Source organism: Meriones unguiculatus, chromosome 7, assembly GCF_030254825.1.
Source record: "Meriones unguiculatus strain TT.TT164.6M chromosome 7, Bangor_MerUng_6.1, whole genome shotgun sequence".
NCBI lineage: Eukaryota > Metazoa > Chordata > Mammalia > Rodentia > Muridae > Meriones > Meriones unguiculatus.
The window spans coordinates 121,732,517-121,876,695 of NC_083355.1; the positions used below are offsets into that span (position 1 = coordinate 121,732,517).

The window sequence follows — 144,179 nt, forward strand, 5'->3', positions numbered from 1 at the left end:
GCAAAGAGGATGGACATCAGAAGAAGAAAACAGGAAACAACCTAGGACCCTGCCACAGAGGGCCTCTGAAAGCCTCTGCCCTGCAGACTATCAAAGCAGACACTGAGACTTATGGCCAACTGTTGGGCAGAGTGCATGGAATCTTATGTAAGAAGTGGGAAATAGTAAGACCTGGAAAGGACAGGAACTCCACAAGGAGAGCAACAGAACCAGAAAATTTGAACACAGGCGTCTTCCCAGAGACTCATACTCCAACCAAGTACCAGGCATGGAGATAACCTAGAACCCCTGGACAGATGTAGCCCATGGCAGTTTAGTGTCCAAGTGGGTTACATAGTAATGGGAAGAGGGACTGCCTCTAACATAATCTGATTGGCCTGCTCTTTGATCACCTCCCCCTGAGTGGGGAGCAGTCTTACCAGGCCACAGAAGATGACAATGCAGTCACTCCTGATGAGATCTGATAGACTAAGATCAGAAGGAAGGATAAGAGGACTTCCCCTACCAGTGGACTTGGGGAGGGGCATACATGAAGAAGAGGAAGGGAGGGTGGGACTTATGGGGGGATACAAAGTAAATAAAGTGTAATTAAAAAATTAAGAAAAAATTGAGGATGATATTTGTTATATTAATAACTTTTAGTTTCCATATAGAAGTATAAGTTCATTTAAAAACTGGAATTAGTATTCAGGTATTCAGGGTCAGCAACCTAGCACCCTTCCAAAATAAAACACAAAATAAAATTTCAAGCACCCTTAATAAAAAAAGAGTGTCTTTCTGTCTAGTGCCCTGTATATGAGTGCATGAGAAAATGATTATTTATAGACAAAATCATTATTGACATACGTAATTATCTTTATTTAAGCTTCATGAAAACAGGGGCTATAGAATTCGTAACTAGTCTATTACCTGAAACTATACTATTGTCTGGATATATATATATATATATATATATATATATATATATATAGTCAGGTACCTTCTGTTTCTCTTTTCATAGCACCTCCCTAGAACAGTTATGACCCAGTCATCTTGGTTTCCATTTGCAAATTCAGTACTAATAACAAAAATAGCTTTTCTACTTGGAATTCTTACCTATGTTCTTGTTCATTCTGTGGTAGGAGTCCCAAACAGATCTGTGTTCTAATCTTTGGAATTTTTGAATGTTAAGTGATGTGCTATTATGTACATTCACGGGTCCATAAGATGAGAGCTTGGATCCCAACCGGTGCTATTTTGTGAGTTTGTGGAAGTGTTGGGTAGGTCACTGTGGCCGTGTTCTCAGGAAGTATGTATGTTCTTTGTCTTTCTACTTTCCTGGGTGCTTGAGGTGGGCAACTTTGTTCCACCATAGTGTTATGCTTTGACTTTCTCCCTCATTATGGTCCAGAAACAATGGAGCCATTTGGCCATGAACTAAAACCTCTGAAATTGAACTAAAATACATCCTTTCTCCCTTGTTTTCTTGTATTGTTCAGCAATACAAGAAAACAATACAAAAAACTTGATCACGTGTGACACAGATGAATTAAGGCTGTTGACAGCTGCCCTTGAGGAGAGTGTTCTGTTTTATCTGAACATGTGGGGCTGTGTGGATGAAGCATGCCAACGTGTTGGTACGATACATGAAGAAGACTTGGTCAGCTGTCACTGACTTTAAAGATGGCAGGAGGCCATGAGCCAGGAAAAAAAAAAGAGTAGTTTCTTGAACCCAGAAAGCACAAGAGAATAGACTGTGTTAGAGCCTCCAAAAGAAATGCTCCTGCTAGCAACTGGAGTTTAGACCATTAGGAACTTCTGAGCAATTTAATATCTGAAGCCTTTTTCAAGGCTGGAATTGCAGGTGTGTACCACCTCACCCTGAATAAAAGAGCGATAAGATAATAAATTTAAATAGGTTAAGTTGATTCATGTGTGGCATTTTTTCACAGCAGCTGTAGAGTTCTGACATAGCCTGTGGTTGGAGCTTACCTTCAATAGCTATCTAGCAACATCATCTTTATAAGATATTTGGATAATTTTACTGTTACTCTTAAGACAAAGACCATATCCTTGGCTTCTCTCAGACTGCTCTCACTCTGGCTTCCCAAGTACCCTTCAACGTTTGGCTTAACTGCCTTCTTCATTTTATTACATTTTTTATGTTTTGTGAGTTTCATATCTGATACTATATTTACATCATTTCCACTTGTCCCTCTCCCCACTCTAACTGCTATTGTGCTTCCTGCTTCCTCTCAAATTCAAGACTTCTTTTTCATTCATTACTATTTTTACATATATACAAGCTGCTAACTCCATTTAGTGTGTGTGTGTACAGCTGACCACTGGGGATTAGATAACCTAATCAGGGGCTCATTCCCAAAGGAGTTTATCTCCATCTCCCAGAAACAATTGATTGCCTGAAAGGGACTTCTGAAATGTTTCCCATCCATGTTGGCAGGACGACTGCTATTATCATTATGCAGGTCTTATTTAGGCTTGTATTTAGATTTCATGGGATATCACTCCTGTCATGTCTAGCTGGTGTCTTTGTCTCTGGCTCTTATAATCTCTCTGCCTCCTTTTCTAGGATGTTCCCTGAATCTTAGGTATTTAGGGGTTGTGTTGTATTGTACCAGCTGACAATGAGCTCACCATGGTTATTTAGTCTTTGCATTTTGACGTATTGTGGATCTCTGAAGTGGAAGTTACTGGTTTCTTTGAAGACTCAGTTGAGTCATGTGATGTTTTGCCTGAAGCTGTCTTGTGAGAGGGCTTGTGATGTTTTGTTATGAGCTGTCTCGTGCAAGCGTCATGATTTTGGGAAGCTGAGAACATTCATGAGTGGACTCTGAGGAGAGGAGGTTTATATGGAAGCCCAAGGGCAGTGAGAGTTGGCTTTTTAGATCAGTATCTCTATACTGATCTTTGTGCTTCAACACCTGTCTTCTCAGAGAGAAACGTTTGAGAGAACTTCTTGGGGCAATCCAACTGAGTCTTGTGGCTTTTGCTGGCTGGTCCTGTTCTTCTGCATTGTGGTGATTCATATTGCTGCTTGGTGTTGGCCTTTGGACTGGACTGCTGGTATCTAGACAATAAAGAGTGGACTCATCCCAAGGAGCTACTTCTAACAAAGTCTTCAACCCGCTTTTCCTAATAACCTTGTTTCTTCTCTCTCTGGTCAGTGGGTGGAAGGGAGGCAGAGACATTTAAGAACCCTAAATAAAGCAGGTTTGGTGAAAAAAAAATCTAAGCCTACAGATCTTTGTAGTAGTCTCAGTTGCTTCAAAAAAAAAAAAAAAAAAGAAGCTTCTTTGATGAGATATAAGAGCTGTACTCACATGTCATATCAGGACAAGTACTTACAATAAGGTTAGCATATATCAGTTCAGGAAAGTGCCAGCAGTAAGTTTGTACCAGGCACGGATTCCCACCTATCTAGTGGGGCCTAAGTACAATAACAAACCTCTTGATCATGTCCAAAATGTATGTGTCACTACTCCACCACTGAGGATAGCTTGCAGGCTGGTATTTGTGTGGCTCACCAGCTTTACAGCTGGGTAGAACTACTGACTGCTTTTCTTCCTTGGCAGCGTGTCTGGCATCTGATCCTATGAGAGCTAGTCCTTACAGAGGAGGCATCTAGTTTAGCTCCATATCAGTTCCTCAAGTTCTGCATTTAAAGGATCTTCTATTCAAGTGAAAAGCCAGTGCTACAGTGGTAAGCAAACGTGCCTTCCACGGAAGCCTTCTCCATAGCTTTAGTTCCCTTCAGGCATAGGATCTGCTACCTCATTTCAAGGGCCACCAGACTCCAAGAGCATCTGATCTCTTAGGCCTTTTCAAGGAGTTGCCTCTCACCTCCATACACCTTGTCAGCTCCCAGTTAGAAACTATTATGAGACTGATAGGCAGACCTCTGCTATTTATTGTCAAAGTTGTGATTTCACCTGTATTCCTGTGATTTTGAGAAAGCACGTGAGCTCTGTGGCATCTTTTCTCATCTATGTCGTATTTCCTATACAAAGCATGGTGGCTTCCACAAAGCAGACACTCATTTTTTTAATTGAGTGATTGTACCTGGATGTCCAGTAGCTTGAATCCCAGGCCTGGTTTTGAATACCTTGTTACAGACTCACTCTCATGCACAGGTGCTCTGATGTGATGCTCTTATCAAAGGCACCACAGAAAACATCTCCATGAAATATGTTATCTATATTTCCTGTGGGTTTTGTGAGATTTTGTTTCCGTTCTATTATTAAGCTTTTGAAAATACCAAGCAATAAAACATAATTGATTTTCATCCTGTTTTGGAATAACTTTGCTTTCATAGAGCAGCTTATTTTCTGTTCCGAAGTGGACACTAGGGAGTCTGCCTCAACCTATCCTAGCCATTAGGAACAAATCACACATACATGTCCCCTGGCGTCTCAGGCTTCCTTCCACCCACTCTTCATCTTCTGCTGAAACCAGTGGGACCCAGCACCATCCCACTTCAAGAACAGCCTGCATGCCATGATGGCCATTCTGAGTCTGGGGTGAAATAATAAAGGTTGTGTTATCCAACTAAAAACATCTTGGCAGAGCCAATACCAACTTCAGCTCCATCCATAGTGAAGTCTTTGTGTCCTGTTCTCACTGCCTCACTTCTCTCTGCCCACCTGGCTGTCCATGCCACCCTAGGTGCTAACTCCCCCAAATCCTTATCAGGAAACTCCTCAACACTAACTCTGCCTATGCACTTATTTTGTAGAGTATATGATTAATGACAAGCTTCTACAAAAACAAATTCTGAGTGATTATATCTCTCTTTACTGAAGCTAAGAATCCTGTGGAATGGATTAGATGATTTTTTTAATCCATAGATTTGGTATGTATTTCCTATTTATGTTTATCTGTTTGGGTATTCTTTTTCACAATGTAGTATAATCTTGTTGGCATATTCTTAGTTTAATATGCCTCAGCCTTTTTGTAGAAAAAGGCAGAATTTCAGTGAACAAACAAAAAAATACATAGGAATAGAGACTTAGATATACCACTAAGCATGGAGACTTAAGATTACTTAGGGCATGCTAAAATTCCTTGTACTAAGAAGAGATAAATGTACCCCCAAATTGAGCATTTAAATCATCTTCTCCAATGTTCCTCTCTTCCCCCTCTCTCCCTTTGTGTGTGTGTGTGTTTGTGTGTGTGTGGTGAGAGAGTTCCTGCAGCTTAAAGAGGAATTCAGACAGAAAAAAAGTCATGAGAACATTTGCCTTTTCCTTTGAATTCACTCCCTGAGTAAGAATAAGCAGAGAGAATAGCAGCTGAGTAATGAGAAGCTGAAGAGACAGATGGTCCGTGCATTGGTTGGTCTTCCGTGTTTGTTCCTCTCTGCGACAGTGGTCTGTAAATTACCCTCATGAGTTTCCTTCTCAGCACTGCAGACCATTTGTCTCCCGAGAAACGCAGCAGTGTGCAGTGGTAAATTGCTGTGTGAAGTGGCCATGACTCTTTTTTTCAGTTCCTTATTTTTTGAAGTCTTGTAACCAAAGTAACCCGGCATGGAAGTAGCATGAAAACTGGATAAGGAACAGTTCATTTGTTCAGTTCATTTACGTGAATCTCATAGGTTATCAGTTTTTGGCAAAGAGAAAACAGAGCTTTGACATTACATTTTGGTTGGGCTTAGGAAATTACATGTACTAACTCTTTTGATTAATAGTTCCTTGATCCCATATCAAAGACATTTAAGTTTCTGAACTTATCTCCTCATTTGAAATTTCATTTAAAAAATATGAAATCAGAAGCATAAGCTTTTTTGATAATGCTGGGGAAAATGCCAGGATATATTTTCCTGTAGTTAAGGTCTTTTTGGAGAACACCAAATCCCTTAATAAGAAAACTCTTACATAGCTACAGGCATATTTGACCTGGTACCTTTTCCATTAATGCAAAACTACTCACACTCAAGAACCACACATGATTTTAATGTAGGTTTCAAAGACATTAGAACATGTACATTTGCCTGGATAGTGTGTGAGCATTCTAGTACAGAGAAGAGATGGAGTGACTTGTTTGTTACTCTATATTATGAATACAAGGACAATCTCTATGGTGAATTAGTTATGTTTCTGTTGCTATGATAGTACAACTTATAAAAGGAAGGGTTTAATGGACTTAGGTTTCTGTTGGGATAAGAGTCCATCATGGTGAGTAGGCAAGTTGCAAGCATAGCAGGAGGAGCAGGAAGCTGAGAGTGCTTATCCTCAACTATAAGCAAGAAGAAGAGAGAGCAGCTTTGAAAATTGGTGAAGTTATAAGCAGTGAAAGCCTTATAAACCTCCCCAAACAGTGCCAATTGTTTAACTAAAAGACCCTATGGAAGTTTGTCTCACTCAAACTACTAATCATAGAAACTATAAGAAAATTCCATTTTATCACTCAACAACTTATATATCCAAAATATCCTCAAAACAGAGGTAATCTAGGGTTAGTTAAAGAGAGATACATTGTGCCAACAATTGCTTTTAAGTAACACTCTTCTGGTAGTCACTTTGAGGAATGTGACTTCCCCCAGATTCCTATTTATTTATTTATTTATTTATTTTTTAATTTTATTTTTCTCATTAGTTACATTTTGTTAATTCTGTATCCCAGCTGTATCCCTCATTCCCTCCCCAATCCCACCCTCCTTCCCTCATCTCCTCCCTGCCCCTTTCCAAGTCCACTGATAGGGGAGGACTTCCTCTCCTTTCATATGACTCTGTTTTGTCAGGTTTTTCAGGACTGGCTGCAAAGTCCTCCTCTGTGGCCTAACAGTACTGCTCCTCCCTTGGGAGGTGGGGAGGTCAAAGAGCCAGTCATTGAGTTCCTGTTAGAAATAGTCCTTGTTCCCCTTATTATGGGAAACCAATTGATTACTGAGCTATCACATCCGAGCAGAGGTTCTAGATTTTATCCTCTCATGGTCTTTGGTTGAGTGTCCATCTCAGAAAAGACCCTGTGCCCAGATATGTTTGCTCCTTGTGGAGCTCCTATCCTTTCCACATCAAACTCCCCTTCTTTCATATGATTCCCTGCACTCTGCTGAAGGTTTGGTTATGAGTTTTAGTATCTACTTTGGAACACTGCTAGGTAGAGTCTTTCTGATGCTTTCTGCGGTAGACTCCTGTCATACGTTCAATGCATATCCCATTTGTCTTTCTAAATGAGGATTGATCATCATACCCCGTGTCTGCTTTCTTGATTATCTTCTTTAGGTGTATAGCTTTCATTATGTTTATCCTATCTTTTAGGTCTATATAAGCGAGTATATTCCATGTTTGTCTTTCTCCTTCTGGGATACTTCACTCAGAATGATCTTTTCTAGATCCCACCATTTGCCTGCAAATTTCATGATTTCCTCTTTTTTGATTGCTGAGTAGTATTCCATTGTGTAAAAATACCACAATTTCTGTACCCATTCCTCCGTTGATGGGCATCTGGGTTGTTTCCAGGTTCTGGCTATTACAAATAAAGCTGCTACAAACATGGTTGAGCAAATGTCCTTATTGTGTACTTGAGCAAATTTTGGGTATATGCGCAGCAGTGAAGGCACTTAGATAGTTGTTTAGTGAAACAAGGCTAGAGGTGATGTTTTCAGACTCATTTGAAGCCTATTACTGTGGCTTTTCTGCTTTACTGTAACCTGCCTGCCTGCCTGATAATACCACTCATGTGTTTGAAAAGTGTGTGATTTTTTTATGACCTTTTCTGTTTGGTTATTGTATAATGTTCATAAAATTGCTGTGTCACTGGAAGATGGTATTTGGGGAACCCTGAGTATGTGTCCCCAAGCCATGGCCGCTCATATTTGGCTCTAGAATAAATTTGGCTCTGCTTCTTTGGTGTCTTAGATGGACCCAGGAGAGCACTATACTCACGGTTGTGTTTTTAAAATAGTAAAAGGACATACATTAAAGTCATCCAGCCAAAGGAAAAGTCGCCCAGGGCAGGGTGTGGATGGGACGATTTGTGGGAGTCCCTACACTTCAGAATACAGTGTGTGGCAGTGGTTGTTGCTAACCTCACTGGAACACGGTCTTTGGTGAAACCTGAGTCTGTGTCCCCAAGCCATGGCCACTCATCTGGGCCCTGGAATAAACCTCTTTTATGAGTTTGAGGTGAAAGCTTTCTTTTGTCAACATTTCCATGGATGGAGGGTAGGGTGAGGGGAGTACAATACATTCTTATATAATTAGGCTAAACTTCATCAATTAATGATGCAGCCCTCTCTCTACACTATCCTCACTTTAAACATGAGTTACAGGTTAATCAGATCCCAGCTGGCTGTAAGCTCAGGGCGTTCACGACTTCTCAGGTGTGTTAGATTGACCTAGGAGAGCACTATATTTATGATTGTGGTTTCATTGTAGTAACAGGACATACATGAAAGTCAGCCAAAGGGAAAGGTGCATAAGACAGAGTGTAGTTTGGGGCATTTGCTAGGATTCTCACAAAGTAGACTGTCACAGCTGTGTGTGGCAGGGGCTCACAAGGGTAGGTCTTACAGATGTGCTATGCGGGCTTGTAGTGTGGCCTCGCATCACATTGGTTTGAATGGTTGAATTATTGTCCATTTAGTTGAGCTCAAAGATTAGTTCCTCTTCCCCAGAAATTGTGCTCTCTCCAAGCTTAAGGTCACAACTCTCTAGTCACATGGCTTGTCTTTCTGTCTGAGGAGCAAGACTCCCCCCACCCCCAACCATCAAACTGAATATTTCAGTCATTTTCTTAGCATAGTTATCAAAAGACATTCACTGAGTCATCTCATAGCCATAAACTCAAGGCTAAGCCCAGCATTCACCACCAAGAACATAGTTATCCTATCATTCTAGACATTTCTAGAACCCCCCCCCCCCCGAAATTGGGACTAGGGCTACTTGTGGAAGTTTTGGTTTATGGTATGTAAACATGTTTTTGTTTTAATCCCATGTGTGGGATATGGAACTGATTCAGGCTGTCTACAGCAACAAACTATCTGCTTCCTGTGGGCTCTGAGAGGAGCTCTTTGCCAATTGCAGACAGATAGTTTATCTCTGAGGACTCAGAGAAAATATATGCCAGAGGTCAGAGAGTGTTGAGGGGGCTCCAAGGAAGAAGAATGCTGCTGGTACCCCCTACTACTCTGCTCCTATTTGCTGTTGATGCAGCGTAATGAGAAGTTGGAGCTATCCTGAAATGAGGATTGGGCTTGCTCCAAGGAACCCAAGATGACCTTAACCAGCAGGAAGTAGCCAAAGAGAGCTCCATCCCTTCTCCCCACTAACCTTCTTTTTTTCCTGCCTGGTGTTGGGGTGTTAGAAGGGATTGGGTTGGAGAAGGGAGAAAGAGGTGTAAGAAACATAAATAAAATAGAGTTTAAAAAGTATGCCAACAGCCAGTCAAATTATCTGTTATAAAAAAGGGAGCCAAAACAGTCACTTAAAAAAACATAATAAGGCTCCATAATATAAATAATTAAATAAAAGAATGTAGAGGTTTGATACATTTTAAGTTTAGGTTATTTTTATAATTATATAAGTGACATACTTCACATATATAAACTGTATTACATCATATAATTTATAGTTACATAAATTATTTTGGAGCACAATTCCACTATATATAATGAAACTTTGAGGCATAGAATTGTTAAGGGTTAATTTCACTTGCAAGAACAGTGCATTTTGAAAAACCTTGTTTGTGAGAGTTTCAAGTGTCTAGTATCAACTTTTGTAACAAAGGAGTACTTGAATTACCAGGTTAGTCTTAAGCTATGGGTGATGCTGGATGACTTTATGTGATAGAGGTAGGCTGTCTCTTAAAGAACTTCCACTTAAATTCAAAATTTTTATCATTCTATAAAATAATCCAGATTTTGATAGTTTAGCAGGCTTCAAGTTTTGACTTAGTTTTGACTTTGCATTAATATCTTCCAAGATCTATATTCTATTGAAAGACATTCAAAACTTAGACTTTAAACCTATTAAACTGATATTTATTCACTGAGTTTATGTTTTTAATTTTAATTTTTTATATTAATTATAGTTTATTCACTTTGTATCTCAGCTGTAGCCCCCTCCATCATTCCCTCCCAATTCCATCCTCCCTTCCTCATTTACTACCATTCCCCTCCCCCAAGTCCACTGATATAGAGGTCCTCCTCCCCTTCCCTCTGACTCTAGCCTATCAGGTCTCATCAGGACTGGCTGCATTGTCTTCCTCTGTGGCCTGGTAAGGCTGCTCCCACCTCAGGGGGAGGTGATCAAAGAGCCAGATACTGAATTCGTGTCAGAGACAGTCCCTGTTCCCCTTACTAGGGAACCTACTTGGATACTGAGCTGCCATGGGCTACATCTGTGCAGGAGTCCTAGGATATCTCCATGCATGGTCCTTGGTTGGGGTATCAGTCTCAGAAAAGAGCCCTGTTAATTTTGGAAAAAAAAAAAAGGAAAACAAAAGACAATCCCAGATAGAGTCTTAAATTAAAAGTTGTGTAAGTCTTTTCTACTTTCCTCTTTCTTTTACTGTTTTTCCGTCCTCCTTTACTTTCATTTATCTCAATTCTGTGTTTGGAGAGTAATATAATTTTGTGTCTGCCAGGAGCTTTCCTTCTTGACTGATATTTACATTTACTTAAAAAGCTGTTAGTCTTTTAATCAGTGTCATCTTATTCTGAATTCTAGCACATACTGGAAAAAAAAAACATTCAATACATTATTCTACCAGGAGAGATCACTGGAGGTCGTTGTGCATGCATGAGTGTGAATGCTAAAGTCCCAGAAGCTTAAAGATGCTTCATAGTCCGTTTGTGCAGGAGCGAAGTCCAGAGTCTTCTACTTGTCTCATTCTATGTATGCAGCTCTGGGCAATTTAGGAAAAGTGAGTGTTGGGCCAAGCTCCCATTCAAAGACTGTCTTACTTGATTCATGTCTCGTCATCAAGTGCAGTGTGAGTAGAAGCCAGATCTAGACCTGGGAAAGGACCAGCTAGATAAGTGGAAAGGTCCCTTGAGCTCAGAGCCTAATCTTCACACCCACAGAGGACATCGCAGCAAGCTCTTCAGAGCCCAGGGAGAAGCCTGAGTCATTTCTTTCTTAGACTCATAGTCTTTCCTTCCTGATGTATTATTATCTTAACTGAATATCCTTCTTAAAAGATGTGAGTGAATTTTCATTGATAAGCTAAGGATGACCAATAAAACCAAGAATGCACTTATCATCACCCTTCCAAAAAGGATATTGAGGTGAGGTGATAGTTTGGCTCAAAGAAATCAATGCTTAATGATAGGATTTTTGTGAAGGCGGAAGGGATGAGCATCAGTTTGGAAGATGATTCAATTTATTATATAGTCAGCACAAGAAAAGAGGAACACAGGGTTTAAAAAATATAAGTTGGTGTAATAAGAACTTATAAAAATAAGTTATTTTCTTAAATTCCTTTAATGTATAAAGACATTTAAACACATTTCACACACATCAGTGATAATTTTGGTTCCTTAAAAAACCCAGTCACTTTATGTGACTATGCTTTTGTTTTAATCCCAGGTGTGGAATAAAGGGGCTATTTCAGATTGTCCACAGCTGCTAACTATGATTTGTCTTGTGCTCTACGAAAGGGCATGATTTTGCCACCTGCAGATAGTTTCTGGGAGTATGTGACCTTTGGAATTCTGGGAACTTTCTGTGGGGGATAAATGCCGGAGCCCAGAGAGTGGCGGGCGGGGGGGGGGGGGTGTGCTTTGAGAAGGTGGCTGCTTCTCATCCTGCTGTCGCCCTTACTGCTGCTGATCCCTGCTGCTGTTTCCAGCTACTGCATTTACTATAATTCTGGACTACTGGATTGCTGGTTTGCTGGATTGCTGGATATTCTGACAAAGAAGATTGGACTTGCCTCTAGGCACACTGATCTGTAGGATGTAGTTTAAAGAGGTCTATGTCCCCTTTCTTCTCTATCTTCTTTCTTGCCTCCTTAGTATTGGGGGTTGGAGGGGATTGGGGTGGAGAAGGGTGGTAGATTTAAGAACTCAAATAAAATAGCTAAAAAGATATGTCTACACATTATAACTAGAGAGAAGATAAGATGAGAAGATTATCGGGACAAGCGCCTGGTCAAAAAATGCCCTAGTCTATTCTGTCTTGTCACTGAGTATATAGAGTTTTTGTTGAAAAGCTAAAAGGAAAACTTACAGTATAGCCTGAACTATACAGTGAGACTTCTTCAAGAGAGAAAGGAGGAGAAGGAAAAAAAATAGAAAGGAGCAAGGGAAGGAGAAGAGACAAAGTGTTCCCTTGATTTCAGTTGAAGAATATGTATTTTAGCTTTATAGTTTATGATCTTTCATTTTCTACCTAAAGAATATGTCATAGAACACCTTATGGATAAGGTTTCAGCACTGTGCTGAGAAGCAGAGAACATGCATAAGCTAGGTAAAGAATATTAATTTATGCAGGAAACACTTTCATTTTTTCATAGGACAGTTGATGATAAATTATTTGTTATCCTGATATATTTCCAGTTGGATGTGTGTGAGGGTTGCACCTGTTATACAATAAATGTCTGTAATCCCGTATGGGCTCGTCTGTTCATGCACGGGAAGACAGGTTCTCCTCTATTGTTCTCTACATGTTTTTGCTTGTTTGTTTGTTTTTGTCTGGAGCTAGGGTCTCTCACTGACTTTGCAGCTCCCCATCCCAAGGTTAGATGGGCTGTGCAGTGACCCTCCGGCATCTGCCTGTTTCTACCTCCCGACCCTGGGATTACAGACATTCATTGTCGAACAGGCTTTTATCTGGATGTTGGGGATCTGAGCTCAGGACCCTCTACTTGCACAGCAAGCACTTTTGTACATTGAGTCACCTTCCCAGCCCCTGCAGTAAGTCTTTAGACTTGTTGTACAACCTGGATTTTCACCTTGAAGAATGAAGGCAATTGAACACATTTTAAGTAAAAGTAAAAAGAGATTTGTCTCAAATACTACTATCATTGAAATGTTGTGCTTGTGTGAGAGTAGGTAGGTCACTGGTAGATGGACGGGTCAGAATGTTCCCTGGAGGAGACAACAGAGAAATCACCCCAGCTATGTTGACATTTCACACACGCCAGTTTATTCATGATTTATTTCCCAGGGCGTTCTCCTTTACTAACTGGTAGAAACTTTAATTTCCACCCTACCCCGAGGTGTCCCTCTCACAGGAAGCATCTGCTGTCTTGTTCTCTCTGAGGAGTTTGTCCTCTTCTCAGGTGAACAGCTGCAGAGAGTCAGGCCCACATCGACGCTAGAGCTCCCAAAAGGCAGGGACCCCAGTTATCGCGCTTTACTAGGAAAACTTAATGTTGTTGTTAATATAAACAAAAGTCAAAAGTTAATTATAGAGGAGAAATGTGTTCAGAAATTTTGGCAATAGGGTACAGAACATAGCATGAGCATCTGGGCGTCACAGACAAACTTGATGAGCTCATTGCGTTGTGATCTGACTTTCTGGATTTTCTTAGGGAAAGTCAGTTATTCATGTCAAAGCTTCATTTCTCATCGCTTATAGGACATATTTGTGAGGTTGCTTGAAATATTAAATGAGATTGTATAGATAAAGTACACTGAAGAATGCCTGAAGTGCAGAAAGATTTCATAACATCTAATTTAAGGATTTATTATTTAAAATACTGACTTAGTCTAGAGTTCTTATAAGTGATGGGTGTTTTAAACATTAATACTTATTTTATGTGTATGAGTGGATCCCCTGCATGTAAGTGTGTGTACCTTGTACATTCCAGATACCTGGGGAGGTCTGAAGAGGGGGCAGGATTCTGTGGACTTACAGATGGTTGTGAACGCCATTTGGTTGCTGGGAAACAAACCTGGATCCTCTATAGAGCAACAAGTGCTCTTAATTACAGAGCCAGCTTAATTACAGAGCTATCTTAATTACAAAGCCATCTCTTTAGTCCCCAAATCATCACTGTCTACATGTCATAGAAAAAAATATTAAAGAAGACTTGAATAAGGTCCAGGTAAGGAGAGGCAAATGATGAAGTGCCAGGCATTTAGTCTAGGTACCTTATATACAACCATAATGTTAAATATTTCAATCACTATGTATATGTATATACATATATCTTATTTTAACTTTTATGTAATGAAGAAACTGATACACAGAGAGACAAGGGAGTTTTGTAGTCATACAACTTGTATCATAATACTTATTTATCAAGGAATTCCAGTGAGCACCAAAAATATATATTTAAAATTACTGTGACTAGTACTAAATCCTAAAAGCATTTTAACTACTTTTATGATCACTTTATATTAATAATAAGATATTAAAATGCTTTTGGAATAAAGTGATGACTTTTTCATGCTTGCTAGATGTAGTGTACAAGTTAACTTTGGTCACTGACTTGAGTCGTTCTGTTTTATCTAATTTCTCTATTGTCAAGAAACTACAAACAAATGATATTTCTGGAGATACATAATTTTGCTACTGTTATGAATTGTAATGTAGATATCTGATATGTAGGATACTAATATGTGACCTTGTGAAAGGGTTGTTTGACCCCCAAAGTGGTTGTAACCCATAGGTTGAGAACTGCTGTTCTATGCTCATGTCGTATATGTCCACAACATAAAATACTATAACACCAGCCTGCATGTGATCATCATTTTCTCTTTTCCTAACAGAGAAAAGTATTTCCTCAATTGAGATTTATTTATAAAATTAAGTATTCTAGAAACACTTGCTTTCTGTGGCTTCCCTTTTTTGAGGTCATGCATTTCCTTCTGATAAATTACTTGTATCTAACAAGTGAAATTGATTGAAATTGTAGAATAAAGATAATTATTCACTTAGTATTGTATTGGTTCATTATAGAGCTAACAATATAATTCTATTAATACTTGCAGAACTGTAATATAATAATAATGAAAGAAAACAAATAGTCACTCATGAACAAGATAATGAAATGTAATGCTCACAACCAACGAGCATTAAAACATGGGAGATTGTGTAAGAAAAATTGGGCTCCTCATAAAAAAGCCTCATGTCTGGGAAGGTACTTTGTGGCTTAGGTTTTGAGTCAGTTAAAGGTCTCCAGTGTGTGACATTAGGTAACATCTGGGTCTTGCAGGGATCTGCAGACACTTGCTATTGTTCTGTTCCTTCAAGGGTAGCAAGGCTGAGGCTACACTTGGTAAGCATGGGGGCAACACAGGAAAATGACCTTGATGTTCAACCAGGTGAGCTAACCCTGAAATTACAGAGCAAAACAATGTCGAGAGTAAACTAAAATCATTCAAGTGTCCTGAGCCTCTAAAGCAGGGTGAAGTGAGCACGAGGGTGGATTAAGGCAGGATGAGGTGAGGAGGACCATGCTATGACAGTTCTCTCACATGTCTCGATGGCTTTTCCCTGCCTTTTAGCTGTTCCCATTGTTTTCGTGATACAAAGGCAGACTGAAGGTGATCAAGGAACTCAAAAACATGAAGGGGTCAGAACCAATAGATTTTGGAGTTTTGGAAGAAACACAGGACCAGGCTGCTTTCTAATCCCGGTTAGCTTTCTGAAAAGCTGTGGATTCTCTGCATGGAAGTTCTCCTCACCCTCAGAGGGATCTCAATTTACTCAGTGTCTCATGAGTATTTTCTTTGTTGTCTCATGTCTCATTAACATTTAGTAGGATGTTCATTTATGTCTTTTACACTGTCCATCTCTATCTTTGTTTAACACATATCTCACAGGCCACTACCTAACCCTGGCTTCCTGTGTCTCACAAGGCACATTCATACTTTCTACTTACATTTGATGTTTCTCATGAGTGTTCTCAAATCTATTTCTTATCTCCATTTTTATGATGAGAACTGAATCCTCTCAGGTAATATAGCCAACACACCTCAGAAGGAAGAAGAAATGCACAAGACCACGCAGAGGCTGGCCTTCTCTGTGTGGTGCAGCTTAGTTCTAGCATGTGCTAAGCATGAGACCTTGGCAAGAGGTGGCAAGGTGACCACGCGCAGGAGGTTCTTCCCATGTGTTTTATTGTCTCCAGTGCTGGCAGGTTGTCCCCACTGGCTTTTAGGGATGATTTATAAGTGGTCACTAAAAGAAGCCCTATGCACAGCTGTGTGCTTTAAAAGCATCCTTATTGTAAACTGTATTACAGTGTTTATTCTCTACCACCACATCTTCCCCAGGACTGATAAATTATTTACTTAATGTTGACAAGGCTGAATTAGAAAAACATGCCAAAATTCAGATACTCAAAGGACCAAGGAAAGGAGAATACACAGATTTTTTTTTTTCCAGGCAGATGGCTCCAGATTCTTTCAATGTAGAATTAAGACTCACAAAAAACTTGATTGTAAGTAATATAAAATTGGGTTTGTAATGCATCCTATTCTATAATCCCTGTTGCAACTAACCCACATTTCCTGTTCAAGCTCTGCACTAGATTTGGAGTGTTCAGTGTTATTAAATTCCAGCTGAACCCGACTTAGTTGAGTTCCGTAACAGAGAGAAAACCCCCACTCTTACTTACAGTACAAGACTTTATTCTTTGTTTTTCATCTTGGATCATGGAAACCACCAAATTTTACTGCTGTGACTTGGAGATGCTGATTGGAAGGATGAAAGAGCCCTGATCCAGCCCTGAGCAAGTTCTGCTTTCCCAGGCAGCACTCTAGTATGTCTACACACTACAGAAAACATTTTGAAAGGCACTACTTAGAATTTGAAGTTCTATCTCTATGTAATTTAATAATCATCTGGAGACTGTTACTAAGGTAAAAGCCCAAAAGCATAGGTGGCAGGACAGTTCCTAAGTGCTGCCAGCTTCACCATAGGAAAACGCCACAGTGCCAAATCTGTCCTATTCAGACTTGCATATTGTTTTAATTCTCAGAGCTTGGTTGATCAAGGTGCTTTTTATTTTTAAAGTTTTAATAAAAACCAGTTTGCTGTGCTTTAAGGGGATCTTCTCAACAAGCCTAAGGAGAAAATGTACAAAATGACTTTTTAACAAATTGTGTGCTATATTTAACTATTAAAAAAGAAATTGGTTGTGTAAAATAATGCTGTTAATATTAATGGATTCACGAGAGCAATCATTTTAGTATTTGACTAAATGGCACTTTTCCATGGGTAGAAGAAATGAGTGTAGTTCTGGGACAGAGGGCTGCAAAGAAGGAGACTCAACACAAAATATAAAATCATTCATTTGGAACACTGTAAACAACTGAAATTCAGAAATAAGAAATAGATTTTATTTCACATCTTGCTTATGCTTAGCAAAGAGTCCCATGCGAGATGTAGCAGAGTATTTTTAATAGATATATGTAATATTTTGCCTTATTCTCAAATACATATTTTTATAAAGAATTTCTGAAGGAACAGAAGATTCTTTTTATCTTCAAAGTTCAACAGAAAGAAAGGAAATAATTACAGTGTTCTAGAATTGTTCCTAAAACAGGAAGGGTGGGTGGAGGCTCATCATGATTATAAATAATGTGACTAGAATCGCCTCACAGACATCTGTCCCCTCTTGTGCTGGGAGAAAATACCCACTGTGGCTCCCGATAGTCTACCCTGCCGCCCTAGTCCCTGCGCTAATTTATCCCTTCATGATATGACTTCTTGGGATTAAAAAGTGGATTAGAAGATCATTTATACCCAAAATATTGGCCTATGGAGATAAGAGAAGATCCATAAAGTAAATGGAGGTAAAACTGAACCTCAAAAGGAGAGAGACTCTCCAGGAAGTGAGTGAAAAAGAGCCTTGCAGGTCAGAAGACAAATATCAGGCAGAAAAATAGAACGTGGTGGTTTATGCTTTGCTCTAGCTCTTCCCAAAGAGGGCTAAAAATGAATGGAAAGCGAAATTCTGCTGTGGAGAAGTTTCGAAACAGGTGGGTGGGTCTGGAGTCAAACAAACAAATAAAAACAGTGAAGGCAAGTTTCCACATCAAAAGCCCCAAACACAATCAGAAAGCTATCCAGTGATTATATTCAGTAAAGAAATGAAACAACACTGACTGTTTGTCCTATAAAAAGTTCTCAGTAAATTAGGAACAGAAGGGAATTTCCTCAGCTCACCGTAGGAAATTTGTAGTCGACAACTAGTAACTTAGCCATCAATGGCTGATGCCTTCCTTCTGATGATAACGATAGGGAGATGTTTGCTAGCACTCTTCTACTTCAGCAGTGTCCTGGCTGCCTGGCCACAGATGATGCTTGTTTACGTGCCCAAAGCAAGACAACAACAAAATGGGAGCAGGAGATCAAGAGCTAGAGAAAGAAAAAGAAAGCTACACTTTTGAGTTAGAACTCAGAAAAAAGTCATGCTTAGCAGTGAAGATTCATAAGCAGTTGTACAATGGAGGTGTAAGTATACAGTCTCTTTAAGGAGGTAATTATTACTCCTACCCTCCATAGCCTGTTTTCAGGTGAATCAGGATTTTTGTGGGATGGTCTTCTGGACAGGTGATTGACAGGCCCATTTGCATTAATATGAGGAAACAACAATATCTAACAGTCTCATTTTTCAAGCATGTGGTGGTTTAAATGAAAATGGGCCCCATACGCTCATAGGGAGCAACACTATTGGGAGGTATGGCCTTATTGGATGAAGTGCGTCACTGGGATGTCACTGGGAATGGACTCTGGGGTTTTAGAGGTTCAAGGCAGACCCAGAGTCACTCTCTTCCTAGTGCCTTCAGATCCAGATGCAGATCAGCCACCTCTCCAGTACGATGTCTGTCTGTGTGCCATCGCATTTCCCCCTGTGAGGATAATGGACTAAACCTCTGAAATGTAAGCAATCCCTAATTAAATGTTTTCCTTTATGAGAGTTGTCCTGATCATGGTGTTTCTTCATGGCAATAGAAACCAGAGAAACAAAGAGAGCAGACGAGAACATTCTGTCTCTACCTAGGGCGAGAGGTAAACCTCAGATTCTGGAAGGAAGTGCCTTTCCCTTAATGGGCTTCCTCAAAATGCTCCAGTACCTTCATTTTTTATCAGATACTTTTAATCCCAAGGAGGCTGAACCATGAAGCTTTCCTTTCTAGGGGAAAAAGAAGGTGAGATCTAAAGCCAAATATGAGGCAGGGATCCATATTCAGTGTCCGCTAAAGCTTCTATTGGTCTTATAACCTAACAAAAATATTTAGGGAGGAAGAGTTTATTTTGGCTCGTTATTATAGGGGACAGTCTGTTGTGATGGAGGCAGTATTGGTGGAAGGTGGGAGGCAGCTGGCCACATTGTCCCCAGTCAGGAAACACAAGTGTGTGCTGGTGTAAACCTTGTCCTCTCCTCTTAATTTAGTCATGGGATGTATACTCAATGGAAGTCTTCCCTTCTCAGTTAAAGCTTTCTGGAAACACCCTCCTAGACACATTCAGAAGTTTGTTTCTATAGTGATTCTAAGTCCAGTTACATCGAAAATAAAGAATTATTTGAAGGGTTTTTAGAAGAGATATATGAGGTGTGTTCTCTATTACCGCACAGCCATCTAACCATAAAAGTCGGTGGTACAAAGAAACTGCAGCCACAAGCACTTTCCACCTAAGAGACTTGCACATGCTTAGGCAAGCGCTCTGTCACTATGCAATATTCTTAACCAACTACTGAGCCATCCTCCAGCTCCCACGCCCTTTATTTACAGCCTTTATTTTTTTTTAAGATTTATTTATTATGTATACAATGTGTGTTTGCTTGTACACCTGCATGTCAGAAATGGACACCTGGTCTCATTTTTGATGGTTGTGAGCCACCATGTGGTTGCTTGGAATTGAAATCATGACCTCTGGAAGAGCAGCCAGTGCTTTTAACTTCTGAGCCATCTCTCCAGCCCCTAGCACTTACTATCTAATAGAATCATCTATTAGTACTGTCTAATACTATCTAATAGCCCAGGACTCTGACGCAGCTAAGTTGAGTAGTCCTGGTTTCTGGTTGAATATATAGTCAAGATGTTGGCCAAGGCTGAAGACTCTGAACTGTTCGCTGGCACTGGGGATTTGCTTTCTGACTGTTCACTCACATGCCTGGACAAGCCAGTATTGACTAATGTCAGGAGGCCTGCATTCTTCATCTTGTGGCTCTCCCTACGGGGTTTTGGGAATGTCTTCATAACATGGAACTGGTTTCCATCAAAATGAGCAAGCCAAGAGAGATTAAGGAGAAAACAGTAATGATTTTATGACTTAATCTCAGGAATTTTCTATAGTGTCCTAATAGTTACAGTTTAGGAGGAAACCACACAGGGGTGTCAATAGCAGTCTCTTGGGATCATTTGGGGTTTATGTTGGAGGCTAGCCAGAGACGTATCAGAAAATACATTAAAAATACCCCAACTCCTAGGGTTTTGTTGTTGTTGTTTGTTTTTTCTGTCCACAGAAGTCAGTGTTTGATGTCAGGTGTTTTCTTCAGCTGACCCACTCCTAGGCACTTAAACAAGAGACACAGGAGCACAGCTCTTTGTACAGAGCTGTCTGTGAATGTGGATGGCACTTTCATTCACAGTCACACAGACAGAAACACCTCACACTTACTAAGCAGGGCCAGTGGGATAACTCAGCTGATAAGCCTGATGACCCTAGTGTAGTCCTGAGGGTCCACATGGTGAAAGGGATAACCAGACTTTCCAAGTCATTCTCTCTCCTTGATGTGTGCGCCCTGGCATCCCTGTCCCACTAATCAACACATTTAAAAAATGTAACAAAACAAAGTATTAACCAAAAGTATAAAAGCAAACTGTGGTGTATCTATAAGGTAGGATTTTGGCAGCTCATAAATAGGAAGGAGTTATACATACATGTGGTCACAGTTAAATTTCAAAATCATAAGTGAAAAAACAAAGCCAATGGAAAGGCCTATACAGGGAAAAATTCCATAGTTACTACATTCCACAAAAGAGGACATAGGAATCATTGGTGGTTGTTAGGGACTGAGAGGGTTGACTCCAGAGGCCTTCAGAAACTCTTGGAAATATATGGTGCCCATAGTAAGGGTTTTATTACCCTTCTTTCACATAATATCTATGCCTCCTAAGTTAGCGTGTTTTGTTTGTTTGTTTGTTTGTTTGTTTTTTCCTAAAATTACTCTCATGAATCTGAGTTTAAAGAAAGCAAATATAATTTAACTATCACAACAGATTTGGTATTTCAGTGTTTTGTGAGAAACTTGCATTTTAATGCTAGGTGAGATGATATTATTGATGGGTTATATCTGCTGATGAAATAAGCCAATCCAAGCTGGATTAAAGGCATAGAAAGGGCGGGTTTATTTGGGAACCGAGGCTCCTAGGCAATTTCGGCAGCCTACGGAACAGGCCAGAGAAAGTCCAGACTATGGCTGGTGGGTTTTTTAAGGATTGTAGGAGAAGGAAAATTACTGCCACCTGCTGGATTTGGGGAGCTGGTGGCTCCAGGTGAGGGGGTTGGGGCAGTCCTCAGGAATGCCGGGACTATGGAGGCTTTCCTGGAAGGGGCAGGTCTGGGGAGAGAAACTGGGATTTACAGGGATCATGTGGGACAACCAGAGAGCCCAACCGAACAATTATTTCAAAGGGGAACTATAATAAGAAAGCTATTTGGTAGTCATGAGATGACGCATAGGTTGAGGAATGAGAGGGATACAGGTTCTTCAGAGAAACAGAACCCATGACACGTACTTTTTTTAAGTCAGTTGTCTAACATGCAGCTAACACGAAGGCAAGTCAAAAATCTGATGGGAAGAAGGGTGGAGTCACAGTCCAATGGCAGCTGGCCACAGAAACGTGAGCCAGCCTCGCCGAAGGTAGTGTAGGGGTTTCTTTGTGTCTTTGTGAGGTCACACTTTTGATCTTGATTTTGATTTGGGTCAGGCCTTCAAACTCACAGAATTAGGCCCATTCATGTTAAGGAGAACAATCTGTTTTACTGAAAGTCCCAGAGTCAAAGAAAAATCTCACCCAAAAACACACTCACTGAAATATCCACAATAATTTTTAGCCAGAGATATGGGTGCTGTGATCCTGACAAGTTGCTGTATGGTTCACCATCACTTGAGGGGACTGATTCTACTGGGAAAGGGATGAAGAATCTTATGATCAGAAATATGTTAAATATGGGTTGGGATGCTGCTGCAAACATTTTCAAAACCCATTTAGTGGTAAACTTCACATCTGCACATTGTGATAAATTATATATATTTTTTTAAATTCCAGAAGTGACTGGCTGGTGTGACAGCTCACCTATCATATGTGTGCATAAATGTGCCTGTACCTGTATGTGCATGTGTGTGCATACATGTGTGTGCATAGGTGTGAGTATGGAGATATGTGTATGCATGTGTGTATGTATATGTGTGTCTCTCTGGTGATGGAATAAGTGATTATAATTTTGCTTGTGACCTTTTTCCCACTTATCTCTCCTCTGTTCTTGAGCCACCCACACCAGTATTGAGCACCTGAGGCCACCTTTAGTCATCACCACTTTCAAGAACACATTTTATTTTCTGCAATTCTTTGGAAGTACGTGGGTTTCGTCTATTCTCCTCTCCTTTTCAAATGATCACTAATTAGACCATCATCACTACTGTTACCAAAATAGAGACAGAATATATGATCAGCCTTATTAAATTACTAAGGAGGTAGGAAGAAATTTAAATGTTATCTTTATCTTTTATTAAAGGAGGAAATAGAAAGACATGTACAGTTATTATTCTAGGTATCTAATTTTACTTAGAGTTCTGCATAATTTTTTCAGATGAAATTCATGTCATCAGAGGACAAAGAAATAGCATCTTAAGCTTGCTAATAGTCTTTTCACTGTTTACGCAAGGATAAATACTTAGCATCATACTATTTTAAATATTGAAGGCATTGAATTTGTCTTAAAATATTAAAATGCTTAGCATAATAAAAAAGAATCTAAGGAATTGTCAGGTGAGAAGTTACTAGCATTTGAAGAATCAGTTTGTAAACCGAGGCAGATATTTTGTATGCAAAGTAAGCTCATTAAATTAAAATATGCAAAAATGTAAATTCTAATTAAATAGAAAGAATAACTAATTTTTTTTCAATAATTTGTTTCAGATTTTTTGTCATGTAATAGAGGGTTGTGAGTCATGTCCAAATTATTCCTGAAGAGAATATGAGTATTGTTTCAAATTATATAGCAAGCTTTACAACGAACATAGACATGTAATCTGATTTAGGAAGACTGTGCTCAACTTTGTCCCATTTTTTCCTGGGAGGAAACAAGATGCAGGCTAAAATAGCTTTGTATGTTGTTAGAACTACTCTACTCTGCTGTGAATCATATGACTTCTCTGTATCCTAAATGTTGGGAATCCACTGATGATCCATATCGAGGGTGGGGATGTCTCCTACTTCACCCACAGAGAGCAATAGAAGTCAATTACTAAAAGTAGGTAACTAAGTAAATAAATAAATAAAATAATAAATCTGTCTTTTTTGTTGTTGTTTTCTCCTCTTCCCAACCTTCTCCCTCCCTTTTCTCCCCTAAGGGAGGGAGTTAGGATTTTAATACCTTTTATTCTAAAAATCTGCATGTAACAGGTGGTGATCTTCTCAGCCTGGCACCCTCGTAAATATGAGTAATGGCCCAAGTCAGACTGACAGGTGGATACCAATGCCCACATCCTGTGTCCTGATTTATCTGTCTGATTCCTGATTCATTCAGAGACACAGAGTGAATTTTTATGACAACCTTCTACTATTCCAAACTTTTCCTGAGGCATTAAATACTAATATGTATAAAAATTAATTAAGGTACATTTTCTCAAGCAAGCAAGCAAACAAACAAACAAAAAAAGCAGAGAAATTCTTGTTCCTTAGAAACTCATAGTTTAAATAAAACAACTTACTGAATAAATGTATTATTGAAAAAGCAAGGAAGAACTCTAGTTTACCACCAGGGCTAATTCGTAACACTTACTTGGTTGAACCCAATAATCATTACAAAGGGCACAGAGTATCTGTGATGGTCTGAATGAAAATGCCCCCACAGGCTCATAGGGAGTAGCATTATTGGAGAAGGTGTGGCCTAATTGGAGGAAGAATGTCACTGGGGGTGGGCTTTGTGGTTTCAAGGGCCCAGGTTAGGCCCAGTGTTTCTCTCTTCCTGCTGCCTGCAGGTCCAGATGCACAGCTTCTCCAGCACCATGTCTGCCTGTGTGTCACTATGTTTTCTGCCATGAAAATAATGGACTAAATCTCTAAACCTGTGAGACAACCCCAACTAAATGCTTTTCTTTATAAGAGTTGCCATGGTCATGGTGTCTCTTCACAGCATTAGAAACCCTAACTAATGCAGTATCTGATGTGTAACAGTCTGAGACTTTTAATTGATAGTGCAAAGAATGACACTTCATTTCTGAGTAATATTTTCTATCGTCAAGTTATTTTGTAGCTCCTATTCTAGTATGTCCTTCAAGATTCCTGTCTTAACATGAGGGTCCTCTCCACTCTATTTAATTGGTAAACATTTGTAAGAGAAGGTAGATTGTTATTTTTCCCTCTGAAACAATGCATATGCTCAATTATGCTGGCACCCATTTCAATTTAATGGCGCTAGAGAAATGGCTACACAAACACCATGACCAGCAGAATCCTAGTAGGTGCTTAATCTCAGAGCTGGAGTATCATGGAAAATTAAGTTGGGCAGATTTATTTTTTCCATTTATATTTCTAATCAGCCCACCCACCCCTTTTATGTTCCCCTAATACATATTTCCTCTAGAGAACTTTTACTATCAAGTCCATGATAAAGTAGAGATACTACCAAAATAAGAAAACTTCACAGAATAGAAATGTTAGGGTTCTTGAATTGCCAAAGAAAGACCCAAGACCCAGGTGGTACGCAAAAAAAAAAGAGCATTTATTCTCCAGAGAATTCCAGCGTGCTTGGGTCACTACCTTCACAAAATGGCAGTGAAGCCTGAGGGGAGCTCAAAGGCCCCTTTTAAAGCCAGAAAGGGGAATTCCTGCTGTGGCTACCTGACCTTGATTTGGATTGGCTGGTGCCCATCAAGGCTATGTGATTCTGGTTGAGCAGATGTTTGTAGCACAGCTCTGCTCTAAGTAAAATCGGGAAGAACTGCCTATATCTTAGAGTCTGCTGATGCCCATTTCCAGTGTTTTGGAGTGATTCTTAAATGTTGATAGTCATTGAAACTACATATAGAGTTCTTGAATGCACATTTCTGGACCCCATTTCTAGAGTTCCTAACTTAGAAAATTTGGGTTAGTGTAGTGGTTAAAGTAAGAATGTTCCCAAAGGCTCATATATTTGTATGTTTGGTTATTAGGGAGTGGCTCTACTTGAAAGGGATTAGAAGGTATGGCCTTGTTGGAGTAGGTGTGGCTTTGTTGGAGGTGGGCCAACAAAGGGGTGGACCAGTGTCTCTCTCTCTTTTCGTGCTTTCTGCCAATCCAGATATAGAACTCTCAGCTACCTTTTCAGCACCATGTTGGCCTGTTTGTCAGCATGCTTCCCACCATGATGGTAATTGACTTAACCTCAGGAACTGTAAGCCAGCCCCAACTAAATGTTTTCCTATATAGGAATTGCTCTGGTTGCTGTGCAGCAGTAGTGAATGCCTTTAATCTAAGCACTGAGGAAGCAGAGGCAGGTGGCTCTTTCTCTGAGTTTTAGGCCAGCCTGTTCTACAGAATGAGTTTTAGGACAAGCAGGGTTACATAAAGAAACCCTGTCTCAAAAACAAACAAACAAACAAACAAAACAAAAGGAAACAAAACAAAACAACAAAAAAAATAAAATATCATGGTCTCTATTCATAGCAGTAGAACACTGACTAAGACAGCTAAATACCAAAACTTTGCATTGTCAAAGGGTAATTTTCTGCTGATGCTGCTTCTGGTCCAAGGGTTCCTCTGTGAAAGCCAGAGCCTCATAGATTATAGTGCACTTAACATGAAAAAGTATAGGCAAATTAAGAGTTTTTCTTAAATTAGTTGTTATCATTATTTTAGTGGTAGTCACAGTGAGTTTATAATCATAACAACAATGTAGCTCGTGGTATGAAAATCCCAGTAAAGATTTTCCTCTTCCCAGGCAGGTCTAAGGCTTGTCTGATGAAGGCTGGAAGAAGTCCTAACCGCACCGGCCCCAGTGCAGCAACTTCAGGGTGCTGCAGGGGATACATGTGTCATTTGCTTTTTTCATGCAGTGCACAATGGCCTGTAAATAAGACCACAATATCTGCACTAAAACACATCGCTGTTTTTCAGTATTTTACAAATCATTGAAAGTGTGAGCATTGACGTAGTTTAAAATTTTTCTGCTTTAGTTTGGTCTGGCCAAATATTTTGATAATGTGAGAATTTAGTCTACAAGTCAAGGGCTGGCAAGAATACTGTGGTTTGTGAGACCAGTGTGGGAGTTTGATCTAGTTTGGGCACATGCCAGGAGCAACTATTGGAGCTGGCATTAGACTTCTCTCAGAGTAACTCCTTTATCACCTAGATCATCTCAGCTCCCAAGCTTCCTGGAAATTCTCTTTAGGCGATAGCCAATAGTTCCTCTCTTTGTACTTTTGTTCGGATCTTTACTTTTTCTCGGAAAAGCTATGTGCTTTTTATGGATTCTACTTTGTCATAGTTTGAAATGGCCACACTCATATCATCAATTCACCCAAACCTTCCCAACATAAATGCTTCTGCTCTGCCTTCTTTCATCTTTGTTAAAAATAGACGAATCTTTCCCACTAAATACTGAAGTTAACTATGCTTGATATTTGATATCTTACCCTATTTTTTTTCTCAACATGAACATGGCTATGGTAAACTTGTGGGTAGAACACAATTTACCTTTTAGCACTTACTGCTTCCTAGTCATGGAAATGTGGCCTGCCTATCCTTGACACCAAGTTCTTCATAACCGGGGACTGGTAGGTCACTGACTTTCATTATCCTGTTTCCACTCTCTTTACCATTTCCCAGTCTCCCTTTCTCCATGTCTGTTCACTTTCTCTGTGAGGTCAATGCTATTTCTTCAGGTCTTCTGTGCCCCTTACTTGTGGCATCTTAGTATACGCAGCCTTTCAACCCTCCCCCCCCTTCATGTAGTAGGATTTGTTCACACAAATCAGCTCTTCTACTTTATTCATTACACATGTCTTCTGGGGCCCAGGGGCAAAGGAGTCTCTGATAGCTGAACTGGTTAATTATCCTCAAAATACATGTGATTAGAGACTTGCGAAAAGGAAAGAAGACCTGAGGATGGTGGAGACTGGCCTAGAACACACACACACACACACACACACACACACACACACACACACATATATATATATGTGTGTGTGTTCCTGAATCTCACTGCCACTCATTTTTTCTTCTTTGAACAATTAGGGAAAATAATATTTACTTGAGTGAAGTTTCTCAGGAATACAATCATATAGTGAGTCAGTTGTATAGTACAATTATCTGTTATGTCAAGTGGTATAACTACACTGTTGACCTTCTAGGGATCAGTGAAGTAAGCACCATTAGGTCAAGAAGAGGCTCTCTGCCAGTCTCAGGACTTGGACTTCTATGCCAAGGCAGTTTTTTCTAGTTGTCCTAGACAATGAGAAAGGAAAAAGAGAAAGCAAAACCAGATTTGCAAACATAGCTTCTCCTTTCCTTTCACTGTATCTACCTTTGGCTGTAAAGGTGTCTGGAAATTTCAATGTACTCTATTGAAACTCAGGAGGAAGATTATGTGACTGAAACAGATTATGGGGAGCTCTGACCCTCGAAGACTGGCAGCAGTCTAAATTCTCCAAAATGAAGGCCTGTGAGACTGACTTTCTAGCAGCCTCTCTCTGAACTCTCCAGGGGTGTCTTCTGTCTAAGGTTCATCATGCACCTCTCAACTTTATTGGGAGCTTCTGAAAGAAAAAGTCTCTGATGTACTTAGTGCTTAATTCATTCTCCACCATTCTGTTTTATTCTTTCCCTTTCTACTTTATTGGTAGTGTGATGTTTGTGTCAAATGTGTTCTGTTGCTGATGGTAGAAATGCCTTAAAGGTAGAGAATGCTAATTTTAAAACTGACTATTTTCGTTTGTTTGTTTTTGAGACAGGGTTTCTCTGTGTAGCTTTGGCAGTCCTGGATTCTATTTGTAGACCAGGCTGGCCTCAAACTCACAAAGATCCTTCTGCCTCTGGCTCTCTGAGTGCCGGGGTTAAAGGCATGTGCCATATGCCTAGCTTTGATTAATTTTTTAATACTTTGTCATTAGAATATTCTGTTTCCATTATTAGGTTCCACCCAAAGGGGCAAGGGCAGATTAGGAGGTCACAACTCTTACTCAGTGGTCCTCACAGCCTAAAACCAGTAGCTTTTAAAGATTACTCAGTATTCTCTGTTAGTGGTAGCTTGTGACTACTGCCGCATTTTCTCCTGCGTCAATATTGTTTCCTGAAGCTTAGAGGGTCATGAAGTATATGGAAAATAAAGAACAATTTTACATATCTCTATGTTTTTATTAGATCTCTAAAGTTTTATTTTAAAACATAAAATTTTATATAGATTAACACCCATATTAAAACAGACTGGTATATCAATTAAATGCCTTGTCACAAACTGTTATAAGCTCTGTTAGAAAAATAAACATTTCACAACAATCTACAGTGTCAGCTTTTAATAAATACAGAAAAGAGAAGTTAGTAGTCAACCATCTATGCAGAGATTCATAGTATAGCATGTGAAATTGTCATATTCATCAATCCGTATTATTTAAGGCAATTTCACCTTTCATATGATTCAAAGCCAGAAACAACACAAAATGTGTTCATGAAGAATTTTTCTTTGAGCTATTTTATAGTCAAATATTTTGTTTTAAAAATACATTCTATATTAAATTTCTTTTTACAAAGGCAGAATTTGTTAAGTGAAACAAAGATTATGTTATTGTTAATTTAGAAATATGTCTAATTGTTTTTGCAGAGATTTATAAACCTTAATAAAGTAGCTAGTACATGTAAAATAGCTCTAAAGGTATGTTAAATATACACAGAAATTAATTTGTATATTAATATGTGCAAATTTATACTTATGATTTAGAATGAAAATAATTTTATTCAATATTTCAATAAAAATCTATGTACCATACTTGTCATTGTGTTGACATGTTTTCAGAATCACATTTGTATGTCTAAAGTCAGTAAAAGTTCTTTACACAAACCACATGAGTTCCATTCTTGATGATTGCAGTGCTTTTTTCTTTCATGCTGATGTGTTAGACAGTTGTACTGAAATGGGTGTTTGAAGAAATACACCTGGTTGAAAGCACTAGCTTACGGAACATCCTAGGCAGGAAGGAGCTTCAGGTAGACATAGGGTAGTGTTATCACTCTCACATATTGATCAAAAGCTGCCCAGAGAGTTGAACAATTATTTCACATAAGTACTAGAGTTTAACTATGCAGTTTTATAACAGTCATCACATGAGCTGGAGAGGAAAGTTACTTGAGCCAAAGAAAACATCAAAAGAACATAAAGGATAAGGAAAAATGAGAACGTTGAGTGATCTCAGAGGAAATCTTTCCCACAAACCAGCTGGTTGCATCACTTTATTCTCCTGTAGCTGACATCAAGCATACAAAGTGCTGTGAGCTCTAACTATGATGTTTTCATGTAATCTTTTTCCAGTTAGCTTATTTAAAAGTGAGATGATCGCTTTAAACAATCCCTTCCAAAGGTATGGGAACACTAAAGATTCTTACAACCTTGAGAAGCCTCCGCACTTCATCAGTTAATTTCAGTTTGCCTGAATCACTGCTGTTAGTAGAAGTGTAAATGGGACCCTGAAAGAGCTTTTGTAACTTGAAGATTCAGAGGATCTGAGCTGATAGTCAGTTAGATCTGCATTGAGTGGGATTTGGTTCAGTTGTATTAAAAGCTGGCTTTATATGTTATCAAAAACAAATTCATAATTAGTTATAAGGAATGGACTGCACCTATGAAAATTTAATCAAGTTGAAGAAGTGTAACAGCTTTAAACACTACATTGCAGAAGACAATTTCAAGAGACATCACAATTTTGAAGATGTTAAATTGAAAAAGTGTGTCCTACAATCAGCAAGAAACACAGTATGTATGTCTGATCAGTTATGCATAACTAATTTTCCATGCAGGGATTATGGAAGATGAAAAGGAAAGAATTTGAAGGAATAGTTCTATTCCTTTGAAAATGTTTGCATTATATAAAATTATATTTTAAGGACATAAGGATGCTATAAACTAAGTATTAGGGTAAACGAAGAGAATGAATATGCACACCATTGAACTTCCCTCCTAGTGAGTTGCTACCTTCATGAAAACATAAATCAAAAAGTTGTGAAATTTTAAAATTTGTTGTTTTTAATGGGACTGTCTTTGTTCAAATAAGTGTTAAAAACTACAAGAGATCTTTGGAAATGAAGAACCCAATTACATTATTAAACTGTTATTTTTCACATTTAGGCTTATGGGCTTGAAGCTTATGGGCAATTTCTAGAAAAATATGGATGGGACAAATAGGAGCCAGGAAAGAAAGGAAAAGCCATTGAGAATAATATATTCTACCAGGTGCCAGAAGAAATATAATTCTACAGAGAAAAACATTCATAATCTATCAAGAATAAATGATTTCAGTGTCTCATGATGTCTGTTGATATATACAAGAATATCTTCAATGGAGATTAAGTAAATATTTAAAAATATTTAAAATTTAATCTTTGGTGAAGTTTTGCATTTCATGTATACACAATTTTAATTTTTCAATTTTGAAAAATCTGTCTCCAGAGACATCTATTTTTTTTTATAAACTAAGTTAAATTGAACATGTGGGACATAATTAGATTTTTAAGGAACTTTTAAGTCTTTTAGAGAATGTTTATAGCTTAATAAATAGTAGAAAATACCTAAAAATTATATCAAATGTCTATAAATACATGCATACTGCAATGTAAAAATGTCTCAGAAGAAAAAACTTGTATATAGTTGCTTATATAATGGATAAAATGGGACATTTTTGAATAATTACACACCAGGGCACAAAATGCTGCAATGCCAAAAACATCATTCAAGTTTTTTTGCTAACAATTTAAAATTCAATTAATTGCATTTACTATCAACAGTTCTTAAAAGATGTGGTCGTAGCATTTGACATAGTCTGTAAGTACATAAGTTATTTAACCAAACAATACCCTGTTTCCCATTACCTGTTAAGTAATTCTATCTAGTCAAATATTAATTCTCTTCTCACAAACTATTAAACAGAAGAAGATCAATTATTCAAGTAAAATACAAGCTCTACAATCTTTAAGAATTAGCTCTTTAAGTTAACAAAAAAGAAGAGAGAGAAACCACAAGACAGTACACGCGTAAGTACATCTTCTCATCCAGCACTGAGCTCTTGGCAAGGAAATGTCTTTCCTGCGGCAACAGTATCGGGCCATCTAAAATTAGTGCAAAGTAGTGAAGACCTAAAAGAGTACCAATCCTTGCTTTACGAGAATTGTTTTTAATTATGCTCTTTTGCTCATTTCATGTGAAAATTAATCTATTGTTCATAAACTGCTCACATTTAAGTTGTCAGCATTTAGCTAATGGATACCTTCGATTTTCTAGGGGACTGCCAAGAATCCATTAATTTATATATTTATAAAAGGACCCTGTATGTTTTGAGCAGCAAAATAGGATTTTCGTATAGCGTTAGTGACCACAGTTTTCTTAGAAACAGTCACAGTATTTGAAGATGCCCATCTCCTGTTAAAGAAGTGTCAGCAGCATCACCACCACTGCCCTGCTAAGGGACTTGCACTGTTTGCTGGCTGGCTTCCCAGGCCCCAGGGTATTACCCGATGGAAGCCAGTCTTCATCAACATCCAGATGTCTAGAGCTTTCAGAACTTTCCAGAACTACTGCTGGAAAGTAGTGAACCTGGGAGAGACACTTCTTTAGACTCTTCTGTTCTCACAGGTAAGACGTGCTACACACAGGATAGTTGGAAGTTAGAATTCAAGTACCAAGCCTCTGCATCAAGGCTTCAAGCTGAGCCCTGCCCAGCTGCAGGAGCCTTGTTCTTGTAGCTGCTGTGGGGGAAGGGCTGTACCAGAGCTCATCAGGAGGTGGCTAAGGGAAAACTAGGAGCTGCATATGTACACGTCCTTTCAGAGTACCCTGTTCTACTTTGTTTTGAAATATTTTCATGAAAAATACTCAGGACTTCAGTATGTTTTAAGGTTTCCCATGGATATTTTGCAGATTCAAGAGGTAGTGTGCTCCTGTGCAATGCTGGCCTGTAATTACAAGGCAGCTCTTCTCTAATACTGTCATCTCATCACTTCTGTGGTTTTGTGAAGTCATTTAAATTTTCTGGGCCTCCAATCTCTGGCCTACAAAAAGGGGGATTAGCTTATTTCTCAGATATTACCTGCACTTCTCCAGTTTTATACCTTTGTGAATTCTCATGAGCAGAGTTGGGATGATTCAAAGGTGACCTTAAGCTTCACAGGAGAGAAAAATAAAATAGCTTTCCATTTGAAAAATGTTGACATCAATTTGGAGTAAAAATCAAGAGAATATGCTCAGAAAAAAGGTCACTCTGCTTAAAGCAGTTTTTTAGACATCTTGTGGATTTCAGACTACAGGTCAGATCAATGAGAGACTGAAACAGTTTATCCAGTTTGACAGGTGAGAAAATGAAAAGTCTCTATCTTCAGATAAAGAAGCTACAGACCCAGATGACACTTTACAGTGACGCTTATTAACATTCAACTTTGAAAACCAGTATTCTAATAAAGTGACATTGTCATACAGGTTTCTATGGCAGTAGTAACTTAGCACTTATTTAATCCAGTCATCTGTGACATTATAAACTTATTAAAAATGATGAAAAACAGAATTAAAATGCAAAAAAGAGAAAATGCTTGAGTTAATATCCATTCTTCAAAACAGAAGAAAATGGACTTGCACATGCACCAAACCTTAGTTTCAAAAGCAACACCACTTAGGACTCAGGTTTGTCTATTCACCTGCAACTGAAATGAAATGCTAACCCTATTTAGCTGGCCATGCACATCTAGACAATGCCCATTGTCGGTGTTGACTCCTGGATGCTTTCCATCAGCATCTGTGTGCGCAAGGATCACCGCGCTGTGGTGGTGACGCCATGCCAACCTGTTCCATTGCATTGTGTGTGTCTGGAAGTGCAGGGATGACAGGTACTTGTAAAGTGTAATCAGTGCTTTCCAGATAATCTACATTCTATGTTGATCTAAATAAGTTATATATTACAGTAAAGTGCTACAACGCTAGCCTCCAACAGTAGTAAGACACATAGTTCTCTGAAAACTTCAGCAGCTGGTGAGTCACATGGTGGTGGAGACACTTGCCAGTCTTCGGGGCACAATCTTCAATAATGTATCTCCTCCTGTGACTTTTTATGCTTTTTAGAAGCAACTGTATAAAAAAAAATCCAGTTTCCAACAGTGTTTGTTTGTTTGTTTGTTTCACCTGTCTTTAGAAGTTGCACCTGAAAGCCTCATGAGCATGAAGTTTGCTGATATCCATTTTTATCTCCTCAGGCTTTTCTCGTCGGTAGGTTACAGCTCTTGTGCAAACGCTTTTCAGAATTAGTTTATCCTTGATGGAAAAGAAATGTTATATTAGTGAAGGAGCTGAGTGTTGGAACTGGAGAGTAACATACAGCTACCCTCTGAGTTCACCAACCTTTTTGGAAGCAGACATTCTGTAATCTGATGAGGATTTTATCTTATTACTATTCCATTGCAGTATCACCTGTCTAATGATAAGGACTTTAAGCAACCCAATCAAGAATGTGACTATGAATATGATGAAAAATATTCGCAGAGAGCTTGGGCCAGATAGGCATTCTGTAAGAAAGTAAACAAGTAGATGGGTTAAAAAAAAGCTTTAAAAAGTAAATAAAAGTTTTCTGTCCAATAAATGATGTTTACATTCCTATAAAATAAACAAGATTATTTACAGATCTGTATTTTTGAAACAGGAGGCTGACATTACTGATTACTCAAAAGAGTAAAACCCTTCTTTGGAGAATATTTACAATGAAAGTATTTGATATATATATAATTATATTATATAATATGTATTAGCTCTGTAAAAATCTCTTATCTATGTTCAAGTTTGTTTGTAACAGTGGCAGAGCTAAGGTGGTGTGAGCTGTTCAGCACTGTGTGGAAAACATTAAAAAGTACTGAGCAGCCCCAAGCATTTAGCTTCTTTTTTATGCTTCCTCCTCTTTTGCTCAGCAGTAATGGAAAATAACGTAAGCATCTGCAGAAGCTAAGACAGTCCTACTCTAACAGGGAAATATTTCCTCTAAACCGTGGTGTAAGATTTCATTATTATTACAGTCATGACTGAGAAGTAGGAGTGCTGAATCTTGGACAATACCCAAATCTGTCTCACTTATCACTAATTAACTTTACTAAAGCAGCCTGTTTGCCTCCACAAACTCATTGTGTGTTCCTCCAAGTACAAATAATCTCTAGCTGAAGAAAGAAAAGCCGTGTTAGGATAGGGAGCATGCTAGACCTTTGATTTAGCACCAGATCTCTGGCAAACTCTCACCGGAAAATTTGTAGGCTCTATGCTTGCCTGAGGTCTACTCTAGTCTCTGAGGAACATGGTTACACAATAGTGGGTATTCCACAGAGCTCGCAAGCTGCCCCAGATTCATAAAATCACTTCCTGGACCAAAACATGTGTTTCTCCACCCATTTTGCAAGCTACGGTGCCTCTGAAAAAGCTGCTAGGGAGAGGATGTACCAAGGCCACGAGCATAGTAGCATCCAGTCGTAACTGATTCTGGCCTCCTGAATGCCCAACAATTACCCAGCATGCCCCTTTAACAAGGCAAGTTTTCAGCAATGGGGTAAGGGGCTTTTTCCAACTAGGTGGACTTAATAGAGACATTTCTGTGATTTGTGACAAAAGACGTTGGGGAGGTCAAAGACACACCCATTTCTACTCATTGGAATGGAAACAACAGATGCCAGTAACAGTACAGTGCTTCCTTGTTAAAGATGTCATGGGCTAGAATACAAAATGTGTGTCCAAACGTGATGCTATTTGATCTTTTACAGCTGCCTGCCTTCAGGTTAGTGACCCTCATGGCTCATGTCTTGACAGATTGTGATGTCCCTTGGCTGACTTAGTCTGCTCCACCAGCTAAGCTGATCCTCAGAGGGGATGTGGCTTGATCCCACTCCTGGCTTTTTGCCTGATGGGAGCTTAGCCAGAAAGACTGAAAGAAGACCCTGTAAGTGTGATTGAGTGGACAAATAATTGAGACGCCTAACAAATGCCCTTATCCTCTCCTTGCACAATAGCTGTTAAGGAGAGGGAAGCCGTTAAGCTACTGATACATTTCAGAAATATTACTAATGTGTTAGCCAGAGGATCCTTCGAGGGTTCAAATCTGCATACATTTTCACCATGTTACCATGGATGGTTCAACATTTGCCCCAGTCATGCTTTTCTCAGCTGAGGTCAGACAAGGTGTTTTTCTAAGGAGCTTTCGGGAATACTGTTTGCAGCAACACTTAAGTCAGAGTACTGTTTACTTAAGATAATTAATGATATGTAGGGGTCCTCTTTATTAGAAAGGCACTTGGCCTTCTGGAGAGGTTGCAGCAACCTCAGCTGGCAGCACATGTGATGCTTTTCTGAGCCAAATTCACTGTGTGCTAAGGGAATGAAATGTGGAAACTAAGATGTGCAGGACGTGTCTACCCTGCTACTTCCCTGGGGGCTGGCTTTTCTACTGCTTTAAATAGTAGAATCAAAAGGAATATTTCCAAAGATATGACTCAAATAGCTTCTATTTCATAGGTGTTTCTACACCTTAAATGGGTGCAAAGTGGGTTTTGGGTTCCTTTGGGAGAGGGAGAGTGCTCCAATAAACTTTTGTTTAAAAGTAGTTTTGAACATAGCTCTCACATATTTCATGTTTACATATCACCGTTGACTTGAGAGACTTTTTTATATTCATTAGCTCAATTAATGTCATATAACCTTTCCATGTACCTTTTACCCTCTATTTTATAGGTGAGGTGTGGGCTCAGAAAAGTTTTGCCTCTTAATTTACTACACATTAGGCCAAGGTCTTTAGCCTAAAAGTAACATTATTTCAATTGCATCAAATTTAGAATTATTCACCTCAAAGTTATATATTTTTTCTCTTAATTTTTCTGATTTTCTTTTTCTTTTTTCCCTTTTAATTTAATAGGCAGGATTTTACATAGAACTCCTCATGTATAGGAGGCTGACTTTGAACTTCTGATCTCTGGGCACTACCTCCTGAGTTCTGTTATGTCCCATGATGCCTAGTTTTATGTGGTGCTGGGGCTTGAACACAGCCTTTACCCACACCAGGCAAGTTCTCTGCCACGAAGCTGCACCCCAGTGTCATAAGCTTAGATACATGACACCAGCAAGTGATCACTTAAAGTCGTAGGATTTCATCTGAAAATGGAGAATAAGGTTTTGCTAGAAATGGGGATGGTCAGCAGGAGAAGCAAATTTAGGTTATAAAGGGAAACCATGGCTCCTGATTTCTAGAAACTAGTTTACACAGAAAATCTAACTTTTGGCTCAAGGAAGTCCTAGACAATTCATTTTTTTAGTCTTTTGTAAAGGTAGGCAGTACGTAGAACTGCGAGGGTGAGAAGGGAAGTTTCTCCACTTCGGTGTTCATTTTTGGGAGATGAAAAAACAGATAACAAACTCAGCTTTCTTTTAAAAATATCTGTGGCACAGAGATAAAGTAATTTTAAATGGGAATCCAATAATTTATAATGGACTTAATACGAAGCCACTGCTCCTTCTTTCGGGAAGTGCATCACAGCCCCTTCAGCCTCAGAGGCATCAGAAGACTTACCTGAGGCTTGGTCTACCCGATGTTGGCCCAGGACAGCACAGGAGGTTTTACACTGATCAAGGATAGCCTGGGACAGATTGTGAGGGTGAAGGCACTGCAGACAATTCCTGTGTGGGGAATATGAAAGGATGACTCCTTAAAAGGGAGCATGGACTGACATTTCTTATGAAAAAATAAAATAACAAAGCATCAACTAACACAAATTTTTATTAGGTCCATTAGAAACTAACCCCATCAGCAAGGCCTGGTGGCCTAACCCAGTAATCCCATATACATGATGGGCTGAGGCAGGATTATATGTTTTAGGGCTGCCTGGGCTACAGAGTAAATTCAAGGCCAGCCTAACTAGCTATCTGAAAAGTTAAAAAGAAAAAAGTGACAGGAGAGAGAACTTTCCCAACACATGTGAGTACAGGATTCAATCCCCAGTAGCAAATAAATAAACAAACTCTACCATTATGTTAAAGTGCTGTATTTCTAAATGATTTAAATAAGTTTCTATGCATATTTCTAAAATTCTTACTTGTGTTACTGATCTGAAAAAGTATGTTTTAAAAACTTAAACAAGCAAACTTGAGCCACAGTGACATTTACACAGGTGTTCTTTGAGCAAGTCGCAGACTGCTATTGGAAAATATTTTAACAGGAAATAAGAATGTCACTGTCATGTGACACATGTCTTTCCATTTATGGATCCCGAGTGCTCCATAGCAACTGCAGTTCTTTCGGTTAAATGCTAAGATATTTACTCTAGTTATAATGAGCACATTTACTCACTGACTGCCATGCAGCAAGTGCTAAGGTTTGCTTTCTTTACCTTTACAAAATCATGTAGTTCTTTCACAAACTACAAGAAGGTACTATTAACCTTATTTTTAACCAGAATCACAGAGAATTTTAGCAACTTATTGCACATCACACAGCTAAATAGTAATTAGCTGGCAGTCTCTGTTTTCAGAAAATTATTTTAAAAAACAGAACAAAACAAGTAGTGATTTTATGCAGATTTTTTTCTGAACCTTCCAAAGCAACTTACTAGCCAAAGATGGAAATTTAGTATCCTAATTCTTAGAATTTCCTACCCAGGTTTTTTTCTCTATCACCACCACCACCACTACCACTACTGCCACCTTTGCATGACAGTAACTAAGAACACAGCAACTAAGATTAAAGAAGGCAGAATAAAGAACAGAAACCACTGTCAGCAAGGATTGCTTTGTCCACCCTGGAGACAGGATCATACCGGTTTTCGCTGCAGGATAGGGGGCAGGTTGGGCAGTGCTCACAGAGCCGGCCAATGCTCCTGGGGTCCGTGCACTCACACCTGCCACACACACAGGTGCCTCTTCCACTGCAGACCTGGCCCTTGGAGTTGACACAGCGCTGTGCTGCCGCTGATGGACACTGACACCGATCCCCTTCCCAGCCACTAAAGCACTGGCATCTGCCGCCTTCACAGTCCCCGTGCCCTGCAACAGACACACACCACGGTCAAGGCCAACAGGTCCACTGACTTGGTCAGGTCTCTACCATTTTCATGAAAACATGCAACAGTCAATGAATGGAAAGAGCATCAGTTTCTACTTGTGTTGACAAAGCAGTGCCAGGATTTAGGAATGCCTGTTTTTAAAGCTGTTCTATTGTAGATAATTCCCCCTACTGACATATACATAAAATGTATGAAAAAGCCCCTACTTTGATGGTTGCCCAACTGCTTAAATGCCATTGTGCTTTCAAATTTTAAATTAGAAACACATAACTATAATGAAGCCATGAGGGCTGACTGGAAATCAGCAGAGCGGAGTGTCTGGTCACTGGCTTCCACAATCCTCCCTCTTCATTGTTGCTGGGGGCCCAAGAAAACATGGTGATGGGCAACCATTGTAGCACTTTTGTGTATTCAGGCATGATTAAAGATAGGTCTTGTGAGACGTAGAAATAATCCCCCTGGTCTCAGAACACCATGCAGGAGGTAAGCAGGGCAGGGTTAATCCATGCTACAAGCTGTTACTAGGTGGAACAATGGAAGAGAGAAAGGAATGGGGGGGCATTTATGCAGACAACTAACTTGAGAAAAACCTTGGCTACACACTATTAAATGGATTTTAGTTTATAAGAAGTGTCTAAAATTTAGGATGGCGATGCGAAGCAGAAGTCTTCAGGAGGTGCAGTGTATATTTTGTATATTTTCAATCTTATATGACTGTCGATCAAACAGCATTCCTTTTTCCTTTCTTGTTTCACCCTCTGCATCTCCTTATACTCCCCTCTTTTCTTCCTTCCTTCCCTCTATTTTCTATCTTTCTCTCTCTCTCCCTCTCCCTTTTCTTTCTGCTGAATACCTCACAAGTTAATTGTCCCATGGAGCCTACTGCTGGGTCAGCTCAATTTGCTCATACAACTAATGAGGTCCAGGCAGACAGATGTCTGCAACATCCCATTCCCTGATGCAGCTTGCATACTGAATCCTAGACAGCCGGCCTGAGAACATGAGTTTTCATTCCCAAGAGAAAGTGGTGGGGAAAATGCATGTCAGTCTTGTAGTGTGCACTCAGACAATCCAAAGCAGATTGTCATTTGCCTCTGTGGGTGTGAGGTGTGTGGTCACAATCATATAGACACTGTCAATATATCAATTTTTGAGATTATGCAGCAGAACGTCAGAGTCTCAAAGTATCTGAAACTGTTTTGTGAGACAGTTCTATTGAATGTTGAACAGAAATTCCTTGTTTTCTTCCCTATAAACTATTACTTTCCTTATAAAATATAATAGACAACTGACGGTTTATCCTGAAGTCATTTCCTTCCTATCCATATATCTAGTTACAGCTGAATGAATGTCTAGAACACATGGCATTTTTGTGTATATAACAGAATAAAATACTTGTAATAGTGTTTTTTTTCCTGTAATTTAAAACAAGCTTTCTGCCTATACAAAAATAGAGAGTTAAATTTTATAGGCTTTGATTTCCATATGGTTATAACAATGCCATATTTCCATTTTTCAATAATTAAACCGATGTTTCCTTACTAACATGCACATACAAGAAAGGGGTCTTTATGATAAACAAACTTAACCTTTCATAGAGAACCAAGGAATTCAAATGATAGTTACTTTATTTTAAAGTTATATTTTGTTTTAACTTTCAAATGCTGCATAGGTTTTCTTTTTCTGGACTGTAAACAGAAGATGGCAGAGAACAGAATTAGCCAAAAGTAATCTTGGTATTTTTATCTTATCCTATTTCATTGCAAAATCTGGTCTCTGTCTGGCCAGAGGGATGAGTCTTCTGGATTACTTAGCCAGCCAGTACTTCCTGAAGAATGTTGTCCTTTGTCCACCCTGTTGCTGCTGATTTTCCAAAGATAAATTGGTGAGGTTTGAATGACTTCAAACTTAAAATACAGTCTACAGTGGTGCTCTAAGAATTATCCAGTGAGTCGAATTACATTTTTATATCTCACTTCCCCTCATCCGGACAAATAAAATCCTCTGTGCATGAAGAAGGGGAACTACTTGCCAGAGTAAATCAGACCCTCATAGAATATCCACCATTCTTCTAGACAATGTGCCAGCAATCACCGGTAACTTCCTTTTCTAGTATAAATCTTTCCAAGATTGGAATGCATGAGATTCTATTTAATTTTAGGTTTTTATTTTAAAAAGTAGCCACTGTACTCAGCTAAAGGTATTAAAATAATCTTGCCATGGCCTAATTTTATAGACTATGAGGCTTTGAACTTTGATTTTGGGTTTAGTGGCAGAATTTTATAACATCAGATTTAAATATACACTAATGTATATGCCAATATCATTATGATGAATTCAAACTGCCTTATGCATCAACGCACCAGCACACACATTCCCGTGGTGATATGGACAAGTAAAGTCATCCTTTTCACAGTATTTGCCGTACACTCTTCCAAGCTTGGTTTTGTGACATAAACATTTTCCACAGACACAAACGCCTCGGCCACTGCAGGCAGGTTGGTCCTCCTGTGACTTGCAAGACTCAGAAGGAAACTGGTCTTCGTCAAACTGACATGTGCTGTCATCACACTGCGGACACTTGGGGTCCAGGGTAGCTTCTGCACACTGTCCCTCGTGGCCTCTACGATCCTCACAGTGGCAGCTGCAGTGTCTGTGTATGTGGACTTTCGTGGTTTCATTGAAACCAATAGGTTTGATTATTGCATAGTTTCTTCCTCCTATGACATCACATGTTTTCATCATAACTGTTACATTGAAAATAACCTAAATTTGAAAGCAAAAGGGAAATATATTTATATCCTTTATACTGATAATACTATATCTAGTAATAAAATCAACAGTGAGATCTTAAAGATACCATATTTATAAATCACACATGCAGTCTCTTTCATATGAGAGTACCTAACTGCCTTTTACTTCCATTTTGCCTAACAAATTAATTAGAATTAGAGGAAGCAACAATTGCTTATGGCCTGTAAATCACCATCATCATATGTCCATTTGTCCTTACACGTCTGCATCGCCTTTGATAATTGAATAGACAACTGGTGAAACAATGTTTTATTTTCTGAATTGGAAATATGGGGTTAGTGAACATTTGGCATTAGGAATTAATAAACTAAAGTAACAAGCTTTTGCTCTTCTGGTTCAGAACCCTGAGGTATTCACATGGACTGTTTTATCTATTTATAGTCTACTTTCTAGAGGCTCGAGTTAAAGGCTCAGAGTTGATCTTTAGCACAGAGCTTGTCAGTGGAGAGAAATATGACACTGTTTCTTTCTTATGTTACTCAGAAGAAAGAGGCTTAGGACTCACTCTCCAATGTCAAGAGCTAACACAGAGCCACTGTTGTTGCAGTGAATGGACTGGCAAGACTTCGTACAGCCCCGCCCCCCAGGACTACTTGTTCCTTAATTCCTTGTTTTTCTGTAATATGATTGATTTAATATCTATGTTTTCTGACTCTTCATCTTCAGGTGCTTTGTTAAATCAGAAAGCTTATACACACAGTTATATATGTGTATATGTTTTGAACTGAAATTCACTATAGTAATTAAACTCCAACATTAAAATAATGTGTGCTATGTTATGTAGCAAGAAATAAAAGACCTGCACTTAGGTTTCCATATGCATTTGAGTTGGATTTATCACACTAAAAGCAGTGTGGTTGGTGTCAGTTTGTGCTCAGATTCTTTTTACCTCTAAAAACTTTAAGGATTCACAGATGTGTAGGATGATGTCACTGCTATTAAAACTAGAATAAGAAAATCAACAGTGGCTTCTATAAATAAGAGGCTAGTTGACTGTTTCCAGGAGTCAAACTGTTTATACTACTTAGTTGAAAGGCGATATAGTCAAAGAAAGAAAAAAATGTAAGAAGGAAGGTAAATCATTATTATAAATTTGAGAGTCTTGAAAGGCTTTGTCTTATAGAAGTTAGCTTAATATTATCTTGCTATAAAATTTTTCTTTAGCAAAAATCAAATGTGTATTATATAAACTAGTATATGATGTTTTTTGAACAATATCCAAGAAAGAGTTATAGAAGAAACTACAGAATTAGAAGCTTGCAATAATTAAAGATACACAGCTTGTGGGCACAATCACACTACCCACAGCTTTTAATGTTCCTATGAGGAAAAACTATTTTCCAACTAAAGAGGAAGAAGTGTTCTGTTCCCTCTTTGAATTAATCTTAGAATTTTAGGGCTTTCTATCTCTTTGAAAACTCCTTCCCAACACAGGACGGAAGTAAAGAAGTACAGAACCTTAGAGTAAGGTGGAGGAAAGATTCAGAACCTTTACACAGGCCATGTGGGTGCAATTGACGTGAGGGTGTAGTAGAAGGACTCCCAGTCCCCAGCACCCTGCCTGCTCTTCGCGCGAGCTGCGCTCTGCTGTGGCAGTTCTTGGGGAAAACCCATTTCATCTGGTCCTGGGGCTCTCCTTTTGACATCCCAATTCTTTCTAGTTATTATATAAATGGTGTCATTCCTCCAATTTGACTGCTTTTAACAAACTTTTTAATGTCATTTTTGAGGGCATCACAAAATGAAAGATTTTGAAATTCTTAGCTTTTATCTTTCAATTTCATACTCTGAGAATGAACAGATTTGAAATGAAAAAGGCTTTATCACTGTTACAACTACAGACTCTGCTTGTTTGAAAGTAGGTGATTTTTTCATTAGAACAACTGTGTCACAAATGTATTACTACTACGTATTTAATAAGTACTTAACACAATATATATTTATTTTAACTTGAAAACTTAAGAGGTCAATTAAGTATAGAAGTAACTTTGAGAAGCTACAGGAAAGCTACTACTCTTATAGTTAATAGCAAAGTTTTAAAGTCGTTTGATATTTTTCATGAGAAAGCACACCAAACAGTTTATCTTAAACAAGAAAAACACACTGCCACATACTTCGTCATTGCTTGTCACGTTTCCACATCCAATTATGCCTGGCTTTCTGGCCCCATCCGGACAGATGGCAGTGATGTTAAAAGAGACACCATGTATCTGGTTTTCCATTTGCACTTTTACTTCTGAAACGAGTTTCTGCAGAGACATTGGTTTCTAATTATACATCACAGGAGTTTCTAATATAAACAACAAAGCAGACTCAATGCTCATTATGTCATCTTAGATTTAATATTTAACTTAATCAGTCTATCTCTGAAAAAAAATGAATAAAATGGTGCCTCCTTGCAACATCCTGATTATATTTAAAGCATGGAATAAATACTGAATCATCAGTTGTGTTTAAAGAGTTTGATTTTTCCACACATCTATGATTATGTATTTTAATCACTATCGAAATACCTCTCTTAACCAGTGCTGCAAAGATAATCTTTCAAAGTCATACTGATTAGATTTAGTGATGAAATTTAAAGAAACGTTCTCATAACAAGTGAATTCTGACAATTTACAGCAGGAAACATGATTTTTGGGGGAAAAAAAGCAAATCAATAAAACCAAAACAACCGCCCCAAACCCTTGAACTTCAATTCAAGTACTTTTGACTATCATGAAAAGCTAGTGTTTTATGAATACAAAGTTGAAATACAGTTTTGTGAAGGCAAAACTTCTAAACTGTGGCTTTGCACAGCAATCACTGGCCAAACACTGTCTTACAAGGTTCTAAGGAGGGCTTAGGGTTTTTATCAAGTCTCCATGCTTGCCTGCATCCATAATGTTTGTTCCTAGTCTTACTTAATTCTAAAGTAGGGTTTTGTAAAGGGTACAGAATCATGCATGTTTTCACACAGGCACTCATAGGCTCTCTCAGGAAGCATCTACTGCATAATGTCATATGTTGGGCACATATTAACTTCTTTTATCACAGCTTTTCAGTTGCAAAGGATACAGCTATTGTACATATATCTTTAAGATATATGTGCATTTGGTCATGTAAATCTGACCCAGGCACATGCAAAAATCCTGAATTTAAACTTGTAAACAAAAATAAGAGAAATGTGAAATATGTGCAATGAGAGAGGGTCATAGCATGTGGAAGAGAAAACTTCCATTGGCTTCTAATTGTTTTTTAATGCACAAAAAATAAAATAAAATAAAATAAATTATTTAAGGTGTCAGATCCTTTGGAGTTGGGATTACAGACAGTTGTGAGCTGCCATGTGGGTGATGGGAATTGAATCTGGGTTCTTTGGAAAAGCAGATAGTAATCTTAACCACTGAGCCATCTTTCCAGGGCCAGCTTCTAATTTTTAAAGAAAAGTTTCTTCTTCAACAGCATCTTTGATGAGGAGATAGGTATTCACTGATGAATAATTGACTATAGAATTCTGATAGCATGTCCTCAAAAGAAGATGCTTTCAAGCTTATGAATATTATTAACTACCTCTCTCTCTCTCTCTCTCTCTCTCTCTCTCTCTCTCTCACACACACACACACACACACACACACACAAACACATTTACTTTTCTCTCCCTGAGAATTCATATACTGAAATACCAAACAATTCTGGCAAACTAGGAGAAACTTGCAATGGTGTAAAATAAGGTGGTTATGAATTGATTGTTGGCTCATACATGCTCCAACAGTAGCACACTCAGCAGCCATGCTTGCAGTTCCTCTAAGATCTCAAACCATGTGGGACAATGTCTTTGAAGTATTATGTAAAGACAAATTTCTACAATCATTCGCATTTTTGTGTCTTGGAAATCAAGGTCCTGGTGAAATGTTAAACTTCATCTTTCCTGTTTAAGAGGTGCTAGGATAGATGCTATTTCATGTCTAAGAGATGTTGGAAATGACACTATTTTTTTTCCTGATGTATAAAACTTCAATGAATTGTAAATTGTTTCTGTTGAGCTTTGAAATTAAAATTCTAGAATACATTTGAAAACATACACACATAGAAAATACTAATAAAATCTCAAGTAGATTAATTTATGCAAAATATTTTTTTTGTTGAGTTCATTAATGTTTTTCCACTGCAAGGTTTTACAGAACCACAGCAGGCTAAGGTAGTCACATACCTGCATAAGACAAAGAACAAACAATGCTATCTGCTTTTACTGTTTGAGACAATGCCTCATTCCTATCTTCCTGTCTCATTTTTCATAAATTTAACCCAAAGGTTTAAAAAACCTAGATGTGGTGGTATGTGCTTATTATCCTAGGACTCAGGAGAAGACAGAGGCAGCAGGATCAGGAACCCAAGGCTAGACTGGGCTTACCAAACAAAGAAACAAAAAAAGAAGGCAATTTATACACTTGGGAATAATAAAATAGGGATACACTAAAGGATTAATTGTGGTGGGGAGAGATGGTTCAGTGGTTAAGAGTACCTACTGTTCTTTCAGAGGTCCTGAGTTCAATTCCCAGCAACCACATGGTAGCTCACAACCATCTCTAACCCGATCTTATGCCCTTTTCTGGCATGCACCATATATGCACACAGAACACTCATACATAAATAAAATAAAATAAAACAAAATAAAATGACCATCACTCTCTTTTCATTTGTATAACTTAAAAACAAACTATGGATAGGAATGGAGTGCAGATATGTTTTACATTTCTTGATATAAAATTCCATGGATCTAACATTTAAAAATGTGTATAAATGTTCTATCTGCATGTGTGCTAGTGTGTCCAGTGCTGACAGAGGCCAGAAAGAGGGGATGATGGATCTCTTGGAAGATTAGTTAGAAATGGTTGTGAGCTACCATGTGGGTGCTGGGAGCAGATGGAGGCATCCTTTGGAAGAACAGCAAGTACTTTTATCCACTGAGCTATCTCTCCAGCTCTAGGATCTAACATTTTTTATGGTAGTTAAAGATATAATTTAAGATATTTGTGTTCATTTCATTCTGTGTAGTTTTTAGACATTAAAAAATCCTCTGTGAAAACAAACCTACAAAGATTTATTTTCTTTAAAGAAGAATATGTTTAAACAATTTCTTGATTTTCTGCCTGTCTGTTTCCTGCCTTAAGTTGCAAGCAGGTGCTGCCTGGAGACAATTAGCAAAGCAGCCTGAGGGTTTTACAGCTCCATGGCTCTTACAACACAAATTCTACACGTCAGGCAAGCAGGCAGGCAGAAAATCTGGAGAAGTGAGGCTTTATAACTGGCCAATGAATCCATGGAAAAGCAAAGCATAATTTTTGACACCCGTTAAAAAAGAAAATCAAAGGACAAAATATGAATAGGGCACATCCCACAGCTGGAAGCAGCCGAGGCGTGAAGGAGCACGAGAATCCCCGATGCCTCTGCTTGTTGGCTGTGTGAACTACAGTTAACTCGCGACTTTTTGGTCTCTGTTTATACACTAGGACTATTAATTGCTGCCCAAAGGGCAGGTGTGCAGATGAAGTGAACTCAGGCATAGAAAGTGACTGGCATGAAAAGTTAGAATTAGCACATTTCAATTAAATCAATTTACATATCAGTCATAAACCCCTCCTCCTTCTCCTCCCAGTCCCACCCTCCTTCCCACATCCCCTCTATCCTAGTTCTGAGAATAGGGGAGCCCCACTATCCAGCCACCACAGCTCATCTATTCACAAGAGGACTGAGTTTCTCTTCTTCCCCTGTGACTTGCTACAAAAGACCCATTAGGCAGAAGTGATCAAAAAGCAGGCAACATAGTCTATGTCAGAGATATCCCCAACTCCCCTCACTAGTGGGCCGACATGACGCCTAAGATGCCCATTGGACTTATCTTCTTGGGGTTTGTGCACTGTAGTATGTCTATCCTGTACTATATGACTAAAATCGTCTTAAAAGTGAGTATATACCACCATTTGACTGCAAATTTCATGATTTCCTTGTTTTTAATTGCTGAATAGTAGTCTATTGGGTAAATGTACCACACTTTCTGTATCCATTCCTCTATTGAGGGACTACTTGGTTGTTTTCAGATTCTGGCAATTACAAATAAAGCTGCTATGAACATAGTTGAGCAAATGTCCTTAATGAATGGTGGGGCATCTTTTGAGTATATGGCTAGGAATGGTATAGCTGAATCTTGAGGTAGCACTCTTCCCAATTTTCCGAAAAAGTAACAGATTGATTTCCAAAGTGGTTGTACATGGTTACATTCCCACCAGCAGTGGAGGAGGGTTCCTGAGTGAGGTAACCCAGAAGCAGAAAGATGCATAATATATGCTCACTTGTAAGTGGATATTAGTCATATAATATAGGATAGCATAATAAAATCTATAGCCCTAAAGAAGCTAAACAACAAGGAGGACCCTAGGAAGATGCTTAATCCTCATTCAGAAGGGCAGACAGGATAGACATCAGAAGTAGAAGACAAGGAACAGGACAGGAGCCTTCCACAGACAGCCTCTAAAAGACTCTACCCACCAAGGTATTGAAGAAGATACAGAGATTCATAGTCAAACTTTGACCAGAATACCAGAATCCTTATGGAAGAACAGGGAGATAGAAAGACATGGAGGAGTCAGGATCTCCACAAGGAGAACAACAGAGACAAAATACCTGGATCCAGGGGCGGGGCTTACAGGCACCAATACTACAACCAAGGACCATGCATGGAGAGGACCTAGACCCCCTGTTCAAAAGGAAACCCACTGTTTCCAAGTGGGTTTCCTAATAAGGGGTACAGGTGCTGACTGTGACATGAACTCACTGGCGGGCTCTTTCATCACCTCCCCCGGGGGGGTGGAGCCTTGCTTGGCCACAGAGGAAGATGATGCAGCTAGTCCTGATGAGAGCTGATAAGCTAGGGTCAGAGAGAAGGGGAGGAGGTCCTTCCCTATCAGGAGGACTAGGAAAAGGGCATAGGGGAAGAAGAGGGAGAGAGTGTGGGACTGGGAGGAAACAAGGGAGGAGTGCAGTAGGGATTCAAAGTGAATAAACTGTAATAAATAAATACATAAATAAAATTAAATTTAAAAAGTGAGCATATACCATGTGTGTCTTTCTGTGTTACCTCACTCAGGATATTTTCTACTTCCATCCATTTGCTTGCAAATTTCATGATTTCCTTGTTTTAATAGCTGAGTAGTATTCCATTATGTAAATATACCTCAGTTTCTCTATCCATTCTTTAGTTGAGGGACATCTAGGTTGTTTCAAGTTTCTGGCTATTACAAATAACGCTGCTATCAACATGGTTGAGCAAATGTACTCATATACTTGAATATCTTTCGAGTCTATGCCCAGGAGTGCTATAGCTGGGTCTTGGGATACGGCTATTCCCAGTTTTCTGAGAAAGTACCAGATTGATTTCCAAAGTAGTTGTATAAGTTTTCACTCCCATCCACAATGGAGGAGTGTTTTTTTTTTCTCCACATCCTTGCCAGCATGTGTTGTCACTTGAGTTTTTGATCTTAGCTGTTGACAGGTATCAGATGGAATCTCAGAGTCATTTTGATTTGCATTTCCCTGATGACTAAGGATATTGAGCATTTCTTTAAGTGCTTCTTTACCATTCAAGATTCCTTGGTTGAAACTTCTCTTTGTAGCTCTGTATTCCATTTTTTAATTGGATTATTTGGTTTGTTGGTGTTTAATTTATTGAGTTCATTATATATTCTAGATATTAGCCCTTTGTCAGATAGAAGATTGGTGAAGATCTTTTCCCATTCTGTAGAGTGCTATTTTATCCCATTGATAGTGTCCTTTGCTTTACAGAAGCTTTTCATTTCAAGAGATCCCATTTAATAATAGTAGATCTTAGAGCCTGAGCTAATGGTGTTCTGTTCTGGAAGTTGTTTCCTGAGACAATGAGTTCGAGGCTCTTCCCCACTTTCTCCTTGAGGAGATTTAGTTTATCTGGTTTTATGTTGTGGTCTTTGATCCACTTGGACTTCAGTTTTGTGCAGGGTGATAGATATGGATTTATTTGCATTTTTCTGCATGTGGACTTCCAGTTAGGCCAGCACCACTTGCTGAGGGTGCCGTCTTTTTCCATCGTAGGGTTTGGCTCCTTTTTCAAAAATCAGGTGTTTATAGGTGTGTGGGTTTGTTTCTGTCTTTGATTTGATTCCTCAACCAGCCTATTCCTATACCACTACCACACAGCTTTCATTAATATTGCTCTGAAGTATAGTTTGAGGTCATGTGTGGAGATAACTCCAGAAGTTCTATTATTGTATAGGATTGTTTTAGATATTCTGGATTTTTTTGTTTTTGTTTTTTGTTTTTGTTTTTTGTTGTTGTTTTCCATATGAAGTTTATGTTCTTTCAAGGTCTGTGAAAAATTGTGTTAGTATTTTGATGGGGATTGCATTGAATCTGATTGCCTTTGGTAATATGGCCATTTTTTACTATGTTGATTTTACTGATCATGAGCATGAGAGATCTTTCCATCTTCTGATGTCTTTTTCAATTTCGTTCTTCAGAGACTTGAAGTTCTTGTCATACAGGTCTTTGACTTCCTTGGTTAGAGTTACTCCTAGATACTCTATATTACTTGTGATTATTATGAAGGGTGTGGTTTCCCTAATTTCTTTATCAGCCTATTTGTCTTCTGTGAATAGGAAGGCTATTGATTTCTTAACCATTAATCGTGTATCCAGCTACTTTGCTGAAGGACTTCATCAGCTGCAGGAGTTCTCTGGTGGAACTTTTGGGGTCACTTACGTATACTATCATATCTGTGCATAGTGATACTTTAACTTCTTCCTTTCTGATTTGTATCTCTTTGATCTCCTTTAGTTGTCTTATTGCTTTAACAATATTCAAGAGAAATGGAGAGAGTGGGAAATTTTGTCTTGTTCCTGATTTTAGTGGGATTGCTTTGAGTCACTATTTTGTTTGAGTCTGGCTATTGGGTTGCTGTATATTGCCTTTATTATGTTTAGGTATGGACTTTGTATTCTTGATTTCTCCAAGACTTTTATCATGAAGAGTTGTTGGATTTTGTCAAAGGCTTTTTCTGCATCTAATCATGTTAATTTTTCTTTCAGTTTGTTTATATAGCAGATTACATTGATGGATTTTCATATGTTGAACCATCCCTTCATCCCTGGGATAAAGCCTACTTGATCATGGTGGATGATGTGTTTGATGTGTTCTTGAATTTGGTTTGCAAGTATCTTTATTGAATATTTTTGTATCAATGTTCAAGATGGAGATTGGTCTGAAATTTTCTTTCTTTGCTGAACCTTTGTGTGGTTAGGTATCAGAGTGACTGTGGCTTTATAGAATGAGTTTGGTAGAGTTCCTTCTGATTCTATTTTGTGGAATAGCTTGAGGAGTATTTGTGTTAGCTCTTCTTTCAAAGTCTGGTAGAATTTCACATTAAAACTATCTGTCCCTGGGTTTTTATGGTTGTGAGACTTTTGATGGCTGCTTCTATTTCCCGAGGAATGCAGGGCTGTTTTAACTATTAACATGCTCTTGATTTAACTTTGGTAGGTGAAATCTATCAAGAAAATTGTTCATTTCCTTTATATTTTTCAATTTTGTAGAATACAGGCTTTTGAAGTAAGACCTAATGATTCTTTGGATTTTCTTGGTGTCTGTTGTTATGCCCCTCTTTTTATTTCTGATTTTGTTAATTTGGGTACAGTTTTTCTGTCTTTTAGTTAGTTTTGCTAGAGGTTTGTCTATCTTGTTAATTTTTTTCAAAGAACCAACTCTTGGTTTCATCGATTCTTTGTATTGTTCTCTTTATTTCTAACTTATTGATTTCAGCCTTGAGTTTGATTATTCCTTGCAGTCTACTCCTCTTGGGGTGTATTTACTTCTTTTTTGTCTAAAGTTTCAGGTGATCTTGTAAGTCGCTAATATGGGATCTTTCCAAGTTCTTTATGAAAGCACTCAATGCATTGAACTTTCCTCTTAGAACTGCTTTCATGGTGTCCTATAAATTTGGGTAAGTTGTGCCCTCATTTCATTGAATTCAAGAAAGTCTTTAACTTGTTTCTTTGTTTCTTCCCTCAACCAGTGATCATTGAGCAAGGAGTTTCCATGAGTGTGTAGGCTTTTTGTTGTTTCTGTTGTTGTTGAGGTCTAGTTTTAATCCATGGTGATCTGATTAAGGACAATGCATTAATTCAGTTTTCCTGTATTGGTTGAGGTTTGCTTTATGACTGACTATATGGTCAGTTTTGGAGAAAGATCCTGTGGTCCTGAGAAAAAAGCATATCCTTTTATGTTTAGTGAAACATTCAGTAGACATCTATTAGGTCTATTTGACTCATGACCTCTGTTAGCTTCATTATTCCTCTGTTTAGCTTCTGTCTGGATGATCTGTCATTTGTTGAGAGTGGGGTGTTGAAGTCTCCCACTATTAATGTGTTGGAATTGATGTGTGATTTAAGCTTTAATGTTTCTTTATGAATGCAGATGCCCTTGTATTTGGAGCATAGATGTTCAGAATTGTGATGTCCTTTTGGTGGACTTTGCTTTGATGATAATGAAGTGTCCTTCCCTATCTCTTTTGATTAATATTGGTTAAAAGTCTATTTTATTAGATATTCAGATAGCTATTCCAGCTTGCTTCTTGGGTCTGTTTGCTTGGAAAACCTTTTTTCCAGCCCTTTACTTTGAACTAGTATCTATCTTTTTTCCTGAGGTGTGTTTCTTGAATGCAGAAGAATGTTGGATTCTGTTTCTGAAACTGTTCTGTTGGCTTTTACCATTTTTATTGGAGAGTTGAGTCCATTGATGTTGATAGATAATAGTGACCAATGATTGTTAGTTCCCTGTATTGTGGAGTTGATGGTGATAGTGAGTTTGTGTGCTTGTTTTCTTTTGGTTTTCTGTTGTGAAGTTATCCCTATCCTGTGTTTTCTTGGGTGTAGCTGACCTCCTTTGGGTTGGAGTTTTCCTTTTAATATCTTTTGTAGGGCTGGGTTGCTGGGTAGATATTGTTTAAGATTAGTTTTGTCATGGAATATTTTATTTTCTCCATCTACTTTGATTGAGAGCTTTACTGGGTATAGTAGTCTGGGTTGGCATCTGTGGTCTCTTATTGTCTGCATAATATCTGCCCAGGTCCAGGTCCTTCTGACTTTCATAGTTTCTGTTGAGAAGTCAGGTGTGATTCTGATAGGGCTACCTTTATATGTTACTTGGTCTTTTTCCCTTGCTGCTTTTAATAGTTTTGCTTTGTTCTGTAGATTTAGTGTTTTGACTATTATGTGATGTGAAGACTTTCTTTTTTTGGTCTAGTCTATTTGGTGTTCTGTAGGCCTCTTGTATGGTTAAGGGCATCTCTTTCTTTAGTTTGGGGATTTTCTTGCAAATATGCTCTGGATCTTGGAGCCTGGAATCTTCTTTTTTGTCTATTGCTATTATTCTTATGCTTCATATTTTCATGGTGTCCTTGATTTCTTGGATGTTTTGTGTCAAGTATTTTTACATTTTAATATGTTCTTTGAGAGATGTATTGATTTCTTTAGTTGTATCATCAACACCTGAGGGTCTCTCCTCCATCACTTGTATTCTGTTGGTGATGCTTGCCTCTGTGATTCTTTAAGTTTTCTATCTCCAGAGTTTTCTCAGCTTGTGTTTTCTTTATTGATTCTAATTCTGTTTTCAGGTCTTGAACAATTTGATTCATTTCCTTCATTGTTTGATTGTGGTTTTCTGTCTTTGATGGCTTTTATTTGTTTGGTTGTATTTTCCTGTATTTCTTTGAAAGATTTATTTGTTTCTTCTTTATATGCCTCTAATAACTACATAAACATAAATTTAAGGTCATTTTCCTGTGTCTCAACTGCATTATATTATCCATTGTTTTAGGGGGGTTTCCAGCAGAGCCATAATGTCCTAGTTTTTGTTGACTGTGTTCTTAAGGTTGCCTTTAGCCATCTGTTTGTCTGTAGCTTTGTCTGTTTCAGCCTTCCTGAATCCTGCAGGGAAGGCTGCATCTGCCCATCTCTGGAGTCTGGAGTCTGAAGTAGTCTTCAGGATGAGGAGAGAGGTCCAGGGTAATGCAAATCTGTGCAGCCATGCTGGGGTGTGTGTTTCTGAAAGTAGGGTGTAGATGTGGGTGCTTTGGAGGGCAGGGGCACAGACATGGGTGCCTGTAAGGGCAGGGGTGTGGGCACGGGTACCTTGAGTATCAGGAGGTGTAGGAGTAGGTGCCTTGAATGGCAGGGTGTGGGCTACTCAGGTGGCAGCTGTGGGGTAGGTATCCTGTGTCTCAGAAGGCTGCTGAGCTACAGTTTACAGGCCTACCAGACACTGTGCTCCTGGGACTCAGATTCATCTGGGGTCTGCCATCTTGGAACCAGGATTCAGTATGATGTTATTGTTCAACTGATCTCCAGAGGGGAACTAGCAGAACTGGGTTTAGAGGTTTGGATGCTGTTCTAGGAATCCAGACCCTGCCCTCAAGGGAGCAGGAGGGATGCAGTGACTGGCTGCTGGAGTGGAGGGTTCCTGGACCTGGGGCCTGCAATCACTCCAGTATATGGAAAGGCTGGGGGCTCATAGTTCATGACTCCTGGACCCAGGAAACAGCCACAGGGGTCCTTGATCTGATCGTCCCCAACTATCAGGGTGTCCCCACCTGTCCAGGGAGCACCAGCTGTATTTTGGATCCAGCTGCTTGTTTACTCTCTGCTTTCGCAGACTCTGACATTCTGCTCCTTAGATATGGTACACACGGTCACTGCAATCTTGTAACCTTTTAATCAAGCTTTTCAATGCAGGCATGATCCAGTTTGAGAGACCAGCACTCTAGTATGAGTTCTCTTAAAACTTCATGCATTTATTCTTTACAGGACTGATGAGAAAAATATAGTCAATGATACAAGAGAACATCTGGGAAAGTGAAACTTTGGCTCAACTCTTTTGATGAAATGTTAATTGACTGAACACTACAGTGACTGAGCATGGTTACTCGTATGAAGCCCTCTTAGAAATCTCTATATCCGGAAGAGTCCATTTACCCCTGCAGGATGTCCTTTATAACAGTACAGTGTTGTTTGTCTGTTTTTGCTAAATCCATGATGTAGGGAACTATCCAGATTTTTGTGACAAGCTGATAACTCACTGAATATTCCATTTGAAAAGAAACTTGGCAGGATCAATCTTAGTTTACCTGTCTGTGGGACAAGTGAGGCACGGAGAACAGAACTGACTTTCCCAAACATCAAGCTTTATTGTTGGTTTGTGGTCCATCCAGGGGTAACCAGCTCTAAATTCCCATCTTACATCCTTTCTCTCACTCTTTGTAAGATGCAGCAATACTGCATTCTACCTTGGCACATAAAATGGTAGTAACATTGACTTAGAGAAAATTTTATAGGCTGTATATACATACCTTGTATGCTTCTACTACTAAATTGTTGAGATTTGCAGCTTTGGATTCTATTTCACCAGCAATGGCACCAGGCAAAAGGGGCAGAAGATCCTGTAAAATATGTGAGTCATGGGTGCATTATATAAAAGTAGCATGTAAACCATGAGCAATCAAGACATTAAAAATTTTGCAGCTATCAGGAAGGCAAGCTATTTATATGAATAAAGAAATATGACAAAACCACAACTAAGAGAATTGCTAATCCAGAGAACTTAGAAGTATCAGTGTGTGTGGTCTTGTGTATAAATGATTATGTGTCCATATCCTGAATTACATGACCTCAAGTCCAATTAAAGTTTCCTAACTATTTTTAGCATGAAAAGAGTTCTGAGGGCAAATAAGTTGATGAAGTTCTAAGTTTTTTTTTCTTCTCCATTTAGATCCAAAATCACATTTGCAAATTTTTCAAAATGGTACTGCAATTTGCAAATACTTTAATTTTAATATTACTAATCTGGCATTCCCAATTCCTTGGTTTCTAAACTCTTTTCATGTGATATAGGTAAATGCTTAATATAAATAGTGTTTTGTGGAATGGCACTTTGGGACATGCTGGGCTGGATTTGGAAGGTCATAGGTAAGGTGTGAACCTCATGGAGCTGATGAGGAAGAGTCTAGGTAGCTCTTGAGAGAACGTGAGAATAAGCAATGGCTTCAAGGTCTACCTGAGAGGAAGTGCGTCTGATTAGAGTGAGGAGTGAGAAGCACAGAATAATGATGAGAAAATTAAAAGCATCAAAGTTCATTTTTTTATTCATTTTTCTACTCATTAAGCATCACCAAGTTCTTCTTCGTGCCAGCCAGTCTTAGATTTAGCAATTTAAAAATCCATGTGTCAAACTTTCACTGAACACTATTATATTACTGTTTTGAGATGTTAAACTCCTACACCACAAAGCACCATACACATGACACAATGGAGACATGCCCAGGGGATATCAGGAGGGATACCAGCAAACATTCAGTCTGGGAAACATTTTTGTGGACTGTTTCCCAGGAAAATGACTAAATGTTTTGGCTAATTGATGAGCAAGAGCTAAGAAAGTAATGGCTTCTAGGCATGGGTTGGGGCTAAGGAAAGAACCACGGCACCCAGGAAAGGTATAGCCTGATGAGTGTGTACAGAACAATTAGATGCATAGCTGAAAGGACAAGCACAAGGCAGGAAAGAGCCTGAGGAAGGAGGCCGGAGAGACAGACAGAAACTACATGATTTCCTATACCCTATAAGAAAAAGACTTAGATGTTGAAAGCAGAGGGTGCTTTCAATAGAACATTTTTCTTCAGGGAGCATTGTGGATATCTTTGTGATTTTAGTGGATTGTTTAGGGAGCCAAGTAGAGAATGGGCTTGGGAGATAGCTCCCAATTCTGGTTTATAAACCAGATAAACATGGTTTATAAAAATGATCCCTCTCAGAGTAGATGACAGTGGGGGCACCTGGAACTCTTAGCAGAGGTTGTTCAGGCTTAAAGAGCCCAGTGAGTCTTACTTTGCACACAATTCAGTTAATAATAAACACGATTTTGATGTATATACAGTACTTATGTATGAAATTCTCCAAAAAAGAAGCAAGCACATAAACAAACAAAAACGCATACAGTTGCTGTTCTCTAGTCCTAACTTATTATAAGGACATGGCTATGGACCATACTATAAGCAGGACTTCAGACAAAAAGGAACAGAATTGGAGTGTGAAACACTTCTCATCTGAGGGACGTCTTCCATTAGTGTTACACTGAGTATTTCTTTGGGGTCAGACTGAGTCCATATGTATCGAGTACAGTTCTCATACAGCTTTCAGTGTCCACATGGGATGGTTCTAAGTGTCACCAACTTAGACAAAATCTGCATGCAAGTGCTAACATAAGATACTATAAAGTTTAACTTAATTGAGGCACCTTTACATGGTTTATCAGACTCCCAGAATCCCCATTTCTGCTTCTGCCCTCACTTCAACCAATCCAAGCATTTTAACTTTAATGTTGTAGATGTAAACATACCTTGTACCAATGAAACTGCTTTCCTTGAACTGCAAAAATGACATTTATGTTGTTGTCTATTAACTTTTCAGAAAGTTGGCCTAATGAAGGATGTTCCTGTAATGGACAGTGAAAGAAAGAAAGGAGTGAAGGCCATCAGCTCAGTCTCACACATCTCCAAACTCTTAGTATACAAAAACCAAAATAAAACAACAACAACAACAACAACAAATATGACTTAGAATAGCGATGCAGTTACTTGTTTATGATAGTCAAGGAGCATTCAGACTGTTTTCAAATGCAATACCAGTGAAGTCAGGATGTCTGACTGCAAAACTCCATAAATGTCTATAACTTAGAAAAGGTCAAATTCACACAATAAAATTAGTATTACAGCCCTGCTAATTTAATGCTGGACTGAAAATGAAATAACTGAAAGATAGTGTAATATTCAGAAGTAGGGACTTGCAAGTAGGGACATGCAAGTAGGTGCTTTCTGAGGTAAAACTCAGCAAGATTTGAAGTATAAAACATTAAAATTATATATATATATGATTATACATACCCATTGTTGTATACACATATACATCTATGCACACATGTCTGTGTGCATGTGCACATTTAATTTGACTTCTGACACAGCACGTATAAACTATCTTCATAGTAGAAAACCCTGTGGCTTTCATTTGGATAACAGAAGCTCTCAGCTCTATCCTCTGCATCGTGTGCAAGAGACCTGCCTCCCACAGTTGCAGATAATTAGAAAGGTGACAATAGTACATTAAATTAGAAAGATGTATTCAGTAGTTACTCAAAATAACAGCACTCAGGACTTCTACTTTAAGTTCTTATGTAGAGTTCAGATTAATGACCTCTCAATTTATTGTTATCCTTGTTTAGGTGTATGATATACTGTGAGCCCACTTTACCTTGGTAAATACAACATGAAAAGCTAAATACAGTGGTTTTTTTTTTGGTGGTGGTGATTGTTAGAAAGCTAGGGATGAATTAGGAAAGGAAATGCAGTTTAGTTCAAGGATGAGAATGAAGCTCAGTAGTAGAGTTCTTGCCTAACATGCAAAAGATCCTGGCTTCAATCCTCTGCAATGCCCTTCCACCTCATCCTTCTGTTGACAACTATTTACTGCTATGTAGTAAGGCACAGCACTGGTGTTGTTTCTTTCCAAATGCTCTTCTAAAATTTAAATTGTGTCAAACAACAGGTTCATAATTAGACATCAGACTCTACTTGCTGTGGCTTCTGGTTATTCATTGGTTCCTAAGTGTAGGAGCCATTTGTTGTGCGATGGAGCCTACTTAGCTTCATTCATGCAGGTCAAGATCAAGCTGTACTGTAGTTTCTGCACCAGGTTACACCTGCCAGTGCTAATCTAATCAATTACCATCTCTGGAAACTATGTGAACTTAGTAATAAAACTGAATTAATTAGTCTTATGTATAGCCAATATTCTGTGGCCCATATTTTAAATGTATGCATATGAACCAAGATACAGCCTTGCTTTTAAAAATACTGCTAGGGTAGCAAATGTGCTTGGTGTTAGAGCATTTGCTTAGCATCCATGGTGCCAGGGCTCAACCTGAGGAGACATTATAGCAAATACTCATCTGTATTTTTTTTTCATAAGTTGCATTTAGATGTGATACAGAACCAATTCAGGAAGAGGCCCAAAAAGTGTTAGTACATGGTCTTGCATAAGAAAAGTTCTGTGCAGAGCATTTCTTAGGACTGTAACTTTAAAGTGATAGAAAAAAAATTCTCCTAGAAAAGTTTCATTTCCTGTTCCTAATAGAGTACATAGCCTTATAGTAGATTTGTGACAGTTTGCAAAACACCAGTTAAGCCTCAGGGACAAATCTAGATACACTGGGCATATCATTTTAATGGCAAAAGTTACTTTTTAAATATTTTTGCTTTGGCAAAAAATAATAACAGCTTGCCAAGCACTCACTCTTCTTACTTTTAAAAACACCCCATTTAAAATAAAAAAACATATGTTTTTAACCAGCTTATACTTAATTTATACAAAGTCAGTATTTATAAAAAGTTGAAAATTTGAGCAACTTTTGGAGCCCTTTAAATTTATTTCCTCTTCCACAAACAGGAAGTCACACTAACCAAAATTCAAGTCTGGAACATTCATTCTACTTGGTTAGAAGCTCACTGAAAAGGTTCATTAGACTTTTAAGTTTAAAAGATTTTTTTTTCCCCTAGAGAGAGCTATTTAAAAAAATTCCTAAGTACCTTGAGGCAGATTTTTTAGGTTATAAATGTCTAACACATGTTTAAATAAACCACTGTTGACAAGTGGCTGTGGATTAATGGCCATTTCTAAAGCCTCCTTCCCTCCCCTCCATGAAGCACATTCTCTTTCAAGCTTTTTATCTTAAATGTCTTTTTTTTCCCTGCTACTAGAAAAACACATCCCCTCTCAGCTGCTCTGTCCTGGTGATGTCATGACTCCTCAAATCTAGCACATACACCACCTCCCCCAACCTAACCCATTACGTATTACTTATCTAAACTCTGAAAATAATTAATGGAGATAAGGTGCATTTTAGAGGCAAAAGGGAGACGGAATGGACTTGCCAGGAGAACCGCTAAGTAATTAGGCTTGCTGGGAGTGACATATGAATGTCAGGCAGAAGGAGAGGTTCCTGGAGAACACTTTTAGTCAAAGTGAGAGAAGAAAGTACAGTTGATTAAAAATAACATGCATAGCCAGGGGGACAAAGAAAGTGCTGAAGATTCTCTTCATTCTAAGTAAAATTAACATAAGAGGTACGGTAGGTTAGAGTTTGTAGTGCTGAAAACTAGTAAGATATTGGAAACTTCACTTTTTCATGAGTTTGTGTTTTAAAGGAGAGAGACAGTGTGATAGTGAAGATTTATTTGGAGATGAAAACTTGAAACTTGAAAGATATGTTGTCCATTTAGTTCTGTCTTAACCGTCTGGCTTTTAAGCACATGGTGGATCCTGGTAACAGCAAAGGGCAGGCTGGGCAAGAGAGGGGCTGCCAATATTTGGGGATGGATATTGTTGTCATGTTGAGATTGTGTCTATGCAGGGTGTCTTATTCAATGCAGTCTGTAAGTGCAATCGAGGATAATGTCTGACTAGTCACTAAAGGGTAGCATCCTTTTCTCTGTGCTATGATATCTGAAGTGTTTTGCTATGAAAGTAACTCTTAAGAGTGAAATCTCCCAAAGGAGATCAAGAACAGGAGATCTGGACAGAGCAATGAAGGGGGTGCTACATCTCCAGCCCTGTAACTGCCTGTTTTGCCCTCATTTTGGATCTTAAATGTCTTTCAACAGCCTCCTTGGTGGAAGACTGGTCCGCAAACTGTGACGCTAGAGGGCATCCGTGGAACCTTTCTCTGGTGGGTTTATTAGAAGTCTCAGGCCACTGCAGCATGCCCTTGGAGAACACTGGTGGACCCCTGGTCTCTTTCCCTTCTTTGCTACCTGGCCACAAGGTAATCAGTTTTGCCACCATAGTCCCAATGTGATGAGGACAAACTTTCATGGACCCTAACCTCCCAAAGTGTGAATTAAAACACCCCCCATCTTACAAGCTGATCATCTTAGGTAGGTGTTATCAGGAAGGGGTGGTGACTAGCACACTCTGTGACCAAGACACAGTTTTAAGCTTTCTGAGGTCCTGTCTCCATGTGATTAAGACATATAGAAACACTAGTTTACACTTCTTAGAATTATGGTTGTACCCTCTTACATAAATGCACTGTTGAATAAAAAGGCTTTGCTCCAGGATTCTGCAAATACTAAGCCCATTCCAGCAGTGGAGAGTGGACCAGGTTGTGATGTCTCATTGACTGGTGTCTACTGCAGGCCCTTCCAGGAGTGGAGAGGACTGTTTTCAGTATTGACTATCACCTTGTTTACCCAAAAGAGGTAAAGCAGAATTCCTTCCTGGCCTTCGAGGTTGTTCTTCCAAAAAACAAAAGCACACACAAAAGGACTGCTTACTGTGAGGCAGTTTTAAATAAAAGGCTGCTGCCAGTAAGCACTGTAGGCATACCCTCACGGTGGGTCTGTCTCAGTCATTAACCCTGGGTCGCTTGCGCCTGGACTGTTTGAGCTTGTCTCCTCCACCCCAAACAGTGTTAGCTGTAACCATGAAATTCTGCTTAGTGAAGAAGGGCAAGGGCGAACAATCTTTCTAAGTTTTTTTTTTAAAGAATGGAAATGTTTGCTTTCTGTTTGAATGCTTTAACTCAAACATTTAATTTAAGCAAGATAGTTTATCCCATAAACTTGTAAACGAAATTTAAACATTCTTGAGCTAAGTTTTTAGATGTTAGAGGTTCTACAGAAGCAGAGCCAGGTTCCTGTGATCCTGGGGTAGGTGATTTTTGCATGTAACATTTGCTTTCAATTAAGAGTAACTTCAGTTATGTACTGTTTGCAGAGATCATTTCCTGGCTACTTTTCTGAGAACATGTAAACCATTAAAACTGAACTTCATAAAATAGCTGCAGAAATATGCTCAGCATGTTTGCAGTTTAAAGCACATAGTACAGGCAGCTGCTATCAAGTGTTTTGTTCGTTTTAAGAACTCCGAAAGATGCAATGATATTTGTTAAAACTGCATATAGACTTCAAGATTTCTAGACGTGTTTGAGAACTATACAATGCCTTTTTATTAATGAGTCCAAGACACATGTTAAGAAGTAAATGTATGCTTAACACTTTTTGATGTTGAAAAGCCCATTTCTTAATCAAGAGCAGCAAAAATAATTAACAATTTTTAATTAAAAGATTATAAGTTTTTTATTAAATGGACTTGTTTGATGTCAATATTAGTTATAAATGCCTCTGTGACTTCAAAATGTTAAAGAATATCCATTTTTAGTATAAAAACGCACTGAAATAAATATAAATTCAAAAAGTTTGTTAACTCATATAGCTAAGCTATGAATTGCAAAAATTCATAGTGTGTTCTTAACTCTGTTTTCTTTATTGGCAGTTCTAAGAAACACCGTAAATGTACCTCACGGTCAATAGAAAGCTCACAGGTGGTGTACTAAAAGTGAAGTACATGCTAGACAGAACTGACAGCAAGAGCAGAATGTTCAACTTCTTTCTGTGTGAGGGAGCTTAGGTCTGCATTAAGAGCACCTCGCCTTCGGCACTTCTGCAGCCATCCCTTAAAATGCTGACCCAGTCAGCAGCTACTCTGTCCTGTTGGGAATGCACGGAGAGGAGCTGCAGCTGGAGCCGGCGGTAGGGAGTTCAGAGGAGCATGTGGAAGAAGAATGGAGAATTGCTGACCAATGACGGGGCACCCGAAAAGCTCTGAGAAGGGAGCGGGAAGTCTGAACGGGGGACACTGGTGAGTATATGCACTGGTGCATTGGCTGCCTGTTTGCATTTGTGTGTTCAGGGCTGAGAGCCGTACCAGCACGTCCACCTAACGCCTCCCTCGCATGAGCTTCTTGGTCTCCTTCTCTGTGGCAGAAGACCTTTGTATCATTCTTGGCCTTTGCCAAGGGTGGTGTGAATGGGAGGACTCTGATGAGGTTGAGACTAAGTTTGGGGGAGCTGAGTTGGGAAACAGAATGAACTTCCAGGCCCTAAGTATTAACGTGTTTTTCTATCACCAACAATTCTGCATGAAGCTCTGTCCTGTTGGAGAAAGTGCCATACTTTAAGTTGACGTTTGTTGGTGGGCAGACTGAAACACTAGGTACCACTTGAGCTTTTATATGACATTTAGTGTGAGAGAAAACACTAGAATATAGATTTATTTAATAGTGTGCCATGAATATCAACAGCTAGACACTCACAGAAAAAATCTGTAAAGAGAAATTATCTTAAATTAACTCATCTCTTGTAATTCAGATAAAACTAAGGCATTTGGGTTTATTCTTCTTTAGCTAAAGGCTACAGTGTAAAAGTTAGAACTGAAAACATACCTGGAGGTTGAGACATTTTGACAAGGTAGTCAGGAATACAGACTATTGAACACAGAATATTAAAATGCAGTGGGTTCCAAATCTACAGTTCATTACTGTTGTAGCTTTCAGTCTTTACACAGATTTAACTTAGCTTTGCTAACACTTAGTATTTTTTGCTAGTAAAAACATGGTAATAGTAAATACTATTGAGAGTTGTTGTAATGATAATTTCCATGCTGTAGGAAAAGTATTTGCAAACGTGCTTTCAGTCAGTGGATAGTCATTGTGATTGGTGTGGGTTACACTGGTCCTTCAGAAATGGTTATAACTCAAAAATATAACTCTGTGCTTCAGAAACACAACAGGTCTGGATTATTTCCCTATATAAAGTCCAGAGTCTTGGGCTAAGACATCTTCATTGCTGCATTGTTTTCTGGAGGTGAGCCTAAAAAACAGGGTGCTTGATTTCCTGCTTGCCCTGAAACACATAAAGCTTCAGAGGCACTCATAGCACATTTTACACACGGCCATACAACCAAGAAGCCACTACAATGACTCAGTTCCTTTTGTTTTCTTGTCAGGTCACCAACAGTGAGAATTCTCAGCAGGAGAAGCCTTTAACATACAGACCTAGGGTAACTGAAATAAAGGTGTTCTTTGAGTTATTATCAAGTACACCTCTTTGGTTTACCTAATAAATCACAGGAGTGAAAGGTGTTAGAGTCATTCCTCTAAGTAGAAGGAATAATTACAATGAACACAAGAAGGACATGATACTTTGCCTGTTTTCTCCATATCACAATAACCCAAATGATGTCTAAAAATCCTGTAAAAATTGTAACTTATCCCCACAAGGTTCTATAATATAACCTGTGTCTAACATCATGACACCATTTTATTTAGCCCAAAGATTCCTCCCTGGGTGAGCCATAACCTCTACTTAAATATATAGCTGAAGAGATGCTGTCACTGGCAAGATTTCCAAAAAATGACAGGACTTGGGAATCATGCCATTGTCATTTCTTCTTTAAAAAGCTTTCCTCTGTCTCAAAACAAAGTAGATCCTCCTGGCTCCTCTTCCATTGCTAAAGAATACTTGGACTTTTATCCTAGACTAAATGAGACCAAGTAGAAACCAAGCTAGATAAAGAAATTAGTAACAAAAGAGAAATCTAGCTGCATAGGAGAGAATTCACAAATTGAAAGATTCCCCTAGAGTTAGTCCAAGCCTGAATTTTAAATGTGCTAAAGTTTTATTTATTTATTATATTTTATTATTTCATTTTATTATATTGTTTGGAACAGAATCTGATATGCCTACATTGGTCTTTAAATTGTTATAGAGCTCAGGATGAGATTGAATTTCTGATCCTCTTCTACCTCCTGAGTGCTAGAATTACAGGCATGAACCACCATGCCTAGTTTATGTGGTAGCAGGCAATGGGGCTTGTGTTATCTTTCTCCAAACATTTGCAGGTAAATAACGGTCAGCATCAGACACAAATCATACTTTGTTGTCCATTTTTTTTCATATCTGCAATAAGCTAATGCTAGGAAAGAGGTGGTGATAAAAGGTTGCATTTAAATACATGACTCAAATTTTATGCTAAGCTTTAGAAATTCATTCAGACAAACTTCATCCCTCAAGCAGCCCTACACAAAGTATTGCAGAGGGAGGACGAGCTGTGTGGGCTCACAAAGCCTGCCTTGTTTTCTGCTTTTTCTCATGATCTTTTCTTAGCTTATTTAGTATTGTATTCTGAAGATTTCCTATACAATCTCCATTTCTCTTATCACTTCTTATTCTGTTTATACATACCAGCCTCATAGAACTAGCTTATTTCCCCAAAACAAAACCATGTTTTCCTTTCTTCTCAAGGTTTTTGAATCACATGAAAGTAAGATCTTGAATCATCTTATTCTAAAATCTCTACAGTTCAAAGTAGCTTGTCACAAAGTTGGATACCAGACAACATCAATGTCTTTCAGCCATCAACTTTCTTGAACAGTAACTGTAGACTGTACTACTCCATTAGCTGTTGGTTCCTGGTTCATCTTGGTTCTGCATACTGCTTTTAGATAATTTCCTGGGACAAGAGTGAGTGAACTGACAATTTAAACTTTCATTTTAGCCTAAGGCATCATCATAGCTAAGAAGGTTTGTTGCTACCTTACCATGGTTGTCGATTTGATGTAGACATTGTTTCTCAGATGGCAGTTTCCATCATTCGGCACCACTATGCCTGCCAATTTGCTATCAAGAGCAAGATGTGATGTCTGGTCTGTCATCACCAGCAGCAATCTTTTAGCTTCTTTTCTCCATCCAATATGACTCTTAAAATAAACATGTAGTTAGACCTTGTGTAATGACATGGCCCTCACTGTGGTCTTTGCCTCAAGTAAATGATGTGGTCAAGCTGACAAACATTAAGTTAGGCTTGAATGATGTAGTGTCTCTGAAATAGCATACCCATATATATGTATACCCTTTAATCCTTCACTATCATTTGGCTATGCTAGTTCCTGCCTAGAGGAATGCTCACCGTCCATTAGAGGAAGAATACATGGAATAACATGGCATGAATGGGACAACAGGCTCTTTCTGGCTCTTCCTTGAGGTGTGTACAAACAAAGAGCATCCCCTTTGTTAAATCTGTTTACCAACTAGGTCCCTCTAATACAGCATATACCAAAATGAATCCCAATAGTAATGAGAAATGAGATTTTAAAAAATGTATTTGTCTGTGCTGTTTCCATGCCACAAGCCAACTAGAACATCAAACTCTTTCAGCCTTTGCTATATCTGAGCAGTGAGGCACCCAGCATGCAGACTACGTACCTCACAGACGGCAGCCTGGAGCATGGCATCAAAACCTCCTTCAGGAGTATCTATATTCCCAGAGATCTTTTGTCTGTGGACTGCCTTTTCAAACTCAGTGATGTTTTCTGTCAGAGACAGCACGTGAATGTATCCATGGGGAGGCATACAGTCTAAATTATAGTCACTGTGTGGGAAAAAAAGTGCAAAATCTTGTTTTCTATGCTTCCTTAAAATTTTCAAAGTGCTACTAACAGTCAAATTATATAGTTGTTGTAAGAAGACCTAGACCCCCTGCTCAGAGGTGGCTGATAGGCAGCTTAGTGTCCATGTGGGTACCCTGGTAAGGGGAGCAGGGGCTGGACTCTGTTGCCTGCTCTTTGATCATGTCCCCTGGTGGGGGGGCATTGCCAGGACACAGAGGAAGAAGATGCAAGCAGTCCTATGAAACTTGGTAGGCTGGGGTCATATGGTAGGAGAGGAGGGCTCCCCTTTTCTGAGTAATAGAGGAGGGGAGTCGGGGGAAGAAGGAGGGTGGAACTTTGAAGAGATGAGGGAGGGGCTGCAATTAGGATATAAAGTGAATAAATTATAAAAATAAATTTAAATTTATAAAGAAGGAATAGCAACTATTCTTGTTTTGGAGGGGTGGGATAATTTTTATAACACATGGATCTGTAAGATTACAGGTTTAATGTTGGTGAACATTATTTTGTGAGCAGAAAATATAACTGTAAGGTTTGATGTTCAAAAATCAAGAAGATTCCATGTATTTCATGAGTACAGAACAACGAAGCACGTAAGTATGCTAATTAAGACTGAATTTTCAAGAGGAACATAAAAATCTGTACTAATTTCCCATCACAGTTGGCCTTGGAGCTGAGGAGAAGAAACACAACCAGTGAGATATTTTGGGAATTCAGTCCAAATAGCATATTACTTTTTTATTTCTAAAATGGTATCATGCTAATTTTGAAAATGATATATGTAGTAAAACTTATGAGAATATGACTTTGATAAACATTCTTGTATCTCAGAAACAGACTCATTCCACAAGAAGGCTCTCTCCTTCAAGGAGATTGTTCAAACTAGGCATAATGAACCCAAGCTCAGGAGGCAGTGACACCAGCATTCATGAGTTCAGGGTCAGTCTAAGATACAAGGTAACACCTGATCACAGAAAACCATAATGAGTAAATCACAATGAATGAATAGATAAAGAAATAAATAAATAGAATGCTTCTCAAAGTCCTGTAAAATAAATCAACCCCATTCTGTAACTTGATAACTATTTCTGCAAGTTTGAGTGTGTAGAATGAAATTATTTGAGCAGTTCATAGAAATAGAAGATAAAGAAAATGATATATAAAGCAAGAAGCTTACAGAGCCATTTCTCTGACAGTTCAGCAAGTGACACCATGTGATGACTTGCATGCTTGAAGTTAATTATCTTTCCTTGGGGATACAAGTACTATTTAGAATCAGGTTCTTATTTTTTGATATATGGTCTTTGAGGCAGTTGGCTACATCATTAACAAAATAAATATACATTATCATATACAGTAGGTTATCAGTATAGCATTGAGATGATAAATAGTCTAAAATGTGTCAAACCTAAAGTCAACAAATTTGGAGCAACCACAAAGAAAGAAGGCACATAGAATTTCCAAAGGTATTTATATGCATGTCAGCCTCATTGTTGGAAATTCATACAAGGTTACTAATAATAGGTAAATTTTTTTGTATGACAAAAAGTGAATAAACAATATTTGAAAGAATATAGCTTAAAACTCCAGGCAAATGCTTCCAGAGAGGAACAAAGATCCTCCTCAAATATTTTTGCTTTTATTTAATAAGACAATATTTTGAAACATGTTAAATCTTTATAAAAGAACAAACAACATGAGATTTTATAAGAAAGATTCTTTTACTATTATCCACATGAAACATTAGCTACCTGCACTGATTGTGGATCCTTTCCGGGTGGACGCTAATGTATGGAGAGACAGTTTTATCCACATAGGAGCCAAAACCAAGACGGAAGTCACGGGAAAAAAATGCCATTTTTTTAGATAAATCATTTCCAACGGAATTCAGTTTTTCTATATTATTGTGCATTGATGCTGACACATCAACCAGATAATAAAGATCCACAGGATATTTCTTCAGAGGACGGATTTTTAACATAAAGTTAGCTTCAGCTCCTAATTTAAAGAAAGAAAAGCATCATATATTCTTCATTTATACATTTTAGATGTCAATAAGCCAGTGATATTTTCATCTGCATTTGGTGTGTATACATGTGTCTTTATGTGTAAGCACACTTGTCACGACATATATGCTGAGGTCAAACAACAACTTGCAGGAATCAGAATCAAGTCTAAGCTCCTGTGCTGTGGATCCCAGATACTGACCTCAGGTGTGGCAAGCACCTCTAGCTGCTAAGCTATCTTGGAGGCTTGAAGCGATACCTCAGCATGCAGCATATTTATCATAAGTTTACCCACTATCAAGTTACTTTTCTTACTGTGTACATGTACAATGTCCATGGCTCAATACTGGACAGATGCAACTCAAGTGAAAGCCGATTGTTTGGGCTCACAGATTAGAGGATGTAGCCAATTATTGTGGTGAGGATGGCAGGCTTAGTAGGGGTGGCAAGGGCTTGTTGACCTGATTTTTCTCATCTTTGTAGATCAGGAAGCTGAATGTTATAGAGGGGAGTGGGGTTGGGCACAGCTAGCAAAGGCCCATCATAGTGACATACTCCATCAGACATGTCCTTCCTAAACATTGTCAGACACTGGACCACATATTCAAACAAAGGCGCCATGAGGGACCTTTCAAATCTAAGCTACAACAATGCATTTCTGACAGTTCTAGAGACAATGTACAAACATTAGACCAGTTAATACAAATGTAGGAGGAATCATTTCCATAAACATGAATTGCCCATTGCCCTCAGGCTAGGAATGTACAACACAAAACAATAGCAGCATTCTATCAGAAAAAGGTTTAGGTGGCTGTGTTCAGGGAATGATCTGAGGAAAATCAGAAAGATGCCTTAAGAAAAATAATATTTTATTAAATGTAAGTGTTTATTCATCCATCTGAGGCAAGGTGTCTTAATCAATGAAATGTGAACCCTTTGGTACTCGACAGCATGTAAAGCTCTTTGAAATAATGAGTAACATATTATAAATCAGCAGATGAGCTTTTTCCTATTGAATACTGGGTGAGAGCAGAAAACCAGGCATGCCATGTTGACGATGTGGAGTTTATTAGCTCAGCACACAGAAGGGCTACAGAAAATGTATGCTGAAGGAAGGTCACAGAGGCCAGCCAATGGCCTTAAGCAAAATAACTGAAGAAACGGTCACCCCCAAGACAGGTAAAGAGTCGCCCAATGGCACCTGTCTTCAGTACAGGTTATTTAGTTCCTGGCCACATGATGATTTGACATAGGACCTGAGTTATCCATCTAGATCCTTCAGAGATTCGAGGCCCACATTTAAGATATACTAGGAAAAGTCACCTACTTAAAATTTGTGAATTTTTCCTTTTAAAAAAATAAAATAAATGGTTTCAAATCATTGACTGTTCATATATAGAGAACATGTTGACTTGGAAATATTTATAAAAATAAATTACAGTTCGTATACCCACATAGTAGGATGAGATATTCATTAAAAGATTTCCATAATCAACGAATTATTCCTGCTTTTTCTTTAATTTTTTTTTATAATTCCAATGTTATTCAATCTGAACTACCAAATCTATCACAATAGCAAGGCTTTATTAGCAGATAAGAACAAATGTAGAAAAGAAGAGATGTTCATTCATTTCCAATTTGCTGCTGGGTAGGAAGCCCCCTGGTTGTAAAGCTCTGAGTTCTGCCTTCCAGAAGTTTGGAGGGAAAGTGAGGCAAGCATAACCCAGCCTTATCCATCCTCTCACTCCTCTGTAGGAGGCGGGGCTGCCTTCAGAGAACATTTACTCTGCTCACACTTTAGGTCTGTGCTGTCAAGTACCAGTAGAAACATTCTGTAATTACGAGGCAGGGGAACTGAATGTAGGAAAATATCAGAAGATAGTTTACGGGGACAGATTTAAAAAAAAAAAAAACAGACACAGAGCACAATTGAAGAGCATAGTTCAAGCAGAAGGGTTTGAACTTAACACATAGATCAACATTTAAGAAATATATAAATTGTTTAGTGGGTTTTTTTTTCATTTTGTTTTATTTTTTAACTGTTGACTTAGATATATTGCTAAAGGCCTTAGGCATTAGCCATATAGTGTTTTTATCTTGGTGGATCATTGCAGTTTTATGGTGGCTCTGTCTGACAATGAAGGATTCTCTGTATTTTTAAAGATGGTGCTAGATGTAGCAGTTTATTAGCAGATTGTGCAGTAAACTCAGCGTAGGTGTGGGATGGTGAGCTCAGTGAAAGGTACAGTTTGTGCAGCAGCTGCAAAGGTTTCCTTGGAGGCCTAAGCTATTGAAGGCACTCCAGATGAATGCCAGTCATACAGGGTACTTGTGCCAACAATACGTGTCACTAGCCTAACCAGCAAAATTTTCGTTCAGCAAAGAAGAGGTGATGAGAAATCCTTGGAGGCTACTGTGTCAGGATCCTGGATTACCTAGATGCTGGCCTCAGCACAGGTACCTGGATTGGTCTCCCAAACATGGGCTAATACCTCTATAAGACAAGTTGTCTTTTAAAAAATTTATTCATTATATATTCCGATTGAAGGCCCTCCCTCAACTGCCCCCAGCCCCATCCTCCCTCTCTTCTTCCCCTGTATCCCCCTCTTCTAGCCCTGAAAGGAGGGGTTCTCCTCTGCCACCTGCCCATAGCTTATCAAGCCTCATTAGCACTGCCTGGATCCTTTCCCTCTGTGACCCAGCAAGGCCGCATCACCAAGTAATAAAGATCCAGAATCTAGAAGAAACCTAGATGTCCCTCAAAGGATGAATGGATACAAAAATTGTGACAAATTGTCATTTAAATGCAAAACTTTCCATACTTGAGTCACTGCTACTTTTACATCTCAAGATCCCTGAACTGCCAGTGAGGTTTTTATTGGTTCAGGGTAGACAGCCCTAGGCAGGGTGACTCCAAATCTCACTTTGCTTGTTAAGATGGGATCAAATTTGTATTTCCATGCCTTCCTTGTCTGTCAGCTTCAGACATTAGCCATAATGGACTCTGAAACTGCATTTGGGTTAGACAATTATGTATGTGGGAGAAAAGGATTAGATATGGGTAAAGGCAGTAGAGACATGGTCTCATGGTTATACAAATACTGTATCCCTCTGCACAGCTGCCATTTAGTTTATGCTTGAGTGCAGTCACCACATCTGGCTCAGATGCATGACTTAAGAGCTGTGGCTGTCATCATTGCAAGGTTGTTAGTGCAGCCGTGTCTGAGTGTTAGAGGAACTATGGGAGATGAGCTATGCAGAGACAGATGTACTACATTCATGTATTCTGCACACCTGGTTTACATTGAATGATTAAACTATTTTTTAATTAAATGATACCCAGGTCACTTTTAACTCCATTATTCACAGTCATCTGAAACTATGTCCTTTGTTCAATTATGAGTGATTCTATAATGAGATTACACGGAAACTTTAGGATATCTAAATTATAAAATTCTAATTTAATTTTAATTTTTAATTAAAAAGTGGCACAGCCTAGCTTGGTGTGGTCAGGCTTGCTTGTTTCCCAGGACTGCTACCAAAGGAATTATGAGAATAACAGCAGAGCTGTGCTGGTGCACCATGGACCTCGGGACTGAAGTGGCAACCCCTCAGTCTCATGACACACTTGGGGTTCAACCCAGTGGCTTAAAACTAAGAGATTAGCAATGTGAGGAAGGCAAAGAACTGAGAGCGCATCGCTCTCAGTTCTTTCCTCCTATGAGAATATCCTCCAGGGCCAAAGACAAAGCAGTGGTTAATCGCATTAGCTTCTTTTCCAGAGGACTTTGGTTTGAGTTCTAGAACTCACATACTGCTCATAACCATCTGTAACCTCAACCCCAGGGAATCCAAAGCCCTCTTCTAATCCCTGAGGGCACTGCACACAAGCCATACACAAATAAATACGTAGGCAAATACCAATCAAGATAAACATATCTAAATAAAAGAATAACCTCTTATTCATTCCTCATTAGTAGTGATATATGATTTGCAAGACAATTTATTCTAAAGAATCATATTACTTTTTCATGAGTATGGTTTTAGAATAAGAATGGTTCCATAGGCCCATATCTTTGAATACCAATTAGTGCCCAGTCAGTGGAACTGTTTGGGAAGGATTAAAAGGTGTGGCCTTGCTGGGGGAGGTCTGAGGTGGGCTTTGCTATTCCCACTACACTTCTTACTGCCTACTGCTAGTGTATCAAGATGGGAGCTCTCAGCTGTTCTCATCGCCATGCCTTTGCTGCGTCATCATGGACTCTAACCCTTTGAAACCATGATTAATATTTTATGCTGATAAAACCTTGGTCATGACATCTTAATGCATCAATAGAGAAGTGACTAAGACAATGATGCCTGTTCAATCATTCCTACTAGTCCTTCAACACTAACTGCAATAACTGACTCTATCAACTATTAGATATTGTCAGTGTTATGTTCAAGTATATTTAGAAGTAAGGGGAACCCGACCTGAAGTTTACTTTCCAAATATTTACAGTGGTAATAAACAATTGACAACTATTTAGATTAAAGTTTTAGTCAGTGTGTTCTTAGTTCATGTGTACTTGATCAGGCTCATTCATGCCGCTTTGCTCTAAGAGGATACAGGGCAATGACTGATTATGTTGCTGGCATTTTTCTATACCAGTCTCATTAAGAGGAGATCTTAGACAATGAGAAGTGAGTTTCTGACAATGCCTCAGTTTTTGTTCAAGTCTTTTGCTGCCATGGAAATATGCTTCCTTGTCTTTGTCAGCTTCTATTTGCAGAGTACAGATGAGTGTGAAGAATATACTATGTGTGTGTATGTATATGTGTGTGAATTAAATTGCATTTTATAACTAATTTTAGATCTCATTCCCCATATTAAACAGGAAAACCACTAAACATAGTTGATAGTCAAGGCCAACTATGTGGAAAATGGTTATAATTGACTATAATTGGGGCTAACCATAACGTTTCCTCCTTGGTATTTTCTTTCCTTTATGAATTTCTTCACTCCCCTTCCATCTTTTCTCCTCTTCTCAGCTTTTTTTTTTTATGGTTGTTTCAGACAGAACTGCACTATGTAGCTCAAGTTTGCCTCAAACTCAGCTCCCCTGACTCTTCCCTACCCTTCTTGGTTTGTGCCTGCATTTTGCCTTCTCAGTTCACTGCCCTCCATTGCCTTGTGCTTTCTCCCAGTCACTACACTGTGGACTCTGTCTTTTTAAAACTCAAAGTTGTATGTCCCTGCCTGCCTAAGATGCCCAAGTAGCTTATCATGCCAGATTGAAGCACCTCATCATTTTGACTGTCTTCATCCCAAGTCTAGCAAAACAAAACTGCTTGTAAGTTCCCAGAAGTATTCTGTGAACACATACTTCCATGCTCTGTTTATATGCGTTTTGCCTGTGGTAAGCTGACTTCCCCTTCCTTTGTGTAATTACTGCTTTAAGACAGTGTTCAGTAAGCTACCCCTCCTTGGACCAGGCTGAGCTTCCTTTCCTTGTTTCCCCGGCAACTGGATCATACTATCATTTTAGTGTTTTCCATGTAATTATGAGGTCCCAGACACGGCATCTTTATCTTTTTTCAATCTTTAAAAGCTTCTATGAGAGCCTTACACAGAATACTTAGATTTGTATTGGTACAGAGTAATACATAGTGATTATTGCCATTATTTCTACTAGATTCTAAGTAACCTTAAGGATAAGGACAAGTTTTCATCTCTGAACCCTCTGGTAACCCTAAAACATTAATAGAGCTCCAAAAGGAGGAAAGCAATAATAATGATGTATATGAACTGCATGAACACAGAAGCGGAAAGATGTAATTTATAGGTACTTACATTTCAACTATTTTCTAAAGAACAGGACTTTGGAAGGATACAGTCACATTAATTAGAGATAAATAATACATAAAACAAGATAATCTGCTGGAAATTAGCGTTTAATTATAAAAATAGGGTGATTGGCATGTTAGTATGGAGAAGCAAATCACACCAAAAACCCAACAACAAAGATGGTTAGAAATAGTAAGCTTATAAAATATGTTCAAGCATACCAGTACTGGCTTTCGGGAGGGCAAGAGCAGATAGCTCATGGACTAGCTACACTGAGAATACTGAAGACTGAGCCAGTGAGATGGCTCAACCTGTTAAAGATGCCTCCTGCCAATAACCCATGTTCTATCCCTGGATGACAGAAAGAAAGACTGACTCCCACAAAATGTTCCTTGACCTCCCTTTGTGAGCCTGAACACACACACACACGTACATACACTAAATAAATGTAATAGTTTAATTTAAAAAGTAAAGACATTAAAATGAATAAGATAGGAAGCTTCATTGACATAAATCTAAATGAACCTTATGAATTATATGGGAATTGTATGATTTATATGGGTATGAATATATATTAAAAATTTAAGCAAATTTTTTTACCTTAATGAAGTGTTACAATTTGAAACTTGAATGTTTGCAAGTGCCCCATATGTTAAATGTCTGATCTAGCTTCCAGTGCTGTTGGAGGTAGAACATTTAATAAAGAATTAAAGCCTAGCTTGATGAAGTTAGTCATTGGAGGCGTGCCTTTGGAAGCATATTGGGATTCCTCTCTCTCTCTCTCTCTCTCTCTCTCTCTCTCTCTCTCTCGCCCCTGACCATCATGAGATAAACAGGTCTCATCTCCCTGCCATCATTAATTGTCTCACAGGTCCCAAAACAGTGAGGTCAAGAAACCATAGGTAGAAATGCTAGTGTCATAAGACAAAACAAATCTTTAAATCATTTTCTGAGGTGTTTTGTCACAGTAACACAAAGCTAATTCACCTAGAAAATTCACTTTATCAACATATTCTAAAGAAATATACTGCTTTGTTTTAGAGAAACTGTATTTGAACTTGGGATTATTTTACCTTTGCTGAATATCTTTAAATTAACAGTGTTTTTGGAGACTTGTACTTGACACAATAACAACTTCTGTTCAGAATATTCTGTTCAAGAATGACTTATTCTTTTGTTTGTGGTTCGTAGCAAATGCAATCCAATTTGAATGCTACAGTTTTTATTCAAGCTTTGACAGTGCAGGTGTACTGATTCACAGCAAGTAAGCAGCTTATAGGCTGCTGTAAATCTGTGTAGGCATTTATATGACACAGGTATAATGTGTGGCTTAAAAATGTGAGTGAACACAAAGCACTTCTTACCATGTAATAGACCTAAAGTACTTATTGAGTATTTATTTAATTAAAAATTAAATTTTATTTTGTCTTAATTTCTTAATAAAATTTCATAACAATTTATTATTTTCATTGAGATTTACAGAGAACCAATTCTTGTATATCTATTTACATTTTATTTTAATGCTATCTTTAATTAATTTTATTATTTTAAACTTATTATTCCTTCTTTTTAATTTCATAAAAGCTTGTTTTATTGATCTTTTATTTGGATGCTCAGTTCATTATTATTCATTTTGTTTTCAAAATAAAAGCAAACCATTCAAACATTTTAGAACAATTCAAGTTACATCCTATCTATTTGAATGTGTTTTGTTACTGTTACTATTTATTAATTTATGACTAGAACTTTGATTGTATCTTTTGAGTTAATTTTATTGCACTGTGCTTAAAGATGTTGGGTCATGAAATAGTTTTTAGTTTTTGTAACTGGGTTCTGTGTGGTTGATTTCTTAATATATTTTTATGTACTTTACCGTTTTATATATCAAGTGTTATAAGCTGAATAACAAGGAGAGGGGCCTTGGGATGTGATTAGGCTTAGATAAGACCATGAGGGCGATACTTCATAATGAGATATTGTGAGACACTGGAGAGCTCCCACATCATCCCCACTCCTAGGACTTTCCTTTCACACTCTGCCATGTGAGGACTCATTAGGAAGTGAACACCTGTAAGCCTAGACAAGAACCTTCACTAGAAACTAAAACTGCTACACCTTGTTCTTTAATTTCCCTGGCCTGTGAAATTTTAGCCTTTCTGGAACTGTGAGAAAAGGTAATTCTATCATTTGTGAAAGGCATTGTGTGGTGACAGCTAAACAGACTAAGGCACCAAGTTTTTAAACTCAGCTGTCATGTTATATAACTTTCCCCTGGTTTCCCCAGCAGATATTGAAGGGGATGATTAAATGCTCCAGTCTAATGAAGAACTTGCTGAGTCAAGTGAAGATTGGTAATGCAAGAATCTGTAGGATTTGAAGAAAGGCTTGGAGTAAGGGCCATGGTAACAGCATGCTTTCAAATTTAGGTGTGCTCTGTGACTGAGCCCAGCTACACTTGAGTTAGAAGGCCAAGTTATAATGGAGTGTTATGTGTGTTACCATTCAGTGTTAACACAGAAACAAACAAACAAACAAACAAACAAACAGAAACTGCCCTATAAAGATTCTAGAGGCAAAGGTGGAAAGGGTGATGGATGAGAATTCTGTCAAGATATGGAGACTGGTAAAAAAATTGGGACTTTTAGAAGTAGCTAGGAGATACTAGAAAACCTGAGATAATGAGCCTTTGTAAAAAAAAACAAATAAAAGAAAAAAGTCACTAGAGGTGGCTGGACAATCACAACTTTAAAGGGCTGTGCGTGCAGGCCAGATACATGCACAGTTGCTGGAATGTGAAGGGCAGGTTTTAGTGAACACACTGTTTACGAAAACATTCCTTGTCTTTTCTTTTGTCAATAGGAGGTGGGAAGAACCATGATCTTAACTGCATTAGAAATACTGAATTAGAGACCCTGAATTAGAAAGCAATGGCTATGCATCTCTTTCCTGCTGGTATTCAAATAGTACACATTGAGCTGTGTGTTATATGGCGAAGAACCCAGTTCTAACTGGAAGCTAGGAACATGTCCAGGGAAAAAAAAAACAAAACAGACTTTTCTTTACCGGTAACTAAAGAGTCTGGAAGAACTGGTTCAGCATTTAGAGTAGAATGAGAAATATAGCAAGAATTAGTATTATCATTATTTAATATTATTGTTATTAAAACAAAAACCAATAACGATAGGACTACCCACAGTGAACTAATGAAGAGTTGAAAACAATGTAATATTACTTTAAACCAGTCTTCTAGCTCTGTGCTTTATATCTGTGTTCTTTGATATCTTGTATACAATTCATATATTAGAATTCTCCTCTACTATGGCCTGGTAAGGCTGCTCCCCCCCCAGAGGGAGGTGATCAAAGAGCAGGCCAATCAGATTATGTCAGAGGCAGTCCCTCTTCACATTACTATGTAACCCAATTGGACTCTGAACTGCCCTGGGCTACATCTGTGCAGGGGTTCTGGGTTATCTCCATGAATAGTCCTTGGTTGGAGTATGAGCACTGCACTCAGGGTCAGCCGCTTTCGACCCAGAGAAGAGCATGTCTGATTGCATGCGGGTTGATGCCCCAGGTCCCGCCTCTGAGAAAAAGTTATCGGACGGGTCTGATGCTCTTTGAGTGGATGACACCTAAATGAACATCGGTACAAAGTCCCAATTTATTTCTAATATCAGAGATCAGACCTCTACTCTTGCCTGATGCATCTAAAACAAAAAGGGGGAACTGTAGAGAGCTGCGGAATGCTATGCCTTAAAGATGGAACTGGTTTCCGCCTTCCAGCTTCCCGATGGTGAGTGCTCTCTGTCACGAACAATTCCACATTTGGCTAAGGCTGAGGATCTGGCTTGCTTCCATGTATGTGGACCTATCTGCATTGCCCACGTGGCACGCCTGGGTTGGCTACCCAGAGGCTATTTAAGCTGTGGGCTGGCTTTCCCCAGGGTCTGAGGATTGTTCAAGGTTCCTGAATAAACTGCATTGAAAAAAAAAAAAAAAAAGAATTCTCTGTACCTGGGGGAATGAATGTTAACCAGAGCTACAACATGTGTCAGGCTGTGGGACACAGAGGGGAGATATCAGAGAATGCAAGAGGAAAACTACATGCTAATCTCAAATGCCATCACAGAACTGTCTAAGGTAATTACGGTAATAATCAATGATTGTTTGTGTTTAAAGTTCATTGCAAAAGCTCTAAGGATTTAGCTTAATTTGCATTTCCCACTAACTAATGAATCAGTACATCATATAAGTATTTTTAGAGAATTTACTCTATTTCAGCACTTTGAGGAATGGAGAAAGAGTGCAAAAAAAGTTTGTTTTCTTTCTGGGCTTAGCAGGTATGTACACTTGCAACCAAACTCGACACTGGTCCTGCAGCCATCAAACACACATGGCTAAAGAAGAGAATCAATTCCTGCAAACTGTTCTCTGACCATTAGGTGTGCATGTGTATGCCTCCTCACTTCTATCAACTAAACAACCAAAGAAAAGTTCCCTTTCCCCAGAGCCTCATTGCAACCTGAACAGAAAGACTGGACAATATGACCAGAGCACAGAGTTATAATAGGTTGTGGTAAGGTTTGTAGTGTGTCCAGGGTGACACAGCTTAGCTGCAATCATGATAGGGACTACAACGATGTTTCCTTGATTGATCTAAGCTCATGAGGATTTTAACTATACTATTGTCTGTTGCATTACATTAACTAAGAGCAAGTCACTAGGAGCTGTAATTGCAAATTAAGGGTCACCACAGATTTCTTTGGAAATTGCCAAACCTGGATGAAGTTGGATTGAGACTTCTCCTGGTGTCACTTGGGTGTTGATATCATTCTCACTTGGTGTTGCTGTGCGCATAGACAGGTATTCTATTGAATCAACCGGGCAGCCTTTGCTTATCAAATTGGAAACAGTATCACAACGTTCACTTCTTGATCCACCTGAAGCAAAATCCTGTTTAAAAAAAGGAAAATCTTTGTTTTTTTGTTTGTTTGTTTTTTAAGCAAGTCATCACTAACAATTTAAGAAGCCTTACAATACAAACATTACAAAGGAAACATTTCCCATGCAGAACAAATTAGGCCATCACATAAATTAGCTGCATGCTTCTAATAAAAGCATGGACAATTTTGCCAGGAATGAAAGTTTCACTTCTACATTTTATTTAAAAATAAAAAAACAAATTAATAAAGAGGAGAGTTTAATCAAGCACTTTAATTGTTGTTGACTGAGCACTGCAAAATTATACCAACTTCATTCTTTGTAAGCATCTGACTGTGGAAAGACAAACTTAAAAAGTATTAGAGTAGACAACTGATTGTGTCCACATGCGTGCCTCTGCTTCAAGGAGCCCAGCCAGCACGTCCACTGTACGCTGTTATGCGGGGGTGAGAATAACTCCTCCAAAATCACATGCCTAACTGTGCTGACAACTTAAAAGAAGGAAGTAGGAGTCTAGCTTCTTAGAACATCAATTTCTACAGCTTCTTATATATAAAGCAGCCTGTAAATAATTAGATAAACCAAGGAAGAAGGTTGTGATGATACAATAATAGAAGATTCCAATTCAGATATAAAATGGTGACTAATTTAGGATTAGTGAAATATGCTTAAAAGTTAATTTGTTTTGGTTGAGATTTAAAAATATGATACTTCCATTTTTCACATGACTATTGAGGCCTTGTATTGAAAAGTATGAAAATATTTTATTATGGGTAATAATGATTTAAATTGTTTATTTGAGATTGTTAGTTACATGAGAAGCTGAATATTTGTCCAGCAGTCTTCCTAACAGGGCTATTTTGCTCCAGCATTTAATCATCTCACCTTTAAGTCATATGATTCAGGGCATTTGATCTCTACTTAATTAATCAGTCTGTGAAAGACTACTGAGCAGACACTTACTATAAGACAATGGTTTTCTAAGTGTTAAAGATACAGAGCAAGGCAGCTAGAGAAACCACCACTGAAATCACAGATCCAGGTGAATTCAACCACTCCACAGGGAAATATTATATGGGAGTAAAGCTTAGGGGCAAGAGAATGTCATAGGGTTTATGGAGAATGAGAACTGTAAGTTTAAATGACATGCCAAAGATGATGTCATTAATTATGAAGAGCAATATCCCCAGCACCAGGGAATGATTAGGTAGAATCATGGTGGGCAATACAAAATATTTTAAAACACCTTTGTTCTTTTCTCAGTTTAGAGCATGACTTGGTAAATTAAAGTCAGTAGGACAAATGTAACCATTTGTCTGTTTTTACATGGTTTGTATGTCAAAATGCCCCATTTTAGAAGATGGTCAAGAGCAAGGCAAGAAGCATGCGCCGCAGAGAACATGCATGGCCTCAAGTGCTCATGCTGTCCTGCCTGGTCTTCAGAGTTGATTGATAATTAGCGTATGGCTCTCACTGGTGATACAAAAACAATGCAAAGGAAAAAGGCAATACTCCCTTCTTTCTAAGTGATCCAGGTGTTTGCTAAGTGGTATTGTGGAAACAGACACATTTAAATTTGCTTAGCAGTTAACTTTCACCTAGATTTTAATAAGAAGTTTAAAACAGTCATAGCCTTTACTTATATCTAAATTTATCATATCAACTGTTAACACCTACAACTGTCAGGCAGAAATAGTTTATAAACTTTGTGGAGTGTCACAGAGAAGGGTAACCCAGCACGTGTCACAGTTCCTCAGGTATGTGTCAGGTTAGGTGAAGGGTTCTGCTTCTCCTGGTGTGGGGACACTGAGAGTACACAAGGCTTGGAACTTGTGGCATTCCCAACATTTCATGCGACAAAGGGCCACACGGCTTTTCCAGGTGTAAAAGCCCCAAGATTTCAAATAATGCAAAGGAATGAAAATATAAACAGCCCGTGAGAGTGTCTGAATTCCAGTGTAGTGAATAGAGAAGCAGAGGGTGGCCAATTTCCTGTAACTATACATCAAGATATATGTCATGTGACCTTTAAATGTCAGATAGTTTTGCTAAAATAGCAAAATCCTCTCAATTATTTTGCATTGTCTGAATCAGGATGGCTGTTTTGGCCCACTGTAAAGTGCTACAGCAGAAAAGCATTGCCAATTGGCCAATTAGGTTTGGAAGGGAAAGAAAAGGCTCTTGCCCATTGTGGCTCACTTTCCATTTGAAAGAAAAAGTGATTTGATACCACACCCTTTTAATTTTTTGGCAGCTTATGTCTATTAATTTCTCCTAACCCTTAAGTTTTACTTTTTCTTCAAGAAAAATACTGGAGAAATCGGACTCCAAGTTTCTGTAGCTGAGATCTGATGAGAATGAGGGGCCCAGGCTGAAGTTGCTGTGGCTTTTCAGCTTTTCAGCAGTTGCCTTTTCTGTGCATCAGCATAATACTCCCTGCAAATCTTTCCTCCACAGTCAAGTCTATTTGTTTTGTTTTGTGAACAACTCTGTTTACCCAGGGTTGTCTCTGTGTTCATGGGTTTGGAATTACCAGACCCTGGTGGTCACAACTAAAGACAATGACAACACCTCTCCGAGGATCTTTCAGTTGCTAATATTTTGGCAGGACAGGGAGGGCCCTGTGAGCCTCTCTCCCATACATATCCAATGGTTAACTAGACCAGTCTTCTGCAGGCCCAGAGCAGGTAGCTACAGCTGCTGTGAGTTAAGAATGTAGCACTGGCCCATTCCCAGTAGATAGAATTTCTCATCCTTTCTCCTTAATGTCAGCCCTTACATATTTTCCACCACCTCTTCTTGGGTATTTTGTGAGCTTTGGTGAGGTGGTATTTTGACCAGCTTTAAAAAATTATACAGGCCAGGTTTGTTAAGCTGCTCTTCATCCATTATACTCATGATTAGGAAAAAAGAAAAAGAAAAAGAAAAAGAAAAAGAAAACTCCCTCACCCTTCTTTTTCTCTCCATTTTTTTTCTCTCTTGAGAAGTCAGGATCACCAGCTGTGTCTGTGTCTGTGTAGAAGAATCTGAGGTAAGATGGGTGATCTTACCTCTTGCTAACATCAGGCTAGCCCACAGGGATTACACAGTTTCTTCTTTTAGTAATATGAACAATGAACAATCCCAAGATTGTATCCTCAGAGAATCTGTGTGTGTGTGTGTGTGTTACTATATTTTATTATCAATTTTGTGTGCATATAACATATTCATGTGTAAATAGCTGAGCTTGTCCACTCAGCTATGTGCAGAGGCCAGAAGTTGATGCTTAGATGTCTTCTTCCATTACTTCTCCACCTCAGCTTTCTGAGATATGGTCTTTCATTGACTCTGTGTTTGCCATTTCAACTAGGCTGTCTTGCCAGCAAGACCAAGGAACATGCCTGTTTCTACCTCCCAATGCTGGAGTCACGGATGTGTGCCACCACATCAGGTTTTGAGGTTGTGGGTTGTAGCTGAAGTCCTGATGCTTGTATGGCAAGCACTTTCCCCACTGAGCCATCTCCCCAGCTCCTGGCTGAATTGGGCAGGCAGTGCCAGATCCCTAAACTAAGTATTTATAGTCACGTCTCGAGCAATATCCTATATTACCCCATTGGGAACTGATTAACATGTGGGTGGGTACAATCAGCATTTCTGTTTTAGAGACAGGAAAAATATGATTTGAAGGGATGAAGCAACAACGTTACATAGTTGTTTACATAGTTTATAGTTAGAAAATGTGGGAATTAAATTCAATTTGGTATCTTATTAGAGCCTGATCTGTCTAAACATAAATTATCTTACACTGCAGTGTAAGACAAGAATAACCTTGCAAATATTAAATGTCTTTGTTAAAGTCCCTGTTTGTAGGTCCAACAGTTGACACAGGTTCCCTCTGTCCCTCAGCACACCCCTTGCACTGGCTTTCTTCCTTCTGAATTCCCATCCCTTGGCACTTCCCCCTCCCCCAATTCTCACTTCTGTGAGCAGACAGATGGGCATTTTCTGAGCTGCCATTTTTCTCCTCTTTTGTACCAGTCACAGCTGTGAGGAGGAATGGTCTCTCTGGAACCCAATGTCACACTTGGCTGAAAACTAGGCTCTGAAGCATATTTTTGAAAGCTCACCCCAATAACTCCCACTACAGCACTTAGCAGCTGAAGTTGGCTTGGCACAAAGAGCAGGGCTCTAAGGATCTCTTCTAGATATGAGTGGAGTATTGGCTCAGGGTCAGGAAAACCAGGCCACATAACAGTCCTGACACAGAGGACCCTACAGGTCAACTCCACACTCAAGGCTGCAGAAATGGGTCAGAGAATGACAAGGATTCTGTCTGGTCTTTAGGTGACAGAACTGGTGATCTTGGACTGAGAAACTCTTGAATCTTCCTCTTTATGGCGTTGTCTGACTTGATGGGTTGTGACAAAGTATTTCCTTATAAATTAAAGACGTCTGGTTGTTCTCATGAGGGAGCCCAGAGAACAAAGTAGAACACGAGACTGCCATCAGAAAAGGTGACGCTTAGTGTGGCTACTCTATGTGAATCCCTTATGTGCTAGTGCCCTACTCTCAAAGAAGAGAGCGGCACCCATCATCCCTGCAACTTTTCAGCTGTCTTTGGCCTCCTGGTGCATACATGAAGAGGGGGAAAGTGGGGACAGGAGGTGGGAGTTTAGCTATTGAGATAAATTAAAGGAAGTAAAACTAGAGCTTCATATCCATGCAGGCAGAGCCTCTGAAAGCCCATTGGTTCAATGCCCAGGAGTTGCATAAGTAACCTCAAAACTACCCAGGCAACACAAAAGAGACTCCAATTTAGCAAATGGAAATATTATATATAGCTACCTCTGATTTACAATTATTGATTTTTAAAAATCTCATAAAACAAGGTTAGAGCAAAACAAAAATAAGACATTACAAATTTTACTAAGAACTTTGAATTTATTTATCCACACAGAACGCAAAACATTAACTTTCAACAATAAGAGTGAATTATTCTCCACTCTACATGATTTAACTGTACAGAATCCTTCATGAACAGGTAACTGTAAAAATAAAGGCATCATATTTTATATAATTAAAAAAATTGTTATACAATGTTAAGAAATCACTGAACTGTTAGTATTTCATATAAAAACAAGCAAAATGGATGAACGAATCATCCAGCTTTTCTTTCAAAAGCAAGTATTAAGATAAAAATCAAACTTGGGTATATAACTTTCTGCTGCAAGTTACAGCAAGAATCTCATATCAAAATTTACTGAACTATTAAAAGTTATTATATATGTTTGTCAACTTCTCCTATAGAGCAGACGAAGAGCATAAAATGGTTTGCACTTCATGTCAAAATTACCACAGTTTTCTTAATAAAAATGTTACACTTGGTTTTATATTCAGTCAGATAAGCTGCTTTTCTACAGAAAACCAAATAAAATTTTCCTGATGCTCAGTGTTGCTTTTATTGTTTCTGATGCATCTTTAAAGTAAAGAATATTGGGTCAATGAAATCAGGCTAGTCAGAAAATTAAGGATGAAAAACTCAAAAGTAGGAGCAGCAACAAACAAACAAACAAACAAAACCACCATCAACAAAGACACACCTCTTGAACACACCATCCGCATTCGGGACCCAGCTGAAGGCACCTGGCACAGGAGACCACGGTTGAGGAGCCACATTTATTCTGGTCTGAAAGTCAAGTTAAGATGAACCATTAGGCTTTTTTTAAAGGTGGAAAGTGTAAACAATTCAAACTGCAGTTAGAAAAGTAAAAAAAGTCACCTTTTGTTACAAACAGATGGCATCAGATAATATACAGTTTCATTGGCAAGCGTTAAGCTGCCCATTGCCATTAACAGATGCCTGGAAAACTAGCATTTAATTTTCTAACAGCAGAAGAAAGGAGGAGGGTGGAAATGTGACTTTTGTTATATCTGGGGATTTAGCTTATTGCAGGCTGTGCTGCACTGCAAGGGGACCTTTGAAAGTTTTGGTCACTGATGTCATAGCTCATAATCTCTGAACCAAGCAGGTGCTTTTTCTGCTGATGTTTTTCATGTAAAAATTAGCATATCAACATGTAAAGCTACGCTGAGTCACATGAGGGAAATTTCTGAAAAGTAATCTTGATGGACATTTAAAGTATTACAGTAGAAGAAGATTGTGTCAATATTATTTTGTACAATACTGATATAGACACGGTAGCATGAGTCAGTATTTTAGACACAAAATGTTTAAAGTGAGTAAGCCATTTTAGCTTATCCAGTTTTTTAGACTGGATCACATTAAGATTATTGATTCCTGTGCGGGGCTGTATCTGAATAGATAGTTGTGCCTACAAATTGCCTTTATTCTTCCATGTACTAGTTCTTAATTACAACAAGATTCATTATTTTAAATATAGACACAGACTCTAATAAGGGATGAGCATGTATCAGTCTTTTCTTGTGTTTAGCGGGTAACTGTGTTGTAGTTTATTCTTGCACTCATATGGCCTATAGGCACTGAAACTCATTTAATTCCACTTTACTCATACACACAGTGAACGAGGTGGACATCAGGACTACAAGTCATTTGTGGTCCGGGTGGGGAGAACATGCAGATTATGTAACAGACACAGGGGATTTTACCAGCTTGCTCTGGGAATGTGATGAAGATGGTTTTTTTGTACTTTAGAGCAATGGAAAGGGGTGGGGCTCTTTGCTGTCTTGGTTCACATATTTTAATCTCCATTTCTCTCCTTAAAAGTGCATTCAACATTAAAGTGTGTATACCTACGGACATAATCAGACATGTTTGTGAGAGTTTACAGGGATAGGGCTCATCAAATTCCCATTGCAATTTTTTCTCTTTTTCAACTTTCCTAAACATTCTAGAATCCAGGGTGAAACATCTCTGACTTGCATGTGCCGTTGCACAGGTGTTTGAGTGGGCAGAGCGAGGGTGGCAGCTACAGAGGAGAGGCACTAAGTACAGCAGAGAGTTAGGCTAGTGTGCACCCTCCCTGCCTGTCCTGCGCAGGCTTTGCATTAAGCCTGGGGCATTCTTCCCTAACATGCTCTCTCACAGTCTGTTATTTACCCTCTGTGGTTCACCCACCCTTCATCTTTGGCATTATAGCAAATGTATATCTGGGATTCTTCCCTTTGAGTGAAACTGCAGCCCTTATAAAAGAGGCTTCTCTGTGATTGCCCCCTTTTGCCTTTTTGGTCTCTGACATGTGAAGTCAGAGGACCCCTCACCAGATGTGGAATGCCTGCTCCTTTATGGTGGATTTCCCAGCCTCTGGAGTGAGGAGAAATAAATTTCTTAATATGAGATGTACTGTTACAGCAATAAGGGATGAGTCAGATCTAGACCAGATGACCTTTATTAGCACTGACTTTGACCTTACATTCAGACTTGAATGGGACTCTTGACTTAACAACAGGTTGAACTTCGTGTTGCCAGTCAAGACTGCAGAATCCTGAAGAACAGATGCAGAGCCTAGGGCTCTGGTCTTTATTACTAATGTTTGTCCAATTCTGACCTAAATTTCCCCATGTTTAAGCTTATGTTGGGCTCCTACTTCCACAGCGCACAGAAATGACAGCAAATTTACAAGTAAAATTTCCTTTCCTTTACTGTCTTGCCTGGAAATCTGTATTGTCCAGGCCAGTCTTGTAGTAACAGCCATCTTTCTGCCTATGTGCTATACCCAAATGAGTGGTTATAAAGAGTCATAAAAGTTTCTCAGTGCTCCCTTATTTAAAAAAAATTCAAGGGCCAACCTCTGTTCTCCACCTTCAGATTCCTAAAGATGAAAATGAGATTGTGTCATTGCATCATGGATCCAAGGTGGACATTGCTGAGAGTCTACACAACCACAGGTAAACAGTCCAGAGATGGATTTAGAGAAGGCAAGCCTGATGGTTTTGCAGACCTGGGGGAAGGTGGGGAACTGAACTCCATGGGATCAGTGTCAAACATGGTTTCTAGACATTGTCATGGTTACCCTTCACAGATATGCTTCCCCACATGAAATTTTATGAGGCTGCTCTTTAATTTAAAAATATTCAAATTAGAAAAATGCTTAACATTTAAGTAACATATTAATTATGGTAATTCTTGTCACTGAGTGGACAAATTACTAGTCAGCATGTGATAAAAATTCTGTCTTTCTACACACACACACTCACACATACACACATCTGTGGAAGGAGAAATCCTTACAAAGCACACAGATCAATGCACAGTGCTGTTTATGGACTCTGGCGTATGTTTTCAGCCTCTGGGGATGTTTTCCTCATTGGCTCTCATTCCTGATGCAAGGAGGTGGTTTCCTAGCAGCCCAGGGCTGTGCCCTGACCTCTCTTTAGAGCTTAGCGGTAGTCTCCTCCATCCATGTCTACAGTGCAGCTTGCTGAGTCCTTTGTCCAGTGCTGTTGCCTTACACACACAATGCTTTATATTTTAGGCTTACATTTTTAGGAAAGATAGTTTTGTATTGATCTTAGGGTATACTCTTAATGACTGGGAGGTACGGTGACAATGTTTTAAGCCACACAACTCCAAATATACCTTTTGTGCCCTTTTAGTCCCCCTGAACTCTGTGTCATTTCTCTGTGCCAGAAATCAGTAAAGAATTTAGTAGCTTATTGTCTTTCTAAATAATTGTATCCCTTGACCTATAAACAAATCTTCACATTATGCTACAAGACTAAAAGGGGCAGATGTGTTGGAGCAACATTGCCAAATGGTTCCTGGGAGGCAACATGCAGCTGCTACTTAGTAACATATGCTTTGAAAGCTCTCTAACTTCATTTCTTCTCTCTAACGAGCCCCAACACATAGCCACCTGTTTCTATAATGACGTCGTAAGGCAAATCAAGCAAGAATAGTAAGCACACAGTGGGGGACTTGGGATAGTGGTCTATTAATTGACATCATTAATTATACAGATACCCATATTGACATGTGCGTGTGGATAACTAAATGTAGCTGTGCTTGTATGTTTGGTTCTAAGTTCCCATAAAGAATGACTGTGTGCGTTTAAGTCTGTAGTAAATGTACCTTGCTGTCTGTCCTTAACACGAAAGTCTCTTGAGTCACAAGACAAAACTGTAGCTAATATAGAATATTAGTAAGGAAAAAGTTAATGCACTCAGCTTAGTTCTTTAAAATAATTACTAAGAACAAAGGAGTTAAAGAAACATGTACCAGCCCAGTCCTGTGAATAAATGCTGGGCCCAGCTAAGGGTCAAATTACAGAAGGTCTCTGAAAACACATTCATTTTATTCATGTTTTCACTGTGAAAGGATGTCTATGAATGTCCATAGATGAAATAATAAGCATCCAATACCCACAGAGGGCAGAAAGATTAGGAAATTGCATGTGCACGATGCTCAGCTTAGTCCTCTTCGTTTAGATGGCATTATTTAATCATTATTGTGAGACTATCTAGTCAGTAGAAGTGAAGAAACTCACACAGATGACAAGAACTCCAAACAAAATGAAACAAGTGCACCACAACACCCCTTCCAAACAAACAAACAAACACAAGAGTAGATGTTTTGGTGTTTAGACTGAGAGATTTTCCAAGATCAAAGATCAGACTAAATGAAGGCTAGAAACAAGATTTCCAGTGTTTTTTTCTTGCTGTAAAGACTGGACAATGAAAATTTGATGTAATTACAAGATATATATTGTTAGTTTTTGGCACATAGAACAAATAGGATTGACAAGCATTGTACACTTTGATAATCAGAAGCGCTTACTCCAGATTCTTCTATTATTACTAGATGGAATGATTTGTAAGAAAGTGCATTTTTTCTAGGCACGGTTACTTTCCTTCTTCTGTTATTATACAAATAAAATTATGCTTGGATAATTGCATAAAGTCACTTCCTCAACTAAGAGCAAAGTCAACACTATACGTCCATAATAGTTAAACAGACACAGAGTGTACAATTTTCAAGGGTGGCTTCAGGGTCTTCTTGCTGATACTCAGATCATCCGATGTATGTCATGTTATGGTTACCCTCAAGATACTAAACATGATCACAAATATTCGATCCATGCTGCCATTTGATGTACAAATAGAAACAAGGAAACACAGTGATGCTTCAAGTATTAGAATTTTTTTATTCCAAGGTTTCAGCTAACATTTCCTAAAGGTTCCTATAAAACTAGGAAGGCAGTAACTTCTCTGAAAATGGTGTGAGAAAAAGGTGGTAGGGATCAGAAAAGCAGCAGGACAGAGGAAACAGGATGAGGCAGGAGCTTCTCTGAAGGGGAATCTAGAAAGGGGAAGCTATGAAGTCTAAGATTAGCAAGTTAGTTTCTGAGACCATACCTCAAAACAAAGGCAATGAGAAAATGACACAGGTCTTCCATTTTCATTTCTTCCTCTAGATCTACCCTTAGACTTCATAGGTGCAACATTCAAACAGTGTAGTCAAGCATTTTTCATTTGCTTTTTTATTTAGTGCTTAGAATGCAGGAAACCAACAAGGAAGCAGACAAAAAAATTACAATACATCTACGTCAAAGCTTTAGCTATTAAAATAACTTTTATAGAATAATAGAATAAATACATATTTGTTATGTCCATTTTTAAGTGGTTAAAATTTAAATTAATATGTGTAGTTTACTCCGACATTATGGAATCAGAAGCTACTAGTCTCTAACATACTATAGTAAATAGTGTCAACTAGCAGATCCTTTTTACTGCGGGGCGGGCGGGATTTGAGACAGGGTTTCTCTGTGTAGCCCTGGCTGTCCTGTACTTGCTTTGTAGAGCAGGCTGCCCTCGAACTCACAGAGATCCACCTGCCTCTCCCTCCCTGAGTGCTGAGATTAATGGCGTGTGCCACCCACCATGCCCAGCTCAGAATCCTTTTTTTAATCCTCTAGAATATTCTTTAATTTTTTTCAAACTTGTTGTAAAAAACATCCAACTCCAAGCAAATGAGTGTGTTTGTGATGAAAGCAATCTAGTGGGCCCAGTGAGGAGGAGAGCAACTCTTCTGAGAAGGGAGCCCTCAAACAACAGAGCTCAAAAGCAAAAAGATGCAGGGCCTGACAGCCTGATGAAAGCCACCATCCGCAATGCTCTGTGCTGGTCAGTGATGAACCGTGAGAGTACTGTGGCCACTGGCATGCCTGTTCCCTTTAAATTACTATGCTCAGGATTTCTAAAGCAACATTGGGAGGAACTGGAATGTCACAATTCCCAGCTTTTCTTGCAATGATGATGGTTGCATGAATAACTATGATGACAGAGCATTATACCAAAGTTGCTTAATGGGTCTTCCATGAAAGATTCTCAAAAAAGGCATTTTCTGTCCTTTGCCTGTCCTGCTTCATTCTTTCTATTTCTAGCATGTGCACATGATGTCTTCAGCATCCACCATCATCTTCAGACCAGTTGGAACTTGCTTCAGAAAAGTCAATGCTAAGGATTCAGAATGAGAGGACCCATGCGTGTCTGAATCTGTATGTATGTATGTGACACTCTGAGGGTGAGGATAAACACACTCTGATCTTAACTAACCCACTTCTCTTAGGAACTTGCTCACTAAAATAGAAACACACATATTAGGGAACAATTTTTATCTGAGAGTTTAAAAAAATTAATAAGATTATGGAGCAAAAAAATTCAAGTACATGGTTGTGAAAGTACTATGAAGCCTCTCTCACAATTATTACCACATTTAAAAGATACCACTCCCCATTTTGTTTGCTTGCTTTCCCTTGGAGAAAATGACTAGACTCTTTAAAAATATTTTATTTTCTTTTAAAAGTTTAACTTAATTAATTATTATTGTGCGTGTGATGTGTGTATATGTGCCTGTACATATCTTGGTAAGCATGGAAGTAAGAGGATAACTTTGGGGAGTTGGTTTTCTCCTTTCATCTTTACATAGGTTCTAGCGATCCCACTGAGGTTGCAGCAAGTTCTCTTACCCTATGAGCTCTCTTGCAAGCCTATAATGCACTTTCTGTATATCCCTAGTATAGGAGTCTAGTACCTGGGTTGCACAGTAAGTAAATAGAATTCTATGTTAAGCTTAATTTGGAAATTTAATTCCTGGGGTTCACAATAGCTCTTGAATGCTTACAATTTAAAACAGCCTTAATTTATGAGACATTTATTTTAAAAGGCAACATAACTATGTTTGCTTCTAAATCCACATCTGGATAAAGCACATGACTCTCCAAATTCATGAAAACAAACATACCCTAGGGACATTATTTATTTTGAAAATACAACTTTTATTTTGAATGTCATTATTTATTTTGAAAATATAATTTATCTGAAAATTAAATTTGTTTCAAAAGAGCTCTGACTATATGATAAGATAATACAGAACTAAATAGCACTTCTTAATCTTCCTCCCATCAGATGAAAAACCACTAAATCCATTTACATTCTTTGATTGCTCAGATCAAAGCCAAACTTCCTTTCATAAAGTGTTCCTTTTTTACAATGGAATGATCTCCAAGTGGAACTTCCTATGAGTGTAAGGAAAAATTGTTCTTTTAAACCAGGAGGGGTTTAGAGGATAAGGGGACCTTAGTATATGTTAACTTATGTTTCAAAGAAAAGACTCAACCTTCCCAATTTCCAGAAAATAGGTCATGCAATTATATTAGAAAAGCAAAGTGGGAAGAAGCCATTTTAACTTTGGGCAGTTTCAAGAATGTTGCAGTAACACTGGACATTCTAGTCATTGGCCCTGCTCTCTTTGGGACCAATGACTAGAGTGAGTCAGTTGCACTAGGATAGGATGAAATAAGTTTGAATGCCAACAAGAAGAGCCAGTATGCAGCTACAAGTAACCTTCGTTTGTGTTGAAACTGTTGGTCACAAGGGGCCTGATGGTCAGAGAGAATCATAGCAGAAGTTTTCATTATAATTCATTTTTCTATATAATAATCAGTTTGAGAAAATATGACTAGTGCACCTGTTGGGTGACTATAATTTATGCTTTATCTTCAGTCACTTTTACATTGAACAGGGGACTAGTTAGTTACAATTATAGTTATGCCATTGGTATAAACTGGAACTCCCCAGGGAGGCCAAAAGCCAAGATCATCCTAAATCAGCAGTTCTCAACCTGTGGGTCACAACCAGTGGGAAAACACATATTTCCAATGGTCTTGGGAACTGAGAAATCATTCAGCAAAAAAAATTATAGTTATGAAGTAGTAATGAAAATAATTTTATACTTGGGGTCACCACAACATGAAGAGCTGTAGTAAAGGGTCGCGGCATTGGGAAGGTTGAGAACCACTGAGCCTAAATGGTGTTTCAGTGGTGAGCAATGAAAAACAACCAGCAATTAGACAGTGGTTTGAAGATATGTGGGTCTTTACTCCCCCCAGCTGTCACTGATGAAGGACTCTGTCCTCACAGGCTTGCCTGGAGAAGGGATTGGTGGCTAGGTAAATGTGGAAATTGGACTGAAAGTAGGTTATATTTAGATCGCATTCCACATACACCTTGATATATATGTTGTTTGATGTGTGAAACAAATGAGTACACAACACAAATATTTGTTTGCCTAATGGTTGCTGTTCCTATTTATCCCTAGGTCATGAAATTCTTGAGTGGACCATGTTGTCATCATTCAACAAACAAGAGTAGCTCAGAAAAGGATCCAATTGGGTTTTGCAATAGGCTGTTCATCTGACATGTCAGTTTGTCTTCAGATGCTTACCTAGAAGGTAAGTGAGACAAAATGAGGAGACCATTCATCTCCTAACACAGCCTTTTAACTGAAGCCGCAGACTTAAAAAACCATCAACAGCTTGGGACCCAAAGAAGGTTCCAGAGGCTACTCTGAGGTAAATTCTGGTTAAGGCTGCATTTGTCTATCTTGGAAAGGCAACATTAATCATGTGCTTTGTGTCTTGTTTTAACTGGAACTTTTCCATACATTCCAATTATCCTGTTTATGAGGCACACTCCCTCTCTATGAAAGCCAAATATTCACCAGCTTTCCACCCTACATGTTTTGAACTTAACATACCGGATCGGATGAGTTTCAAGGGCTCTTCCTAATTTCCTTTCCTTCCTAATTTCCTTTCTTGGCAGGTAGTATTTTTACATTCTCTCACTTAAACAAACAAACAAATAACAATAAACTCAAAACACACTGTTATTCATGCCAGAAAAATGACTTGGTTAAAGAGGCAGAAGAAAAATGCCCAATGGTAAGAGAAATGCATTATCTGCATCAAGTCTTACAAACCTAGAATCACATTGCAGGTGTGCACTTGATTAAAACCACAAGGCAACACTGGAACTGTAAGGAATTCATTTTGCTTTTCTGTAAACCTTGTGTCTCTCTCTTTCTGTTTGTATGATGACTCCTTCCTGCATGTTTTTTAAAAGGTCTCTTGTTCGTCACAGCAAACACTCCATTCAAGTCAGATGGCCAGTAAACTTCAGGGTGTTCTACTTCTCTCTCCCATCTTACTACTGGTGCAATGAGATTGCAGACATATATCACCACATCTGGCTTCACATCTGGTGAATTCTTAGGATCTGAACTCAGTTCCTCATGCTTAATGTAGTCACTCTATACCCACTTGTCTGTCCAGAAATTTAGTTTTAAGGAAAGTAAACAAGCAAATTGAGTAAAAGCCTAAGTGGATGAAGCCCAGTTAGAAACTGGTTTTCTTCACACTGCACTTCAGTGTCCTGGACTCTGCCACTTGAAAAGTCAAACCTGTATTCTCCTTCAGATACAATTATGGAAAATTAAACAGTAAAGATTCACCCTGCAATTATCCTGTGTTGGTCTCTATCCTGAATTTCATTGATAGTATAAAATTCCTGTGAGGGTAGCACTAATGTCTCTGCTTTTTGGATGGTGGGTTACAGTCTAGAGAAGCCAATTCTCAACCCAAAATCATCCAGCTAGTATGCCTGGGGATAGCATGGTGGGCAGTAGTGACCACAGAGCATCTCCCCATGGAGACTATCGCACATGCAGTTGAGAACAACAGAAAGATAATTACGTCAGAGCTCCTGGGTATTAGAGTTATTAATGTTAGTCCTTAAGTGATGACTCAGTAACTTCAGGTACTCTAGGACATAGCTCAAGTCCAAGCACTGTGGCTGTTGCTACTTTTCCTATCACCCACTCTAAGGCTGGTTCATTCTCCCACTCTGAAAGTGATGATGTTATAATTCCCAGCAGGTGTTTACTCTACTCAGTACCAAATACCCCTACGTGCTTCAGGCCTTTGAAAGATTTATTTTCTTTTTATGATGGGGTAACTATGAGTTTTAGCTTGAAAGTCCTGGCATGAGCCTTTTACTGAGGTATGAATCAGCAGTGCTGGGCAGTGCTCAGTGTAGGAGAGGGAAGGATCCTCTTTTCAACTCTTTCCCCAACCTCTTGCTAGGAGATTCTCTGAGCTGCTTACTAATTAGGCAGAAACATGAAGTGTTGTTTACGGTGGACTTTCACTTGCTAACTTCCAGTTCTGCCCTGGCAGCCAAGTCTGGACCAGGGAACAGGGCAGGGTGGTCTTCCTCCACCTCTGCTCCCCTGACCTCGGCAGCTACTGAACTCTGCTGAGGTTCTGTTTTCTGGTGCATGAGGGATATTGCTCCCCACATCACAGGCTTTGCTGTCCTCTGAGTTTTATTAAAAAAGAAAAAAAAACTCTAAAAAAGCAGAATTTGAGTTAATAGGAGATAAGTGGTAAAGATCATGCATCAATCCTGTGAAATTCACTTAGCATATGAGCCTGTTTTAAGATCGTTTATAACAGGCAAGATTTATTTTAAAGGCCAACAAAATCCTTATGCTTTAGCTACATTACATGGCCATTGTTGAATGAACATTCACTCTTTCCTGGTGTACCACTACTGAGGTGCATTGGCAGCCCTCACAGACAATGGAAGGGCTATGCATGTGGGCACAACACTGCCTCCACAAGTCTGTCAAAATCCGTGCAGTCATACTCTGAATGTAATGTCAATAAAATTAACAGGTAACACTTTATTTGCTAAAAGAGCAACCAGTGCAGAATGAATTTTTTTCTCCAGACAATATACAGCAAACATTAAATTACATGATATGAAGGTGAACTAGTGACACATTATATGTGTTTTGGGCCTCACTCCCTTAGTGGCCAGCTAAGGTCATTTAGGCTGTGCAGTGTCTGGTTTATTTGCACACCTTCTTCACTTTAGATTAAGAGGCAAGTCATTCCACTGCCTTTCATATCAATTGAGCTTAGTTGGTGAATATATATATTCTTAGTTATAGCTCTAATACTATGAAGAGACAGCATAACCAAGGAAATTTGTATAGTATTTAATTGGGAGCTTGCTTACAGTTTTAGAGGGTTAGTCTATGGTTAGCCTGGCATGAGCTTTTGAAACATCAAAGCATACCCCTAGTGACACACCTCCTTTGAGAAGGCCTCACCTACTCCAATGAGGCCACACATCTTAATTTTTCCTAAGTTCTACTAATTGGGGACAAAGCATTCAACATGAGCCTATAGGGACCATTCTCATTCAAATTGAGTATCTCAGTCTGTAAAAAAGAATAGACAGGGTAGTGATACCAGTCTAAGATTTTCTTAATAATTACTGCTACTACTTCCAATACACTAATGCAGTCTGAACTCCATATTAATAATATACGCCATACTCTACTCTATGCCCTCAACACAAAGGCTAGTCCAGACATTTGTGTCTTGTCTGAAGTTTACTTTATTAATGGGGTCATATAAAAAGGAAATCCTGAATTACAGTCAGATACATGTAACTGAAGTGTATCTTACACAACAGACATGTAGATATATACTTTTCTGTGCACTAAACTTTTAAAATCAGTATTTGTCTAATTTTACTTGCCAAAATTTGAAATCTATACTCATATCACAATGGAGTTGGTATAGTAGTGAAGTTAATATTAATGCTAAATTATGAACTGTTGTTCTTTGAAATTCTTGTTCTGTATTCCTCATGTCTCCAAATAGTTAAGCTACTTTCTATTCATTATAATTCAGCTTTACCCAGAGTTCATCATTCCTTGGAAATGTTTCCTAACAGGTTTTAATATTCTTCTTGCCCCCCATGGATTCGTGCAGGATTCTGTCCCAACCCCAGCTCTCAACATGTCTCATCAATTCTTTCTAATGAACAGTTCTGACATACCAGACTATGCCAGGCCCCACTGTCATCATCACACATGTTCTGGACATGCCAGGCCCCACTGTCATCATTACAGAAACATTTTTGAAATTTGATATGTTCATCACCTTACTGAAGTACCCCCATGCCTTTCTCTGCCACTATGGGCAGAGCCATTAGGACTCCTTGAAGATGCTGACTGTGATAGAATGGGGACCCTCTTAGCCGATAATGGCACTGCACTGTGAACATGCAGTGGTTCTTAGACTCCAAAACCAAAGAGAAGTGAAGTGGGGAGCAAATTCAAGACAAACAGAAAATGGGACAGAAGGCTGCCCAGTAAGCCAAGGATGCTAAACCATGGTGTGAGAGTGAGCAGATCAGACCAACACCAGAGTGTGAAGAATCCTAAGTAACATCTTGAATCTTAGTGTCTAAGAGCTGCTTCTTGGTTCTTGCTGATGGTCATGAGTGCTAGAAAGCCCTCCATAGTTCTGTTTCCCTCACCTACCTCTACCCCGACCCCCCCCCCCAACCCAGCTTTTGTTCATCATTGGTTGATTTCCATTGGAGTTCTTTTTTTTATTTTTTTCACTTGCAATTTGTAATTCTTTCTTTTTAAACCCACATTTTTCTAAGTCTTCCCAATAAAATGTGACTCTAACACCACCTTTATATGGCAGAACACCTGAGTGGTTTCCCTTCTTTGTCCCACCTTATCTTCATTATCTTTCTGTAGGAAGAGTTCTTCCCGATACAGGATCACCTTAGTGAAAGGCAAACAGCCATTTCCTAATTACATTTATCAACTGGTATTGTGAGTCAATCAGTGATGAGTAACTGTTCTTTGCCTTTAAGAATGAGTGGATTTAGTGTGTTTAGTTTTATGTTGGGGTCTTTGATCCACTTGTACTTTACTTTGTGCAGGGTGATAAGTGTGGACCTATTTGCATTTTTCTACATGTGGATGTCCAGTTAGACCAGCACCATTTGTTGAAGATGCTATCTTTTTTTCATTGTCTGGTTTTGGCTTCTTTGTCAAAGATCAGGTGTCCATAGTGTGTGGGCTTATTTCTGGGTCTTCTATTCTAATCAATCTGGCACTTTCTCAGACAAGATTAAGAATAGTGCTACCCAGGGGTATTTTATGAGACTGTTTCTCCAAACAAGGACCATGTATGGATGTAACCTAGAGCCCCTGCTCAGATTTAGCCCTTGGTAGCTCAGTATCCAAGTAAGTACCCTAATAAGGGAAACAGGGACTGTTTCTGACATGAACTTGATGGTGGGCTCTTTGACCCCCCTCTCCCCCAGGGAGGATCAGCCTTGTTAGGCACAGAGGAGGACTTTGCAGCCAGTCCTGAAGACACCTGATACACCAGTATCAGATGTAAGGGGAGGAGGTTCTCCCTTATCAGTGGACTTGGAAAGGGGTAGGGAGGAGATGAGGGTGGGAGGATGGGATTGGGAGGGAAAGAGGAGTGGGATGCAGCAGGGATACAAAGTTAACAAACTGTAACTAATATTAAAAAAAATAAAAAATTATTAAAAAAGAAGAAAAAGAAAAAAAGATCTACTGGGAAAGGGGCATGGGATGAGAAGTGGAGGGAGGGTGAGATTGGGAGGGGCTGAGGAAGGGGGCTACAGCTCGGATACAAAGTGAATAAATTGTAATAAATAAAAAAATAAAAAATAATAAGAAGAAAGAAACAAAGATTTTTCTTTTAAAATTCTACACTTGGAAGTATTCTTGTTATCTTCTATATCATTGAAGTTTAATAAAGGCAATATATGTGATATCAAAAACAAAAAAAGAATAGTGCTACCTCAAGATCCAGCTATACCACTTCTAAGCATATATCCAAAATATTCTCAAGTATTCAACAAGGACATTTGCTCAACCATTCTCGTAGCAGTTTTATTTGTAATAGCCAGAATCTGGAAACAACCCAGATGTTCCTCAGCTGAGGAATGGATGCAGAAATTGTGGTACATTTACACAATGAAATACTACTCAGCAATTAAAAACAAGGAAATCATGAAATTTGCAGGCAAATGGTGGGAACTAGACAAGATTATCCTGAGTGAGGTATTTCAGAAGCAGAAAGGCACACATGGTATAAACTCACTTAGAAGTGGATATTAGCTATAATATAGGATAGTCACACTAAAATCTGTATACCTAAAGAAGCTAATCAAGAAGGAGGACCCTGGGTAAGATGTTCAATCTTCATTCAGAAAGGCAAATGGGATAGACATTGGAAGAAGGTGAAAATAAAGAACAAGACAGGAGCCTACCATAGAGGGCCTCTGAAAGACTATACCCAGCAGGGTATTAAAGCAGATGGTGAGACTCACAGCCAAACTTTGGGCAGAGTGCAGGGAATCTTATGAAAGAAGGGGGAGTGAAAGAAGTATCTGGAGCTCCACAAGGATAGCAACAGAACCAAAAAAATATCTGTGCCCAGGGGTCTTTTCTGAGACTGATATTCCAGCGAAGGACCAGGCATGGAGATAACCTGGACCCCCTGCACAGAGGTAACCTGTGGCAGCTCAGTCTTCAAATGGGCTCCCTAGTAAGGGGAACAAGAACTGTCTCTGACATGAACTAAGTGGCTGGCTATTTGATCAACTCCCCCCCCGCCCCCGAAGGAGGAGCAGCCTGACCAAGCCGCAGAGGAAGACTATGAAAAACAGTTCTGATAAGACCTGATAGGCTAGGGTCAGATGGAAGGGGAGGAGGTCCTCCACTATCAGTGGACTGGGAATGGGCATGGGAGGAGATGAGGGATGGAGGAAGGTCGGGATTGGGAGGGTACAATATTGGGGCTACGGCTGGGATACAAAGTGAATTGTAATAAATAAAAAATATTGAAAAAAAAGAATGAGTGGAACTCTACTCCCTTTCCCATTCTGACAATTTCTCCTTTTTTTTAATGTTTGGTTATTTTCATATTTCTCACTAGATTTCCACACGTTGAGTCTCCATGAGCTAATAAAACTTTCAAATTCTCCTCCTCAAATATGAACAAAATTTTTATCATAATTTCCAAATGCTTCCTCAAGTTTACAGTTTGCGTTTCCAGCAACCTGCTGGGCATTCATTTAGATTCCCATGCATCCTCAAAACATACAAGTGTTCCTCTTCTTCACCTAAATAGGTTACTGTTAATTACCTTATTTTCCCATTTATTCCGCTTTAAGTCTTTGTGATTAACCCAAGTCCCAACAAACTACCAGTCAGTCCCCAGAACCCTGCTTTAACTTCAGCATCCTTAACCTTCAGCTCCCTTCTCCTCATTTCCTCTGGTCTCATCCTGGTTTAGGCTCTTTGTCATTTACTCTGTCATAGTAACTTTCTTATAGTCTCCTTCAGCCAGTGCTTGGCACTAAAAATTGCTAATTACAAGGATTGGGGAGATGACTCAGTTGATAAGTATCTGCCACACAAACAAATGTGAAGACCTAAGCACACACAAAAAAAGCTAGGCATGGTGGTATGTCTTCTTGCCTCTATATGCTCCTCCTTTTTTTTCCTGAGTTACAAAATCCTCTTTTATGGATACTATAGCTTATCCACTCTTGACTAATAGTATTTCAGGTATTTCTGTCTGTGCGACTATGAGTGAAAGTGTCATCCACATTCACAGACAACTCTTTGTAGAGAGCTGTGTTTGTGTGTCTTTTGTATAAGTGCCTAGGAGTGGGGTCATAGGGCAAACCTTAAGCATGAACTTCACTATGTAAGACATGACCAAACTGCATTGCAAATGGCTGTGCTATTTTCCATCTCAGCAGCAAAATGTGAGTGTTTCAGGTGCTCGCATCCTTAATAAGCATTGTAGTGTCAGGATTTTAAGAGTCGTCCTACAGCTGTGGGACTGTCCCAGTCAGTAAAGCCCTTGTCATACAAAATGAGGACCTGAGTTCTTTGGGTCCCCAGCATCCTTGTAAAAAGTCAGGCATGTTACAGTGCACCTGTGATCCCAGCTGTGTGGAGGCAGAATCAGGAGAATCCCTGGGACTTTCTGGCCAGGAAGTCTAGCCAGATCAGTTAGCTTCAGGTTCAGTGAGAGACCCTGCCTCAAAAAGTAATGTGAGGGCTAACTGAGGAAAATACTCAATGCTGACGTCTGATCTCCACTAACATGCACACATATAAACATGCATATACATATGTAAAGTCATCAGACACCATTTCTTCCAGCTTCACTTTCTGATGCAATGTGATCATATTACTACTCCCGTGAACAAAAAAATTTCAAAAGCCAAAACAAACAATTCCCCAAATCCCTGAGAAGTAGTAATGTGTTATTAGTGTATTTAACCAACTGTAGTAAAATACCTCAGACTGGATGCCTTGCTGGTAGCAAAATTTATTGCATACTGTTTTGAAGGAGGCTGAGGCATCCAAGTGCTAACAGACTTAGTGGCCTTTCTGATAGCTACCTCTGGCTGATTTGTTGAGAACAATAAGACCCTTATGACCTAATTAGTCATCTTTCCAAGTGTCTGCCTTTTAACACTGTCACACCCAGGATTAGACTTTCATGTTTACATTTGGAAGCACTCGCATATTGAGACTATAGAACAAAGTTAGAAAAGAAATCTATTGCTAACTCTGTAGCCTCTTCCTTCAGTTCTTCGCTGATGCCCAATGTCCAGTCAGTATTTCTACTGCTATGTTGAGCCAGCTTGTGAAATCCAACTAGTCTTTCAGCTTCCAGTTTAGAATGTTGTCACTTACCTCATGTCTCACCAAAATACCTTCCCTCTTCTCTTCAGGTTAGTTAATCACTTTACTACTGACTTCTTCCAGAATTTGTACTGTAGTTCTTGTACTCTACAGAGCTATTTGTCTGCATGCTATTTGATACCTGTGGTTTTTGTTCAGATATTTGCATATTACATCTGGGTCTGTAACTTAAATATGTATACACAAGCAAATACATTTACCAAGAAGCCAACTCCTCCAAAAAGGAGACACTATCAGTTAGTTTGGGAAAACGTCCTTTGGTGTCTTCACTGGCAAAGAACTGTTGGTTTGAATCTCACACCATTTTGTTACAAGGAGTCAAGGGTAGTCCAGGCACACAAGAAAGCCCATCCACCACTTGGGAGGAGATGAGCTCGAGTAAATCTCTCATACCTGAGTGACAACAGGCTTCCTCAGGACTCTTCCCATCCTTCTGCAGAAATCAAAAGCAAGCCCAGGACCCCTGCCCTCTTTCCTTGCAGCACCCACAGAATCAAGTACCCAACGATTTACCTTAAGCATTTCTTTCTTTCTTTTCTTTCTTTCTTTCCTTCTTTCTTTTCTTTTCTTTCTTTCTTTCTTCCTTCCTTCCTTCCTTTCTTTCTCTCTCTCTCTCTTTCTTTCTTTTTACAATTTATTTAGTTATTCATTCTACACCTCAATCATAGCCCCTTCCACCTCTCCTCCCAGTCCTTATTTCCATTCTTCTATTCCCTATGCCCCGTCCCCTCCCCTCTCAAAAAAGGGGAGCACCCCACCCTCTCCACTAACCCATCCGAGCATATCAAGTCAAATCAGGACTAGGCATTTCCTCTTCCACATTAGCCTGGCAAGGCAGCCCCGCCTGGGGGAAGTGATTGGAAAGAATGCAACAATGTCCATGTTAGAGACAGCTCTGCTCCCCTTACTAGCACACTCACATGAAGACCCAGCTAACTATCAGGTACATATGTGTAGGGGACCAAGGTCCAGTCCATTCATGGTCCTTGGTTGGTTCTTCAGCCTCTGCAACCTCCCTCCCCTGGGTCCAGCCTAGTTGGCTCTGTTGATCTTCTTGTGGAGCTCCTGTCTCTTCCAGGCCCTTCTATTCCCCTAACCCCAACTCTTCCACAAAGCTCCCAGCACTCTTCCCACAATTGTTTTGATCCTTTGCTAGACAAGCATAGCAGAGCATACATTTCCTCCATCTCTGCTCTATCGTTCCCCGTGCACATCTTGTAGGCAGGGCATTTGAGTATCTTGAGCTTTTCAGGACTAATACTTTTTCATTTTTGGTTATGCCAATCATGATAAGTTGCTCAAAACTGCCCAGTTTTCCCTCACTGTAATCACCAAAGGCTGTGTGGGAGCTCTGTGCCCCCTTCCTCTCCTTTACAGCACTGACAACTCCTACTCAGTCCTTGGTGCATGTCAGAAGAGTCTCTTCCCAAAGCACCCCTTTGTCTTCCAGTCCTCAAAGAGCATTAGCTTTCATGAGGACTGCTCCCACTGCTGACTAATGAGTGGCAATGAGTGATCCTCCACTAGCCCTCATGGACCTGAACATGGACAGGTGTTTTCTTCATTGCTGTTTGCAGAGTTCTCCCTAAGTGCCCCACTAAGCTTTGACCCTCCTAACGGCAGTGAGGGTCACAACTTTCAGTATGAGTTGTCTGGCAGTTAGTGCCATTTAAAGACCCTCAGGAAATTCCCACCTCATCTCTAGAAAGTTGTGACTGCTTGATTACGATCAGTGAACAAGGCTCTCCATAATTCCTTCTTTTTCATCTGCATAAACTATCTCCAAGATGCCTGCATATTCAAGTTCTCTCTTATTTTCTCCAATTATTTCTGTCACTTCCCTAATTTTGCTACATTCTCCATAGTCACAGCTATAGAGTATTTCACTGGTAGATATTGCAACCCTACCGGGCTCTTGATGCCACACTTCCTCTCTGAGCACAGTCTCCTTCCTTTTAGTCCTCAGTCTTTCCAAGTTCTGGGTAATGACCATAAGTCATCACCTGTTCTCAATTCTACGACGAGAGTCTCTCACATGACTTGCTATGCCATCTGTTCCCTGTCCACCAGCAAACCATCCACAAAGCTGGCTTTTCACTGCCTCAAGATTCTTGTTCGAATGTCACATTTCTTAACAACCAAAGGCCCATAGGTTCTCAAAATGGTAATTTTCAGCTGTTTCCCCTCTCTACCTTTTTACAATTACACATATTATCCTTTATGCTGGAAGCTTACTTAAAATTACTTACATGTTTATTACAGGGAATGAATGAGGTCCTGAGTGAAAGTATGCTGTTGATATGGGAACAGCCATGGCAAAGACCAATGCCTCTGTCCTATGATAATGGCAAAGACTTCTCTGGGTGATGCTCAGAGGGCTGGCAAAGCCTTCATTTGGTCTGAGTGTGACTGTTTGCAGAAAATCACCATAGCTTATTTTCCTTGAAAGTTTATGGCCTGAAGTCTGTTGCCCACAGAGTCTTCATCTACCAAGATTCAATAAACTTGCCTCCTTGTTCAGCTATTCTGAATACCCCCCCCAAAAAAAACTGTATATAAATATAAATAACTGTATATAACTATCACAGCAGCTTTCACTGCTGTGGCCTTTCCACTAGATAGACCAGCTCATCCAATCACAGATTTTTGGTGTCTGTTGTCTGTCCTTTCTTCCTTCATTTCCTCATCACCCCAGGAAAGTAAGTCCTTGGATCTGTGCAAAACACAGCAGTTTATTGCTTATTCTGTTCTCTCTTACCAAGATTATAAACTCATGAGGAAAAGGACATGTGTATGAGAGAGAGAGAGAGAGAGAGAGAGAGAGAGAGAGAGAGAGAGAGAGAGAGAGACTCTGCATGAGTGTGAGAGTGAGTGTGAGAGGGGCAAGCAGAGAGCACTGTAGGTGTTTTGGGGTACATGTGTGCATGTGTGTAGGAAAGGCAGTGATGCTAGGTGTGCTCCTCTGTCACTTACCACCTTGGTTTTAGAGAGCCTTTCAAAGCCTAGACCTCACCGTTTCAGCAACTGGCTGACAAGACTTTCCCTCAGAGCTGCCTTTCTGTTGCCCCACCACTGGGCTACAGCCACCATGCTTGGCTTTTACCCTGCTGCTGGAGGATGGAAGTCCAGCCCTGGTCCTTGTACTTTACCCTCTAAGCTATCATTCCAGCCCTCTATTTCTTTTGTCTGTTAGTCTTCTCTTGCCATATAAATGGAATCTCTGACGGGACAGATATGTTTGTTCATTCTGTTCTCTGCCATTTCCTCAGCATTTAGAGAAAGACCAGGCATGTTCTAAACAGTACACATTTGTGGAGTGAGAGGATGAATGGACATCTTCTCCATTGATCAAAATGCTCTGTGTGTATTCTCTCTCATTCTCCCCGACTTCTCTGACTTGTGTTTATTTCCGTGTCATTCATGTAGTTTTCCCCATCTGTGTCTCTTTTTCTCAATCCATTTAGGAGTTCGGCATGTCCATTTTGGAAGTGCTTAGCCTGGATACTGTGCTCATCTGCTACATCTGCTCTGCACTGCTTCCCAGAACAAATACACTAATATTTTCCTCCACAAGCTATCTGTGAATTTGATATCCTAAGTTTACCCATTTAGTTAATCTTCATGTTTCCCATTTTACACACATATTTCACAGTTGAAACACGGTCTTGGGGTACAGCATGCACAGTCTGAATAGATGGCACTTTCTGATGATTCATTTTACAGCAGTCTGGGGACATAGTGTGCCATGTGTCCTGAGAAATGAACATCCTTGAAATCTATTAACCAGGACTCCACACTCGTTAAGGAGATGAAAATCTAAAACTAAGAATTAATATTTATAAAGATGTTAAGGTTCTGCCTTCCTTTGTAACACATTTGCCCTGTGTCCTATCTAAAGCTGTGAGGCATCTAGAGCCAAAGGACTCTTCTTCAGCACCATACTACTGCCCTATGCTTTCACTCAAATCCCCAGGAGCAGTTACTCTGTCTGCAGGCATTTCTGTAGCAGCCAGACCAAAGTCCCATTGACCACCTGGTTAAGTGATGTTTTCTGATTCAGCTCTGAGTTTTGTGAATCTGATCAAATGATAACTGTAAGGCTTCCTTCTCTTAACAATTAACGTTAGAATAGGGTCATTGCCAGCAGAAGAAAGCATGCACATGCTCCTTAAATAGTTTAAAAAGGAATCACGCCTGTAATCCCATCACTCAAGGAGGCAGAGGTAGGTGGATTTCTGTAAAAGTTTGAGGCCAGCAAGGTCTACAGAGTAAATCAAGGACAGCCAAGGATACACAAAGAAACACTGTCTCAAAGCCAAATCTAAAAGACAAACAAACAAACAAAACAAAAAAGGAGTCAAAATATGAATGGCCATGGAATTTGATTAAAACAACTTTCACATGTAGCCCAAGGAATTCAAGTTTAACTACTTTTCACCTCATGAGAACCCAGCTAGTATTAGTAAAAGCTGGTTGCTTGGAATGAAGAAGTGGGCAAGGATTTAATCATATCATTGGGAGGTAGAGGTAGAAAATTCCACTTCTTCAGGATTTTGAAGTAGTAATGATTTTTATGGCATTTTTTCATCTATGAATTTCTAGTAATATCTGCTTACCTGATACTGTGAAGGGATTTCGAGGCTACAGTACTTGCTGTGTGAAGTTTATGGCATCATGGTCAAACCTGACATAAAACAGAACCTTTACAAGTATGTCACAAAAAGGAGCAGGCAGGGAGCAGTGGCATCAGATAACAAAGACTTGTCATCTCAAATAGAAACAGAGAGGGACAGAGCAAACTTCCTTGAGGAAGTCCCTGGGCTTTTTATTGCACGCCTGCACTTCTACTTTGTCTGTTCCCTAGTGCATGCTTCCTGGTAGGAGTCACACCCTGTTGCCAGGACGAGGCCAGGACAAGCACACGATAGCAGCAGCCTATTAAAAACCATGAAATGATTCCCTATATTCAGAACCCTGTTTGATCTGATTGCCCACCTTAGTTCCTACCCACCTTCCTCTCAAACCAAGGTCTTTTCTGCTTTCAAACACCTATTGGCCTCTTTGAGGGTTCAAACCTAATACTTTTACTAAACACTCCAAGCTTCTTGTAACTCTACAACAAAGTCATACTTGAGTGGGCATTTTAGGAGCTACTTGATCTCTATGCCAGAAGTGACAGACTGTCTGCCCATCTACTAGGACACGCCAGTCCATGCAGACACAGCTGTTTCTAGTTGCTTTTGGTCTGGAATCCTGCTATATCCCCAATAAATTACACACAAACTGCAAACTCAGAGATTATAGGATTCTGTATTCTCACACTCAGAGTGAAAATGTCTGTGGCCATTTAATCCTTGCCTTGTGGACAATCAGAGACAACCTGAACCTGTTGAAAAAAACCTAAACCCAAAGAATTATAATTATATAGTGGCAGAAAAAAAGAAAAAGAAAAAAAAGTTTGTGGCGTAGACAATAGTTCAGATACTTATCTGTGAGGAAGAGCATAATGTCCAGTTATGGCTCTCACCAGATATATTTAGCCTGCTCAGTTCAGTCAGAAGCAGCTCTTGTCTATTTCTTCTTCAGAGCCAAACTCCTCTCTGGGAGGCAGAGTTTCGCTCTGAAGCTCTGTTGTCTGCTTTCCTCATAATGTTCAGATAATGTTCTCTGTCCCACTAAGTCTGCCACAGATAATGCAGCCTCAGAGAGCAGTGGCTCTGGTGTTGCTGCTGTGCTGACCTTCAGGCAGACCAGGACAGTACTGGGCTTGCATGTTGCCACAATGGGAACTTAGCGAGGAAATGCTGGTACTCACCCTCCAGAGGCCCTAATCTGCCTTCAGCAGAACAGCACAGCCCTCAGGAGCCTGTTCTGCTTCTCCCATGTCTTTGCAGTCCTAGCAGATGGCACTTAGTCCTCTGTGGTCTTGATTCTTACAAAGCATCAAATATACAGCATCCCATGAATTATTACCAACTCAGAGACCTGGAATTGTGACCATATGTAGTAGAGCTAACCTCTGGACTGTCACTTGAGCTAGCTAGATTCGAGATGTTCATTGAAAGAGACATTTTTGTCATTTGTTGGTTTGGTTTGGTTTGGTTTTCTGGCCTTTGTTCAGAGCAAGTCTCACTGTGTAGCCTTGGTTGTCCTGGAGCTTGCTATGTAGACCTACCTGACCTTGAACTCATAGAGATGCACCTGCCTCTTCCTCCTGAGTGCTGGGATTAAAGATCAGCACCAACGCAGCTCTAAAATGAGCTTTTAAAACCAAACTCAGTTCTTGGAACTGACTTCTGTTTTGAGTTGGGCTGCTTTGTTGTTTTCAGGGTTAGCTGTCCAGATGGAGTTTTCTTCGAGTGTATGTCATTTGTAGAGGATTGTCTTTTGCAAATTATAATCTACCGGTTTTAAATTCATTACACAAATTCAAACCAAATGTACAAAGAGACAACAGAGGAATGAATACCTTGGGAGGTATGCCTTGTACTTAGAGAGATTGGATATTTTTTTTCTCTCTGCCAACAATAAAGTTAGCTACAATGACTTCTTTGTTTCCAACTAGAACAGCCAGTTCTACAGCAAGTCCTGCCCATCCTACTACTTTCTTGTATTCTTTGTTCCACAGCAGTCAATGAATAACTTACATGACTGGACAATGCTAGCAGCCTGGCTTCTTAGCTTCTTTCCAGCAGGCAATTAGAAAAGGCAACCCCAGTCTGGCACTCCACAAGGTACATTCTGTCAACTTTATCCTTTTAAAGAAACTAGAGTTTTTACTTTAATTACTTTCCTTTTAAAAATCTCTGAAATTTCAAAAGTCCCTTTGCAAGACAGAGGTAATCACTCATTCCATGAGAAGTTCCCCCCCCCCAACCTGCCTGAATTACTAGAGAGTGATACTGAATATATAGTCCTTGATGAGATCAGGAAAAATGCTTCTACCTGGAAAGATACTTATCATTCAATACCAAGGCAAGCACCTTCGAACTATGCATGTAAACACAGATGATCTTGTACCAGCATGTCTTGAAATATCAGTATAAGCACAAAGCACTTAAACATGTAACTGTCCTAGTGTCCATCTTCTGTCCCTGGCAGGACACATTGGGCTGTGTCTAACATCCCATCCTTCTCTTCTGAGGCTTAGCCCATCCAGGGGGGTTGGCTTAACCTAGCCCTCCCCAGCTAATTCTGTTTCATACTTCAGTACTGGGCATAGGATGTATTTGGCAACACTATAGGCCAGTCACACTCACCAGTGCTTACTTAGGATGATAACAGACTCTTTCTTTGTCAAATTTATTAATATTTTTTCAGGCAAAAACATAATAAAACACCTTATTGTAGAGGAATTCAGAACATGGCTGTTCTGGCAAAAGATTACATTCAAAAATTTCTTGGTCTGTGTGATCTGGTTGGAAATACAAACAACCCTTTAATCTAGGAGACTGAGGCAAGCAGATCTTAGTTCAAGGCCAGCCTGTTATAGAGCAAGTTTCAGGTAAAGAAAGAAAGCTTAGGTCCAAGTGTGGTGGTTCTTGCCTTTAATCCCGAACAATGAAGGTAAAGATAATTTGTAGAAGGAAGCACCCGTATTTGAAAGTGATGCCTAACTGAGTGGCAGAAAATGTGATGAATTAGAGAAAGATTTAACAGAATAGAAATAAACCCAACTCTCATGAGAAGAGAGAGGAAAGGGAAGCTATTTAAAGAGCAATGCAGGGAGAGAGAGAGGAGGCGGTTTTACTGGAACAGTAATAGAGAAACAGGTTACAGAGCGAGAATTCAGGTCTACTGAATGAGCCAGAGAATTAGAAGGAGCCAGGAGATTAGAAAAGATTGTTGGAGTTAGATTGAGGTCAAACAGCAATTTAGAAGCTGAGAGAAAAGCCAGACTGAATAAGTTAGTTGGAGCCAAAACAGTTGAGTTGAACCAGCCAGTCCAGAGCTCAGAAAGAACAAGAAATGGTGAGCTTGTAATTCTCAGAAGCTTAAAACATTCTAGGCCTAGATTAGATTTTATGGAGGTGAGAAGCTTCAGGACTAGGCCTAGGTTAGCAGACAGAGGCAATAAGCTTTCAAGACAACAATTATCTCAGGAGAATAAAAGTTACTTTTACACCTTGTAAAAAGAGGCAACACATTTCTAAACCATTTACAGTAATGATAGGTGGGTCATTGCTAGAGTCATGATAAAAGGGTACCTCTTTCTTTATTATGTATACAATGTTCTGTCTGCATTTACACCTGCACACTAGAAGAGGGCATTAGATCTTATTATAGATGGTTGTGAGCCACCATGTGGTTGCTGGAAATTGAACTCAGGATCTCTAGGAAGTGTAGCCAGTGCTCTTAACCTCTGAGCCATCTCTCCAGCTCAAAAAGGGTACTTATTAAAAGCTTATATCTTGCTTTAAAATTTAAATTTTAAAAACTTAAAAAATACCATCCAAAACGAAACAGTTTTTAAAGTTACTATATATATAGTATAAAAGTATATATATATATATATATATATATATATATCAGGCAAGCTTGACAACCTGACTTCAATACTTAGGACTCAGATGGTGGAATGGAAGAATGGAATCCCTCATGTTATCCTTTGACCCTCCACACTCACATCATGGCATGGTGCCCACACACATACCCACATATACACCCACAATAAATAAACAAATGAATAAATAAAATAAATAAGTGCAATACTTCTTTAAATTTAATAAAAATTTAAAAACATATATGGTAAAATCATTATAATTTACTTTGTAATTTTCTGTCAGTGATTTTGATTTTAATTCTTAAGTTAACTGGAGTCCTTTAAACAAACTGAGATAATTTGAATATTTGTATTTGGTATCACAGTTTCCTACCAAGAACTGATTCCTGTTCTTCTGTTGAAAAGTGAGATTACTTTAACTAATGTATAAAATCCCACTGAATGCCATTTTCACTTTCATTGCAGTTTGTTTGGCTATAAATTATGCTGATTTACTGACTGTGAAAGTCAAAATAAGGTGACATTAATGTTGATTATTGAAGTGAAAAAATAGTTCCTTTACTCCATGAAAGCAGTATGGTGCATTTTCTATATATTCATTCTGTTTTGGATATTAACTATATGCAGTTGAATAATTTGACCAAATGTAGATAGTTCATGTGAGTAAAAGGATCTTTCTTGTGATGTTTTAAGTTAATACCAGGAAATAAAAGGTAAAATTGATTTCAGAGTGTCACTCCCTGGTTCTCACAGGCATGCTGTCTGCAAGACTTTGCCACCTTGGAGTTTGCTGAATGCAGGGAAGTAGAAAAGCTCTCTAATGGGAAGGAATCCTTTTGTACTTTACCCGGGTGCTACCCTTGTCTGTCCTACTTTCCACTAATATTCAAACTATTAGGTAAGTCTGCTGTAACCTTTCAAGGCCAAAGCCAGAATACAAACAGCACTGGGCATATCAAGGCCAAGTATTGAGTACTTGCAAACTAGAATAAGGAATCATTAAGTCAAAGAAGTGCATTGTGGTTTGGATATGAAATGTTCCTTTAAGACTCACACATGAAAGGCTTGGAATGTAGAGCAACAGTTCAGAGAGGAGTCCGAGTAGTGATTGGATCATGAGCATGCTAATCTTATCAATGGACTAATCCATTGAAGAATTCCTACCTGAACAGACCATTTAGAGAGTGAGCCTATTGGAAGGAAGTAGGTCACTTGTCCTTGAAGAAAGGCAAATCTTGTTCCTGTCCTTGTTCATGAACATGCTTCCCCGGCCCGTCTTTTCTCCCCCTCCCTCATTCTACCATAAAGTGAGCACTGTCCTCTCAGGAAGACCACCACTGCTGTGGTGGCCTAGGGTGAATAAGGAGATAACAACAGGCAAATCCCAACTCTGACACCTCTGGAGCCTTGAGGCAAATCAAACGTTTGCCCTTGCAGTTTATTTCTCAAGGAGTTTTGTTAAAGTGATACAAAGTTAGCACAGAATTGTGTCTTCCGGTGGGAATTTGGTGGTGTATGAAGCTCGTGAACCTGCAGTCCAGGGTCTGACCTGCCCCTCCCAGCTCTAGAATCACTCTGCAATGCAAAGAGGCATTCATTTACCTTCATGGAAACTGCAGTCTGTATATCTAAGTTCTGGCTTGTTCCTCTGGCATCCAGCCACATTTGGCTATGTTTGTCTTGGTTTTGGCACAGAAAGAAGGTCCAGAAAGCATCTTGGGGCTATTAGGTCAAGAATTTTAGAAATAACCCTGAAGTGACTGACAGACAAGGTCACCCTTTATGGACCATTAACGTCTGATTGGGGCATAAACAGAAGAGGCTAGAACTAGGTCTCACAAGGTCAGGGAGGAAACTCCACTCCCCTGCAGATGGCAGTGTATGATGGTGACTCAGAGTGCTGAGTCAAAATTCTGTTCCATTACTTATTAGCTAAGAGAACTTTCAGAAGTTATCTGGTTTCTTCTCCCAGCTCAGAGAGCTATATAAGGAGATAGTCGATTTTCACATCGCATGCTTAGGAAGCCTCCTGTCCTGTAGAAAACCTTCACAAATCTTACCATCCTCACTATTCTTACTCTTAACTCTAAAGCTCACTGTAGTGATTGTCATTGCATTAGAAGCTTAAGAAAAGCCACATGATGATCACGTGGATGAGAATACTTGGTCCATTTATTATGTTTTGTGTGCTGTGAATGAAATAATTTTTAAAGCCAGGGGACATGGGCAGGGTTACTTTTCATATTTATCTTACCAACCATGCAATGAAGTATGTGAGAATTTATTAAGGAAGAACAAACTTCCCGAGTTAAGATTCAAGAATAGAGAGTCTTAGCTTTTGATGTTGGTAAAGATTTGCTGAAAAGGTCCAGAGACTGCTTGCTGTGGTGGACTGGAAATGTAAAATAAGTAACTCCACTTTTAGAAGAAACTCTCATTCCATAGGTTCATATAAGGGTCAAAGTTAAGTGAGGATCAGTTGCTTGGCTGCCTTCAAAACTGTTCAGTATTCTTACATTATTCAAGGTGATTGATTCCAAATGATTTATTGGGTCTTCTGTGCAAGGATCTAGAGATAGAATCAGCAGGCATAGTGTACCCTGTCAAGGAGGTCATGGTTCTGGGGTAAGGCAGGACATAAACAAGGTAGAGGACATTGTACTTTGGCCTTCTGGAGGGATGTGCATGCCACCCAGCTGAGGAGCCTGAAGACAATGAAGAGCCATGGCAGATTCTGAGTAGAACATGTAGACAAAGGTCATAAAAAATGAGAATGCTTTAGGAGCCATTTAATGAAGGCCCATTGGCTTTCTCTACCTACTGTGAAGACAAGCCACTTCTGAGAGATCATTATGGACAGAAATCTCCATGTTGAAAACACGTGAAGAACCCCCAATTGTCCTGTAATCATTTTATTCAGTATCAATCTCCATTTTACTTTTATTGTATTTGGCATCAACCTCTTATCTAAACTGCCTTGTTGCCTTCTCATTCAAAACATTTTTTCCATGCAGAACTATGTGAGACTTTAACTATATTTAATAGCAAAAGAAGGAGAAAATTATAGTTACCAACTTGAAAATCCTAACATATGTTTTCTGTAATATTTCCCTGAAGGATGTCTTAAATGAAGATAAAAAACAAAAAACAAAGAAACAGTGTTATTGAATGAGAAAAGATGGTATGTGTGAGTGTGTGTATGTATGTGTGTTTGTATGTTTTGAAGGCAGACTGCTATCACACACACATGTACACACACACACACACACACACTACACTACACTTTGGCTTTTCTTCCTCAATTGGAATTCAAACTTCCTGAAGCAGGCATTTGTTTTGTTCTGTGTTTCCAATGCTTGAAACAGAGCCTCAGTTCTCACAGCACCAACCCTGCCTGAAGATAGCAGAGCAGCGTGTGCCTTGGGCACAGTGTATGCTGAAATGCTAGGCTGGAAGCAAGCCATCTTGCCAGACATGGGGTATTGCTGAAAATCATCAGCAGCCAACGAAACACCAACTTAGTAAATGTGCATGGGTTAAAAATGATAGGAATGTATGAAATGACATGGAACTTCACTCTTCACATAGAAAGTCACTCTGTAACACAACAACTATCAGTGGCTAAAAGCATGATTAGGCCTGAGTTGTTCAATATCTGACTACATAAATTTGTCTCTGTAAGTACTTTTGATTGACCTTAGATGCTCATTCTTTTTCTTCTTGCTTTTCTTTCCCCCAGTAGCAACTCTTACACATTAGTGACACATTGAAAAGGCAAGGGGCCACAGGGAAGCAGATTTAACTGGGCTCTTCCCCAGGAGGCATGTTTTGAAGGTACCCCTGATTCTAAAACCAAAATTCTCTCTTTGTGATTACTCTGCACAGGCAATAGGGGGCTACATTACTCATGTTATGGAGGTACCCAAGGACTCACCAGGGCATGTTATGGTTGCATAACACCCAGAGATTTCCTTAAGAAATTATGAAGCCATATTAGGAAATTCAAGTCTTGGTTCTCTGTCATACTGGCCTTGAGTTGCACACACTGTTCATCTCCATGAGCATCAATTTCTCCTTTTAAAAGCAGGCTTACAAGTTCAGCTTTCTCACAGTGTCATTGGGAAGGTTAAATGAATACATTGAATCATTTAGAAAAAGGCATGGCAGAGAATGGAGCTCAATGACAAACATCTTTATGGATACCATTTTTTAAAAGATTTTATTGAGTAACCTTTAAGTTTAATACATAATATTCACTTCCATACAGTCAAATTATAAAATTACAATTTTAAATGTGCAGTTATAATTATACAGATTATAATATGTTGCCTTTTCCTGTGTGGTTTATTTTATGATACAGCTAGTATGTAATTCAGAGAGTGTATTTCTTATGAAATTAGAGAACCTTCACAGGACCTCATAGTCTTCAGCTGACAACACTTGACAAAATCAGCTTTCAGAGCAAAAGAAGCTACAGTTTTGAGAAAAAGAAGGATTGAGCAAATGCAGCAACATTGGGGAAAGTTGTTTTCTTATTTAATGGGTGCACAAAAACATGAATATCCTCATGTCAGTCTGGCAAGGTAAGCTTCAAGTACTTCATAAGAGTTTTATATCAGTTATTATAGAGTTTTCACAACAGGAACAGATAAGCTCTGCAGTGACTGCAGCTGTCTTATAACAGGCCCCATCAGGGAAGATGTGGTAGGCATCTCTTCTTGGCAAATCCAAACAAAGACTCACCAAAGTCAAATAGTTTACGGAGTCGGAAGAAAACTACTAAGGGACAGAGCTTATTTGTTGAAGTTTAAAAATCTTAGAAACTTCCACATCAGTGGTCCATAAAGCATCTGAGGGAGCCTGTCTGTGAGCAAAGTGAGGAATTTAAAACAAGACTATTTGTACCTATCTAGATTCGACCAGAAGTCCAAAAGTCTGTAAGTACAAAGACCAGATTATCTCATATGCTGTGTTTTCTGCAAGAAAGTTTTATTTAAAATAGTATATAAAAATTGGAAAGTCAATATAGTATTTTATATCATGATACTTCTAAACTCTCATACATACTCAGGTGAAGGAGAAACTGTCATACTTGATTGCCTATCCTAATCCTATTTAAAAGTTTCCCTTTCTTTCATGAACTGTATCTGATGACTGTTCTTGGCTTATTTTTATGGTAACTAATTTGTCTTTCAGTTTATAATAAAGACATAATTAGCTTGGCAGGCATATGCATTCACAAGTAAATAATATATCTTTGAAATGTAAACATACATTTAAAAGTGATCAGTTGGCAAATGTATTCTAAAAAATTCTGCTCCCTTGTCAGTTGTCCTTACTTATAAGATTCTCCACATGGCTTTACTATCTGAACAGAGCCTATGGATTTCATAGTTCTCCAAAACAAAAAGCCAGGCTATAGGAGTGAATCAGCTTTTATTAAATCAGAGTGGCCCCTCCCTCAATCAGCAGACTGTGTGGCCTAGGACAGCTTATCTTCCCATTTTACAACTGTGGAAAGACCTTTTCTCTAGAAGATCACTGTTTTCTATTAAATATATTAGGATTTGGGTTGAAATATACCCATTTGTCACAATGGTAAAAATGAAAACACATCAGAATTGCCTTGAAACAAACAGGGACTCAACTGAAGACTCACTCTAGAAGCAGCATATTTCTACTTCACTTCTTTGACTCTTCTGCAAGTGTATGAAAGTTTGGTTTTTTTATATTTTTAAAAATAAGGCTGGCATTTTCAGAAAAAGAGCAAAATGCTCCCCATCATGAGCAGTAGTCTAGTTGTGGGACTGAAAAGAAAAGAACAACAAACAAAGACCTCTGAAGACTTGGAAAGTAAAAGTTGCAGAGTGGGTCTATAGGGCACACAGAGATGCTCTCTCGGATAGGGTGATGTTTGCTAAACACCGAGAAGAAAAAAGGCGAGAGGGCCATTAACCAGCTCGGGCAGGAATATGCCAGGGACTGGGCATAGAGCAAAGGAGTAGGACCACGCCTTGTGCCTCCATTAACAAAAAGATCAGTGTTGCTAGAACAAAATCAGAAAGAACAGGAAGATGGTCAGTGCTGTAACTCTTGTAGGGTTTTGAAGGCCATACTAAAACATGGTCTTCAATTCAAGACACATGAAAACTAGGAGGCGTTCCAATTGGAGGAGTGACAACAGCTGTTGTGCATCCTTACACAGAGGTGTGGCACACTGTGAAGAAAGGAAGATATGATACGCTCTCAATGGATGAGGCCAGAAAGTGTCATATGGACCACAGTAATGGCAGAAGAGGTTGCAATGGACTGTGCAATGTGACAAAAATAAACAATCAAGGATGCACAACTTGCATCCTTGATTGTAAACTACAGTCTGACTCACCACTGACTGAGTTGGCAGAATGTGAAAAGGTCAAATTTGGGGGAGAAAATTAGGCATTTGGTTTTGAATATATAGGACTCAATTTTGTCTTTCAACAGACTATAAGGATGATGAATAGGCAGTTTGCTGTCTCTTCTGAAGATCCAATAAGAGGTCAAGACTGGAGATAGACATCTGCATCATGTCATAATAGAAACAGTTTTAAACCCCAAGGGTGAATCAATTCACTTGGATCTCTGTATTGATAAGGAAGAGAAATGAGGACAGAATTCTAGAGGCACTTGCTGCTATTGGAGTTCATAAGATGAATAAGAGTCAGAATTAGAGATGGAGAAAGAGGTTAAGACAGGAGATTATAGGTCTAAGAAGCTGTCAGGTGGACAGTGACAAATTCCTAATTGATAGGGGGTCTAGTAGGGGATACTATGAGGTTTGACAGCTGGGCAGTTAGCAGATCTGAACTGAGCAGAACCTTAACATGATGAATGAAGCCTTCCCACAAGGACTCAGTATGGTGAGATGAAACACTGAAGACAAGCATGGGGGCTCTTTCAAAGCACTCAGAACAGAACGGACATTTTTGAAATCACATCAATTACTTTTTTCACACGTAAGACAAGCATAGATGACTTTTAAACATACCCCAAAATGTCTCTGTTGCCTAAAGGTAGAAACAATGTGTACACATTGCATGAAAGTGGCATAGAAGACTGCAGTTTTCCGGAGTGAAGTCTTTTGTCTCTTAAATATCTTATTGCTCCAAATTAGCTAAAGAATTTTGGGGGGCTAGAGAGATTATTTAGTGCTTAGTATGTCTGCATAAGTCCCCAGAAGTCCATGTACAAATGTCCAGTTGGCATATTAACTGCTTGTAATTCTAATCCTTAGAAGTAAGCTGGCTAGCAAGACTAGCCACATCAGTGAATTCTGGGTTTGACTGAGAGACTGCTTTAAAGAATCAGGTGAAAGAGCAATGTTGGAGGATTTCTATACCAGCTACTGGCTTCCACATTCATTTATACCCACATGTATGTGCACCCACACACACGAAAAAACATGGTTGTACATTTGTGCACATTTGAGTGCATGCACACACACACACCACATGCACACACTAGACCTGGAAATGTTCAGAGAATACTTGATCTGCTGAAAGCTGTTTGAGGGAGGGTCACACTGCCAGCACAAAGCAATGTTTGTTCTGTGGGTTGATTGTAAAAAGCACCTGGTAGCTGAATAAACAGAAGACGAAAAATGTTGCTACAATAACTCTTCAAATATTAACTGTTTTAACTATTAACCAGTTTTTTAGTGTTGGTGTTAATGACTTCAATTGTCTCCAGTCCTCATTAGTTTCTGTGAAGGAAAGTTAAAAAAAAAAAAACTGGAGTAATGTTTTTCTACATCAGAAATCTTTGCATCTCATTTATAACATGCTCTGCCTACTGTATTCAGCCACCCTCAGCTCCTTCTGCACACATTACTATAAGTCTAATATGCATTTGTTTAAACCGTATGTTTAAAATTAAAGCCAAAGTGATGTGCTTCTAGTGTAGCTATGCTCTTCTTGGTATGGCTTTATTGCCTTCAGTATTTTCTTGGTGTAAACTACTGGGCACGGAGACAAGATTTCCTTTGTAACTGATACCTAAATTTCTATTCTGTGTTAAGCATTCAGTTTGCACAGTGGAGACCTGTAATTTAAGACTTGTAGCTGTATCACAAAGTACAGCTGTTTACACTGATCTCTAATTTGCTGAGTAGTTCTGGCTATAATTTAATTTTTTTCATGTTTTTAACTACCATGAAACTCAGTATATATCAGAAGCCTTTGTATATTGAGAGAGACTGGGTAAAGGGTGCCTTGTCTTGATTTCAGATAAGCATTCACTTTTCAGGTCAGCAGGTGCAAGGCAGCCCATTCATAATACTTGCTTCAATCGTCACTGGGTGGAAATAATCATGCTGTTACACAGGAACTTGACTTATCTTTACAAGCACAATGAACTTTTAAAAACCTGTTATTAGCGAATGTTAAAGGTGAGTGAGACTTTCTTTGGAACAAAATATATTCTGTTGACATAAGTTTTGGTCATTTTACTGGTGTGAATGTTTACTAAATCTAGGAAAACACTTCACTACTTACTGACATAGGATGGAATTATGCTCAGTGGAAAATCTGCTGTGGCAAACACATGTTCCATTCAAAAGACAGTTGATAATAAGTGTGACTCTTTCCTTTGCATTAAGTTTCGCTTATTTTGAAATCTCAAAGTCTCAAAATAACCATAAGATAAAAATTGATTCTAATTTGTCCTGTTTCATATAAGAAGACAAACTTCTCCCAAAGCAAATATTAGATAACTATTTATGCAGAATTAAACGAAGTTATCTGGATTTTTCCATTATATTTTTTTTACAATTTATAAGTGTTTGCTTTAGCTAACTTCAGGCAGAAAGCCGGCACATCAATTCAAAGTACAGGAGTAAATTTTAGTTTTACAACAGAAGTGTGGTTATTAATTAAAACTCCTTCCAGGTTTAGAAGCTACAGTAATTCTCTAATAAAATCTTTAAATCAAAATTAAAGTATGGCAATGGCGACTCCATTTGCAAGCATATTTGACTGCTATGGTAAATTTGGTCCTTAGATTGGGAATTGTTATTGCTTACTTTGTTTCACGACTCACAAAGAATACAACGCTACCATGTTAAAGTCCCAAGCCCCTTCTCATGCACTGTTCGAGGAGAGCTGTCCTTTGTGACTTAGGAAAGGTAGGCATCTGTATCCGTTTCACAGATGAAGATAGTAAAGTTTATAGAGCGGTGACCTCTCGGTATCAGAGGCTGAATTTAGGGGAGGGATCAATTAGCTACCAAAATGTAGCAACAAAAGTGTTCTACCCCATTCTGCCCCCACCAGTGGCTTAAACCATGAACGGATACTCCTCAAGGGCATTTGATTCATTCAGGCTGAATGTTATGGGGGAAGAAACTTGTATGTTGTTCTTTCATAGACCAGTAAATGGAAGACTCTGTCCCATTATAAACCATCTTAGCCTCAGTCTTGATCCAAAAGTTGTTAGTGAATGATGCTTCCCCCCGCCCGCTACCCCCAGATGGGGAACACACTATACAGTGAACGCCTCAGGAAATGCTGGAACCCCTAAATTGGATTCTGGAAGTACAAAATAGTCTCATTCCCAAAGTTTAAAAAGCTGCTTTCCCAGAACTTTGAACTATTGCTGTCACTTCGGAACGGAAATGCTTGACACCTGGTTTCTTTATGGAGGACTTTGCCACACACCAGCACTCCTGAAGTCTCAGGGCTGACCAGGACTGATATCCATCACTTACCTGTCAGGGCTGCCCAGGCCAGAACCTCTCCATGCCAGCCCAAGACTTTGGGGGAAGGTTAGAAAACAAAGCAAAATAACTTACCACTTTGGCTCAGTCCGAGAACAAGTGAAAACACCCAGGCCGCCCCGAGAACCAAGGCAGGACCTCGCTGGCAGTTGCGCAGGGAGAGCAGTGGAGCAGTCAGAAAAGCCAGGGCCGAGACGCACATAATGCAAAGCAGCCCGCCCCGCGCCTGCCACCTAGTCGCCTTCCAGACTAGCGCTCGCGACGTGGGGGCGCACCTTGGGGCCCGCGGGCAGAGAATCTCTAGGACCTTTTTCGCAGGCCCGGCTGACCGACCCAGAGGCTCTGAGTAGGCGATACAGGTACACGGGCCAGGGCAGCTCTCTGCATCTCAGGGCCCCCGAGGCCCTCCCAGCTCCGCACAGCCGGGCTCCCAGTCTCAACCAAAAGCACCTCCTTGGACAGCCGATAGTTCGCGGCAGTGAAGCGAGTAAGGGCTGCACAGTCCTCTTCGGGACAAAGAAAAGAGCTTTTGTTTCTCTCCAGCCGATGGGGCTCTGCTGCATAAATCAGCTTAGCGAACAGCCAAACACAATCAAACCCAAACAAAGCCCGAGGCTGGGGGAAAAACCACCCTAATGCAATTCACAGGGTGGTGCTGCATTAGTGGGAGGGGACGGCTGGAAGGCCCAGGAGGTGGGGAGTCGCTGGCGCATCAGTCGGTGAGAGCTTCTTCCACAGGTGGACCGGGAAGCCAACTCCACTCAGCACACCGAGCCAGGGTCGAGGCGGCAGCGTCCCGATTGGCGGGAGAGGAGACGAGGGTGCCCGCCGCAGGGAGAGGCTCCGCGAGCCCACTAGAAACCCCTGGCTGTGCCCACTGGCAGGGTACTCGGCATCGTTGTGCCCGCTGGGCTGGGAAGGGACGCTCCACGTGCCTTTGCCGGGAGGGAGCCGCGTACCCTTGTCCTTTCAGACCCAGTCGGCTCAGGCGTCTGGCCACCCAGAACCCTGGCAGCTGATACGCTTTGGGCTGTACCCGGAGACGGTGAGAGGGAAGCCAGGCAGGCGATGGGCAAGAATGAGGTGCTCTAGTTCTGTGGGATGTCCCCCAGCAGGGGGTCTCCCAGCTTTCGGGTGACTGGGCGTGCTCCGAGCTGCGAGTTGCTAGGAAACCTCCCCACGCTACGTTGCCCTTTGCTCAGGTCGCCAGCAAGCAGAGGCAGCCCAGAGCAGCCGCCGCCGCCGCAGCAGCAAACAGCTACAGCTCGGAGTAGCGGCGTGGGCGGGACATTGGTGAGGCATGAAGTCACCGCGGCCCACACTCCCACACTCGCTCTTTGTTTTGCTCACTCCAGCTCTTTTTCTCCCCCTCGAATCTGATAGCTGCCATTCCCATCGTTCTCAAGAATTCCTAGTGCATAGTGGTACAACAGAAATCCCACGCTGAGTTCTCTTTTCCCTCATGTCCCAGAATCCTGAGCCCCAAGGCTCGCATAACGGGTGTGTGGGAGACTCCGCTCAGCTCGAGGGGCAACTTGCACCCCGATACTTCACCCTCGCGCTGCGTGCTCCTTTGTTCAGAAATTCTCACCGGCCCCAGCTGCTGCATACAAAGTGGAGTTCAGGGCCTCTCCCCACCCCCAGCACTCTGCTTTTGGAGTGCTCTCTGCCCACTTTCCTTTCATCCTAAATTTGTCCCATGTCTCTCCAGCTTTTGGAGATTTAGACGAGACCAATTTTACTGTCAGAGATATTTTGCTGTTCCTTTTGTGGACTCTCTCAGCCCTGAAAGGGACAGCCTAGCTTTCCCCCGGGGTCTGTTGGTGTTTCTGTGGCCTTTTGTTGGTTAACCTTAAAGGCCACCGTCCTGGTAAACGGAACGAAGAAGTTACAGATGGTAGCAGCAGAGTGAATGAGAAGCTGAGAGAGGCGATGGGAGGCCTTTGTGCTTGCCCTCGTGCACTGCTGAAGCGCTGCTAAGCTGGACAGCCAAGGAAGCAGCGCTGCCTTTGTGCAGATCCTGTCAGTGCTGCTGCCTTAAGCAGAAGCAAGAAACACAGTTCTCTAGGTTTGGGAAAGAGCACCCTTTCCCATTGAATGCTGGGCGACCTTAGCTCCCACTTTCCTCTGGAGCAGCAGTAATTTCTATGTCTTGAAGTTTGACTTTTTTTTTTTTAGTGGCTGACAGAGCACTTTTTACGAGCATCAGACTAGTCCAGCCAGGTCAAGGTGAGCTATAGGGGATTTCCCCTCCTTATTTGTTTCCGGCTTCTTATTTGGAATAAAGAAAACAAGCAGGAGGCTCCTCCCTTTAAAAATTTTTGTTTTCTAATCGTTAACAGTGAATGGAAAGTACCTAGTTAATAAACCACAGCATCGAAAACTCCCCTTTCTTCAGGTGTGGACTGCACTTTGGGTTGACAGTAAGGCCAGGAACCTAGTCAAAAAAGTGCCCTAGGTCTGTGAAGGAGGACCATTTAAGAAGCTAAAGGACCATCAGTCTCAGCATCTGCTTTGATACCCTGCAGGGTAGAGCCTTTCAGAGGCCCTCTGTGGCAGGCTCCTGACTTGTTCCCTGTTTTCTCCTTCTTCTGATGTCTATCCTCTTTGCTTTTCTGGATGTGGATTGAGCATTTTAGCCAGAGTCCTCCTTCTTGACTAGTTTCTTTAGGTATACAGATTTTAGTAGGTTTATCTTATATTATATGTCTAATATCCACTTATGAGTGAGTATATACCCTGTGTGTCTTTCTGCTTTTGGGACACCTCACTCAGGATGATCTTTTCAAGTTCCCACCATTTACCTGCAAATTTCATGATTTCCCTGTTTTTTATCCCTGAGTAATATTCCATTGTGTAGACATACCATCATTTCTGTATCCTCTCCTCAGTTGAGGGGCATCTGGGTTGTTTCCAGAGGGGCATCTGGGTTGTTTCCAGCTTCTGGCTATTACAAATAAAGCTGCTACAAACATGGTTGAGCAAATGTCCTTATTGTGTACTTGAGCATATTTTGGATATATGCCTAGGAGTGGTATAGCTGGAATATTATTCTGCCCTGGTGATACTGGATCAGAAATGGCAATTACACTATTAAATGAGACAGATGCTTATACAATGAGAATGGATATAACATTGTGAAACAATATAACCTTTATATTGTTAGGTATTAATATTCTTTACATATGAACCCAAACCAACTGTGTGGAAAGATGAAAGCAATGAAACAAATATGTTTGGGAAAGTTTGGAAGTCATTCAGAAGAAAGTCATTTTTGGCCATAAAGTCCATGGAAGTAAACGCCAGGTTTGGGGCAGACTGTGAAGTTGGCAAAGTCCATGTCACACAATCATGAGGTCTTATGTGGATCTCCAGAACTTACATAAAAAGCCTGCCATGGGAGTTCCTTCCTCCAGCTTTAGGAAGAGGAGGATGAGTTGGATTCCCACAGCTCATTGGCCGCCAGTCTAGCTGAATCCGTAAGTCCAGCTTGAATGAAAGACAATGTCTTAAAAAACTAAAGATGGAGAGAAACTGAGAAAAGCATCTGTTCAATGTCAGCCTCCACCCACTGCCATAGGATGCACTCACATATACGCCAAGGCACGTGTGCTTGTACCCGCTCTAACACCCCGTCTCAGTTTTCTTTCCAGTTGTTGATGCATAGTCTCACGAGCTCAACCTAAGAAAAGGTTTGCTGCGTTCTCAATTCCAGGTGATAGCCCATCATTTCAAGGGAAGTCAAGCTGGCAGAAACTTGAAACAGTAAATCATCCGGGACAGGCATAAGTACTCAGTGAGCCGTCTTCTTTTCTTTCAGCCTGGAGCAAGAACGTGCAATGATGCTGCCCCTCTTCAGGGAGAGTCTTCCCACATCAACAAACCCAATTAAGAGAATCCCTCACAGGCATCTCACAGGCAAACCCAGTCTAGACAAGTCCTCATTTTGAGTCCTTTCTCAGGTGCATTAGATTGTGTCAAGTTGACAAAATCAACAACTACCACACAAGTACATATGCTACACAGGCGCCACACATATGTACAGCCCAAACTCCCCAAAGCCCCTTTTTATAGTTATTGAATAGGCACAGGATTGCTTGCCACTACTTCCCAGTTGGGGAGAGGCTCTAACTCTGGTTATGAAAATAAAATTAAATAATAAGCTAGACATTAGACTGTGAACCTACAGGTTATTTATGAGGAAGTTATTTGAACATTTTTGGCTATTGAAGATATAATTAAGTATTGAAATTCTGCAGCTCATCTTTGGGATTTCTTATAATAAATGTAACAAGCAACCTAGAAACAAAAAGTTTACTTGTATTTAATGAATGTTACTGGCGACACAACTTACACTTTCTCTTATAAAAAATGGACGTGATACTCCATTATGTTACCTGAAAAATTTAACAGAGAAAAATTTTCAAAATGATGACTAATTCCTGTTTTCTATCATGTTCTTCAGTCTTGCTTTGAAATTTCTGACAGCTAATTTTTCATCATTTGTGGTAATGAGAGCAAATGAAATTCATAGATAGTCTAAAATAACATTTTATCTATTCATTCCAGACTTTGAATCACTAGACTCTTCGAGTTGTTAATAAGTCATACAATTAGATGACATACGTTTCTACCCTCCTCCTTCAACCTTAATGCAGTTTATGATGAGACTGAGTAAGATGTGTGGGTAGTAGGAGCCACAGACACAGCTGACAGGCACATCGAGACTTTTCCTGAGTACATAAACTTGAAACTGATTTTTCTCAAATGATTGATCTTATACTGGCATCCACAGCCATATTAACACTTCAATGTTATGTCTTTTGAAGTTGAGGCTAGAGCTGCTGGGTAGCTTTTCAATGTATGCTCATATACAGTTAAGAGATACGAAATGATCTGAAAATTGGACTGTTCTTATGATGACAATAATGTCTAGGTGCTTCTTTTGATGAAGCACATCAGCATCTCAAAGCACTCCTCTATAGACTATGGGGTGGACTGGAGACTGCCAAGCATGTAATCCTCATACAGTATTCACAGACTCTGATTCTTAGTTCCAGGAAATTTTTAATTAATAGGTCCTGTATACAGCCCAGCAAACTCCCTGTAAGACCCAAGAAAAAGTCTAGTTTCATGATTATTTTTTTCTTTTTTTTAAATTTTTATTTTTTTTAATTTTTCATCAATTACACTTTATTCATTCTGCATCCCCCAATAAGTCCCTCCCTCCTCCCCTCCCGATCCCACCCTCCCTCCTCCCTCTGCATGCATGCCACTCCCCAAGTCCACTGATAGGGGAGGTTCTCCTCTCCTTTCTGATCTTAGTCTATCAGTTCACATCAAAAGTGGCTGCATTGTCCTCTACTATGGCCTGGTAAGGCTGCTCCCCCCCAGGGGGAGGTGATCAAAGAGCAGGCCAATCAGATTATGTCAGATGCAGTCCCTCTTCACATTACTATGTAACCCAATTGGACTCTGAACTGCCCTGGGCTACATCTGTGCAGGGGTTCTGGGTTATCTCTATGAATAGTCCTTGGTTGGAGTATGAGTCTCTGGGAAATTCCCTGTGTTCAAATTTTCTTGTTCTGTTGCTCTCCTTGTGGAGACCCTATCCTCTCCAGCTCTTACTATTTCCCACTTCTTACCTAAAATTCCATTCACTCTGCCCAACAGTTGCCCATCAGGCTCAGCATCTGCTTTGATAGTCTGTAGGGCAGAGGCTTTCAGAGGCCCTCTGTGGTAGGTTCCTAGGTTGTTTCCTGTTTTCTTCTTCTTCTGATGTCCATCCTCTTTGCCTTTCCGGATGGGGATTGGACATTTTAGTTAGGGTCCTCTCTCTTGCTTAGTTTCTTTAGATGTACAGGTTTTAGTGGGTTTGTCCTATGTTGTATGTCTATATGAGTGAGTATAGACCATGTATGTCTTTTTGCTTCTGGGACAACTCTGAAGCCCCTTGATAATGGCTAAATAAGGACCTCTTAAGGTTGTCATCAATGCTTAGAAACAAAGGCTGAAAGGGGCAATTTTAAAAAGGTATGTGTGTGTAGAGTGGAACTAATGTTTCTTATAAAGGTAGATGATGGGTTATTAAGACTATGGACTTCTGATATTTTCTGAAACAAGATTCCATGATTAAGTGTAGAAAATGCTGAATTAAAAGTTAAATTCTTCCCTAGAGGAATTCCCAGGAACTGGAGGAGACCAACATACACTTGGTTTCGAAAAACTCTTTATCATGGGACCATCATACAGTGCACACTGCTCAGTCGTTCTTGAATGAATGTGTAAATTGAGAACCAAAAAGGCAAAGAGAACAGCTTCATTTCTTTAAGGGAATTCTTGGACATGCATGAAGCAGACTCTGATTTCCTTGAACCACCACATATCACTGAAGAGTTTTGGTTTCAAGTAATAGAATAATATTGTGAATGTTTTAAGTTTTTATTATTTTTAATGGGAGGAAGTTGGGAGCTCACAGAATTAGCATCAGGCTTGGAGACCAGAGTTAAATAAGGCCACAGAACAAAGGAGACATTGGACTAGTATCTTAATTAGGGTTTCTACTGCTCTGTAGAGACACTATGACCATGGCAACTCTTATAAGGGAAAACATTTAATTGGTTCTGGTTTTACAGTTCAGAGGTTTAATCCATTGTCATTATAGCAGGAAGCATGATGGCATACTGGTAGACATGGTGCTGAAAAGGTAGCAGAAAGGTATACATCTGAAAGCAGCAAGAAGAGAGAGTGAGCCACTGGGCCTGGTTTAAGAATCTGAAACCTTAAAGCCCACTCGCAGTGATGCACTTCCTTCAACAAGGCCAACAATAGAGCCCTCTACATGAGCCTATGCGGGCCATTTTCATTCACCACACCCAGAAGTGTGTAACTCAAAATAGTTTGAATCACCTAGTCATCTGTAAACCACTTGCTGAAGATTCAGAACCAAATATCTAACTTTCAGAACTTCTGTCATTTGTCATTGCACTGGAACACTGGGGATGAAGAAGAAAAGGGGGAGTTCTTGCCTCTGGCTTCCCCTGTGAAAAATGTAAGTTTTTTTTTGGAATATTTTATCTGTGCACAGTCTTATTTCAGCTTTCTATTTTCTTTTAAGCATACAGCAAACCGATGCTTACTTAGCTTCCAATTCATTTTATAGGAATTCTAGAAAATGTGAAGATGCTTAAATTCACCTTTAAATTTTGGGAAAGCCTGTATTGACTCATGCCTATATCAGGTGCTATCAGGATAGCCTCTTGTCTGACCTGGCTAACCATATAGCTTGAAATGCCGGTGAATAAATACTGTCTTAACTGCACATAGGGAACAAGGTATAAATGCTTCAGCTCCCTCATCCATGAATGAAGTCACTTGGGACCTTCTGTTCTACAGATTTTTTGCAATAGTTTTCAAAAATATTTTTCCATGTTAATAAAATAAAATGAATTTTTAGAATAATGGAAGTCACTAAAATGTCAAATTGCCATACATTTCTGAAGACTTTCAGTCTCTATCTGTTCTTCCTGAACAAGGAAGATGGTCTTTCAGGCCATTCTGAAACAGTAGAAGGAACATACATCAATCACAATTCAAACAACACTGGGTACATTTCCCATAAACTCCCCCATGGCAATAAACTGTAGTAGATCCACACATGTCAGTTAGTTATCTCCCTCATTTATCCACTGTACCCTGGTATTTCCTTGTCTCAGGGGGGAACTAAAATAACATCAGTGATGAACCTAATTATGACTAACCTTTGGTGTCCTGAATGCAAAAATTTGAATTCTATTCTTGTCTGTCTATAAAGCAACCACAAGAAAAGAATTACAAAAACTTTGGGCTATAAAGAAAATCTAATTTGAACCTGCTACGTAGAAGCTGGTGAGTCATGGGCAAGTTATTTATTTTCCCTATGCCTCAGTTTATTCATTTTTATAAGGATGACATTAAAAATAACTACCAGAATTGCAAATGAAAATGATACATAATGACATTTCTATTATGATGGCTAAAATACCTAACACTTCCAGCACCAAAAGCTGGTAATGATGTGAAGCAACAGGAGCTACTATCATTCATTGCTGTTGAGACTACAGTATGTCATGGTTACTTATTGAAGACAGCCTGGCATTTCTTATAAAATAATGAACCCGTAATCATATTTGGTGTTAATTTTGCAAAGGAGCCAAAAGCTATGTCTACACAGAACCAGCACATAGATTTTTACGCCACCTTTAATTATAATTTTCCAAACTTGTAAGCATTAAAGATGTCCTTCAAAGGTTGTGAAATGCTGCCTTCTCGACACAATACAATCAGTGTAGTAATGAGCTCACAGCATATGAGCCTGCTTGCAGTGAGCATACACAAGACTGGGCCATCAACAGTCAATCATACATTGGGGAGAGCCTCATAGGTACTACCTCTGCTGGGTACTCGGGGACAGTCATTGTCTCTAGTTGTGAACCTATTGAAAAGCTCACTGGACTCCAGTGGATAGTTTTCAACCCAAGGTGACAAGATGATCCTAGCTAAATTTAGGGGTTTCAAACAAAGGAAAGAAAAGAAAAAAAGAAGCAAACAAAATATGACTATGGGCAAGAAAGCAGGAGAGAGATGCAAGGATCAGAGGATTATAGCAATCAGCTCTTTATACATATATGACATTGTCAAAGATTAAATTCATTAAATTTTAAAAGATGTTTTCTAGTCACTTAGTAGATAAGTAAAATATAATGTATCCCGACAATGGTATATTTATCAACACCAAAACAAAGTACATTATTCAACCAAAACAGACATGGAGAAGCTTAAGCACATATTGTTAACATGAATGAAGCCAATTTGCAAAAGCTCTGTACATATGATTCTAAATACATGGCATTATGGAAAAGGAGAATCAATGAAGACAGTATGAAAATCAGTGGTTGGCAGAAGTTATTTGGAATACAAAGATTAACAGCAAGAGCAGAGGGTTTTTACTGCAGTGAAAGTGTCCTGTACATGGCCTCTACAATGGTAGACAATCCCAATCCCAACAATCCCAACCCACAGGATATAGAAAAGAAAGAGTAAAACCCAATGCAAACTGTAATCTGCAGGTGGCGTATGGTATCACTCACATCACACATATGGTGTGGGGTTGGTCATAGTGGAAGCCACATACATGTGAAAGCAGGTTCATAAATAAGTTCTTTGTAGGTATTTTTTTAATTGTGGTATGAACCTAAAGATGCTGTAAAAAAATAGGTTATAAACACACATTTACATTTAAATGTCTTCATCACATACCACACATGAAACTACCTAGTTGGATAATTGTTAAAATCAAAAGGAAAATCATGAACAAAACACACTAGAATTTATTAATCACTTATGGGTTTTAAAAATTGCTTATTAAAAATTAATTTAATTTTATAATGTGTAAATATGTAAAAATTATCACCAGACTTGTGTAATATGCAAAAAAAGCAATAAAAATGCTGTTGGTATGCTGAATGCTTAACTTTTCTCTTCCAGTAACCATTTGCTTCTTTCCTCAGAGTAACATATGCAGTCAGCATATCTGTATACAGAAACCTGTGACCCAAGCATCTTTCATGACAACCTAGTTTTGTGCCTTCTTCTTAGACAAAGTTATTCTGAACCCTTCAGTCTGATGTCATCATTGCTCAGTTTTATAGACAACGACAGGATTGACATACTCACTATGTATTCACGAAGGGACACATGTTCATAACATTACCTTTGTTTAAAGAAAAATTTAAGATGTTTAAACTTTTATGCACTTAGGAAACTAAATGAACATTTAATAAGAACTGTGTGCTATTGTTTCAAATGTGTAGTAATTTTAAAGGCCCATGGTTGGGTCTTCCCAACAGAGGTATCTGCAGCTATTGTAAAGACAACATTTCAAATTGATGTAGTTCATCTGTTGAGCCACTGTGGTATTTGGACTGAGTCATACATAATTTCACAGCTACAGGCTCTTCTGAATCTCAGTAAGTCAATGAGTCCAGCACAAAAAGTTTCTCTTTCAGCATTTTCTCATGATCACATGGCCCCTGGAGGATGAAGTCATCACAAAATCTAAATTATTTTAATTGAATTCACATGGGATGCTTAGACTTGGCATTTGGCCAACGTCAGCCCCTTCTCTAATTTCAATATTACTTCATGTTTCACCTTGAAGAATGTGGCCTTTTAACATGCTGAGGAAATTCTTTGTGAATTAGGCATAGGAGATTTAATTTAAGTATTCACTTAGTAAACATATAACTATTTATTGAACCTTTACAATGTGTAAAGTGATAGGCCCTATGGAAAATACAAACATTAGTGTAAGTGAATCTTCTTAAATATATTTAAATCATATCTTTTTGATAACTCAGTTTCTCAAATAGTAAACAGCATAGCTGAGGAACCAATCCTAATATCAGTAATTAATTTAATATAACATAAAACATTATTCACAAACTAATTGAGAAGACAAATTATTTAATAAATGTTACCTATTTGGAAGATATTTAATTTAGATACTTTCACCAGAATGTTTGTGGTAGAGTAAAGGCTGTGATGTAAAACGTTGAGACTGTCTTTTCTTTCAGACATTGGTAATAATTTAACATTGACAATACAAATAAACAATAACAAAAGTAAAATTAATTTACTCAATGTTATAGGAACAAGTAACAGATTTAATGGGTTTTTAAAGTTTTATATGTTTACAAATATTGCAAAAGGGAAAAATTATAAAACTTAGATCATATAATTAGATTATAAAACTGATTCTATGCTTAAAGACACATGAGAGTAGTTCAGTGTCACTGGTAATAAAAAATGTAGCTTAAGATATGAGCTGTTGCCAGGTGGTGGTGTATTACACCTTTAGTGTCAGCACTCAGGAGCCAGAGGCAGGTGGATCTCTGTGAGTTTGAGGCCAGCCTCTTTTACAGAGCAAGCTCCAAGACAACCAAGGCTACATAGAGAAACTTTGTCTCAAAAAACAAACAAACAAGCAAACAAAAGATGTGAGATGACACTTATGCAACAAATATCTAATGACTTCAAAATACGGAGGTTTAAAAAAATCACAGAATTGTAAATTGTGTCTTTTTGAAGTCACTGAAATCTAATAACATCTCTAAAATATTTGAAACACTTAGCTCCCATCTATGGAGTAAATCTTCTAGATTCAGAATTATGAGGTATTTTTTTTTATAAATGTGTGCATCTCAGTATGACATCCAATTACAACAAAAGACAGAAACTATATTTGAGGTTATTAGAACCCTATATAAGCTAAAGCAACTGAAGAGCTGAGTAGGTTTTCAGATCTTCTGTGTTTTGTTTTCCTTTTATAAGTGATTTGGATAACTCTTGTCCTTTAGTCATTGGGCAGCGATAGTTCTGTAGTAAAGTCCTGTTTGTTGCCAACAACTGGCTTAATAGGAAAAGACCTTTCCAGAAGAACCAGGCTGTCACTCCATGGCTTAGCCTGTGCATTTTCTGTTTTCCAAGTGTCTGGGTTGCTAGAAGAGAGGAAGCTTATTTAACCTAATATTGAGTTCCTTGGACCAAGCACAGCTATAGCTTGGGATGTAGTGCTTGATTAATGGAGCATTAGAGAAAAACCTTAGTTTGGTCTTCTTTTGGGGAACGAAAATACCTTTGTGAATGTGGCATAGATTAGATTGCAGGATTTTTTTTTTTTAATCCTTTGTAATGTAATGTGATGTCGGTGCTAAGTGGAAGACCTAAGGATGTTCCATGGGGTGGGGGATCATTAAAAGCAAACCCTTATATGTAAACTGACTCCCTTTTCAGTGACAAAAAATGCGTAGTAAGTGCTGATGTACTGCTTCAGAGATTGGTGGTTGAAGATAGGACCATGGACATCAGTAGAGAGGAGTGCACAGGGTCTGTGAGGCTATAGATCTCAGTGCCCATGCTTGTCCTTAGCCCTTCTCAGTGGGTGATCACAGCGGGATCATCGGGACGAGCCTTACTTGGATTTTTATTCTCCTTTGTAAGGAACATCCAGGGCTATCAGAAGTGTGCCTTGTTTTCTTCATTGATTTCTTTTGATTGGTCATTCCTTCGGATGCCTCTGAATATTAATATTTCATCAACAGTGTAAATCACATAGTAGTGAGCTGATTGCACTGTTTTCCTATACAGTTTACCACCATGTCCTTAGGAAGTTTCTTTAGGCCAGACTTTGTCAGTCTTCTCTGGAAACTCAGCCATCTTTTCTCTACAGTGCTTAAAATTCTTTCTGAAACACAAATACAAACCACTTATTCTCTATTTTCTCTTACAATTCATTTCATGTCAGATTTCTGCCTCTCTCTCAGGCTATGAAAGGGACATTTAGAACAGCATTGAAACCTTGGACATTCTGGCCTCGAATCATATTCCCAGTGCCCTTTTCTATGAAATTCCCCACTCCTTTCCAACTTCATCTGCCCAGCACTCTCCGACCTGGGGCCTGGCTTTTGCTGCTACTTTCACTTGCCTTTTTGTAAGCCTCATGCTTAGCTGGGCTGTTTTTCCCCCTTTTTTTTTTGGTCTCACTTGATGGTGACAAATTGTGTGTGTGTGTGTATGAGAGAGAGAAACAGAGAGACAGAGACAGAGTAAGAAAGGGAATGCTTTGCCGCTACGCTATATCCGCAGCCATGTCCACCATTGTGACATGATTTCTAAAAATTATGAACTCCTGTTGGTATGTCTTTCACTATTAAGTAAAAAAATAATATGTGGTTAAGTGGTGGTGGTACACACTTTTTTAATTAAATTTTTATTTTTTTTAAATACAGGTTATTTACTTTGTATCCCAGCTATAGCCCCTTCCCTCATCTCCTCCCAGCCCCTCCCTAAGTCCACTGATAGGGGAGGTCCTCCTCCCACTCCATCTGACCCTAGCTTGTCAGGTCTCTTCAGGACTGGCTACAATGTCCTCCTCTGTGGCCTAGCAAGGCTGCCCCTCCCTCAGAGTGGCGGGGGGGGGGAAGGGAAGGAGGAGGTCAAATCGCCAGCCATTGAGTTCATGTCAGAAACAGTCCCTTTTCCCTTTACTAGGGAACCAACTTGGATACTGAGCTGCCATGGGCTGCATCTGAGCAGGGGGTCAAGGTTATGTCCATGCATGGTCCTTGGTTGGAGAAACAGTCTCAGAAAAGACCCTTGTGCCCAGATATATTTGGTCCTTGTGGAGCTCCTGTCCTCTCGAGGTTATACTAACTCCCCCTTCTTTCATATGATTCCCTGCACTCTGCCCAAGGTTTGGTTATGGGTCTCAGCATCTGCTTTGATACACTGCTAGGTAGAGGCTTTCAGAGGTGTGGTAGGCTCTTGTCCTGTTACTTGTTTTCTCCTACTTCCAATGTCCATCTCATTTGTCTTTCTAAGTGAGGATTGATCATCTTACCCAGGGTCCTCTTTCTTGTTCATCTTCTTTAGGTGTATAGATTTCAGTATGTTTATCCTATAGGCCTATATAAGTGAGTATATACCATGTTCGGCTTTCTCCTTCTGGGATACCTCACTCAGGGTGATCTTTTCTAGTTCCTATCATTTGCCTGAAAATTTCATGATTTCCTTGTTTTTAATTGCTGAGTAATATTCCATTGTGAATATGTACCATTCTGTATCCATTCCTTGTTGAGGGACATCCGGGTTGTTTCCAGGTTTTGGCTACTATGAACTAAGCTGTTACGAACATGGTTGAGCAAATGTCCTTGTGTACTTGAGCATATCTTGGATATATGCCTAGGAGTGGTATGGCTGGATCTTGAGGAAGCACTATTCTTAATTGTCTGAGGAAGCGTCAGATTGATTTCCAAAGTTGTTGTACAAGTTTACATTCCCACCAGCAATGGAGGAAGGTTCCCCTTTCTCCACAACCTCTCCAGCATGTGTTGTCACTTGAGTTTTTGATCTTATCCATTCTGATGGGTGTAAGATGAAATCTCAGGATCATTTTGATTTGCATCTCCCTGATGACTAAGGACTTCGGGCATTGTTTTTTAAGTGTTTCTCTGCCATTTGATATTCCTCTACAGAGAATTTTCTGTTTAGCTCCGTACCCCATTTTTTAAGTGAATTGTTTGCTTTGTTGCTTTTTAACTTCTTTAGTTCTTTATATATACTGGATATGAGTCCTTTGTCAGATAAAGGGTTGGTGAAGATCCTTTCACAATCTGTAGGCTTTTGTTCTGACAACAGTGTCTTTGGCTTTACAGAAGCTTTTCAGTTTCATGAGGTCCCATTTATTGATTGTTGCTCTTAGAGCCTGTGCTGTTGGTGTTCTGTTCAGGAAGTTGTCTCCTGTGCCAATGAGTTACAGGCTCTTCAAAACTTTTTATTCTAATCAATTTAGTGTGTTCGGTTTTATATTGAGGTCTTTGATCCACTTGGACTTTAGTTTTGGTGGTGCACACTTTTAGTCCCCATCACTTGGTAAACTTAGGCAGAGGTGGCTTTTAGACTGGACTCATCATTTCATATAATTATGAATATCTTTCTGTGCTACATAAAAGTGTATAGAAATTAACTGATTGTTGCTCTGTATATTTAAATATGTTCTTTAATTCCACCAGATTCATTAGCAAAATATCTATTGACTAGATAATTTGGGGAAAATTTACTAATAAAAGGACAACTTACGTGCATGGGATAAAGCGTCCATAAGCACACAGTATCTGGAATTAGTAGTAGTGTTGAAAAGGTCACTATTCTTGGGCTTTAATGGACAAAAGATGGATGCCCCAAGGAGGAGTGAGTGTGGACAAGGTCAGGACACACTCTCCCCCATTGGTTCAAGAGTCTTAGCCAGTCTGAGGTAGACCTGCATGGAAGTGACATGAGAATAATGACCCACACTTTATTCCTTCTCACTTCTCCAATCTTCTATCAAGATATCTCACTATGAAGCTCATCCCAAGGCTAGTGTTAATAGATTTACAGACAGAGAATGAAGAAGGCTGGTCTTGGGGGTGGCGGGCAGCCAGGCAAACAGAAGACACCTGAGACCCATATAATAAATTCTGGTTCTTTAGAGATTTTGACTATTGATAACATACTTTCATGGATCTTTATTCAAATTTAAATATTTAAGATTCTTTCTTTAAAAAACAACTGCAAAGCTGAAGTAATTAGATCAAAGATAAGATAGATGTTTTTCAAGATTTCCAACAATTACTACCAAATAGCTTTGCTTTTCCAGAAGACTATGGAAACTTATCAAACTTATTCTCCAACCAGAAAGCCATTAGGTACTTCTTTCATGAAATTCCAAACCCAGAGGTTTAGGGAAACTTTCTGATGGGTAGCAAGAAGAGAAGCATGCCTGTGATTGTTGAGAGAAGGTTCAGTAGTCTGAAGACAAAAGAAGACAAGGCAGACCAGATGCCCCAAGGATGGTAGAATTAAAGGAATTGATGGGATACTTTTCTCAGTAAGGGTCTCAATCTTGAATAAAGATTGTGTCCTTTGACATGGTCTCTAAAGTCAAGTCTCAAGCAGGGAGGAGAAAGCAGAGCCCAACTGGTATTTTTAGGACTGTAGGAAGTTTGTAAGGAAAAGAACAAATGATATGATTCATGGAGGGTGGTACTAGTAGGAAGCTTTAGTACACATAGCTTGGAGAAATAGAAAAAGAAATATTACAAGAAACATAGCACACACACACACACACACACACACACACACACACGGAAGAGCAGTCCTGCTAGGCCACAGAGGAGGACTTTGCAGCCAGTCCCGAAGATACCTGATAAAACAGGGCCAGATAAAAGGGGAGGAGGTCCTCCCCAATCAGTGGACTTGGAAAGGGGCAGGGAGGAGCTGAGGGAGGGAGGGTTGGATTGGGAGGGAATAAGGGAGCAGATACAGCTGGGATACTGAGTTAATAAAATGTAACTAATAATAAAAATTAAAATAAATAAATTAATTAAAAAAAAGAAAAGCACACTGACAAGTGCTGTGACCCCAGTTTCTTCTTGGCCTCCCAAAGTCTGCCAATGTCCTCAGCTGAGTCACATGCAACTAAAGCCAGAAATAAGTGAGCCCCTTCAATGTCATCTACACTGGCCACAGATAAAATAGAGAAGAGAACTGGAAAGTGAAAAAATATATCACTTTTATTTTCTAGGACACCAAATGACCAAGAGATTGGGTTTATTATAGAACATTGCTTCCTGAGTCTGGATAGATTTCATTTATCAAATTATCAATCTTTCTGAAAGAAAACTGTCATTTCTAGTTGGGAATAAATGTCACTCAGTACTGTTTTGATGGGGCCTTTTCTAGCAAAACATGCCTGATATACATTTTTGACCATGTCTTAGTGTCTATCAAACTAAGTCTGCAGCCCATCCTTTGCCTCAAAGCCTTTATGTCCTGCAAGTAAATAATAATATGGATTTCCATGATGGAGATAAGGAGAGCGCTTAAGAGGCAATATATGCACAGTTAGACAGACTCAAGTTTTAATATTTATGCAATGTTCAGTAACATGTTACGCCAAGCCCCTTCAGGAAACCATTGAAAAAAATCTTTTTTAAAAAAAATTTATTTATTTTTTATTCACTTTACATCCTGTTTGTAGCCTCATCCCCGCTTGCCTCCTAGTCTCACCTTCTCTCTCTTTTTTCCCTCCTCCCTTATTCCTCAGAAAAGGGGAGCCACTTTCCCACCCATCTCAGCTTGTTAAGTCACATCAGGACTGAGCATGTCCTTTTCCCCTGTAGCCTGACAAGGAAGTCCCACCAGGTGGAAGTGATCAAAAAGCTGGCAGGAAAGTCAGATGCTATCCTTACTTGAGGACCCACAGGAAGCCTAAGCTGCCCATTGGCTACATTTTGTAGGGGGATCTAGGTCAAGTCCGTGTGTGGCCTTTGGTGATGCTGCAGCCTCAGCAAGCACCTCTGGGCCCTGGCTAGTTGGCCCTGTTGGTCTTCTCGTGATGCTCCTGATATCTCAGGTCCGTTTCTTTTTCCTCCCACTTTTCCATAAGAGTCCCTACATACCGCCCAGTGTTTGTCTGTGAGTCTCAGCATCTTTCTGAGGCTTTGCTGGGTAGGCCTCTCAGAGGACAACTCTGAGAGGCTCAAGGTAGGATGGGGGCACAGAGAAATATGAGGGTGGAGAATGGACGAATGGATGTGGGAGAGCAGAGCAAGAGGATAGAAGGCCTGCAGAACAAAGAGAAACTGTGGAGGGAATCTCTGTGACAAGCAGTAGACCTAAGCCAGGGTAGGCTACTGGGGAAATATGAGAGGTACTCAAGCAAAGACTCCTCATAGCAGAAGCTATACAGACTGAAGGGGATGCCCTCTAACTTGACAAGTCTCCTAGTAGAAGGAGGGGAACATCAATCTACCCACAAAAACTTTGATCCAAAGTTTACCGTGCCTGCAAGATGCACAGGGATAAAGATAGTTACAGAGATTGAGGGAATGTCCAAACAAATGCCTGGCTTAACCAAAGACCCACCTATGGGAGCGTGCTAACCCATGACACTATGAATTAAAATATTCTTTAGAACATTAAAAATGCTAAAAATTAGTAAGGGTTTGAAGTCAACTGAAATATTTTAGACACTCTTTGATATCAAACAATATGTCTCTAGAGAAAGGAGAGCAATGGTAAATGAAAGTATAATTGATGCATGGCCCATATTACAGTGTTAAAGATCAGTTTTCTCAGTCTCCGTAAAGTGACACTGATGATTAGTTGTTGAGTGTTCAATATTATGGGAGACCATTTAGAATAGAAAATTTTATGTGGAGATCTCCAGAAGTCAGTTGGAAATGCTTGTCTGAGGCTTTAAAAAAGAAATGAAAAGTTTCATTATAGACTTTGAGGTGAAAATGTAGGTACTTATCAAGTACGGCTTCTGTGCTGGGGGCCACATAAGCAGTGATCTCTTCATCCTATGGTTAGTCCATTGGGGCAATTGTGTTCTCATGACTATCAGTTCAGGAGTAGAAACTGAGTCACAAGAGATAACTTTCTAAAACTGTTATTGTGGATGGTGGGGTTAAGGTCGATTTAGTTGATTAAACCAAATAGTCCAAGTTCTTAGTCATGACTGGCTTTAACAATTACTACTAAAAGCTACCTTAGACATGTGGTGGATATAAATGTGACATGAAGATTGGTTCTGGCTTGGGTTTTAATGGGAGAAAAATAACAGAAAAGTTACAACTTGATAATTACTGAGCAATTGATTAAATTGGTGTTTTTCTTTGATGAATAAATTCTGAAAAGGAAACAGTTTTGATTCTTCTACTTACCACAAGAATAATTTAATAACATGCCTAGAAAAGCATATTGTCATGACATGACAAAATCGCACATTTAGTAGAGGTAATTATTATAATCATAGGCTAGTTCACATTTTCCCATTCTTCCACCCATCAATTTTTAGACTTTCATCTGGTTAGCATCTGAGGCAAATAGTGACATGGCTGCAATGGGAGAGGGGTGAGGTAGGCTCTGTTCACAGAAAACCTCACAGTCACATCCGAGTAGTCTCCTTTGTCATCATTTGAACCACGTAAATCCTTAACGTTATTTGATTTAGCATGACACTCTAGTAGTAAGTGCTCAGATAGTGGTGCTTTTATACACTTCTTGGGTAATTAATGAGCAATGTAGTAAGAAAACCTGGTTTTATTTATTGATGAGAGGTACATAGCATACTGCACATGTGTGGGAATCAGTTGTTCAGCATCTGTTGGATGGTACTGCATTCTGGCTTAACAAGAATCATTTATCTTGAGTTTTCTTTCCTTCCAGATACATGCAGAGGAGTAAAGGATGAGCATTGACCTCATGTCTTCTCTTTGCCAGTGCAGAGCAGGTTAAGTACAGATCATGGAAGCCAAAGGCTCTCAGTAGGGGAACAGGAAAGAGGCCAAGATCACCCATTGGAATCTGCCCTTTAATCTTCTAGATTTCTCTCGTGATAGAATTTTAATTCAGAACATGGCTGTTCTGGCAAGAGATATCCTCCAAAGACCTTGTAGGTCTGTATGATCTGGCTGGAATACAGATATGCCTTTAATCCCAGAAGACAGAGGCAAACACATCTCTGAGTTCAAGGCTAGCCTGGTATAGAGAAAGTTCCAAGTAAAGAAAAGCTTAGGTCCAGGCATGGTGTGTTAAATTATTAATATTTATTATTGATTTATGTAATAATTAAGGTGGAAGTTATTCCTTAACCCACTATTATATAAATAAAAGACACAGAAACCTATTAGATTTTTTTACTTATTAAAATGTATTCACTTTGTATCCCAGCTATAGCCCCCTCCCTAGTCCCCTTCCCCCCTCTTTTCTTCCCATGCCCCTCCCCCAGTCCACTGATAGGGGAAGTCCTCCTCTCTTTCCATCTGACCCTATCAGGTCTCATCATGACTGGCTGCATTGTCTTCCTCTGTGGACTGGTAAGGCTTCCCCCACAGGGGGAGGTGATAATGAAAGAACCAGCCACTGAGTTCATGTCAGAGACAGTTCCTGTTCCCATTACTAAGGAAGCCACCTATAGACCGAGCGGCCATGGGCTACATCTGTGCAGGGGTTCTAGGTTATATCCATGAATGGTCCACTGTTGGAGTATCAGTCTTAGAAAAAACAAAACAAAACAAAACAAAACAAAAAACCCTGGGCCCAGAATTTTTTGTTCTGTTGCACTCCTTTTGGAGCTCCTGTCCCCTCCATGGCTTTCTCTCTCCCCCTTCTTCCATAAGATTCCCTGCATTCTGCCCAGAGTTTGGCTATGAGTCTGAGTATCTACTTTAATACCCTGCTGGGAAAAGTGTTTCAGAGGCCCTCTGTGGTAGGCTCCTGTCTTGATCCTTGTTTAATACTTCTTTTGATGTTCATCCCCTTTGGCTTTTTGAATGAGGATTGATCATCTTATCCAGGGTCCTCCTTGCTTAGCATTTTTTAGGTGTACAGCTTTTAGTATGTTTATCCTATATTAAGTGTTTAATATCCACTTATAAGTGAGTATATACCATGTGTGTCTTTCTGCTTCTGGAATACCTCACTCAGGATGATCTTTTCTAGTTCCCACCATTTGCCTGCAAATTTCATGATTTCCTTGTTTTTATTGCTGAGTAGTATTCCATCATGTAAATGTACCACAATTTATGTATCCATTCCTCAGTTGAGGGACATCCGAGTTGTATCCAGATTCTGGCTATTATGAAAAAAGCTGTTACGAACGTGGTTGAGCAAATGTCCTTGTGTAGTTGATCATATCTTGGATTTATGCCTAGGAGTGGTATAGCTGGATCTTGAAGTAACACTATTCCTAATTGTCTGAGGAAGCACCAGACTGATTTCCAAAGTTGTTGTACAAATTTACATTCCCATCAGCAATGGAGGAGGGTTCCCCTTTCTCCACATCCTCTCCAGCATGTGTTGTCACTTGAGTTTTTTGATCTTAACCATCCTAATGGGCATAGGGTGAAATCTCAGGATTGTTTTGGTTTGCATTTCCCTGATGACTAAGGATGTTGAACATATCTTTAAGTGTTTCTCTGCCATTTTATATTCCTCTACTGAGAATTCTCTGTTTAGCCCTGTACCCCATTTTTTAATTGGATTACTTGATTTGTTGCTGTTTAACTTCTTGAGTTCTTTAAATTTACTGGATATTAGCCCTCTGTCAGATATAGGGTTGGTGAAGATCCTTTCCCAGTCTGAATGCTGTTGTTTTGTTCTGATGACAGAGTCCTTTGCTTCACAGAAGCTTTTCAGTTTCATGAGGTCCCATTTATTGATTGTTGATCTTAGAGCCTGTGCTGTTGGTGTTCTGTTCAGGAAGTTGTCTCCTATGCCAATGAGTGCAAGGCTCTTCCATGCTTTTTCTTCTAACATGTTTAGTGTGTCTGGTTTTATATTTAGGTCTTTGATCCACTTGGACTTAACTTTAGTGAAGGGTGATTAATATGAATCTATTTGTATTTTTCTACATGTAGACATCCAGTTAAACCAGGACCATTTTCCCATTGTATGGTTTGTCTTCTTTGTCAAAAATCAAGTATCCATAGGTGTGTGGGTTTATTTCTGGATATTCTATTAAATTCCATTGATGCACCATTCTGTTTCTGTGCCAGTACCCTGAAGATTTTATTACTATTGCTCTGTAGTACAGCTTGAGGTCAGGGATGGAGATAGCTCCAGATCATCTGTTATTGTACAGGACTGTTTTAGCAATTCAGGTATTTTGTTTTTCCACATGTAATAGAGAATTATTCTTGCAAGTTCTGTAAAGAATTGTGTTGGTAATTTGATGGGAATTGCACTGAATCTGTAGATTGCTTTTGGCAGCATGGTCATTTTCCATATGTTAATGCTACTGATCCATGAGCATGGGAGATCATTCCATCTTCTGATATCTTCTTCAATTTCTTTCTTCAGAGACTTGAATTTTTTTCAAATATGTCTTTATATGGTTTATATATGGTGGATTAAACTAATGGATTTCTATATATTGAACCACCCCTGCATGCCGGGGATGAAGCCTACTTAGTCATGGTGGATGATATCTTTTATGTGTTCTTGGATTCGGTTTGCCAATATTTTATTGAGTATTTTTGCATCAATGTTCATAAGAGAGATAGATCTAAAGTTCTCTTTTTTGTTGTGTCTTTGTGTGGATTAGGTATCAAGGTGACTGTGACCTCATAGAATGAGTTTGGTAATGTTCCTTCTGTTTCTATTTTGTGAAATAGTTTGAAGAGAATTGGAGTTAGCTCTTCTGTGAAGCTCTGGTGGAATTCTGTGCTGAAACCATCTGGCTCTGGGCCTCTTTTGGAAGGGAGACTTTTGATGACTACTTTTATATCCTTGGGGGATATAGGACTATTTAATCTAGTTACCTGATCTTGATTTAATTTTGGTAAATGGAATCTATCAAGAAAATTGTTCATTTCATTTAGATTTTCAAATTTTGTGGCATGTAGGCTTTTGTACTAAGACCTAATGATTGTTTGGATTTCCTCAGTGTCTGTAGGTATGTCCCCCTTTTCGTTTCTGAATTTGCTGATTTGGATAGTTTCTCTCTACCTTTTGCTTAGTTTGGCTAAGGGTTTGTCTATCTTGTTGATTTTCTCAATGAACCAGCTCTTGGTTTCACTGAGTATTTGAATTGTTTTCTTTGTTTCTAATTCATTGGTATCGGTGCTGAGTTTGATTATTTCCAGCTGTCTATTGCTCTTGGGTATGTCTGCTTCTCTTTTTTCTAGGGCTTTTAGGTGAGCCATTAAGTTGTTTGTATGACATGTCTCAAACTTCTGTCTCAATAACTTGGTGCTATGAACTTTCCTCTTAGCATTGCTTTCAATGTGTCCCATTAGTTTGGTTAAGTTGTGCCTTCATTTTCATTGAATTTTAGAAAGTTTCTAATTTCTTTTTTCATTTCTTTGCTGAGCTAGCTGAGTAGAGAGTTGTTTAGTTTTCATGTGTATGTGGGATTTTTGTTATTTCTGTTGTTGAGGTCTAGTTTTAGGCCATGGTAGTCTAATAAGATACAAGGGATTTATTTCCATCTTCTTGTATGTGTTGAGGCTTGCTTTGTGCCCGACTACATGGTCAATTTTTGAGAATGTTCCATGAAGTGCTGAGAAGAAGGTATACTCTTTTGAGCTTGGGTGAAAAGTTCGGTAGACGTATATGAGATTTATTTGATTTAGGTCCTCTATAAGTGCCATTATTTCCCTATTTAGCTTCTGTGTAGATGATCTGTCCCTTGGTAAGAGTGGAGTGTTGAAGTCTCTCACTTCTCTCACTATTAAAGTGTTAAGATTGATGTATGGTTTAAGCTTTAATGTTTAATTTACAAATGCAGGTGCTCTTGTATTTGAGGCATAGATGTTCAAGATTGTGATGTCCTACTAGTGGATTTTTCTCTTGATGCAGATGAAGTGCCCCTCCTCATCTTTTTTGAGGAGTTAAAAAGTCTTTTTTATTAGATATTAGGATAGCTACTCCAGCTTGTTTTCTGGGTCTGTTTGCTTGAAAAACCTTTTTCCAGCCCTTTACTCTGAGGTAGTGTCTGTCTTTCTTGCAGAGGTGTTTTTCTTGGATGCAGGAGAATGTTGGATCCTGTTTCTGAAACTAATCTCTTAGACTGTGTCTTTTTATTGGAGAGTTGAGTCTGATAGATAATAGTGACCAGTGAATGCTAGTTCCTTTTATTGTGGAGTTGTTGGTGTTACTGTATTTCTATGCTTGTTTTCTTTGAAATTTTTTTTGTTGTGAAGTTATCTATATCCTATGTTTTCTTGGGTGTAGTTGATTTTGTTAGATTGGAGTTTATCTTCTAGTATCTTCTGTAGGGCTGGGTTGCAGCATAGATATTGTTTAAGTTAGTTTCGTCATGGAATATTTTGTTTTCTCCATCTTTGTTGATTGAAAACTATGTTGGGTATAGTAGTCTGGGTTGGCATCTGTTGACTCTTAGAGTCTGCATGACATCTTCCCCAAGCTCTTCTGGTTTCATAGTTTCTGTTGAGAAGTCTGGTGTGATTCTGATAGTTTTACCTTTATATGTTACTTGGCCTTTTTCCCTTGCTGCTTTTAATATTTTTTCTTTGTTCTGTAGATTTAGTGTTTTTACTATTATGTGACATGAAGAGTTTCTTTTCTAGTTTAGTCTATTTGGTGTTCTGTAAGCCTCTTGTATGTTTATGGATTATCTCTTTCTTTATGTTGGGAAAATTTTCTTCTATGATTTTTCTTGAAGATATTTCTGGACCTTGGAACCTGGAATCTTCTTTTTCATCTATTGCTATTATTCCAGATTTCATCTTTCCATGGCGTCCTTGATTTCTACCATGTTTTGTGTTTGGAACTTTTCTGATTGTTTTTCTTTGAGAGATGTATTAATTTTTTGCAGTTGTATTTTCAGTGCCTGAGATTCTCTCTTCCATCTCTTGTATTCTGTTGCTGATACCTACCTTTGTGGTTCCTGATCTTTTCTCTAAATTCTCTAGCTCCAAGGTTTTCTCTGTTTGTGTTTTCATGTTTTGCACCATTTCCTTCATCTGTTTGAATGTGCATTCCTGTCTTTCCATGATGGCTTCTGTTGTTTTGTTTGTTTCCTCTCTATATACCTCTACTTGTGCCTCTATTTGTTTGGCTGTAATTACTTGTATTTCTTTGAGAGCTTTGTTTGTTTCCTGTTTATGTGCCTCTAATAACTGGATAAGCATAGATTTGAGACCATTTTCCTGTATTTCCAATGAATTAAAGTATCCATTGATTTGGGGGGCTGCTGGTGAAGCCATGATGTTCTGATTTTTGTTGGATGTGGTCTTATGCTGACCTCTAGCCATCTGCTTATCTGTAACTTTGGCTGTTTGTTCCTGGAGTCTGTACTGCAGAATGGATCCATCTGTCTCTGGAGTTTGGAGTATTCTTCAGGAAGATGAGAGATGTCTTTTGGTTTGAGAGTGGATGTTGGTGTTTCAGCTATAGCTAAGGGAGGAAGGTTGCTGGCACGTGTGCACATGTGCAGGAATGAGTGTGGAAGTGTGCCTTGAAGGACAGGGTTCTAGAGCTTGTAGATTCCTGGAATAGTGGAGGGAAATGCAGGTGGGGGTGATGGCGCTGTTTGTCTGTGCAATGTATATGTGCAGGTGGCCTGAATGCATTAGTGGCTCCTAGGCCTGTGACACTGTTCTCTAGGTATTCAGATCTGTCTGGGTTGCACCATCTTGGCTCTAGGAATTGTTTGCCTAGACTCCACTGGGAGACCTTCAATGTTGACAGTGCTGTCCCAAGGATCCCTATGTTGCCTACAGTGGGGATTTGAGTAGGAGGGATCTGATTGTTTGCCTGCTAGAGTAGAGATACTCTGGATCTGGGGCTCTGCAAGCACTTGAAAGCATACTCACTGGCTTGCAGGCCTATGCAGAAAGCACAAGGGATTTCCCCTGTTCTCTACTCTCAGATTTGGGCCTTCAGGGGCAAAGAACGTGTAGGAGATTCATCAGCTTAGCTGTGTCTGCTGTTTGGCAGCTGGGCAGGGAGAACCATACTTGGGGAAGCTGCTTCTGCTGTCTCAGTCAGCACAGAGGCCTGTGCTTGGGGCAAGGGGAAGTGAAAGGGACTTGAATATTTGCTACTCTCAGACCCCGGAGACATCCACAGGTCACCTGGATACAAACTGTCCAAGCTCATGGGCTGCCCCCTCTCACCCAGGAAGCCTCAATATTGATGTTTTGGCTTCAGCTGCCCCTCCACTCACCTGAAATGGAGTTTCAGATCCTTTGCCCCCCAGAAAAGGTGCTTGTTGGTCGCTGCCTTCTTCGGCCCTCTTAGATTTTTTTTTTTATAATCCTTAATGCACTGGATCTGGGCAGATATTAACCCTCTAAGCTGTCTTGTCTGCTCCTGAGCCTAAACCCCCATAAGTACTTGCACATGTTTTCCAAGATGCTTCTCTCCATCATGCCAATCCTCAAAGCAAGCTCCTCCAGGCCATGTGCTTCTCTCCATCATACCAATCCTCAGAGCAAGCTCCTCCAGGCCATGTGCTTCTCTCCATCATGCCAATCCTCAAAGCAAGCTCCTCCAGGCCATGTGCTTCTCTCCATCATGCCAATCCTCAGAGCAAGCTCCTCCAGGCCATGTGCTTCTCTCC

General features: G+C 39.4%; 1 protein-coding gene across 3 annotated transcripts; it reads right to left on the reverse strand.

The window, feature by feature from the left end:
- Positions 1 to 28,467: 28,467 nt before the first annotated feature.
- Positions 28,468 to 119,753, reverse strand: Itgb8 (integrin subunit beta 8). Of its 3 annotated transcripts, XM_021654172.2 has the most exons (14): positions 118,580 to 119,753; positions 83,950 to 84,035; positions 78,208 to 78,382; positions 67,348 to 67,594; positions 65,412 to 65,577; positions 64,748 to 64,906; positions 56,654 to 56,749; positions 54,612 to 54,701; positions 43,315 to 43,449; positions 40,750 to 41,152; positions 38,141 to 38,366; positions 36,898 to 37,004; positions 33,705 to 33,868; positions 28,468 to 33,617 (listed from the first exon to the last, which is right to left on the reverse strand). In XM_021654172.2, exons 1-14 carry the CDS (start codon positions 118,704 to 118,706, stop codon positions 33,495 to 33,497), a joined length of 2,304 nt encoding a protein of 767 aa, XP_021509847.1. In that variant the 5' UTR covers positions 118,707 to 119,753; the 3' UTR covers positions 28,468 to 33,494. The 3 variants fall into 3 exon arrangements, with proteins under 3 accessions (XP_021509847.1, XP_060244281.1, XP_021509848.1); XM_060388298.1 differs by lacking the exon at positions 83,950 to 84,035 and having other exon boundaries at positions 118,580 to 118,714; XM_021654173.2 differs by lacking the exon at positions 33,705 to 33,868 and having other exon boundaries at positions 33,487 to 33,617.
- Positions 119,754 to 144,179: the final 24,426 nt, after the last annotated feature.

Excerpts from the sequence above, each read along its gene's own strand:
- Itgb8 (XM_021654172.2), bottom strand. The coding sequence starts at position 118,706 with ATGTGCGTCTCGGCCCTGGCTTTTCTGACTGCTCCACTGCTCTCCCTG. Across the intron at positions 78,383-83,949 it reads GCGGATGGTGTGTTCAAGAG|GATTTTGCTTCAGGTGGATC; the intron begins GTGTGTCTTTGT and ends TTTTTTAAACAG. Across the intron at positions 65,578-67,347 it reads AGGATCCACAATCAGTGCAG|TGACTATAATTTAGACTGTA; the intron begins GTAGCTAATGTT and ends TTTCCCACACAG.